The sequence below is a fragment of the Oncorhynchus keta genome, chromosome 1, assembly GCF_023373465.1.
Source record: "Oncorhynchus keta strain PuntledgeMale-10-30-2019 chromosome 1, Oket_V2, whole genome shotgun sequence".
Classification (NCBI taxonomy): Eukaryota; Metazoa; Chordata; class Actinopteri; order Salmoniformes; family Salmonidae; genus Oncorhynchus; species Oncorhynchus keta.
Window position 1 is genome coordinate 78,434,579 of NC_068421.1, and position 136,985 is coordinate 78,571,563.

At 44.3% G+C, this 136,985-nt stretch overlaps 3 protein-coding genes, 1 long non-coding RNA gene and 1 pseudogene across 11 annotated transcripts; 3 read left to right on the top strand and 2 right to left on the bottom strand.

Moving 5' to 3' along the window:
- The first annotated feature begins 14,445 nt into the window (after nucleotides 1-14,445).
- On the top strand, nucleotides 14,446-51,952 carry LOC118393426 (desmoplakin-like). 3 transcript variants are annotated; one of them, XM_035786090.2, is made up of 24 exons: nucleotides 14,446-14,813; nucleotides 16,976-17,069; nucleotides 17,984-18,117; nucleotides 20,581-20,731; nucleotides 22,443-22,568; nucleotides 22,693-22,752; nucleotides 23,329-23,496; nucleotides 23,977-24,081; nucleotides 25,552-25,773; nucleotides 26,385-26,540; nucleotides 27,982-28,136; nucleotides 30,574-30,700; nucleotides 30,923-31,109; nucleotides 36,452-36,759; nucleotides 36,896-37,074; nucleotides 37,304-37,442; nucleotides 38,179-38,372; nucleotides 38,649-38,811; nucleotides 38,897-38,980; nucleotides 39,090-39,197; nucleotides 39,508-39,606; nucleotides 44,071-45,897; nucleotides 46,962-47,159; nucleotides 47,291-51,952. In XM_035786090.2, the coding sequence occupies exons 1-24, from the start codon at nucleotides 14,623-14,625 to the stop codon at nucleotides 50,531-50,533; spliced, it is 8,418 nt and encodes a 2,805-aa protein (XP_035641983.1). In that variant the 5' UTR covers nucleotides 14,446-14,622; the 3' UTR covers nucleotides 50,534-51,952. The 3 variants fall into 3 exon arrangements, with proteins under 3 accessions (XP_035641983.1, XP_035641992.1, XP_035642002.1); XM_035786099.2 differs by having other exon boundaries at nucleotides 14,447-14,813; nucleotides 44,071-44,568; XM_035786109.2 differs by lacking the exon at nucleotides 44,071-45,897 and having other exon boundaries at nucleotides 14,447-14,813.
- A 2,064-nt stretch (nucleotides 51,953-54,016) lies between these two features.
- Nucleotides 54,017-60,440, bottom strand: LOC118395928 (uncharacterized). Of its 5 annotated transcripts, XR_004828096.2 has the most exons (8): nucleotides 56,924-60,297; nucleotides 55,684-55,858; nucleotides 55,328-55,372; nucleotides 55,175-55,240; nucleotides 55,005-55,057; nucleotides 54,818-54,886; nucleotides 54,671-54,716; nucleotides 54,017-54,459 (listed from the first exon to the last, which is right to left on the bottom strand). It is a non-coding gene; the product is annotated as an uncharacterized LOC118395928 (long non-coding RNA). The 5 variants fall into 5 exon arrangements; XR_004828095.2 differs by lacking the exons at nucleotides 55,005-55,057; nucleotides 56,924-60,297 and adding an exon at nucleotides 60,320-60,440; XR_004828092.2 differs by lacking the exon at nucleotides 55,005-55,057 and having other exon boundaries at nucleotides 56,924-60,291.
- A 672-nt stretch (nucleotides 60,441-61,112) lies between these two features.
- LOC118393441 (phosphatase and actin regulator 1-like) lies at nucleotides 61,113-83,226 on the bottom strand. Of its 2 annotated transcripts, none has more exons than XM_052461497.1 (13): nucleotides 82,740-83,226; nucleotides 77,888-78,052; nucleotides 71,884-71,964; nucleotides 71,549-71,674; nucleotides 71,076-71,282; nucleotides 70,223-70,496; nucleotides 66,399-66,541; nucleotides 65,440-65,596; nucleotides 63,901-63,956; nucleotides 63,726-63,787; nucleotides 63,290-63,430; nucleotides 62,911-62,987; nucleotides 61,113-62,799 (listed from the first exon to the last, which is right to left on the bottom strand). In XM_052461497.1, the coding sequence occupies exons 1-13, from the start codon at nucleotides 82,792-82,794 to the stop codon at nucleotides 62,784-62,786; spliced, it is 1,560 nt and encodes a 519-aa protein (XP_052317457.1). In that variant the 5' UTR covers nucleotides 82,795-83,226; the 3' UTR covers nucleotides 61,113-62,783. The 2 variants fall into 2 exon arrangements, with proteins under 2 accessions (XP_052317457.1, XP_052317449.1); XM_052461489.1 differs by having other exon boundaries at nucleotides 82,617-83,226.
- Nucleotides 83,227-86,595: 3,369 nt separating this feature from the next.
- Nucleotides 86,596-121,456, top strand: LOC118393447 (NAD-dependent protein deacylase sirtuin-5, mitochondrial-like; annotated as a pseudogene).
- A 2,934-nt stretch (nucleotides 121,457-124,390) lies between these two features.
- On the top strand, nucleotides 124,391-129,037 carry LOC127931220 (putative nuclease HARBI1). The gene is made up of 6 exons (XM_052523216.1): nucleotides 124,391-125,262; nucleotides 125,368-125,537; nucleotides 125,607-125,722; nucleotides 125,819-125,930; nucleotides 126,025-126,052; nucleotides 128,989-129,037. Exons 1-6 carry the CDS (start codon nucleotides 125,066-125,068, stop codon nucleotides 129,035-129,037), a joined length of 672 nt encoding a protein of 223 aa, XP_052379176.1. The 5' UTR covers nucleotides 124,391-125,065.
- Nucleotides 129,038-136,985: the final 7,948 nt, after the last annotated feature.

The window sequence follows — 136,985 nt, forward strand, 5'->3', positions numbered from 1 at the left end:
CACACACACACACACACACACACACACACACACACACACACACACACACACACACAATGTTGGTATTACTATCCAAGTGGGGACCCAAAACTAATAACCCTAACCCCAAACCTAACTCCTAAGCCTAAAATAGCCTCTTCCTTTTGGGGACCTGCGAAATGTCCCCACGAATGTTCCTTGTTTTACTATCCCTGTGAGGACTTTTGAAACCCAAAAGGATTGGTCATTATACATTTACAATCTACTTTAATTACAGTTATTTACTTGATATGTTTTGTGAATAAAGATGCCAACAGACTGATTCATCTCTCTTGTGAAGTTTTAGCTTACTTTTTGCCTTTTAAAACAGGTTTGAGGAAACTGTTGAAAAACTATTGTGCTATCTCATAAAAGACATACACTATATATACAAAAGTATGTGGACACGGCTTCAAATGAGTGGATTCGACTATTTCAGCCACACCCGTTGCTTACAAGTGCATAAAGTAGAACACACCGCCATGCAATCTCCATAGACAAACATTGGCAGTAGAATGGCCTTACTGAAGAGATCAGGGACTTTCAACGTGGCACCGATATAGGATATCACCTTTCCAACAAGTAATTTCATAAAATTTCTGCCCTGCTAGAGCTGTCCCAGTCAACTGTAAGTGCTGTTATTGTGAAGTGGAAACGTCTCGTACAGGGGTACCCAAGTACTATTCGAGAATGTCCCGTCACACAAATTTCCTAGGTGTAACGTCTGCTTCCAACTCACACCCTCAAACACGTAGATCCCCTGAACACAGCTCACTTTCCAGCCCACTTTCCAGCTCATACTCTCAAACACCTAGATCCCCTGAACGCAGCTCACTCTCCAGATCCCAATCACCTGAATTCTAATCACCTGTTCACACACCTGTATGTTATTACCACACACTATTTAGTTCAAGTCTTTGCACCCCATCACTGTGAGGTATTATTTGTTTTGTAACACATATCGTTCATAGCGCAATTTAGGTTTTTGGTGAGTCACTCGTCCCGTGTAGGATAGTTTGTGCCTGCCTCACTAACGATGCCTACTCCCTGCCTGTACTTTAGCCTATCGGATTTCCTGTTATCTACTGATTGCCTGATCTCCCAGACTACATTATTAGCCTTCTCCCTGCCTGAACTATTTCCCTTTTGGACCCCCCCCCTGTATAACCTTCTGCCTACCCCTAGACCCAGCTACCTGCCTCCTCCTGTGGTGCTTTGCAAAAACACCTGCTGCGCCCTGCACTTGAAACCAGCTCTCTGTCTCCCCTCGCTTATTACACTAGGTGGCAAAGGTCTGGATGGATGTTATTTATCGGCGTAGTAACAAACCCACACCTCGCAACCCATGCAAACCCAGACTGTTCATACCCCTCTTGTTGGCGTTGAGCAAATTTAGCAGTTTAAGTTAATTTCCTGCAATTCTACACATTATTCCATATCTGCCCGAATGCATAGTGACAACAGTAAAGTTTGGTGGAGGAGGAATAGTGGTCTGGGGCTGTTTTTCATGATTTGGGCTAGGCCCCTTACTTCCAGGGAAGGGAAATGTTAACGTTACAGCATAGAGTGACATTCTGTGCTTCCAACTTTGTGGCAACAGTTTGGGGAAGGGCCTTCCTTGTTTCAGCATGACAATGCCCCTGTGCACAGGCGAGGTCTATACAGAAATGGTTTGTCTAGACCGGTGTGGAAGAACTTGACTGGCCTGCACAGAGCCCTGACCTCAACTCCATCGAACACTTTTGAGATGAATTGGAAAGCTGTCTGCAAGCCAGGCCATATCGCCCAACATCAGTGCACGACCTCACTAAGGCTCTTGTGGCTGAATGGAAGCAAGTCCCCGCAGTAATGTTCCAACATCTAGTGCAAAGCCTTCCCAGAAGAGTGGAGGCTGTTATAGCAGCAAAGAGGGCAACAGCTCCACACTTTTGGTCATGTAGGATGCTTGTAATTTAAAAAATGCTAAATATAACGACTGGTCCATTAGTGGGTGGAGCCACATCAGTTCTTACAGCAGGTAAAAGTGATGCCAGTGGCCTAGTTTGGCTCAGGTGACAGATATCTGATCCTCCTTCTTCTCTCCCCCTCCATCCTCCCCCCTTGCCCTGCTCTGTCTCACCTCCTGGGTGAGTATCCATGTCACACGGCTCAAACAGGTACTCTATTGTCAGGCATCGCTCTCCCTCCATCCCTCTCACCTCTTCCCATCACTGTGCCCCTGGTGAACTAACAAAGCGTTGCCTATCCACAGGATCATTTTAAAAATAAAACAAACCCTGCTGAAGGGACTCAGATAATCACAGGATGTCCCCTCAAGTATTGTGATTTGTGTTTATTTCTCATGCCAAGCATCATTTGACTGAGACAACAAAGATGTGTTTGAGCTGCAAACAGAGTGACTGTGTCAGCCTCCCAGGTGTGACAGTGACAATCACCAATTTGGCCTACTTCCCACACACTCACTATCTGAAAATATTGAAAGACCAGCTTCATCATCACAACCTACACTGAACAAAAATATAAACTCAAAATGTAAATGTGTTGGTCCTATGATTCATGAGCTGAAATAAAAGATCCCAGAAATGTTCCATACGCACAAAAAGCTTATTTCAGTCAAATTTTGTGCACAAATTTGTTTACATCCCTGTTAGTGAGCATTTCTACTTTGCCAAGATAATCCATCCACCAGACGTGCGGCATATCAAGAAGCTGATTAAAAAGCATGATCATTATACAGGTGCACCTTGTGCTGGGGACATTAAAAGGCCAATCTAAAATGTGCAGTTTTGTCACACCACACAATGCCACAGATGTCTCAAGTTTTGAGGGAGCATGTATTTGGCATCCTGACTTCGAGATTGTCCACCAGAACTGTTGCCAGATAATTTCATGTTATTTTCTCCACCATAAACTGCCTCCAATGTCATTTTAGACAATTTGTCAGTACGTCCAACCAGCCTCATGCCCGCAGACCACGTGTATGGCGTTGTGTGGGCGAGCGGTTTTCTGATGTCATCTTTGTGAACAGAGTGCCCCATGGTAGCGGGGGGTTTATGGTATGGGCAGGCATAAGCTATGGACAAGAATACATTTGCATTTTGCAATTTGAATGCACAGAAATACCGTGACGAAATCCTGAGGCCCATCGTGTGGCCCATTTGTTTTTAAAGTTATCTGTGACCAACAGATTTATATCTGTATTTCCAGTCATGTGAAACCCATAGATTAGGGCAAAATTAATTAATTTCAGTAAAATCTTTGAAATTGTTGCGTTTAGATTTTTGTTCAGTATATAATGTCCGCTGGGATACAGAACTACCTCATCATCATCTTACTGTACACTCAGATTCTTCCATAGAGATCTGAGGTCTGAGCAGAGGTGTGGACTCGAGTCACATGACTTGGACTCGAGTCAGAAATCAAATATGATGACTTGCAACTCGACTTTGACTTTAACACCAATGACTCGTGACTTGAGCCTTATGACTCAACCTGACTTGATACCCTCCCCAAGCCCAAATATTAAAAATGATGCTATTAAAAAAAGTGTGCAGCGCATCAACTCTTCATTTAATGGATTACAGTTTGAATCGGACAGCAGCCAATCAAATTGTGCCAGCTGAGAAAAAGGTGTGCGTGGCAGTGCAGACGTACTTCGAGTGAAATCAGATGGAGCCCTTGGAAAGATGATACCCCAAATTATTATTTTCGGATATGAAGATGAAGCTGTATCAACAAAAAACGGTTTGTCAAAACATGCGGGCAGAAAATTACTGACGGAGGCGACATTTGAAGCTGCACAAAGTCGTGGCTAATATAGCCAACAGCTATATATTTGATTACTTTACTAGTATATAATGTAGGCTAACGTAATGTTAAATCAATGAGCCTCCACACAGTCACAGTGTGGGAATGTGATCATTGCACCCATGATTGAGCTACAACTGGCTAGGCAGTTGGTAGCCTAAATCCTGCCTGATGTTACTGCTGTTCCTAAAACCATTGACATACGTTAGCCTACTGTAACCTCACACACAGAGAGAGAGTGAGAGTGAGAGAGAGAGAGAGAGAGAGAGAGAGAGAGAGAGAGAGAGAGAGAGAGAGAGAGAGAGAGAGAGAGAGAGAGAGTGAGTGAGTGAGTGAGTGAGTGAGTGAGTGAGTGAGTGAGTGAGAGTGTTAAGATTGAGCGATTGTGTACATTTGTGGCCCCACAAATTCTGACAAACTCCAAGCATTGATTATGCAAGAATGGCTGCCATCAGTCAGGATGTGGCCCAGAAGGGGGGAGGGGGTTCTGTTTCATGGCTACCCATGTATTTCTTATGGAAATAAAACATTTATTTGGAAAGTAATAAATATATAAACATTTTTAAAAGCATTCATGATTTGCATAAATGTAATATACTATCTATTACTCCTGTTAAAAATATGAAATGGTATTATATTTGGTGAAGAGCACATTATGACTGGTTTGGACTCGAAACTCAAAGTTTAGGACTTGAGACTTGACTTGAGACTTGACTCGGACTTGCCTGTCTTGACTTGGGACTTGAGTGCTAAGACTTGAGACTTACTTGTGAATTGTAAAACAATGACTTGGTCCCACCTCTGGTGTAAAGATCTCTCTTTCTTTCCTTTGTGAGAGGAGGACAAGCTGTGACCCGGTTCAAATACATAAGAGTGAGACCACGCTCTGTTTGGCATGTTACTGATTTCCTGCAAGAGCCTTTGAAGCCTGAATACCATTCTATCAGACAGACTGACACACCACTCATTACCCACATTCCTTATAATTATTGACACTCCTGTTATGTCTTTTTCAGACAGAGCAACACTTCCTGTGTACATACAAACCCATCTACTCACACCTACCTCCACCTACTGTTGAAGTCAGAAGTTTACATACACCTTAGCCAAATACATTTAAACTCAGTTTTTCACAATTCCTGACATTTAATCATAGTAAAAATTCGCTGTCTTGGGTTAGTTAGGCTCACCACTTTATTTTAAGAATGTGAAATGACAGAATAATAGTAGAGAGAATGATTAATTTCAGCTTTTATTTCTTTCATCACATTCCCAGCGGGTCCGAAGTTTACATACACTCAATTAGTATTTGGTAGCATTTCCTTTAAATTGGGTCAAACATTTCAGGTACCCTTCCACAAGCTTCCCACAATAAGTTGGGTGAATTTTGGCCCATTCCTCCTGACAGAGCTGGTGTAACTGAGTCAGGTTTGTTGGCCTTCTTTCTTGCACACGCTTTTTCAGTTCTGCCCACACATTTTCTATAGGATTGAGGTCAGGGCTTTGTGATGACCACTCCCCTACCTTGACTTTGTTGTCCTTAAGCCAATTTGCCACAACTTTGGAAGTATGCTTGGGGTCATTGTCCATTTGGAAGACCCATTTTTCGACCAAGCTTTAACTTCCTGACTGATATCTTGAGATGTTGCTTCAATATATCCACATAATGTTCCTTCCTCACTTCCTTTGTGAAGTGCATCAGTCCCTCCTGCAGCAAAGCACCCCACAACATGATGCTGCCACCCCCGTGCTTCACGGTTGGGATGGTATTCTTCGGCTTGCAAGCCTCCCCTTTTTTCCTCCAAATATAATGATGGTCATTATGGCCAAACAGTTCTATTTTTTTTTTTTTTGTTTCATCAGACCAAAGGACATTTCTGCAAAAAGTACGATCTTTGTTCCAATGTGCAGTTGCAAACCGTAGTATGATTTTTTATTGTGGTTTTTGAGCAGTGGCTTCTTCCTTGCTGAGCGGCCTTTCAGGTTATGTCGATGTAGGACTCGTTTTACTGTGGATATAGATACTTTTGTACCTGTTTCCTCCAGCATCTTCACAAGGTCCTTTGCTGTTGTTCTGGGATTGATTTGCACTTTTCGCACCAAAGTATGTTCATTTCCAGGAGATGGAATGCGTCTCCTTCCTGAGCAGTATGACGCCTGCGTGGTCCCATGGTGTTTATACTTGCGTACTATTGTTTCTACAGATGAACGTGCCACCTTCAGGCGTTTGGAAATTGCTCCCAAGGATGAACCAGACTTGTGGAGGTCTACAATTTGTATTTTAAGGTCTTGGCTGATTTCTTTTGATTTTCCCATGATGTCAAGCAGAGGCACTGAGTTTGAAGGGAGGCCTTGAAATACAATCACAGGTACACCTCCAATTGACTCAAATAATGTAAATTAGCAGAAGCTTTTATCAGAAGCTTCTAAAGCCATGACATAATTTTCTGGAATTTTCCAAGCTGTTTAATTAAAGGCACAGTCAACTTAGTGTATGTCATCTTCTGACCCACTGGAATTGTGATACAGTGAATTATAAGTGAAATAATCTGTCTGTAAACAATTATTCGAAAAAATACTTGTGTCATGCATAAAGTAAATATCCTAACCGACTTTCCAAAACTATAGTTTGTTAACAAAGAAATTTGTGGAGTGGTTGAAAAAATGAGTTTTAATGACTCCAACCTAAGTGTATATAAACTTCCGACTTCAAATGTACTTGTACAAACACAGGCAATGATTGATAAGCTAAAATATAAGTGTAACGGCGTTCGTTTGTTGAAGGAGAGTCGGACCAAAATGCAGGGTGGTGGTGACTCATGTTCTTTAATGACGAATAGCGAATACATGAAATAACTATACAAATACAAAACAACAAATGGAACGTGAAAACCTAATTACAGCCTATCTGGTGAAACTACACAGAGACAGGAACAATCACCCACAAAATACACAGTGAAACCCCGGCTACCTAAATATGGTTCCCAATCAGAGACAACGAGAATCACCTGACTCTGGCAGCCAAACCTATGCTACACCCCTACTCAGCCGCAATCCCAATGCCTACAAAACCCCAATACGAAACACAACAAAATAAACCCATGTCACACCCTGGCCTGACCAAATATATAACGAAAACACAAAATACTATGACCAAGGCGTGACAGAACCCCCCAAAAGTGCGGACTCCCGGACGCACCTCAAAACCATAGGGAGGGTTCGGGTGGGCGTCTGTCCATGGTGGCGGCTCCGGCTCGGGACGTGGACCCCACTCCATTAATGTCATAGTTCCTCCCCTTCGCGTCCTGGGATAATCCACCCTCGCCGCCGACCATGGTCTAATAGTCCTCACCCAGAACCCCACTGGACTGAGGGGCAGCTCGGGACTGAGGCAGCTCAGGACTGAGGGGAAGCTCGGGACTGAGGGGAAGCTCGGGACTGAGGGGAAGCTCTGGACTGAGGGGAAGCTCAGGACTGAGGGGAAGCCCTGTACTGAGAGGAAGCCCAGTACTGAGAGGAAGCCCAGTACTGAGAGGAAGCCCAGTACTGAGATGAAGCTCAGGCAGGTAGTTGGCTCCGGCAGACCCTGGCTGGCTGGCGGATCTGGAAGAATCTGGTTGACTGGCAGATCTGGAAGAGTCTGGTTGACTGGCAGATCTGGAAGAATCTGGTTGACTGGCAGATCTGGAAGATCATGGCTGACTGGCGGATCTAGCTGCTCTGGCTGCTCCATGCAGACTGGCAGCTCTGGCTGCTCCATGCAGACTGGCAGCTCTGGCTGCTCCATGCAGAATGGCAGCTCTGGCTGCTCCATGCAGACTGGCAGCTCTGGCTGCTCCATGCAGACTGGCAGCTCTGGCTGCTCCATGCAGACTGACCGCTCTGGCTGCTCCATGCAGACTGGCAGCTTTGTGCAGACTGGCAGCTCTGGCTGCTCCATGCAGACTGGCAGCTCTGGCTGCTCCATGCAGACTGACAGCTCAGGCTGCTCCATGCAGGCTGACAGCTCTGGCTGCTCCATGCAGGCTGACAGCTCTGGCTGCTCCATGCAGACTGACAGCTCTGGCTGCTCCGAACAGGCAGGAGGCTCCGGCAGCGCTGTAAAGGAGGAAAGCGCTGGCTGCGCAGAACAGGCGGTAGACTCCGACAGCGCAGGAGAGGAGGAAAACGCTGGCTGCGCTGAACAGGCGGAGGCTCCGGCAGCGCAGGAGAGGAGAAAGGCTCTGGCTGCGCTAAACAGGCGGGAGACTCCAGCAGCGCTGTAGAGGAGGAAGGCTCTGGCTGCGCTGAACAGGCGAGGCGCACTGAAGGCCTGGTGCGTGGTGCTGGAACTGGTGGTACTGGATCGAGGACACGCCAAGGCGTGGACACACCAAGGCGTGACAATAAGGTGACAGGTAATTTGTAGAGTTGTGACAGTTTGATGACAGTTCAATGACAGGGGTTGGGGAGAGTCAAAGTGGCAAAAGTGAAGGGGTTTCTACTCTACTACTACTTTTCTTCAGAAGACAGTGTCTGAACACGCCTCCCAGAGTCAGCACAGAGAGGGGCAGAAAGAGAGGGAGAGTGTGATAGGGGGTTGGAGGAAAGACAGGTAGAGAGAGAGTTAGGACAGGTAGAGAGAGTTAGGACAGGTAGAGAGAGAGAGTTAGGACAGGTACAGAGAGAGAGTTAGGACAGGTAAAGAGAGAGAGTTAGGACAGGTACAGAGAGAGAGTTAGGACAGGTAGAGAGAGAGAGATAGGACAGGTACAGAGAGAGAGTTAGGACAGGTAGGGGGAGAGAGTTAGGGCAGGTACAGAGAGAGAGTTAGGACAGATACAGAGAGAGAGTTAGGACAGGTACAGAGAGAGTGTTGGGACAGGTATAGAGAGAGAGTTAGGACAGGTAGAGAGAGAGTTAGGACAGGTAGAGAGAGTTAGGAAAGGTTGAGAGAGAGAGTTAGGACAGGTAGAGAGAGAGAGAGACAGTGAAAGTAATGTAGAGATATCGGACAGAGAGAGAGTGTGAATTGGCAGGCACTCTGTACTCGATACCAGTGCTGGGTGTGGTGTGATAGGGGTTGGTTTTCGTGGGTTTTGGTGGAGTTTTAGGTGTGTCTGTGCTTCAACAGAGCCTCCCAGGGCTCACTCATCTCAGCTCACCTGATGAGGCACGATGGGACAGGTGTACGTACGTGTTGGTGGTTGCCCCTCTATTGTGAGACTAGGGCGTAAACCCTAAGGCGTGACCTTTTGGAGTGTGATGAACGACCGGTTTTATCACACTACCATGGGAACAACTTCAAGAGATTTAAATCAACGAGTGTCACTATAAAAATGCTCATCACACAGTTTTTCTGGTCAACCCACATACACAAGGAGACTTATTAGATGCCCATTACAAGCCCTCACGTCTCATCCTGTCTGACATCTGGAGATGAGTGAAGAGTGATGTGATGTGTGAACTGAGAGCCTATCCAATGCCACACCTGATTCAGCCCAAGTATACACACACTACAATTACACACACACACACACACACACACACACACACACACACACACACACACACACACACACACACACACACACACACACACACACACACACACACACACACACACACACACACTACAATTACACACACACACACACACTACAATTACACACACACACTACAACTACAATTACACACACACACACACACACACACACACACACACACTACAATTACACACACACACACACACTACAATTACACACACACACTACAACTACAATCACACACGCACACGCACACACACACACACACACACACACACACACACACACACACACACACACACACACACACACACACACACACACACACACACACACACACACACACACACACCTTGTCATTCAAAATTGGGATGCTGATGGTGATTCTTCCTGTCCTGTCTCTCTAATTCTTACATCCATTCTCGTAAAGACGTCTCCATATACAACTGGGCCAGACATATGTGTTTACTGTATAGAAATGCACTTTAGACCTTGTAAAATGTACATACTACATAACCTACCTGAGCCACGCACACATGTGAACATGTACATGTCTGCTATGCATCATCACAAAAGTGTCAAAGAAACATTTAAGCCCATAGAAGATTGTATTTCTATTAAAGACAAGAACACTGATGTGTTCCAATATATTCCAACACACACTGATCTGTTTGCTTGTTTTCTATCGTGGTAGAATGAAGACCAGCCATGGAATGTTGGTTTGGCAGAATATGTGTGTGTGTGTCTGTGTTCATCTGTGTGCACACACAGGCAGGGACGTGTTTCAGAAAACTGAAATGCGCCAACAGGCATATAGCCTAGTGATTATAAGGGTGGGACTACATTGGTCTTCTATCTGAGAAAACTCCAACTCTGAGTTTATTACATTCATGAATCAATCCACCCATACTGTTGCTATTAAAAGTCTGAACATGTTGGGGGATGGAAGGGAGGAATGGGGTTGATAGAGTAGGGGTGGTTTGTAGGTTTGTCACGCTGCATTTCCATGACAACAAACTTAGGTGTACTAACCCTGGTCTCTGGCTTGGAGCAATAGGCCGAGCTCACACACCAAGGAGCAACATTCTGCACTTACATGTTTGAGCTAACAGAAAATACACAGTCTTTCAATAAATCAATCATGCACACACAAACACCCACTGTACCCTGACACACACATGAACTCACGCACACGCGCACACACACACTGTACCCTGACAGTCAATCATCATAAAAACACGCATGCACACACCACACACACACACACACACACACACACACACACACACACACACACACACACACACTGTACCCTGACAGTCAATCATAATAAACACACACATACTCTCACACACACACACACACACAAACACTGTCCCTTGACAGTCAATCATCATGAACACACAGACTCAAGAAAGCACGTACTTCCACACACACACGCAAGCACACACACACAGAAAGAGCTGTGAGATTCCTCAGAGTCTGCTGAAATTGTAGGGGTCGAGTTGTTCTGGTTAATACAGTATATAGGCCAAGTACAAACATAAAATCGAATCCCCCTTACATTTACATTTACATTTAAGTCATTTAGCAGACGCTCTTATCCAGAGCGACTTTTATTTATTTTCTTTCGAGTTTTTCCTCTTATCCTACCATCCCTACCCTACTGGAGTAAGCTAACGGACAAGAATACTTCTACTGATATTTACATCTATTTTTGCTCACAGTTATGGTACCTGCAGTTAAATAATTACACATATAAACTCAGCAAAAAAAGAAAAGTCCCTTCTTCAGAACCCTGTTGTTCAAAGATAATTCGGAAAAATCCAAATAACTTCACAGATTCACATTTTAAAGGGTTTAAACACTGTTTCCCATGCTTGTTCAATGAACCATAAACAATTAATAAACATACACCTGTTGAACGGTCATTAAGACTCTGTCACACCCTGACCATAGTTTGCTTTGTATGTTTCTATGTTGTGGTTGGTCAGGGTGTGATCTGAGTGGGCATTCTATGTTGGATGTCTTGTTTGCCTATTTCTATGTCTGGCCTGATATGGTTCTCAATCAGAGGCAGGTGTAAGTCATTGTCTTTGATTGGGAACCATATTTAGGTAGCCTGGGTTTCACTGTGTGTTTGTGGGTGATTGTTCCTGTCTCTGTGTTTCGCACCAGATAGGGCTGTTTTTGGTTTTACACGTTTATTGTTTTGTAGTGTTCGTGTTTATCTGTTTTTATTAAACATGAATCAATATAACCACGCTGCGTTTTGGTCCTCCTCTACTTCACCACAAGAAAGCCGTTACAGACTCTAACAGCTTACAGAGTGTAGGCAATTAAGGTTACAGTTATGAAAACTTAGGACACTAAAGAGGCCTTTGTACTGACTCTGAAAATCACCAAAAGAAAGATGCCCAGGGTCCCTGCTCATCTGCGTGAACGTGCCTTTGTAACAGTATAACTTTGGTCCGTCCCCTTGCCCATAACCGGGCTCGAACCAGGGACCCTCTGCACACATCAACAGTCACCCTCAAAGCATTGTTACCCATCACTCCACAAAAACCAAGGCCCTTGCAGAGCAAGGGGAACCACTACTTCAAGGTCTCAGAGCATGTGACGTCACCAATTGAAACGCTATCAGCGCACACCACCGCTAACTGGCTAGCCATTTCACATCTGTTACACCTTACGCATGCTGCAAGGAGGCATGAGGACCATAGATGTGGCCAGGGCAATAAATTGCCATGTTGGTACTGTGAGACGCCTAAGACAGAGCTACAGGGAGACAGGACGGACAGCTGATCGTCCTCGCAGTGGCAGACCACGTGTAACAATACCTGCACAGGATCAGTACATCCGAAAATCACACCTGCGTGACAGGTACAGGATGGCAACAACAACTGCCCGAGTTACACCAGGAACGCACAATCCCTCCATCAGTGCTCAGACTCTTCGCAAACGGCTGAGAGAGGCTGGACTGAGGGCTTGTAGGCCTGTTGTAAGGCAGGTCCTCACCAGACATCACAGGCAACAACGTCGCCTATGGGCACAAACCCACCGTCGCTGGACCAGACAGGACTGGCAAAAGGTGCAGGGTTCTTCACTGACGAGTCGCGGTTTTGTTGCGCCAGGGGTGATGGTCGGATTTGCATTTATTGTCTAAGGGATGAGAGTTACACCGAGGCCTGTACTCTGAAATGGGATCGATTTGTAGGTGGAGGGTCTGTCATGGTCTGGGGCAGTGTGTCACAGCATCATCGGACTGAGCTTGTTGTCATTGCAGGCAATCTCAACACTGTGCGTTACAGGTAAGACATCCTCCTCCCTCATGTGGTACCCTTCCTGTAGGCTCATCCTGACATGACCCTCCAGCATGACAATGCCACCAGCCATACTGCTCGTTCTGTGCATGATTTCCTGCAAGACAGGAATGTCAGTGTTCTGCCATGGTCAGCAAAGAGCCCGTATCTCAATCCCATTGAGCATGTCTGGGACCTGTTGGATCGGAGGGTGAGGGCTAAGGCCATTCCCTCAGAAATGTCAGGGAACTTGCAGGTGCCTTAGTGGAAGAGTGGGGTAACATCTCACAGCAAGAACTGGAAAATCTGGTGCAGTCCATGAGGAGGAGATGCACTGCAGTACTTAATGCAGCTGGTGGCCACACCAGATACTGACTGTTTGTTCAGGGACACATTATTCAATTTCTGTTAGTCACATGTCTGTGGAACTTGTTCAGTTTAAGTCTCAGTTGTTGAATCTTGTTATGTTCATACATATATTTACACATGTTAAGTTTGCTGAAAATAAATGCAGTTGACAGTCAGAGGACCTTTCTTTTTTTGCTGAGTTTATATTATACATTTCTTCAAGTGCTGGATTTTCACCCAGAGTGGCCAATTCAACATGAATTCTGATCTTAACGCCAACCTTCCGATGCCCAAGGCTGTTCAGTCTGTACCGAGTGCAATATATGTGGTCCTTCTGTAGCTCAGTTGGTAGAGCATGGCGCTTGTAACGCCAGGGTAGTGGGTTCGATCCCCGGGACCACCCATACGTAGAATGTATGCACACATGACTGTAAGTCGCTTTGGATAAAAGCGTCTGCTAAATGGCATATATTATTATATTATATTATATTATATAGGTTATACCTTATGCTAAACAATGCATTACTGCAACATTATCTTCCAAGCAGGAAACATTTGAGAGCAAGACACATTACTGTAAATCTTTTAGAATAGCTTAGTGCTGAAGACTGAATGTGTTCATATTATCTTAATATTATCTTTAAAGACTACTGTAAGGCGATGATGGAAATTATTATAATAACTCTTTATACAATGTGCTGAGCAGGGCCGGCTCCAGGCATAAACTTCATAAGCTGACGCTTAGGGCCCACAAAAGGCTAGAGCCGGCCCTGGTGCTGATTGACACCAGTATACTTCAGGGGCAGGTTGTCTCTGCCAGTGGCATTATGCAATCCAAATGGTTTTTCCTGTGGACTGCATCCACTGTCTTGGATGAGGGATAGCGTTTGTGTATTGTTAGTGTGTAAAAATGGTTGAGGTGAAAAGTATTACAAAAAATATTGCAATAATGCTGTAATAAATGCAATTGTAATGAATGCTGAAATAAATGGTATTGTAATTAATGCTGTAATAAATGCTATTGTAATTAATGCTGTGATGAATTTCTCATAAGATATGAACTGTCACAATTGTGTGCAACATACATCACTTTTTAAAGATATTTATTAGCTTATCCAGGGGGCCTTTGCTGTTCAGACTCTTGCTGCATTCGGTCTGTCAATAGTGATCTAGGGGAAAGGAACAGTACACATTTCAGTGTCGAGACTTCTTAAACTTGAGTGACACACTGAGACACTGAGATAATAATAATTAGGCTGGTCACTAGAAACACAATAATGGCGTATCCTCTCACAGAGCACGCACACACACACATTCTTCCATAGTCTAGAAAGAGGAGAGGGTGGGAACATGGAAAGAAAAAAGGATAACATTAAAATCGTTTGCGAGGCAAACACGTTGATGGTAGGTGTGGTCTGTCTTGTTTAAACAAAACAGATTCTCTTCCATGTTGTAGATCCAGTCTGCGCTCCTCCCCTGAAAGGTGTGAGAGGAGAGAATTAAAGCGTCACCACCAACCGCTTCGTTCGCAGCATCTCCGCTCAAAGCTACCGCGCTGTAGCCAGGATTTTTAAGTCTTCGTCCCATAATTCCACCAGTTTCATAACTTTTTGCATCCAAAGATGAGTCTACACACGTCCCAGAGAAATCGCAAATCCGGTTCTAGGCCCGACCTGAGTGGGGGAACTCAACACTATGACCGGAGTGAAGTGCACGGTGGTAATGGATACGGACAGGAGTACATGGACGGCGCAGGATACAATACATACAGCTACTCAAAGACTTCAATGGGAGGTGGTGGAGGAGTACAGGGGTATGACGGTTTTTTATTTATTCCAAAGGCATTGTGCTGTATTACACAACTATTGCTCTCACTTGACCGAATACCTCTTTTAGTAAGCTAAATTCCTGCAGAGAGAAAATGCATTGTCCAAAGTGTTTCTATCTCCAATTGAAATCCTCAAACACATTTTTGATTTCCTTCTAGTTCATTAATAACTTGATATCAAGATAATGGAATGATTGAGGGAAATGTATGCCGTTGTCTGCCAGTGGCATTATGCAATCCGAATAGGTTTTCCTGTGGACGCATCCACTGTCTATGATGAGGGATAGTTTGTATATTGTTATCTACAATGCAGTTGTCTGTCTTCACTGGGAGGAATATTTGTATTACCACAAAGCCCAGTAATACACACAGTAATTTAGTTCTGTGTGCAGTCCCATTTCATCATTTATTACCCTGCATTGAGGTGTTTGTTTTGAAGGACAAAGCAGACTGCCTGACTGCTAAAACCATGACACTAAATGCAAATAAAACGTTTTATTGAAGCCTACAATAGTTAACATGTCACAACATGGATATTATGAGCACTGAGAACTTATTTGCATGCATCCAAATAGACATGTGGAGTTGTTTTCATGGGAGTATTTTCACTAGAGAGATCACTACTGACTGTTGCCTGGCTACCTAAACGCCTTGCTCTGGCCAAACGCTATGCCACGCCCACCGACGTTAGTTTATGTATGTAGTAAACATAGAACTGAAACCATCTGTCTTTGTGCCTCTCTGTGGACAAGCTGCTGGGAGACTTAAACTTTAATTATAACTCGCATGGAAACTGTGAGGCGTTGTTTAGACACCAGCTCTAACACACTTTTACTCCATTCCCGAGACCTATGTAGGAATCTAAAACATTCTATAGAGTGTATACTAGTATAGAGGTCATAGTTGATGATTACAGTATGAATAGCTGTAGAAAGACTATTCATATGACAACAAAGACCAACAGATCCTCTGGGAGCATGTAAAGCCACGTGAAATTTCAGTCGCACTTTAGCAGTTGCATTCTCTTTATATGTGAAGCTTTTAGTCTCTCTGCCACTCAGTGTTGTTGTGTTTGTAGGCTAAGGGAAAGCATGTCACTACTGGCAAAGTAAAAGCATGTCACTACTCTTGAAAACCACTTCAAAGTAAAAGCATGTCACTACTCTTGAAAACCACTTCAAAGTAAAAGCATGTCACTACTCTTGAAAACCACTTCACAGGGAAAGCATGTCACTACTGGCAAAGTAAAAGCATGTCACTACTCTTGAAAACCACTTCAAAGTAAAAGCATGTCACTACTCTTGAAAACCACTTCACAGGAAAAGCATGTCACTACTGGCAAAGTAAAAGCATGTCACTACTCTTGAAAACCACTTCAAAGTAAAAGCATGTCACTACTCTTGAAAACCACTTCAAAGTAAAAGCATGTGACTACTCTTGAAAACCACTTCACAGGAAAATCATGTCACTACTGGCAAAGTAAAAGCATGTCACTACTCTTGAAAACCACTTCACAGTAAAAGCATGTCACTACTCTTGAAAACCACTTCACAGTAAAAGCATGTCACTACTCTTGAAAACCACTTCACAGGAAAAGCATGTCACTACTCTTGAAAACCACTTCACAGGAAAAGCATGTCACTACTCTTGAAAACCACTTCACAGGAAAAGCATGTCACTACTCTTGAAAACCACTTCACAGGAAAAGCATGTCACTACTCTTGAAAACCACTTCCCAGGAAAAGCATGTCACTACTCTTGAAAACCACTTCCCAGGAAAAGCATGTCACTATACTCTTGGAAACCACTTCCCAGGAAAAGCACGTCGCTCTTGATTCATGTTTCCCCTTTGCCCATCCCTGCACATAGTCTATTCAATTAAGGCACATCAGAAGCATCCTTAGAAAACGAAATACTTGCTAGTTGCAATAAGACCACAATTCATAACAGGAAACCACTGGGATCATTGATGTAAATCATTGATCAATGTTAAACATTTATTTAACAAGGAAGTCACATTGAGGTCAGAAGAAGGGACAGTGTTTTTATAGGGTTGTTGACGGTGACGAGGATGATGATTACAATGTGCTATAGTGATGTCTATAGTAGGCTGATGATGATAATGATGTCTTCCATGTCTCCTACAGCCAATCCACCGCCAGTGCCCTCCAACAGAAGGCCTACATCCTGCAGGGCCAATGTCAGGAGTACCTGAGGAAGGCAGAACACTGCCTACAGGCTGTAAGTCACTACCTACCATAGAGATATAGAATAAGTGTTCTATTCTGTGAGTCACTTCATGTCCTGTCTGCTTTGGTCCTGTTTTAGTCTAAATACAGTTAGTCAGACAACAAGTACATGTAATCAGACAGTCTGACTAAGATATGTACCGTACCTGACTGTATGAAAGCTGAGATAGTACTGTACTAATCCTACAGCCAATCACCCTTGATTTGCTTTCGTGGATTTGTTGTGTAAGTACAAGTAGTAGGAACATGAGGTTTCTTAAAAGTCAGGTCTATTGTGAGATGGTCATTATTATCTTTGGTAGACACTCACACACGATGAATCCTCACACCTGGCATGTGAAATGTGCTCTGTCAGATGTGACTCCATCCTTTCCCTTTATGTTCTCAAATGAGCTTAAAACAGCTTTAGATATTTGTCTGTCAATCCAGGTTATCAGAATCATGTCTTTGTTTAAGTCATCATAACCAGTGAGATTATATGTCTCATCTGTCCCTGTTATGTTTGACATGTTCATGCCGGTATGGCTGACTCAACGCGCGTGTATGAGTGCGAGTTTTTGATTCAATCTGCTTGGAATAAGTGTTTTTGATTATGAATGGTATGAAAGAAGGCAGTGTCAGCTTTTGTCTGGCACACAGTCTGCAGCAAACCCAGGGATTATCTTAAATCACACACCCAGGGAAAATGCTAATTTGGCCATGACCGGTCACATTATAGTACACTACTACAATCTGATAGAAGTAATAGAAGCTGTCTGGACAGAAAGGAGATTTATACATTATGGTCCTGTCGTTAACTGGGTTTGAACTGAAGGACTCACCTGACTGAACATAGTCTACCGTATTCTCATTTGAGAAACCTAGAACACCAAGTCAAAGCTAGACTGACATTTCCCGATCCTACAGGGCGGCGACTCTGGGCGTGCCACAGCCGAGGCAGAACGCTTCATGGCCATGGCCAAAGAGACCATAGAGCAGCTGAATGCGTGTGCTCGGGACCTGAGCCACATGGGCCAATCCAACGACAACGTGTTCCGAAGGTCAGTAGTCTCATGGTACCAAACCTCAAAACCATATTCTTGTTTGAAACCTAGAAAGGCTGGAGTCAAGGTTAAGAGGTCAAATATACAGAGAAATTATCACTACTACAGATTTTTATTTGTACAGGTTATTCTCATTGGGGCAGATTTAGGAAATACATTTATTTTTTTACATGTTTTGATGCAAGTACTTCTCAGTATTTGGTATTTAGACTTACCTTATCTAGGTGTGCAACGAGCTCTTTGGGAGTGGCTCCCTTATGCACACTGAATAAATGTCATTCAACCGCCAAAGAACCTCCCACTTATTGGCCAACAGAAATAGGGTTTTCAGTACATTTATCTAAAGCAATCCCTTTCAATACAGTACCTTTTTTAATTTTAATTCCCAACAGAAGGGGGAACTAACGGAGTCACTGACCACAACCAAAATGAACCAGGTGGGGTTTTAGCAGGGGTTCTGAAAGATACTCATGGGGGTGTCCACTGAAAGTTGACCAGCAACAACAACTGGGGCCTAAAAGACACCCACCACGAACACCCACAAAATTTGCCCAAGAACAGGTAAACTATATTAAAACTCACATCAAAGTTAAAGACATGAAGCAAACCAAAGAGTGGAGCAAAACAAAAACAGGGAAGATTAGATAAAGGATTGTCCTTCTAGAAATCAAATAGGGAGCTCCAACTCAAGACAACTGGAGTATTGGGCCAGCCACTGTAATATCACCTGGGCCAGCACAGGTGAAACACCTACCGACTAACGAGATGACAAACCAGCACAGGTGTACCATATACTGACTAACAAGGTGACACCAATCGGTGTGCCCCACATGCTAATGTCCAACCTCGAACTATAAATGGGAATGCCAAAGCCTGTAACAAGGCTCACTAGAATATATGAAGAGAATAGGTTCTGAGTATTAGGGATCAATGAAGAAAGCCATCAAAATATGCATATTCGCCTCTGTTTAGTAGATTTAAAAATACTCTGATCTTATAAATTATTAAGGGTTAGGAAATTATTAATGAATTTACCTTCTTCTTAAACAAAAACAGGTTTGGAGAGCCTTTACGCACAAGATATATTGGTGAATCAAAAATGCAGAGGTTTGATTCATCCTGATAGTTGCCATATTCAGTTGTTCAATTCATGAATATTGGAAGGGGAGAAAAGTCTACAAAGTTTGTTGAACAATAGTCCTATAAATGTCCCTTAATCACTGATCATGGAACTGTGATGACAAAGGCTCACTCGTTGTGAACCGTGCTCCAGGCTCCAGGTTTAAACTGCCACGTTTTGTTTGCGTTCCATATTGATACCAAACATTTTCACAAGTGTTTACAGAGGAAACAACTAAAGGTAGGCTAAATCAAACAATGTGGCCTAATGGAATGATACAGAATGTAGTGACTGAAGGGAACTAACCCTAAATAAAGTTAAGGCCATACAATTGAAATTCTGCTTAACGGAACGGCATGTCATATTTCACTGTGGGAAAGGGGTATAAATACTTGTTATGTTGATATGCTTTTCAGTTTGCAGTCTTATGACTGATTTCACATTTGTCTCCAGAGATCATAAGATGAAATAGATCTAAAACAATAGGCATTTATATTTACAATCTCCAAATGGATGACTCATGTACCTAAAAGGAGCTGCATCAATACAGTGAGCTCCAAAAGTATTGGGACTGTTACCAATGTTTTGTTCAATGTTGTTGTCCTTCCAATAAAACACCAGCTCTTTTGAAATGATACAAAAACTATAAGTTTAAAGTGCAGAATCCCAGCTTTAATTTTAGGGTATGTTCATCCATATCGGGTGAACCATTTAGAAATTACACCACTTTTTGTACATAGTCCCCCTGCATTTTAGTGGACCAAAAGTTTTGGGACAAATTCACTTATGTCTAAAGAGGTAGTAAAAAGTTAAGTATTTGGTCCCATATTCATAGCACACAATGACTACATCAAGCTTGTGTCTATACATTATTTGGATTAATTTGCTATTTGTTTTGCTTGTGTTTCAGATAATTTTGTGCCCAATAGAAATTCATAGTAAATAATGTATTGTGCATTGGAGTCAATTTTATTGTAAATAAGAATAGTATATGTTTGTAAACACTTCTACATTAATGTGAATGCTACCATTGTTAGGGATAATCCTGAATGAATCGTGAATAATGACAAAGTTACAGACGCACAAATATCATACCCCCAAGGCATGCTAAACTCTCACCATTACAATAACAGGGGAGATTTGGTGGGGTATAATATTTGTGCGTCTAACTTTCGCACTCATCATTATCAGAACTCCTACTTTGAGAATCTTTGTGGATACGGGCCGAGTTCTGTGTTAATATCTTAGAAATCCCTTACCGCCTTCACTTTCCCAAACTGTTAGGGTCATGTTTAACTCTCTTTCTCTGTCTCTGTCTGTCTCTCCCCCTGCCTCCATAGTATTGATCTGTTTAGGGACCAGTTAAAGGGAGTCCACATGGCCGTATATGGGACCATGCAGAGGCGGAGCCGGGGGAGCAGGGGGAGTGGAGCATGGGAGGAAGCTGGGAGGAGCTTCAATGAGGCCATTGCCTGGATTGGACAGCAGAAGGTACAGAAAACCACACCCTACCCAGAGATACAGGATAGATGTGTAATGCTGTGTAGGAAGGCCTATGCTATAGGATTGCATAATATTATTGCTGCCACCTGTACATATTCAAAATATATCATGATAACTGCATGTAGTTGTGAGTCAAAAGGGGTGCTGACAACTTCTTGCAAAACATTCCCAGTGATATTTAGAATATTTAGGTCATCATTGTGAGACACTTGACGCTTTTAGGAATTTCTCCCTCCCACACATAACGTTTTGATCCTGAAGGACTGGGGTGTGTAGGAGAGGCCAGTGTAGATAACACACTGACATTCTAATCTAGATCTGAATACACAGGAAATCCCACACCGCACTCACACACAAATGCACGCATGCGCACTAATGCACGCACGGACACGCAGTAAATAAAATAACCATAGCCCTTCTCTGACAATTCCCACTAAGACTGTTATCACATCCGCCGGTGACGTACATCATCCCTGCCTGCTGAAGTATTGCACACCTTCCTATGCCAGCTCCTGCAACACTCTGGAGAATGAACAGAGAGGTTAGAGCAGCTGGTGGGGAAGGTTATAATGACTGTGTAACAGTATAGCTTCTGTACCTCTCCTTGCCCCACAACTGACACCCATGAAGCATCGTTACCCATCGCGCCACAAAAGCCAAGGCCCTTGCAGAGCAAGGGGAACAACTACTTCAAGGTCTCAGAGCGAGTGACATCACCAATTGAAACACTATTAGTGCGCACCACCACTAACTAGCTAGCCATTTCACATCCGTTACACTCACCCCCCTTTTGACCTCCTCCTTTTCCACAGCAACCAGTGATCCGGGTCAACAGCATCAATGTAACAGTATAGCTTCCGTCCCTCTCCTCACCCCTACCTGGGCTCAAACCAGGGACCCTCAGCACACATCAACAACAGCCACCCTAGAAGCGTCGTTACCCATTGCGCCATTGAGCCATTTCACATCGGTTACAACGGCAGCTTTGCCACTTATGCATTAACAGAAAATATCCAAATGTCATGTTAGAGGTTACCCGTTTAGAAATGCATGTCAATTATCATGCCAAGTTGAAAACATTCTTCTTATTTGCATATGCAGTCATTTGAGTTTTTTAAAGTTGTAAAGAATGCTTTAGAGTCCATCTGCCACTGTCAGACATAAATCTCAATTAGGAGGGGTGGAGACCAGAGACACAGAAGGACAAAAACATTCTCACACGCCCACACTTGTATGCAACCACACTCCCCACAAACTGAGGTGAAAGTGAGACTATGTTATTGTGGTCTTCAGTGGATCAAACTCCATGGCTGCTGGTGAACTCCTGACATACTGTTCTTCCTTGGTTGTTTTTCTGTGTGTATTACAGCCTTACAGGTGTAATGAGGGGGTAATGAGTCATACCTCATGTTTCTCTATCACCACCGTGTGGCAATATGCAGCATTGTCTTCACAATAGTCAAATCAAATCAACGTTTGTTGATCACTACATAGTTTAGCAGGTGTTATTGCAGTGCAACGAAATGCTTATGTTACAAATAAACATGGGGTCAAAACTGGGTTTTCATGGACAGGTTGGTTGCTGTTGTGTGTATTCAATATGTCTGGCCTCTGTGCGTTGGTTGAGATGTGTTAATGTTGTGTGCGAGAAGGTGTTGCTATGTGGTTATTACATGGTGGGGATATCTTTGTGTTCCAGCGTCTCATAGAAACCTCACCCTGGGGAGACGACTCTGCAGCCATCGAGCAGCAGCTGATCAGCCACAACAAGTTTCACAGCTCCATACAGAGAAGTGCAGAGGTGGACAGAGCCAAGGATGAACTGGTGTGTAGGATATATATATATATATAAACAAACACAGTTACTTTCACACTCTCATACATTCTATTTCTGTGTGTGCGATTCTGAGTTTGTGTGATTCTAGCTCCGTGTGTGTCTTTCCCTACAGTTCAAGAAAGGAGACAAGGCCAACCAGCACGCTCTGGATCAGGACTGGGACACGCTGCAGGTGTGAGAGGGCTCTGGGGAAAACTCTCTCACACCCTGCATTACTTTATAATATGGTTGTTGTACCATATCTTATCTCTGTATGTTTGTGTTGTATTTAACATGTTGGTGTCCATCTGTCTGTCAGTTAGTCATGACACAACCAGGGGTGTAGTGCTGCCAGAGCGTGGAGCAGCGGCACTCATTCACTTTTTTACATTTGAGAATGCACAGAGCTGGTAACACTTTCGGGAAAATTAATTCAGATACATTTAAATAAATACCAATAACATTCCATGAAAAACTATAGAACGATAGGCTATGTGTGTACTGCTAAGGCCCGTCGGTGGCTTGACCACTTAGGGCAATGTTGATGTTCATAAACCTCAATGGATCCCCCTCGTGCGCAGTGGAACCCAGAATGATATGTGACCACTTGGTTACGGCAACACCGTTCTGCCGAGGACACCCAAACCAGAGTGGCCACCGCAAAGCCCCCAAGAATAGCAAGAACAGCACTACACCACTGGTAACAATGGATGTTTAACTTTATTGATTGTACCTAACTATAAATGTCTCACCATGTTTTGTGTGTCAGAAAATGTCTCATGGCCGTAGCAACCAGCTGAGAGAGCTGCAGCAAATCATTGAGGAGATCAGCAGAGAAATCATGTGGGTGAATGAGAGAGAGGAGGAGGAGCTGGTGTTCGACTGGGGGGAGAAAAACATTGACCTCTACATTCCCAAGAAGCAGGAGAGCTACTCGGTAAGGACTGGGTCAAGGGTTAAAGGTCAAGGGTCAGAGGGGAAGTGTCACAGTGGGAGGGGGGAAAGGCTAGTTCATTATCATTATCCCATAGAGGCCATACAGGATGTCTGGATGGCACCCTATTACCTATTTAGTGCAATACTTTTCACCAGGACTCTGGTCAATGTAGGGAATAGGGTGCCATTTGGGGTGCATACTAGCTGTAATAATTCCTGATTGTTACCGATCCTTCCTGATGATTGGTAATGTTTGGTAATCTCTAGTCCCGTGACTGACACATCTAGTTGATTGTGTATCTGCATGTCATTTTGTCTTGTTCATCTGTTTTGCATTCTGTTCCCTAGGGAACTATAATGCCAAACCACTGGGAGTTGTGCAATGAAACCACAGATCATTCTTCCAGTCCCATTGGGTCCACAGGTCCTAACACTGTTTCTGTCTCTCCAGTTCTGCCCTAACTGTGTTGCTCTCTGACAGAAACTGATGAGTACCCTGGAGGAGAAGGAGAAAGACCTGAATAAACTGAAGTTGAAAGTGGACAGCCTTCTGAAGAACCATCACCCTGCCTCTGACAAGATCGAGGTGAGGAAAATATCTATTTGATTATTGATTATTAGCTGTTAGTCGCAACAGCTCCTATTCCTGTGGCCCATGATACCTAGCAATATCTACTGTAGCTATCTACACTGAACCCAATTATAAACGCAACCTAAAACCATTTTGAAGATTTTACTTAGTAACAGTTCATGTAAGGAAATCAGTCAATTGAAATACATTCATTAGGCCCTAATCTACGGATTTCAAATGACTTGGAATACAGATATGCACATGTTGGACACAGATACCTTATAAAAAAGGTAGGGACGCGGATCATAAAACCAGTCAGTATCTGATGTGACCACCATTTGCCTCATGCAGTGCAACACATTGGCTTCACATAGAATTGATCAGGATGTTGATTGTGACCTGTGGAATGTTGTCCCACTCCTCTTCAATGGCTGTGTGAAGTTTCTGGATATTGGCAGAAACTGGAACACGCTATCGTACATGTCGATCCAGAGCATCCTTAACATGCTCAATGGGTGACATGTCTGGTGAGTATGCAGGCCATGAAAGAACTAGGACATTTTCAGCTTTCAGTAATTGTGTACAGATCTTTCGACATGGGGCCGTGCGTCATCATGCTGCAACATGAAGTGATGGCGGTGGATGAATGTCACGACAATGGGCCTCAGGATCTCGTCACGGTATCTCTGTGCATTCAAATTGCCATCAATAAAATGAAATTGTGTTCATTGTCCATAGTTTATGCCTGCCCATACCATAACCCCACCACCACCATGGGGCACTCTGTTCACAACGTTGACGTCAGCCAACTGCTTGCCATCTGCCTGGTACAGTAGAAACCAGGATTCATCTGTGTAGAGCACACCTCCAGTGGGCATCGAAGGTGACAATTTGCCACTGAAGTCTGTTACGACCCCTAACTGCAGTCAGGTCAAGACCCTGGTGAGGACGACGAGCACGCAGATGAGCTTGCCTGAGACGGTTTCTGACAGTTTGTGCAGAAATTATTCGGTTGTGCAAACCCACAGTTTCATCAGCTGTCCGGGTGGCTGGTCTGAGATAATCCCGCAGGTGAAGAAGCCGGATGTGGAGGCCCTGGGCTGGCGTGGTTACTCGTGATCTGTGAGGCCGGTTGGACGTACTGCCAAATTCTCTTAAATGACGTTGGAGGCTGCTTATGGCAGGGAAATTAACATTCCATTCTCTGGTAACAGCTCTGGTGGACATTCCTGCAGTCAGCATGCCAATTGCACCCTCCCACAAATCTTGAGCCATCTGTGGCATTGTGTTGTGTGACAAAACTGCACATTTTAAGCTTTTTGTACATATGGGAAATTTCTGGGATCTTTTATTTCAGCTCATGACACATTACACCAACACTTTACATGATGCAAATAGATTTTTGCTCAATGTCATTCGTTGTGATGGTTATCTTGATTCGTTCATCCTTTAACCCCTCTATCCTTCTGTTTTTATTTCTTCCAGGCCTACATGGACACTCTGCAGACCCAGTGGAGCTGGCTCCTCCAGATCACCAAGTGTATTCATGTCCACCTGAAGGAGAACGCTGCATACAGCCAGTTCTTCAAGGAGGCCAATGAGACGTACAGCAAGCTGCAGAAGGAGCATGAGAACATCCGTAGGAAGTTTACCAGCGATAGGAACACACCTCTGGAAAACCTGCTGGAACTACTCAACGGCCTGGAGGTAAGACATGTATATCGGCACCACAGATGCTGTTCATCAAAGCACTAGACGAGACCCAAATGCAGATACAGGAGGCAGATGGTTGGAGTCTCACAATGTTTATTCATCTAAAGGGGTAGGAGAGAGAATGGTCTTGGACAGGCAAAAGGTCAAAACCAGATCAGAGTCCAGGAGGTACAGAGTGGCAGACAGGCCCGTGGTCAAGGCAGGCAGAATAGTCAGGCAGGCAGGTACAAAGTCCAGAAACAGGCAAGGGTCAAAACCAGGACTAGAAAAAGGAGAATGCAAAAAGCAGGAGAATGGCAAAACCATGGACAGGAAAGACAGGAAACACAGGGATAAATACACCAGGGAAAATAAGTGACACCTGGAGGGGGTGGAGGCAATCACAAGGACAGATGGAACAGATCAGTGCGTGACAGTTCAAGGCTATATCTCAAACAACCAATTCCCAATATAGTGCACTACGTTTGACTGAAGTCACTCCAATTAAAAAAAACTGCACTACATGGGGAATAGGCAGTAATTTGTGAAGATACAAAAGTTCAATTGCTCCCCTTGTCCTCTGAAATGGATATTAACCTCTGACCCCTAACCTATGTGTCCAACAGGAGGAGAAAGAGTGGATCTTGGAGAATAAGAGGCAGGTGCAGCACCTGGTCAACATGTCCAAAAGCATCGTGAGGCTGAGACCACGTAACCCTGAGGAAGAGAAGAGCAGTAGTCCTGTTATGGTACAGGCCCTGTGTGACTTCAAACAAGACCAGGTCAGAGACGTATTTATTTAACCATGGAGTCATACTGAGACCAAGGTCTTTTACAGATGAGCCCTGAATTCCATAAATGACAGAAAATACACACATCAACATGGTCATTAAAAACAAGCACATTCATCAGTAATAAGGTCCTAAATCAGCCTACTGAATTGGCCCAGAGGCACCAAAACATAAAATGTAAGAACATTTAAGATTGTTCCACAAATAAGGTTCAAGAAAGGTAAATCCGCTTTTAGTTAACTCAGTAGAGACCAACGGAATTCCCAGAGTTTACCATTCCTGAGACTGGGTGTGGTAACTTGTATGTCTAGTTATGATGTTAGGTACAGTGGGACTTTTTGTAAAAGAGCTTTATAAATGAAAACATAATGTATCAACCTACAAGACATCAGAGGGCCAACCAACTTTCTGGTAGAGAAGGCAGTGATGAGTAACTAAAATTGTCCCCCGTAATAAAGAGCAGTGTGCTATGATAAACTGCATCTAACGACTTTAATGAGGTGGCAGTTGTGTTCATATAGACGATGTCACCATAGTCTAGGACCGACAGAAACGTTGACTGAATTATCTGCTTTCTACTATTTAGCGAGAGGCAGGACCTATTTCTGTAGAAGAAGACCGTTTTTAAAAAAACTACCTCATCATTATGTAAAAGACCGCTTTTCAACTGTCAAGATGCCCAGATATGTGTAAGCAGGGACACAATCAATATGCACACCATCCAAAATACATGTTTAAATCATCAGCTCCACTTTTATGCGCGCTAGAGAACGACTTATACTTAAGTTTTACCAGCATTCATTAGTAATTTCAGGTCAATAGTGTTTCTGTAATACAATGAATGCAGACTTTCATCAGATAGAGCCTGGTCAACCGTGGGGGCAATAGCATAGCATACACAACAGTATCATCAGCATACAAGTGCAGGTTACAATTTTTTTACAGACAAGTCGAGTATGTTAATGTAAAAAGTACAGGACCCAGAATCGACCCCTGCGGGATACCTTTCGTAATATCCAGGAAACCTGATTCAACACTATCAGTAGATAGTTTTATCTGTCAAGTAATTTTTCAACAAGTTACATGCAGGCTGGTCTAGGCCAAATGATGAATGCCTCTGAATTAGAGGTGAGTGATCAACAGTATTGAAAGCCTTTGAAAGGTCAATGAAGAGGGCAGCACAATGTTGCCTTTTATCCATACAGTTAACCACAGCATTTACAACTAGGGTTGCAGCAGAGATAGTGCCACCTGGTCTAAAACCCGACAGATGTACATTTAAAATACGTTTCAAATATCAGAAAGATCTTAGCTGAGAATTAATCAAGGATTATATTTTAGCTAGGCAAGAAAGTAGAAATAGGGCAATTTTAATTGTTTAAGTCACATAAGGGTCTCTTCTCTCGTACACATTCTGTATTGTGCTCCACAGAAGGTGATTCTGAAGGGCAACGAGGGCATCCTAAAAGACAACTCCCAGCGTAGTAAGTGGCAGGTAACGGGACCAGGAGGTCTGGACATGCTGGTGCCTTCTGTCTGTCTGCTGGTGCCACCACCCAATTCCCTGGGCATCAACCTGGCCAACAAGTAAGAACACTCGCATACACACAGTACCAGTCAAAAATTCTACAAATTTTACTTAACAAAGCACACCTCTTAATTGAAATGCATTCAAATCGAAATTGTATTTGTCATATACAAGGTTAGCAGATAATGCGAGTGTAGCAAAATGCTTGTACTTCTGGTTCCGACAGTGCAGTAATATGTAACAATTCCCCAATACACACATCTAAAAGGGGGAAATGAGAATATGTACTGTGGCAGACCAGGGGGTTTGGTCAAGACGTTTACACAGATCAGACACGGACAGAGTAGGATTAGCTCCGTTTCAAGGGTGTTTTTTAAAATAATAGATAAAAAAGGATAGGATAGGTCTCCCCCCCCTGAGACCCTCCCTGGGATCCTCCCTGGGATACCGTCTTCTGGGCGCTGGGTCTGGCTGTATCCTGTCGGGATCAAAACTGCACTCACTCCTGTTACCTCTGTAACCATCCCCAACTATATGGGAGTCCTTTCTTCCCCCTCTCCCTGTGTGCTGTCCTTCTGGCAGCTTTATGGGCCTTGCACAGCTGGTGAGCAATCAGCCCTTGATTACTCACCAACTCCCAATCAGCCCTTGATTACTCACCAACTCCCAATCAGCCCTCCAACTCCCAATCAGCCCTTGATTACTCACCAACTCCCAATCAGCCCTTGATTACTCACCAACTCCCAATCAGCCCTTGATTACTCACCAACTCCCAATCAGCCCTTGATTACTCACCAACTCCCAATCAGCCCTTGATTACTCACCAACTCCCAATCAGCCCTCCAACTCCCAATCAGCCCTTGATTACTCACCAACTCCCAATCAGCCCTTGATTACTCACCAACTCCCAATCAGCCCTTGATTACTCACCAACTCCCAATCAGCCCCAATTAAGTCCTGGCCGGAGAACCCGTCGAGACCTGGTACGTCCAGCAGATGGAGCCAATGCCTTGTGACGTACACACTGTCTGTCACCAGGCCTCGACTAGTCTCCCCCTGGTGGCTGACCTGCTGTACGCCACAGTACATATAAATATATGGATGAGCGATGGCCGAGCAGCATAGGCGAGTGCAATAGATGGTATAAAATACTGTGTATAGTGACAAGTGATCCATTTGTTAAAGTGGCCAGTGATTGGGGTCTCCATTTAGGCAGCAGCCTCTCTGAGTTAGTGATTGCTCTTTAGCAGGCTGATGGCCTTGAGATAGAAGCTGTTCTTCAGTCTCTCGGTCCCATCTTTGATGCACCTGTACTGACCTCGCCTTCTGGATGGTAGTGGTGTGAACAGACAGGGGCTCGGGTGGTTGTTGTCTTTGATCTTTTTTGCCTTCCTGTGACATCGGGTGCTGTAGGTGTCAGGTAGTTTGCCCCCGTTGATGCGTTGTGCAGATCGCACCACCCTCTGGAGAGCCTTGTGGTTGTGGGCAGAGCAGTTGCCGTACCAGGCTGTGATACAGCCCGACAGGATGCGCTCGGTTGTGGATCTGTAAAAGTTAGTCAGGGTTTTAGATGACAAGCCAAATGATGCGCTGTTGCACCTTCTTCACCACACTGTCTGTGTGGGTGGACCATTTCAGTTTGTCGTTGACGTGTACGCTGAGGAACTTAAAACTTTCCACTTTCTCCACTGCTGTCCCGTCGATGTGGATAGGGGGGTGCTCCCTCTGCTGTTTCCTGAAGTCCACGATAATCTCCTTTGTTTTGCTGACATTGAGTGAGAGGTTGTTTTCCTGACACCACACTCCGAGTGCCCTCACCTCCTCCCTGTAGGCTGTCTCGTCACTGTTGGTAATCAAGCCCACTACTGTTGTGTTGTCTGCAAACTTGATGAATGAGTTATAGGCGTGTATGGTCACGAAGTCGTGGGTGAACAGGGAGTACAGGAGGGGGCTGAGCACGCAACACCCCCAGTGTTGTGGGTCAACAAGGTGGAGATGTTGTGGAGATGTTGTTTCCTACCTTCACCACCTGGGGCGGCCCGTCAGAAAGTCAGGGACCCAATTGCACAGGGCGGGGTTGAGGTCCACGGCCTCCAGCTTGATGATGAGCTTGGAGGGTACTATAGTGTTGAATGTAGTTAATGAACAGCATTCTTACATACAATGGGGCAAAAAGTATTTAGTCAGCCACCAATTGTGCAAGTTCTCCCACTTAAAAAGATGAGAGAGGCCTGTAATTTTCATCATAGGTACACTTCAACCATGACAGACAAAATGAAGGAAAAAAAATCCAGAAAATCACATTGTAGGATTTTTAATGAATTTATTTGCAAATTATGGTGGAAAATAAGTATATGTCGAAAATAGTCAAAATAAAGAAAAACCCTAAATGGGTGTGTCCAAGCTTTTGACTGGTACTGTGTATGTGCTATGCATGTATGCACCCACGCACACATACACAGACTAAATCCATGTCCGTGTTGTGTGGTCCATCAGGAATGAACAGTACTATGAGGCCATCCTGTCTGTGTGGAACCAGCTCTACATCAACATCAAAAGTCTCATCTCCTGGCAGTACTGTGTCCAGGACATCACACGCATCAACTCTCTCACCATCACCATGGTAAGAACCTATCGCCATCGTAACCATATCACGTCATCACTGTTGCTACAGTTTCACGTACAAGGGCCACGACTGACTCAAATGTCAGTTTGACTTTATGGTGCAGCTGAGTCCATTATTACTAAGATTATTACAAATGACCTGACTACATAACTACATTCACTAAAACGAGGACACAAAAACAAGGTCTGAATTTTTCTTAATATGTGTGTGTCCTCTCAGCTGTCCCGTATGCGTCCTGAGGAGTACCGCAGCATCCTGAAGGGTCTGGAGACCCACTACTCAGACTTCATACACTGTTGCCATGGCTCTGAGATGTTCAAGGACGACGACAAGAGGAGCATCGAGAGCCAGTACACTGGAGCCCAGGCTCACTACGACCAACTGGTGATCCAGCTACCTGCTTACAGTGAGTAGATATACAGTAGTGAGTCAGTACACTGGACCCCAGGCCTACTACGACCAACTGGTGGTCCAGCTACCTGCTTACAGTGAGTAGATATACAGTAGTGAGTCAGTACACTGGACCCCAGGCCTACTACGACCAACTGGTGGTCCGACTACCTGCTGAGTGAGATAGTAGATATACAGTATCAGATCCATTACAGTGAATAGAGATACCGTAGTGAGATAGTAGGTATACAGTATCAGGTCCATTACAGTGAATAGATATGCAGTAGATATACAGTATCAGGTCCATTACAGTGAATAGAGATGCAGTATCAGGTACATTACAGTGAATAGAGATGCAGTAGATATACAGTATCAGGTACATTACAGTGAATAGAGATACAGTAGCGAGATAGTAGATATACAGTATCAGGTACATTACAGTGAATAGAGATACAGTAGCGAGATAGTAGATATACAGTATCAGGTACATTACAGTGAATAGAGATGCAGTTTCAGGTCCATTACAGTGAATAGAGATGCAGTAGATATACAGTATCAGGTACATTACAGTGAATAGAGATACAGGTACATTACAGTGAATAGAGATGCAGTTTCAGATAGTAGATATACAGTATCAGGTCCATTACAGTGAATAGAGATGCAGTAGATATACAGTATCAGGTCCATTACAGTGAATAGAGATGCAGTATCAGGTACATTACAGTGAATAGAGATGCAGTAGATATACAGTATCAGGTACATTACAGTGAATAGAGATACAGTAGCGAGATAGTAGATATACAGTATCAGGTACATTACAGTGAATAGAGATGCAGTTTCAGGTCCATTACAGTGAATAGAGATGCAGTAGATATACAGTATCAGGTACATTACAGTGAATAGAGATGCAGTAGATATACAGTATCAGGTCCATTACAGTGAATAGAGATGCAGTATCAGGTACATTACAGTGAATAGAGATGCAGTAGATATACAGTATCAGGTACATTACAGTGAATAGAGATACAGTAGTGAGATAGTAGATATACAGTATCAGGTCCATTACAGTGAATATAGATGCAGTAGATATACAGTATCAGGTCCATTACAGTGAATAGAGATGCAGTATCAGGTACATTACAGTGAATAGAGATGCAGTAGATATACAGTATCAGGTACATTACAGTGAATAGAGATACAGTAGCGAGATAGTAGATATACAGTATCAGGTACATTACAGTGAATAGAGATGCAGTTTCAGGTCCATTACAGTGAATAGAGATGCAGTAGATATACAGTATCAGGTACATTACAGTGAATAGAGATGCAGTAGATATACAGTATCAGGTCCATTACAGTGAATAGAGATGCAGTATCAGGTACATTACAGTGAATAGAGATGCAGTAGATATACAGTATCAGGTACATTACAGTGAATAGAGATACAGTAGTGAGATAGTAGATATACAGTATCAGGTCCATTACAGTGAATAGAGATGCAGTAGATATACAGTATCAGGTACATTACAGTGAATAGAGATGCAGTAGAGATACAGTATCAGGTCCATTACAGTGAATAGATATGCAGTAGATATACAGTATCAGGTCCATTACAGTGAATAGAGATGCAGTATCAGGTCCATTACAGTGAATAGAGATGCAGTAGATATACAGTATCAGGTACATTACAGTGAATAGAGATACAGTAGTGAGATAGTAGATATACAGTATCAGGTCCATTACAGTGAATAGAGATGCAGTAGATATACAGTATCAGGTCCATTACAGTGAATAGAGATACAGTAGAGATACAGTATCAGGTCCATTACAGTGAATAGAGATGCAGTATCAGGTACATTACAGTGAATAGAGATGCAGTAGATATACAGTATCAGGTACATTACAGTGAATAGAGATGCAGTAGATATACAGTATCAGGTCCATTACAGTGAATAGAGATACAGTAGAGATACAGTATCAGGTCCATTACAGTGAATAGAGATGCAGTATCAGGTACATTACAGTGAATAGAGATGCAGTAGATATACAGTATCAGGTACATTACAGTGAATAGAGATACAGTAGTGAGATAGTAGATATACAGTATCAGGTCCATTACAGTGAATAGAGATGCAGTAGATATACAGTATCAGGTCCATTACAGTGAATAGAGATGCAGTAGATATACAGTATCAGGTACATTACAGTGAATAAAGATGCAGTAGATATACAGTATCAGGTACATTAGTGAATAGAGATACCATAGTGAGATAGTAGATATACAGTATCAGGTACATTACAGTGAATAGAGATACAGTAGCGAGATAGTAGATATACAGTATCAGGTACATTACAGTGAATAGAGATACAGTAGATATACAGTATCAGGTACATTACAGTGAATAGAGATACAGTAGATATACAGTATCAGGTACATTAGTGAATAGAGATACAGTAGATATACAGTATCAGGTACATTACAGTGAATAGAGATGCAGTAGATATACAGTATCAGGTACATTACAGTGAATAGAGATGCAGTAGATATACAGTATCAGGTCCATTACAGTGAATAGAGATGCAGTAGATATACAGTATCAGGTCCATTACAGTGAATAGAGATGCAGTAGATATACAGTATCAGGTCCATTACAGTTACTAGAGATATAGTAGATATACAGTTCACGTCCATTAGTGAATAGAGCTACAGTAGAGAGATAGTAGATATACTGTCAGGTCCATTACAGTGAGTAGAGAGACAGTTGATATAGTAGAGAGTACAGATATAGTAGATACAGTAGATGTATATAGTAGACATAGTAGATATACTGTAGAGCGATAGTATATATACAATAGAGCGATAGTGTGTATATATAGTAGAGACAGTGAGAGTAGATCAGTATCAGGTCCATTACAGTGAATAGATATACAGTAGAAAACAGTAGATACTGTAGATATAGAGTAGAGATATAGTAGATACAGTAGAGTGATAGATATATAGTAGAGAGACAGTATAGCGATAGTGTAGATACAGTTGAAGTCGGAAGTTTACAAACACTTAGGTTGGAGTCATTTAAAACTTGTTTTTCAACCACTCCACAAATTTCTTGTTATGAACTATAGTTTTGGCAAGTCGGTTAGGACATCTACTTTGTGTATGACACAAGTAATTTTTTCAACAATTGTTTACAGACAGATTATTTCACTTATAATTTACTGTATCAGAATTCCAGTGGGTCAGAAGTTTACATACACTAATTTGACTGTGCCTTTAAACGGCTTGGAAATATCCAGAGAATTATGTCATGGCTTTAGAAGCTTCTGATTGACTCATGAGGTCAATTAGCCTATTGGAGGTGTACTTAAAAAAAAAACATTTTTTTACACCTTTATTCTTATTTTCAATGACGGCCTAGGAACAGTGGGTTAACTGCCTGTTCAGGGGCAGAACGACAGATATGTACCGTGTCAGCTCGGGGGTTTGAACTTGAAACCTTCCGGTTACTAGTCCAACACTCTAACCACTAGGCTACCCTGCCGCCCCTACCTATGGATGTATTTCAAGGTCTACCTTCATACCTTCAAACTCAACTTTGCTTGACATCATGGGGAAATCAAAAGAAATCAGCCAAGACTTCAGAAAAACAATTGTAGACCTTCACAAGTCTGGTTTATCCTTGGGAGCAATTGTCAAATGCCTGAAGGTACCACTTTCATCTGTACAAACAATAGTAGGCAAGTATAAACACCATGGGAGCACGCAGCCGTAATACCGCTCAGGAAGGAGACGCGTTCTGTCTCCTGGTGATTAATGTACTTTGGCGCGAAAAGTGAAAATCAATCCCAGAACAACAGCAAATGACCTTGTGAAGATGTTGGAGGAAACGGTACACAAGTATCTATATCCACACATAACCTGAAAGGCCGCTCAGCAAGGAAGAAGCCACTGACCTAAAACTGCCATAAAAAAAGCCAGACTATGGTCTGAAACTGCACATGGGGACAAAGATTGTACTTTTTGGAGAAATGTCCTCTGGTCTGATGAAACAAAAATAGAACTGTTTGGCCATTATGACCATCGTTATGTTTGGGGAAAAAGGGGGAGGCTTGCAAGCCGAAGACCACCATCCCAACCGTGAAGCACGGGGGTGGCAGCAACATGTTGTGGGGGTGCTTTGCTGCAGGAGGGACTGGTGCACTTCACAAAATAGATGGCATCATGAGGGGGGTAAATTATGTGGATATATTGTAGCAACATCTCAAGACATCAGTCAGGAAGTTAAAGCTTGGTTGCAAATAGGTATTTCAAATGGACATTGACCCCAAGCACACTTCCAAAGTTGTGGCAAAATGGCTTTAGGACAACAAAGTCAAGGTATTGGAGTGGCCATCACAAAGCCCTGACCTCAATCCTATATCCTCCAGTTTCAACTTCCACCGGACCGTGCTGCTGCTCCAGTTTCAACTGTTCTGCCTTATTATTATTCGACCATGCTGGTCATTTATGAACATTTGAACATCTTGGCCATGTTCTGTTATAATCTCCACCCGGCACAGCCAGAAGAGGACTGGCCACCCCACATAGCCTGGTTCCTCTCTAGGTTTCTTCCTAGGTTTTGGCCTTTCTAGGGAGTTTTTCCTAGCCACCATGCTTCTACACCTGCATTGCTTGCTGTTTGGGGTTTTAGGCTGGGTTTCTGTACAGCACTTTGAGATATCAGTTGATGTACGAAGGGCTATATAAATACATTTGATTTGATTTATAGAAAATGTGTGGGCAGAACTGAAAAAGCGTTTGCGAAAAAGGAGGCCTACAAACCTGACTCAGTTACACCATCTTTGTCAAGAGGAATGGGCCAAAATTCACCCAACTTACTGTGGGAAGCTTGTGGAAAGCTATCTGAAAAGTTTGACCCAAGTCAAATATTTTAAAGGCAATGCTATCAAATACTAATTGAGTGTATGTAAACTTCTGACCCACTGGGAATGTGATGAAAGGAATAAAAGCTGAAATAAATATTTCTCTCTACTATTATTCTGACATTTCAAATTCTTAAAATAAAGTGGTGATCCTAAGACAGTGAATGTTTACTAGGATTAAATGTCAAGAAGGGTGAAAAACTGAGTTTAAATGTATTTGGCTAAGGTGTATGTAAACTTCCGACTTCAACTCTATATAGTAGAGATACAGTTTCAGGTCCATTACAGTGAGTAGAGCATCTCTCTCATTGTAGGGCACAGTATGCTCCTCTATTATGCTGTCTCTGCTCACCTATGTACTCTGGGTGTATTTCATTAATCTAAGTTGTACCTTTACCATACAGCATATGACCTCTAACTCTCTATCTCTGTCCCTAGCTGCACAACAGACCGCCAACGAAGGGAGGATCAAGGCAGAGGAGGAGGCCAGGATACTGGTGGTCAATCAAGAGGAGGCAAAGAAGATAGAGGAGACCAAGATAGTGGAGGTTAAGCAACAGGATGTGAAAAAGGGGGTGGTTAAGAAGGTGAAGAAGAAAGTGGTGGTGACGTCACACAGCCTGACGGAGCTGCACACGCTCAGACAGCGCCTGGAGGAGGCGGAGGCGGGGCTTACCCAGCACATCCATATCTGTCTGGGAGAAGACGGAGCGCACGACTGTGGCCTGAGGATTAGCCAACTAGAGGTACATACACACATGGACGCCACACATGAACGCACACACAGATACACAGATACAATATACTGTACATCCTAGGAGTACTACAGTGTATGTAGGGTTAGGTTTGTGCATGTGACTAAATGTGTGTTTCTTTCCTCAGTCTGTACAGAGGGATGTGAACTCTATCCGTGAGGAGTACCAGCGTCTGAATGAGCATGTTCTGAAGGAACTAGAGGGTATGACTGACTCTGACAAGGCCACGTTCTTACGCAGCCAACTCAGCCTCATCAACGAGAGATTGGGCAGTCTGGATGGGTGCTCCACCGCCTACCTACAGAGGTAAACATTATGCTGTATGAACATACACACAGCCTGAAAGGGTTCTCTGCAGAATACCCATATAACTACTCCATACACAGACAAACTCATCCATACACACACTCAACACTCATTGCTCAAATTGAACTAATTTGTTCTGACGAATTCTCTCTCTCTCTCTCTCTCTCATTCTTTGCATCTCTTTCCCCTTCTTTCTCTTCTCGTTCTTCCCGCCCTTTCCCACTCCAAGGTTGCGGGCTCTAAGGGCCCTCCTGGAGAGTGAGTCCAGGGCTGAGGACATCATTAAGGTCCATGAGGCCAGACTGACAGAGAAGGAGACCACATCCCTGGATCCTACAGAGGTGGAGGACTACAGGTCCACTCTGAAGGTAACAGTTACTGTTTGAAACAAAAGCCCCAAAACATTGGGAATGGGAGTGACTGTCACAGCAATGATTAAGTCGGTCATTTAGCTGTGTGTGTGGTGCTCCTAGGCTAAATGTTCCGTTGTGTGTAAATGCTTTGAAGTCAGTAAGTTTTGTGATTATTACTATTCCCGGTATGTACTCCGTAAAGGCCAGTTAGCTTTGTGATTATTACTATTCTCTGTATGTATTCTGTAAAGGCCAGTTAGTTTTGTGATTATTACTATTCCCGGTATGTATTCTGTAAAGGCCAGTTAGCTTTGTGATTATTACTATTCCCGGTATGTACTCTGTAAAGGCCAGTTAGCTTTGTGATTATTACTATTCCCGGTATGTACTCTGTAAAGGCCAGTTAGCTTTGTGATTATTACTATTCCCGGTATGTACTCTGTAAAGGCCAGTTAGCTTTGTGATTATTACTATTCCCGGTATGTATTCTGTAAAGGCCAGTTAGTTTTGTGATTATTACTATTCCCGGTATGTATTCTGTAAAGGCCAGTTAGCTTTGTGATTATTACTATTCCCGGTATGTATTCTGTAAAGGCCAGTTAGCTTTGTGATTATTACTATTCCCGGTATGTACTCTGTAAAGGCCAGTTAGCTTTGTGATTATTACTATTCCCGATAGGTATTCTATAAAGGCCAGTTAGCTTTGTGATTCAAATCTCAGATGTTCTGTTGTGTGTGTGTGTATGTGTAGAGTATGAGGGCCGAGCTGGAGGGGAAGAGGGACGTCCTGGTCTCCATGGAGACAGAGCTCGGGAAGGCAGTCCACTGGAACGGCCAGGTGTGCGGATCCTTCCACAGGTGTGACGTGGACCTGTCCAGATACAGTGAACAAGTCACCCAGTTGTCTGACCGCTGGAGACGCCTCCAGAGCCAGATAGACTTCAGGTATACAGACCTCTCTATATCTTATCTATGCACACCTTTTTGGTTCCATATCTCACTCAGACATTTACCTCTGTCTCTAGCTGTATCTGTTTTGTTGTCTCTCTGACTTCTGTATATAGAGTCCTGTTCTCCATACCTATCCAACTTGTGATGTGCTGTACCTCCTTCCTTTACTTTGTGATGACTTCAAACATATACTATTGATGACCATTTTTCTTTTTTATATATATACCCAAAAATATGTTTTACCTGTATCTCTTGCTTTTCCTCTCTCAGACTGAGGGACCTAGAGGGGTACCAGGGACAACTCCAGCAGTACACCACCACTAGCTCAGTCCTCAGTGAGTGGATCGGTACTACGCGTCAGAATCAGGACGCCCTGCAGGCCACCAAGATAGACAGCATCACAGCCCTGGATGAACACCTCAACCAGCAGAAGGTCAGTCAGTCGGTCAGTCAGTCAGTCAGTATAATTGTTCAGGGCAATATAATCAACATATGGAGGTTTTTGTGTGTTTGTCTAGGCTTTGAACTCTGAGATCAAGGTGAAGAGAGAGAGTGTTGAGAGTGTTCTGAGAGACACTGACGCCTGTGTGAACTCCATCAAGGTAAGGGCTTTCACATCCGGCCCATGTATCACTATACCCGTCATAGTATACTAATGTACTGCTTTTCCTGCATTCTATTCCTGTGAATTTAAGATATATTTGTTTTCAGGATTATGAGCTGGAGTTGGCTTCATACAGTGCTGGTCTAGAGACTCTACTGAACATCCCTATGAAGAGGACCATGACACAGTCTCCTTCTACTCAGCTCACAGAGGAGGTAACAATCATAGCTCCACCAAGTCACTCAAACATATACTGTTTACTTATACAGGTGCATACATTACATGTACATCTGTTACTGAGTGCCTTCAGTGTCAAGGTGAATCTAGCCTCATACATACAAACTCTGCTTTACCCCGGGTTAGAAACCCAGTAAACAGGTAGACCTGCGTCCCTAGTCCGGTGTATTCAGTGCCCAGTATGTTAACAATGTTACCACTGAGTTGATTGTGTGTTTAGGTGACTTTGTGTTACTGAGTAGTTTGTATGTATCTGTTATTAACTGTGTGCTGTATGCCCTCTCCCAGGCTACTCTACTGCAGACCCGTTACATCGAGCTGCTCACTCTGTCTGGTGACTACTACAAATACCTGGGAGAACTACACAAGAACATGGAAGAGCTCAAGGTACTGAGAGGAACCACACTAACCGCCTGTAGAATCAATCTGTTCAGCTGTTTTTACAACGATGAGCTTTTCGACCTTCTGCATTATAACTTCATTTATTTTCCACGTTTTAATGAATACATTGGAAATCTTATTCAGTCTTATAACTGGTAAATCTAACATTGCATTATTATTATATTAAATCTAAAATATTAGTTCTGTACTAAGGCATCTAAAGTGATACTATTTTGGTTGCATATGCTCCTTAATATTTTTCTGTGCAACCTGCATGTAATAATAATGTTGTAATGATTGAAAATGGATCGTTTTTAGCCCAAACAGTTCCAAAGATTAATTCATTTACCCAAATATACCTCCCCCACCCAAAAACAAAATCACATGATTTTGGACAAATCTGTCAAGACACCAACTATGATAAAGGTTTAAATCAACTCGTATATTTTCTTGAATATAGCTATGAAATACCCCCATATATCTTAATATAATGACCGAAAAAAAATTGGCATGTTATTATCAATAACTTATCAACAGCTGTAACAAGTTGTCCAGTGTAGGAAATCCTCACTGATACCCTAGTTTATAGAAACACCAAAGTACACAAAAAAATACACATTTCTTATATTTGTCCCAGACCTCAGACTTAGAACATCCAATTTGGTTATTTTCAGATTAAAAAAGTGTTATTTAGATAGCTAAAAACTGAAAAAAATGTGAGAAAATCCTAAACCTGGAAAAACAAAACCAAGATAATGGATGGCATGGATAAGAGCATTTGGCCAGTAACCAAAAGGTTGCTGGTTTGAATCGCCAAACCAACTAGGTGAAAACTCTGTCAATGTGCCCTTGAGCAAGGCACTTAACCCTAATTGTTCCTTTGTCGCTCTGAATAAGAGCGTCTAATAAATTACTAAAATGTATATTTGGGACAAAATGGAATTAGACAAATAATAACACCGATTTTATAATGCCCTAATAACTACAGTGCATTCGGAAAGTATTCAGACCCCTTGACTTCTTCCACATTTTCTTACGTTACAGCCTTGTTCTAAAATTGATTAAATCGTTTTTTCCCCCCTCATCAATCTACATAAAATACTCCATAATGACAAAACAAAAACAGGTTTTAATTTTTTTGCTAATTTATATTTTTCTTATCACATTTACATAAGTATTCAGACCCTTTACTCAGTACTTTGTTGAAGCACCTTTGTCAGTGATTACAGCCTCGAGTCTTCTTGGGTATGACGCTACAAACTTGGCACACCTGTATTTGGGGTGTTTCTCCCATTCTTCTCTACAGATCCTCTCAAGCTCTGTCAGGTTGGATGGGGAGCGTCGCTGTTTTCAGGTCTCCAGAGATGTTAGATCGGGTTCAGGTTCTGGCTGGGCCACTCAAGGACATTCAGAGACTTGTCCTAAAGCCACTTCTGTGCTGTTTTGGCTGTGTGCTTAGGGTCATTGTTCTGTTAGAAAGTGAACCTTCGCCCCAGTCTCAGGTCCTGAACGCTCTTGAGCATGTTTTCATCTATGATCTCTTTACTTTGCTCCGTTCATCTTTCCCTCGATCCTGACTAGTCTCTCAGTCTCTACCGCTGATAACATTCACACAGCATGATGCTGCCACCACCATGCTTCACCGTAGGGATGGTGCCAGGTTTCCTCCAGACGTGACGCTTGGCATTCAAGCCAAATATTTCAATCTTGGTTTCAACGAGACCAGAGAATCTTGTTCCTCATGGTCTGAGTCCTTTAGGTGCCTTCTGGCAAACTCCAAGCGGGCTGTCATGTGCATTTTACTGAAGAGTGGCTTCCGTCTGGACACGTAACCATAAAGGCCTGATTGATGGAGTGCTGCAGAGATGGTTGTCCTTCTGGAAGTTTATCCCATCTCCAGAGGAATTCTGGAGCTCTGTCAGAGTGACCATCAGGTTTTTAGTCACCTCCCTGACCAAGGCTCTTCTCCCCTGATTTGTCAGTTTGGCCAGTCGGCCAGCTCTAGGAAGAGTCTTGATGGTTCCAAACCTCTTCCATTTAAGAATGATGGAGGCCACTGTGTTCTTGGGGACCTTCAATGCTGCAGACATTGTTTTGGTACCCTTCCCCAGATCTGTACCTCAACACAATCCTGTCTCTGAGCTCTACGGACAATTCCTTCGACCTCATGGCTTGGTTTTTGCTCTGACATGCGCACTGTCAACTGTGGGATCCAGATATAGACAGGTGTGTGTACCTTTCCAAATCATGTCAATCAATTGAATTTACCACAGGTGGACTCAATCATGTTGTAGAACTATCTGAAGAATGATCAATGGAAACAGAATGCACCTGAGATTAATTTTGAGTCTCATAACAAAGGTTCAGAATACGTATTTCTGGTTTTCATTATGGAGTATTGTTCGTAGATTGATGAAGAAAAATTCTTAAATACATCTTAGAATAAGGCTGTAACGTCACAAAATAGGGAAAGGGGTCTGAATACTTTCTGAATGCACTATATGTAGAAAGCTTAATATTCTACAAATGACTAAAATTACAATCAACTTTTTTGCTTTTCATAATAACAAATACATTTACAGGGTTACCTATTCGTTTCTCAATCGATTAGAAAAATCCTATTTTCTCATGCTCCTAAATTTAATGGTGTGCTCCAAACTTATTTAAGTTGGGAATAGGGCTGTTATGGTGATCGTATTACCTCCACACCAGCGGTCACAAGCCATGACATCATTCAAATTCCATGTGACTGTTTCGTCACGGTAGTTAGGCTTCTCCAAGCTCTGATGCTGCTCATGGTCATTAGTAGCCTACCAAACTTGCTAACTGCCTGGTACTCAACACTCTATTGTCCCTCTAATCACTCTGACATCAATGCAAATGTAATCGAAAATCTAATCAAACACTTCATCAGAGCCTATGAGCTCATGTTGCACAACATTTCTATAGGCTATGATTTCATGAAAAATACAGAGTGATGGCCTCTATTAAAAAGAGGAGGATCCCATCAGCGTTCAATAGTAGGCCTAGCCTATATTTATTTCTCAACTTTCCTAATATTAAGCACATTGCTTCTCTTTACAACAGGAGTATAGCCTACCTGGCTGGCATGAACATGAACCATGGGAAAAGTGTCCTCCATTCACTATTTAAGTGCATATATGACATTTATTTTTCCCCTTTCCCTGATTTGAGACACGTACATGATAATGGTCCATTCTAAATCAAAACAAATTTCACATATGTAAAGACCAGATTAAAAATAAGGAATAGGCTGACATTGTCACCCACCAGACTGACTTGTGAATGATGCCCAGCTTGTGTGAGGTAAGGCCAGAAAAACGCATACCTTTTTTTTTGCTACTTTTTCAAATCATAGTCACACACCTCATGTCCATAGGCCTATATGGTTTGTATCAACACTAAAGTGGCCAAATAATTTCTATAAATGAAGTACATTAAATAGGTTCTACACCCGTTGTAAAGCCAAACTTGCATACATACGAGACGCGTGAGTTTGAAGTTTGGGGAAGATAATTTTCACCATGAGAATGCACCTTTATAATAAAAGCATTACATGCAATCATCACATTTGTGGTCACTTTTGAAAATGGTGTTTTCCCAGTAATGGAACATTTGCACTTACAGCCTACTGCTGTATGAGGATTGCTGCGCTTATAATGTGAAGAAATAGCCTAATAGTTTATCAACATTTTAAGATAAAAGTTCTGACCTGTTGCGTCAGCCTCACTGCATTAGGTTTTTTGATGCTAGTGGTTGTATGAATTTGGAACCTACCTCATCCCACAACTGTCCCAGACTATGTTTGGAATATTTATTTCTCGCACAGAATAGAATAGGTCAACTTTCGTACTATGGGGGATAGTAGATTGACATAGGCTAGTGCTTTTGCTGTTCGTTAGGCTTACTCATCTTGTTGGTTGACGAAAAGTAAATGTGGACAGTTCTTCCAATATCTTTAATATGCCGCAAAAGGCATGAATTGTTTTAGGGGGCATTACAGTTACACAGAGTGATGCCGCTGGGAAATTCTAGGCATTATCAAGTGCTTGTCAGATTGTGAATGAGAGACTGATGAAGTGTGTACAGCCTGCAAAAAAAACTAAGCAGAGCTCATGCCTTTTCATGCAACTTTTTTTCAAATCATCATTAGAGTTACATCATGCAGTCTTAGAATGTATTAAAATTCAAAACATTTAGCCCAATGTTTGGATCACAACTACAGTTACATAAATAACTCTAAATTACGCATGTCTGATGTGCTTATGTTAATTTATCAGTCAATTAATGTGAGACTGGCAGTTACAGCATTTGCTTGATAATCACCAGCTGACTAAATTTCATGCACCAGTGCTACCAATGTTTTTAAAATTTTAATTAAGAGCCTTACATGTACTTCCTCCACTCTACCTCACACCTGGACCCGAATCCTTCCTTCTCCTCCTCTAGATGTGTAACACCAGGATTGACCTGTTGGAGGAGGAGCTACGGCTCCTCAAAGAGGATATCGGGTACCGCAACACTAAGAACAGTTCTCTGGAGGAGGCGTTAGCTCGCTACCGGCTGGAACTGTCCCAGTCGCAGGAGCAGCTCCACTCTGTGGAGGAGGTGAAGAGGAGCAAGGCCCTGCAGTGCAGCGTCACCCAGGACTCCCTGGCTTCCACCCACAGCCAACTGAAGGATCTGCAGGAGCAGGTGGCCCGCCTCACATCCCTCATCGAGGAGGAGAAAAGGAAGAGGATGTGGGCGGAGGAACACTACAGGGAGCAGCAGGAGGAGCACGAGCAGGTGCTGAGGAGGAGGCAGAAGGAGCTGGAGGAGGCCAACTGGGCAAAGCTGGAGGTGGAGAAGAGCGTTGGTGACCGGGATAGGGAGGCGGAGAGGCTACGGAGGCAGCTGGAGGAGGAGGTGCGACGCTGCAAGGACCTGGAGCAGGAGCTGTCTAAGGTAAGGAGCCAGTGCAGTGTGGAGATCAGTAACCTAAAGCTCAGCTACGAGTCCCAGATCACCTTCTGCAGGACAGACATTCAGCACCTGTCTGCCCAGAGGGAGGAGGTGGACCAGGGCATCAGACTGCAATGTGACAAGCTAGAGGCCGAGAGGAGAGACCAGGAGGACCAGCTCAGGAGGCTAAAGGTGTGTCTGAGCCAAGCCGAAGAGCAGAGGAGGAGGGCCGAGGAGGAGGCGCTTGCTCAGAGATCTGTGGTCACAGAGGAGGTGCGGAGGAGGAGGGAGCTGGAGGCTCAGGTGGAGATGTTAGTTAGGGAGAGAGGGGAGGATAGTAATCAGTATAGAGAGGAGGTGTCGGAGCTCACAAAGGCCCTGCAGGAGAGGAGCGGCCAGCAGATTCACCTCACACACAGCCTGGAGGAGGAGCAGAGGAGGAGGAGAGCCCTGGAAGAGGAGAGGATCAGGCTTGAGCTGCTCCTGGGGGAGATTCAGGCCAAGCAGGCCTCCTACTCCCAGGCTGTCACCCGGCTGAGAGAAGTGGAGGAAGAGCTGGTTCGCATCAGTACAGAGTTTAAGAAGGAGAATGGTGAGAAGAACAAGGCAGAGCAGAGTGTAACCAGGTTACAGGGACACGTCAGGGAGCTGCAGGCCACGGCTGATAGGCTAGAGGGGGAGGCGGAGGCCCTGAGGAGAACCAACCAGGAGGAGGTGACCAAGAGGAGACACGTGGAGACAGAGCTCCAGAAAACCACCCACACCATGCGGGAGTACACCAGCACCATCGCCACCCTACGCCGGAGCCAGGAGGAGGCCCAAACCACGGTGAGGAGGGGAGAGGAGGAGCACAGGAAGCTCCAAGTGGAGCTGGAGAGTAGGTTGAAGGAGTTCAAGGCCTCCACTGAGCGCCTGATGTCCCTGAGCTCAGAGTTGAAGTCTCTCAAACAACAGCTCCTCCAAGAGCAGGCTAAAGTCCGTGAGGCAAACATGCGCAATGAAACACTCTACAAGACCATCGAGGAAAAGAGCCTGGCACTCAATGAGAGCTCTGTAGAACGGAAGAGACTCCAGACCCTGACCCAGACACTGACCAAGGAGCGACTGCGGCTCGAGGAGGAGCTGAGGGGAGTGAAGCACGAGAGAGAGGAGTTGCTGATAACCAGGCAGGGGGCTGATGATGAGCTGGTGTCCCAGAACACTGCTCTGGAGCTGCAGCTAAAGAGCAGCTTGAGAAGCAGTGTGGAGACCCAGATCCTTGTGGCAGAGCTCTCTTCAGAGAGGGAGAAACTCAGGATGGAGATAGATCAAGTCCAGAGGCAGGCCATGGAGGTACTTGTCTTGGACCTTTAGAGGTTCATGTCGGACTGTTCTGTGTTTCTCTAAATCAAACTATACTCCTTCAGTAAGTCTTAGTGGAATAGTCTTTATGCTGGCTGTGGACAAGGCTTTCTCTTGCATGCTGAAATACCTCCTGTTGATACCTGTAATTGTTCTGTTTAGTTTTTTGCTCTAATTAGATTGTGAAACACAAGTTATTCTTCTGTGATGGAATTCGCAATCGTTAGATTTTTAAAAAATCACGCAAACACAATCTTTGTTTCCCCTTCTGCCTTCTCTCACAAAACTGCTGTCCCACCCACAACTATGCTCTTAGAAAAAAAGGTGTTATCTAGAACCTAAAATAGTTCTTCGGCCCCCTTTGAAGAACCCTTTTTGATTCCATGTGGAACCTTTTTGGGTTCCATATAGGACCCTTTTCACAGCCGGTTCTACATGGAACTCAAAAGAGTTATACGTGGAACCAAAACGGGTTCTTCCTGTAACCAAAAGGGGTTTTCCTACGGGGACAGCCAAAGAACACTTTTTTCCCCCTAAGAGTCTTCTGTGATTGACTAATCAGCATGTTTTTTTGCCATTGCTTGTTTTGTCTAAAAGGATCCACAGTGTCTTCATCACTGGTCCTGTGGTGTCTGTGTCTCTCTAGTGTCATCCTCAAGTCCTTGTCTAGTCTAGATATCAGTCCTAGTCTACTGTGTCTGCCTATTTCCTTTGTACATTCTAGAAACCTACAATGTACAAATGTGCCGTTACTTGCACTCACTCTTAATTGAGTGTGAATTGTGTTGATGTATCCATGTTGAGGTTTAACTGGTCATCTCTTTACTCTGACAAATGATAAATGCGCATTGTTTGTGTGTGGGTAAGTTATTGGAGCTGTTGTGTTTCTTCAATAACAAAGCATGCTGTCACATGTCATTTATATTGTAAATGCCAAATCAAAATATTTAGACATTTTTAAACAAAATAATGAATTATAATTGCCCCTTCCTCTGTCTCTCTCCTCCACCCCTATCTCCTTTATCCCTTTCCCTCAACCCCTCTTCCCCATCCAGACCTCCTCTCTGATCCAGTCCACCAAGACACAGTACAGTGAGATGGTGGTGGAGAGAGATGCTCTTCTGCTAAAGCTGAAACAGACAGACCAGGACAGGGCCATGTCCCAGAAGCTGGAGGAAGAACTAAACCGCATCAAACTCTCTCTGGAGTCCGAGTTACGCCTCAAACTGCGTCTGCAGGAGGAGAATGAGAAGGTATGTATTGTTGTTTTCACTTTTGCAGTCTAGAAGCAACTTTAATGAATATATTTATTTAAAATTTGTCAAATAAAATTAATTCATCCATCCATTCCTTTATCCATTCCTTCATACATTCATCCATTCAGGTCAAGAATGACTTCCTGTACTGGAAGGGCCAGTATGAGTCCAAGGAGGGTGCGGTGAGGCAGTTCGACTCCGTGAAGGAGAAACTGGAGCGGGAGAAGAGTTCTCTTGAGACTGAGATTGAGCGGCTGATGAGAGAGCTGAGGGAGGGGGAGGACAGGTATAAGAGCAGGCTGCTGATCACGCAGACCCAGCTCTCTGAATTGACCTCTGTCAGAGACACCCTGGAGGCAGATTTGAGGAAACTCAGGGAGCAGCATAACGCCTGCGCCAAACACACCCAGACGGACGAGAACGGGAAGAAAGACCTGGACCCCGCCACACTGATTTTCGACAGTGTCCGTAAGACAGTGACAGCCAAGCAGTTGCTAGACTGCGGGGTCATCGACAAGTCAACCTATGGCCAGTTGTTGAAGGGTCAGAAGACGGTCCGTGAGGTATCTGTGGACATCAAACTGAATCTGAAAGGGACCGGCATCATCGCTGGTGTTGCTGGAAACGGTCAGGATAAAATGACTCTCACAGAGGCCAAGAGAGCCAACATCCTCTCTGAAGAAAGCGCCACCATGCTGCTGGAGGCACAAGCTGCCACAGGCCACATAGTGGATCCCAGAGCCAACGAGAAGATGTCGGTGGAGGAGGCAATTAAGAGAGGAGTGGTGGATGAGGAGGATAGAGAGAGGTTGCTGGCTGCAGAGGCTGCCTGTCTGGGGTACCGTGACCCCAATACGACCAAGCCCCTGTCAGCAGGCCAGGCTATGAGGAAGGGCCTGATCGATAGAGACACAGCTCTACAGATGCTGCAAGCCCAGGAGTCTGTTGGGGGCATCATAGACCCTGTCCTCAGTGTCTTTCTCCCTAAAGATGCAGCCATGGACCGGGACCTGATTGACGAGGACCTGTACAGGGCCTTAAACCAACGACCTGAGTGTTACCTGGACCCAGACACCCAGATGGGAATCAGCTACGTCTCCCTAAAGAGGAGATGCAAGTCCGAACCCACCACTGGTCTCCTACTGCTCCCTGCCCCAGAGAAGCCCATGACGGTGAAGGGTCTCAGGGGAGAGGTGTCTATCAAGGATCTGATGGATGCTAACCTCTTGGAGAAATCGGACATGGACCAACTGAAGGATGGAAAACTAACCAGCCAGGACATCGAGGACCGGTTGAGGTCGTACCTCCGAGGCTCCACCTGCATCGCAGGGGTCTATGACGAGGCCAATCACAAGACCCTATCCATTTACCAGGCCATGAAGGAAGGGTTACTGAGGCCTGGCACCACCCTGGAGCTCCTCGAAGCCCAGGCTGCCTCAGGATTCATGATTGATCCCATCAACAACCTCTGTCTGACCGTGGCCGATGCCTACAAGAGCGGCCTGGCTGGGCCGGAGTTCAAAGACAAACTCTTGTCTGCAGAGCGGGCCGTCACCGGGTACAAAGACCCAGGCACGGACAAGATCATCTCCTTGTTCCAAGCCATAGAGAAGGGGCTGATGGAGAAGGGACATGGGATCCGTCTACTAGAGGCTCAGATTGCCAGCGGTGGCATCATCGACCCCAGGCACAGCCATCGCATCGAGGTGGAGACTGCCTATAAGAAGGGCTACTTCGGCAAGGAGATGAACCAGATCCTGACAGACGAAGCGGACGTCTCCAAGGGCTTTTTCGATCCCAACAACCAGGACAACCTGACTTATCTCCAGCTAAAGAAACGGTGCATCATAGATCAGAAAACTGGCCTGGTTCTCCTGCCCATCAAGGACAAGAAGAAGGAGCCTCCACAGACAACGACGCAGAAGAATACTCTGAGGAAGAGGAGGGTGGTGATCGTAGACCCAGACACCAATAAGGAGATGAGTGTGAAGGAAGCATACGACAAAGGGCTCATCGACTACGAGACCTTCCTGGAGCTGTCGCAGCAGGAGTGTGAGTGGGAGGAGATTACGATCACAGCCCAGGATGGATCCTCGCGATTGGTAATCATCGACAGAAAGACTGAGATCCAGTATGACATCAGAGAGCTGCTAGAGAAGAAGGTGATTGACCAATCAGTGTACGACCAGTACCAATCCCAGAAAATCACTCTCGCACAGTTTGCTAAAATCATCACCAGCAAGACCAACTCCACCAGATCCTCCTCCTCAACATCCTCATCCAAAGCCAGAGCATCAGGAACATCCGCATCCTCCCTGTCTTCATCAACCACCACCTCTCAGCGGATCACTTCCAACAAGGCTGAGAAGACGAGCTCCATCATTGGTGGCTCCACCACTGGCAGCTCCACCATAAATGGCTCCAGCATTGGCAGCTCCTCTGGTGGCTCCCTTGGCAGTTCCACCACCTCCAGAACCACCACCATCAGCTCCTCTACCCAGCCTGATGGCCCTCCCTCCCACAGCTCCCTGAAGAACATCGCTAGCATCTCGGTCTCCCTGGCTGGCCCTGCTGAAGCTGTGGTCATGGATGGGGAGCGAGGCCCTGTGGGCGCCATCTTTGACATGGAGGCCCTAGAGAAGATCTCCATCTCTGAGGCCCACAAACGTGGGCTGGTGGACAGCATCTCTGCCCAGAGACTACTGGAGGCCCAGGCTTGCACAGGAGGCATTGTAAACCCTTCCGATGGCAGGCGCCTGTCCATCCAGGAGGCCTCCCGCCAGGGAATCATCGAGAATGACATGGCTACCAGGCTGAAGCCCGCCCAGAAGGCCTACATTGGGTTTGAAGACGTCAAGTGTAAACGCAAGATGTCTGCCGCCGAGGCCATGAGGGAGAAGTGGCTTCCCTACGAGGCGGGCCACCGCTTCCTGGAGTTCCAGTTTGTCACTGGAGGCCTGTACGACCCGGAGCTGGGCTGCAGGAGAACCATCGAGGAAGCTCTCAAAGTGGGCTGGCTGGACGGGAGGGCAGCCCAGAAGCTCCAGGACATGAGGCACCACGCCAAGAACCTAACCTGTCCCAAGACAAAGCTGAAGATCTCTTATAAAGAAGCGTTGGATAACTGCTTGTTGGAGGAGAATACGGGAGTCAAGATGCTCCAAGCTGCCTCCACCTCCTCCAGAGGGATCAGTAGTCCGTACAACTTCTCTTCGGCTCCCGGGTCCACCTCGGGCTCCAGGACCGGGTCGAGGACGGGCTCGCGGAGAGGCAGCGTGGACCTGGGGTCGCCTAGCTCCTCCAGCCGATACAGCGTCATAAGCAGCTCCACCTACAGCCGCACCTCCTTCAGTTCTAGTTCCATTTCATAGGGAAAAGAGGGAAAACTATTCATTAATTCATTAACTTAGTTGTCTTAATCTTTGCATACTTTCAGTTTTTACATATTATCTTTTGCTTTACTTATGAAAGTAAAACCTACTTATTGGTCAGTTAGAAATGTGCCTGTCCTAGATAGAGGTACCATCACATGCTGTTTATTCTGTTTAAAGTGGTAAAAGATGAATAAGAATGGAAAAACACATTCATAGGTGTTTAAGTAATTTTAAGTAAAACTTTATACTGAACAAAAATATAAAACGCAACATGGAACAATTTCAAATATTTTATTGAGTTACAGTATATATAATGAAATCAGGCAATTTAAATAAATAAATTAGGTCCTAATCTATGGATTTCACATGACTGGGCAAGGGTGCAGCCTTGGAGGTCATAGGCCCACCCATTTGGCAGCCAGGCGCACCCACTGGGGAGCCAGGCCATGCCAATCACAATGAGTTTTTTTCCCCACAAAAGGGCTTTGTTACAGATAGAAATAGTCCTCAGCAACCCCCCACACACACCCCCCTCAGACAATCCCGCAGGTCAAGAAGCCCGATGTGGAGGTCTTTGGCTGGCGTAGTTAAACGTGGTCTGCGCTTGTGAAGCCGGTTGGACGTACTGCCAAATTCTCTAAAAATGACATTGGATGTAGCTTATTGTAGAGAAATTAACATTAAATTCTCTGGCAACAGCTCTGGTGGACATTCCTGCAGTCAGCATGCGAATTGCACACTCCTTCAAAACTTGAGACATCTGTGGCATTGTGTTGTTTGACAAAACATTTAAAAGTGTCCTTTTATGGTCCCCAGCACAAGGTGCACCTATGCAATGATCATGCTGTTTAATCAGCTTCTTGATATGCCACACCTGTCAGGTAGATGGATTATCTTGGTAACGGAGAAATGCTCACTAACAGGGATGCAAACAAATGTGTGCACAGAATGAGAGAAATAATATTTTCGTGTGCAAGGAGCATTTCTGGGATTTTTTATTTCATCTCATGAAATATGGGACCAACACTTTACATATTACGTTTATATTTTTGTTCAGTGTAAATTGGCTTTGTTCTCGCAGACAGCATGATATGGCCACTTCGTTGTCAGACATTATTTTTCAAAACTCCATAGTACTGCAGTTTAAATTTGATTCATTTTGGTAACAATAATTAAAAAATGTAATGAATGTAGAAAAGGTTGGATGGGAGAGGGTTAGTGTCTTATGTGTGTTTTGGAGAACATTAATAGGTGTTATGTTTACTTTGAATTTGGAAGTACAGTAGTGTTTCTTGCATGGGATGTGAGGTGTCATAACATTGCTTCGTGTTTATACTGTTAGTATAATATGGGTCTGTCTTCTTTTAACACATGGTAACAATTTTTCTATTTCTCCAAATAAAATGTTACATCATTGCACTTGTGTGTCTGTGAAATAGCCTATAATATCATGTGGTCAATAAGATTGTGATGATTTTGGTATGAATACATGAAAATACCACACTAAGCCAAAGATATGAGCATCATGACATGTATTCATAGTCATAAATATTGTGTGAAATAAACACAGAACTTGTTAATGATCGTTTAGAATACGTGTCAAACTCATTCCATGGAGCGCCAGTGTCTGTGGATTTTCGCTCCTCCCTTGTACTTGATTGATGAATTAAGGTCACTGATTAGCAAGGAACTCCCCTCACCTGGTTGTCTTAATTCAAAGGAAAAAACAAAAACCAGCAGACATTAGGCCTTCCATGGAATGAGTTTGACACCCCTGGTTTAGACTCTGCCAGATTGCTCTCACATAAAACCTAAATGTTCCTGGTCAGTGTTTTCAAAATCATGTTTAGAGAATAAATAACAGTCAAATAATGAATCGTATAAATCGTCCAATTTTCAAGTATACAAGTCTGTCAAACTTGAATTTCTGAATTCAACTCACTAGATTCTAGTGAGTTGGACTCAGACATTGGATTGCAGTAGACCAGGTATTCCCAAACGGGTACACGCAATGCTGTCGGGGGTATGCCAAATAAAAATGTGATTTACATTTAATTATTATTATTTCACATTTTCAAACAGCTCATTTATATTTTTTTTGGGGGGGTTGTATAATTTGATTTACACAACATGCCTACCACTTTGAAGATGCAAAATATTTTTTTATTGTGGAACAAACAAGAAATAACAGAAAAAAACAGAACTTGACCGTGCATAACTATTCACCCCCCTACTTTGTAGAGCCACCTTTTGCAGAAATGACAGCTGCAAGTCTCTTGGGGTATGTCTCTTGGCACATCTAGCCACTGGGATTTTTGACATTTCTTCAAGGCAAAACTGCTCCTTCAATTTGGAATGTGTTCCGCTGGTGTACAGCAATCTTTAAGTCATACCACAGATTCTCAATTGGATTGAGGTCTGGGCTTTGATTAGGCCATTCCAAGATATTTAAATGTTTCCCCTTAAACCACTTGAGTGTTGCTTTAGCAGTATGCTTAGGGTCATTGTCCTGCTAGAAGGTGAATCTCCGTCCCAGTCCCAAATCTCTGGAAGATTGAAGTAAGTTTCCCTCAAGAATTTCCCTGTATTTTGTGCCATCATTCCTTAAATTCTGTCCAGTTTCCCAGTCCCTGCCGATGAAAAACATCCCCACAGTATGATGCTGCCACTGTGAGGATGGTATTCTCAGGGTGATGACAGGTGTTGGGTTTGCACCAGACATAGCATTTTATTTGATGGCCAAAAAGCTCAATTTTAGTCTCATCTGACCAGAGTACCTTCTTCCATATGTTTGGGGAGTCTCCTACATGCCTTTTGGCGAACCCAAAATGTGTTTGCTTATGTTTTTCTTTAGTTAAGCAATGGCTTTTTTTCTGGCCACTCTTCCGTAAAGCCCAGCTCTGTGGAGTGTACGGCTTAAAGTGGTCCTATGGACAGATACTCCAATCTCCGCTGTGGAGCTTTGCAGCTCCTTTGGGGTTATCTTTGGTCTCTTTGTTGCCTCTGATTAATGCCCTCCTTGCCTAGTCCATGAGTTTTGGTGGTCGGCCCTCTCTTAGCAGGTTTGTTGTGGTGCCATATTATTTCCATTTTTAATAATGGATTTAATGGTGCTCTGTGGGATGTTCAAAGTTTCTGATATTTTTTTATAACCCAACCCTAAGCTGTACTTCTCCACAACTTTGTCCCTGACCTGTTTGGAGAGCTCCTTGGTCTTCATGGTGCCGCTTGCTTGGTGGTGCCTCTTGCTTATTGGTGTTGCAGACTCTGGGACCTTTCTGAACATGTGTATATATACTGAGATTATGTGACACTTAGATTGCACACAGGTGGACTTTATTTAACTAATTATGTGACTTCTAGGTAATTGGCTGCCACAAATCTTATTTAGGGGCTTCATAGCCCACCTTTTTTTTTGTCCATCTGAGGTTTGAGTCACACTCTGAATACAAACACACACACGTTTGTGCAAGGCACACGTTGAATACAAACATATTTCATTTTTGAAGATCGTAAGAAATATTCTATAAAGTACTAGCAGGTGAGTTGTAAACACTTTTCACTTCATGCTACGTCATCTTCACTGAACAACATAACACAATTAACAATTGAAACAATTAACACAGCAGACAAAAACAAGGTTTGACCACTCCTCAAAAATGGCTTCCAAAAGAGGCAAAGACAGTACTTTTCTTGTTGTCAACTTCCTCCACATAGAACATCTTATCTCTCTGTAAATGGAACATGAATGGTTCCTTGAGGAGAATATTTTCCTCTTCATCCAGGCCATCATACAACCGTAGTTCTTTAACAGTTGTAATACGGTATTCCTAATTACATTAGGGAGGGAAACTGCCTTTAAATGTTTGCAGTTCACACCACCTTGCTGCCTCTAGGGTGTCCCTTAGAAGAACATCTGCTTCCTTGAAGAAAAAGGAAGAATAAATATTAAGAGTAGTGCCTCATTGGGGGATCAAGACATTACACCCTACTTTCACAATACCACCATGCAAACAAAGGCCACTATTACTAAAGGGGTTTTCAGTGATATCTATAGCTACTCAACAAGTCATCACAACTATTATATCTTGCTATGCATCAAGCCTTCAGTATTACACACAGTAGACTACATACTCAGTTCACAGCTCCCAGTTCACATTCATTTTGTTTTCAGGATCGTCTAGAAAGGAAACAGATTGTGGTCATTAAGTAATGTAAGGGAACCTCTAGGGATGTGTGTACAAGAATGCACCTTATTTTAGCTAATAGCCTATACAGTACCTGATCCTACACAGCTGGATGCTGATGTGACATGCTGTGACTTCTTGGGGGGAAGTCTTCTACATCATCCTGAAATATATTGGAGAGGGGCGGGGTTTAAGTCTTCAAACATTGGTTTAAGACTATACCATTCATCATATGAGAGGGGGGGGGGGTTAAGACTATACCATTCACATATGACACCTACCTGTAGTGTGTTTTGTTTTCACTCATTTTTTTATATTTTTAACCTCTTCAGACCTTAGTGAGTGAATGACATACATTCAAGATGAAAATACATTCAAGTCAGTCTGGCTACAGTGAAACAAGTGATTTTAAGGATGCAAATGAAAGGTTTTTATAACGTTCAATACTTACGGGATGGGAAAGTTCTGCAGGAGAACTAGGCACCACCATCGCCTAATTTGCTGCATGTATGTTTTCCTTTGAAAAAGAAAATCACACAATTGGATGGGGATCCCAAAAAACATTATATCCACTAGTGATGAGAATTTCATAATTTATACATACCTCAGTGAAATCACACTGTGCTTCCATTGCAATGTACAGAACGTACTGTAAGTTAAGAGTAGGTTAAGTTGGATAGTTATGATAACAACAATAATGGTAATAGTAAATATTAATAATAACAAGTTGTCACAGCATGTCACATCAGAATCCAGCTCTCCAGGAGTTTGATGTATGAATAGTGTATGTAGTGTAAAAACTGTAGGAAATAGGTCCCAAAAAGTGTGAAGAGTAATAAACAAGGAAAGGTATGAGCAATAACAATACTGTGCTTTGCATGTTGCAAGCACATAAATGATAACATTTCATATGTTAAAACAGAAAATAGAACTAATATAATATACTGAATAGCATCTTACCATCACAACAAACACCCCACAGTTGTTTGAGAAACCTTGCTTTGGTAGGCCGTGTCGTGTGAACAAGGTACAAGTTTCAATAAGGAATGACAATCAAACAGTACAGTTCAGTGGAATAACATCATCCACACCAAAAGTCCTCCAAGGTCCAGGAGACAAGAGGCGAGCAATGTTTCTGTGAAAACAGTGTATGTGAAAGTAAAGAAAAAGTACAATTCAACAGGTTTTTTATACTCCAGCATGCATAACAGTTTTGAACACAGTTGGAACTGAATTAGCCCAAGTATTTTTCACAACATGTATGGGTGTTGCTGGACCAGAAAATGTATTTCTGACTGAAAACACACCATTTCTCACATCAATGCACTCACATGCCAAAAATCTTTCATTGGACACTGTTTCAAAGCAACGTATATGCTTTCTTCGTAAATGTGTTTTGAAGTTTTTCTTATTTAACTTCAGTTTGCAGTGTGGACAAATTACAATTACTTTTCTTGACTTGCCATTTTTTTGTCACGTTCTGACCTTATTTCTGTTGTTATGTCTTTGTTTAGTATGGTCAGGGCGTGAGTTGTCCATGTTCCTTTTTCTATGATTTGGGATTTCTGTGTTTGGCCTGGTATGGTTCTCAATCAGAAGCAGCTGTCAATCGTTGTCCCTGATTGAGAACCATCCTGAGGTAGCCTGTTCTCACTTTTGAGTTGTGGGTAATTATTTTCCGTGTCAGTTCCATTTGTTTTGTTCAGTGTTCATTATTCTTATTAAAAAACTAAGATGAACACTTACCACGCTGCATATTGGTCCGATCCTTGCTACTCCTCCTCAGAAGAGGAAGAGGAAAGCCGTTACATGTATGTTGGGACCTGGTGATTTCATTATTGTATATACTATGTGTAGGCTGTGTAGACTCGCTATAGCGAACTAAGGGAATGGCATCAACGATACACATTTAGAGCCAGCCAACCACAACAAGGCATACATTGAAGAAACACGGAAAATCAACGAACAAATCGATTACATAACGGTACATGTAAACCTAGGCTTACTGCTCAAGTAGGCAAATTTGTCCAAATAAGATTCCCTCATTGTGAGCAATTAGCTAGCTCACGTGCTAATTAACGCTATGCTGCACTGGTATAACATTAATATTACAAAGTACATTATGCATAATGACAGTCTCACTTCCATGGTTTAGATTTATATTCATGTAGGTTAGGTTCGATTAAGATTCAACGTTTACCTCAACTTGGGTGACGTTGAAGGAGATGGGAAGGGTTCGGGTTAAACGCGTTAGACTCCGGCCACATCGAGCCCGGCCAGACGTTTGACTCCACCCACATTGAGCCCGGTCCAGGACTGCACACTGCAGTCGGGATTCTCACCTGGCTGGCATGAAAATGAATCACGGGAAATGCATCCTCGTTCGCTATTTAAGTGCATAGATGACATGTATTTTCTCCCGCTGCCCCCGTTTCGAGACAGCTGCATGATAATGGCCCATTGTAAATCAAAACAAATTTCACACATATGTTATTTAGTGTATGTAAAGACAAGATTAAATCAAGAATAGTGTGATGGGTGACAATATTAGCCTATCACTTGTGAATGGTATACTGTTTTATCACTTGTGAATGATGCCCAGCTTAAGACAAGAAACGGCGCATGCTTTTTTTGGCAACTTTTTAAAATCATAGTTGCACACCTCATGTAGCCTAGCCCATATGCCTAAGGTTTGTATCACACCTAAAGTGGCCAAATAACTTCTTAAATTGAAGCACATTAATCCGCATTACAAGGGATGTTGAGCCTAACTGGCATACATACGCACCGCGTGAGTTTCAAGTTTGGGGAAGATCATTTTCACAGTAAAAAAAGCATCTTTATAATAAAAGCATTACAAGCACAATCACATTTGTGTTCACTTTTGAGAATGGTGTTTTCCTGATAATGGAACATTAGTGCTTATAGCCTACTGCTGTGTGCGCATTGCTGCGCTTATAATGTGAAGAAATAGCCTCATAGTTTATCAACATTTTTAAGCTAAAACGTTCTCATCTGTTGCGTCAGGCTCATTGCTTAAAACAGGATTTTTTTAATGCTAGTGGTTGTATTAATTTGGGATCTATCGCATACCACAACTGTCCCAGACTATGTTTGGAATATTTATTTCTTGCACAGAATAGAATGGGTCAACTTTTGTACAATGGGGCATACATAGTACATTGACATAGGCTAGTGCTTTTGCTCTTCGTTAGGCCTGCTCATCTTGCTGGCTGTTAAAAAGTAAATGTGGACAGTTCTTCGAATATCTTCAATATGCGCCTCGGAATTGGATAAGGACACACGCAGTTGCGTCCCCGATGTGTCTGTCTTCACTTGTAGCCTGTGAGAAAGATTTGATAATGAGAGCCATGTGAGTGAGAGGTGCGAGCATACAGGCGGGAGAAGGGAATTATAATTATTATATTCAGCCTAAGGGCACAACAGCCACTGGCCGCAAAAGGCATGGATATTTTTAGGGGGCATTACGGACACACAAAGGGGATGCAGATGGAAAATTTGAGGTGTTATCAAGTGCTTGTCAAATTGGGAATGAGAGACTGATGAAGTGTGTACAGCCTGCTCAAAAAAAAAATCAGAGCTCATGCCTTTCATGCAACTTTTTTCAAATCATCGTTAGTCGAGTCATGCGGTCTTAGAATGTATAAAAAATTCAAACATAGCCAAATCTAGGTCCAAGAGGCTTCTAAACAGCTTCTCCCCCCAAGCCATAAGACTCCTGAACATCTAGTCAAATGCTGCTCTTTAATTACTTGTTACTTTTATCTCTTATTCCTATCCGGATTTTTTGAAACTGCACTGTTGGTTAGCTGCTCGTAAGTAAACATTTCACTGTAAGGTCTACCTACACCTGTTGTACTCAGTGCATGTGACTAATACAATTTGATTTGATTTGAACATTTGTATCACAACTACAGTTCCATAAATAACTGTAAATGAAGCATATAAGACTACCTGTTTCTTTGTTAGCCGCTCAACACAGAACAGCCGGACGTGCACACTCCCTCAAATTGTTTGGAAAAAATATCCTCCTTTCTCTACCAAGCACATAGATTTGTTTTGTTTTCTCCTTCCTCTAGCAGGTGCCACAAGAGAACACAGATGCCATATTGACTAAAGCCATTGACCTGTGGCACCCCCATGCACTCTGTATAGAATCACAGACCTCCAGACCCCCAGCCAGACACCCTTGATGGGGGTCAATGACATTGGGATAGGCTTGCTCTCTCCCTCCCCTCAACTGGAGAACTCTGCCACCAAATGAGTTTGGACTCAATGGATATAATGAATGATAGAATGTCTGTACTAAGGACCGGTCCAAGGTAAAAACAATTATATATATATATTAGAGGTCGACCGATTATGATTTTTCAACGCCGATACCGATAGCGATTATTGGAGGACCAAAAAAAGCCGATACCGATTAATCGGCTGATTTGATTTTACATTTTTTTTGTAATAATGACAATTACAACAATACTGAATGAACACTTATTTTAACATAATATAATACAACAATAAAATCAATTTAGCCTCAAATAAAATGAAACATGTTCAATTTGGTTTAAATAATGCAAAAACAAAGTTAAAATTCAATATGTGCCATGTAAAAAAGCTAACGTTTAAGTTCCAAGCTCGGAACATGAGAACATATGAAAGCTGATGATTCCTTTGAACAGGTGTCTTCAATATTCCCAGGTAAGAAGTTTTAGGTTGTAGTTAATATAGGAATTATAGGACAATTTCTCTCCATACGATTTGTATTTCATATACCTTTGACTATTGGATGTTCTTATAGGCAACTTTAGCATTGCCAGTGTAACAGTATAGCTTCCGTCCCTCTCCTCACCCCTACCTCTTTAATATGGTCGAATCCGGAAACTCATCTCGAAAACAAGACCTTTATTCTTTCAGTGAAATATGGAACTGTTCTGTATTTTATCTAACGGGTGGCATCCATAAGTCTAAAGTCCATTCCTTTTACATTGCCCAAACTTCAATGTTATGTCATAATTACGTACAATTATGGCAAATTAGGCGGCCCAAACTGTTGCATATACCCTGACTCCGCGTGCAATGAACGCAAGAGAAGTGACACAATTTCACCTGGTTAATATTGCCCGTTAACCTGGATTTCATTCAGCAAAATATGCAGGCTTAAAAATATATACTTCTGTGTATTGATTTTATGGTTAGTTACAGTCGTGCAACGATTGTGCTTTTTTCGCAAATGCACTTTTGTTAAATCATCCCCCGTTTGGCGAAGTTGGCTATCTTTGTTAGGAAGAAATAGTCTTCTGAGTTCGCAACGAGCCAGGTTAGCAGGCAATATTAACTAAATATGCAGGTTTAAAAATATATACTTGTGTATTGATTTTAAGAAAGGCATTGATGTTTATGGTTAGGTTCACATTGGAGCAAAGACAGTCCTTTTTCGCGAATACGCACCGCATCGATTAAATGCAACGCAGGACACGCTAGATAAACTAGTAATATCATCAACCATGTGTAGTTAACTAGTGATTATGATTGATTGATTTTTATAAGATAAGTTTAATGCTAGCTAGCAACTTACATTGGCTTCTTACTGCACTCGCGTAACAGGCAGTCTCCTCGTGGAGTGCAATGTAATCAGATGGTTAGAGCGTTGGACTAGTTAACTGTAAGGTTGCAAGATTGAATCCCCGAGCTGACAAGGTAAAAATCTGTCTTTCTGCCCCTGAACAAGGCAGTTAACCCACTGTTCCTCGGCCGTCATTGAAAATAAGAATGTGTTCTTAACTGACTTGCCTAGTTAAATAAAGGATAAATAAATCTAAAAAAATAAATAATTATCAGCCAAATCGGTGTCCAAAAATACCGATTTCTGATGCCCTAATTAATCGGCCATTTCGATTAATCGGTTGACCTCTAATATATATATATATATATATATATATATATATATATATACACCTATGGTTGGGGAAACTGGTTCCAGACCTATGCTTAGGGAGGCTTACTGAGCAGTCTGTGATATTGGATCACAGCAGCAGTCCACTCTGTTTTTAATAGCCTGGTCCCAGATCCGTTTGTGTTGTCTTGCCAAGTCCTCCAACCCACTCGGTTCAGTCTACTCCAAATACAGCCCCTTTCCTTGAACATGTCCTGATGGAAGAAAGTTAAGAGGTGACTTTGCTTGGCATGTGAATGTCTAGCAGAAGAGCACAGTTAAATCATGTATTTGTCAATAAACATACATTTAATGACAGAGAATGTTATTAAAACCCCTCAAATATACTGTTCTACTTCTATTATGAAACACAAATTTAGTAAAGGTGAGTTAAGTTCTCACTGTTGGTGATGGCATTGAGACGGTTGAGGAAAAGCACTTTTGAATGTTGTTTTTTAATACGTTTCCTTTAGATAAGAAAGCATACATGATATAAGTTAACAATTATCACATGCAGTTTCCCTCTGTACAAAAAAGAAAAACATTTTAGTTTATTTTGTATTATGTACACATCTTATACAGTAATTCCCAAATAATGTCCTCTTTCTTTTCTTAGTATGGAGGCACAGGGAGACTGTCCTGGGTCATGTTTAGTAAGCACTCCGTTGTAAAACGTTTTCCATGTTTTGTACCTTATGAACATATCCCTGTACATACACGCATACCAACATACACCACAAGTCAAAGGGTTCTCCGGCTAAACGATCAAGACCATCAACTGCATGTGTTTATTATAAAATAACCATTTTGAAATGTCTGTCTCCTGTGTATGAGCTAAAGGTTGTAGAGTACTTTCATTCACAGCCAAAGGGTTGTCTAATGTCAGTTCTCCACTATGAGGCGAAACAAGGCAGAACCATAAAACTCCTGTTTTCAGAAATCTAAATTCCATTCCCTTCATAACTATTGACCGTTAACTTGCCAGTCTATGGCGCACTCTGCTGAAACGTTGTATAGACAACATACTTCATCAAATGTCATTCAAACAAAGTACATTTGACAACGTTGTCATCCCTGTAAACAGTGACACTATACAGAGGGTTGCAGAACACTCAACAATAATAATGGTGATCTGGGTTGCATCAAGATCACAACTCATAACAGCATTTCAAAGTGTATTTGGTATTGAGCAGGCAGCTCTCTGAAATGTTCCCAGTAATTGTTCTTTGAATGCAGCACCGGAGGAAAGAAAAGTTAAATTATTGCTAGGTTCATATTTCCATACTGTATCAACATGAACACAACATGGACAGGATGTGTTGTATTTCAACATGTAAGGGTATATATTCTGATCATATTCTCATACTACAGCTTCCCGAGTAGCACATGGTGTATACGGTATTGTAAGTAGTACTGCAACACACTTATTACAGAATCCTATTCTGCAGTCCTATCTGATTGAAAGGGCTTGGTCCCTCTGTTTTGGAAACAGCAGCCCTTGGAGGAGAATCATTTTTCCCAATCAGTTGTAGGTGGTCTCTGTATTTAATTTTTTAGATACCCTGCCAAACTCAAATCTCCCACAATCCCAAAGTCCCATTGGCACAGATATAGGAGCAGAGTTCCATAAATCCTCCATAGAGTACCGTCAAAAACCAAAATGCAAGAAAGTAAACACATTAACCATCTTCATTATTAACAATTATAATAAAAGGTTATTAAAAAAACAATACTTTTTAGTCCATATAATCTCAGTTGACAGAGAAGCCAGTCAGTCTAGGGCCGGCCTTCTGTCAGTCTCTCCTTTTGTATGACAGTCCCTCTCCCCAACCCGACCACACTGTGACCACTGGACCAAAATGCTGTTGTAGTTGGTCCAGTCTGCCCTTTCCATTCATTTGTAGCCATTTTGGGTCAACACTAGAGTCTGTAGAAGTGTCAGTCGCACAGTTCTGTACACACCCCGCCAGGTTCAGATCACGTTCTACTCTGGTTCTAGTGTGGTTCTGGTCCAGTTCTGGTCTGGAAGGGGAGGGGTGTAGTACACAGAGGCAGCAGTTTTGAGGTCCAGCACTTGAGGTTCTTGAAAAAGATGGCATAAGAAGAACTATGGTCGATGAAACCTCCAGGACAGAGAGAGGGAGAGAGATAATTAGTTACTGTATACACTGCTTGAAGTATGGGCAAGTGTATCTGTGTTGTGTTGCAGTGTAGTATGGCTGTGACATACATACCTGGTTAGATGCCGACTACCCTCATGCACTTCCATCTCTGTGCTTTTAAATTCATTGAGTTCTTTACGTATAGCAGCCTACAAGGGACAAACAGAACCGGAGATCAGTCAGAAAAACCCCTCCCACAGTATACGCATTATTAGAGTTGCAAAATTCTGGGAACTTTCAATAAATTCCCTGGTTTCCCAGCAATCCTGGTTGGAGATTTCTGGATTTCCTGCTTATTCTGGGAATCCTCTAACCAGGATTTCAGGAATTAATTTATTGAAAGTTCGTGTAATTTTTCAACCCTACGAATGACTGCATTTGTGTGCGATTGTATGTGTGTGTGATTGTATATGTGTGTGCGGTGTGCGCACCTGCATGTGAGTGTTATTACCTTATCTGCAGCTGTGAGTCTTGTCCACGGTTTGTCTGCCCTCCTGTCATAGTCCTGGGCGTCGGCTACCTCTACATAGTCACTGAAGCGGGTCAGGATCTTAGCTTCCCTCAGCTCCTCCACTGTAGGCCTCTGACTCAACTGGGGACAGGAGAAAAGGGTTGTCAGAGAGTGTGTGTGTGGTGGCTGAGGGTCTCGGGGGCAGTAGATATGGATTATTGTGTTAGTTGTTCTCAACCGTAAAACAATAAAGATGGCCTCGCAGGCAATCATCCAAACCGTTAGAGAAATAGACACACACACCACTTATGTTACACAACAGAGAATGAGAACTTGATGTCATAACAGGTAATGCTTTTATATTTCTAATGATCTGCTATCTAATGGAAAGTGATACCCTGTTCCCCTCTCTCACCCTCCTCCTCCCCCCTCTCACCTTTCTAGACAGGCGTTTCTTTAGCTCTCTCATCTCATCTAGCTCCTCCAGTTCATTGCGTGCTGAGAGGGAGAGACAGGTTAGAATAGAATAAAACAAAATAGAAAAGTCACTATTGTCCATTTCGTGAGAAACTGGAAATGTGTATTCTGCCTATCTAGTATGTTCTACTTACGTTTGAGTATGTTTCTCTGTTCCAGCTCCTCTGTAGTTGGCCGTTGACTCAACCTCCTGAAAGATATTAACTAAAGTCAGTCAGGACCGTTTCCTAACGTCTTTTATTGTGTTTTGCTCTATTGTGTTTTATTTTCTGACGTCAGACCAGTCTCCTCTGTGAGCCATGACTCCCTCAGATGTATATGTATGTACTTACCACCTCAACAGTCTGACACAGTGATTCACACAGCAACAAGAGGGAGGGAGGGAGGGAGGGAGGGAGGGAGGGAGGGAGGGAGGGAGGGAGGAGAAATTGAGAGAGGGGAGGAAGGAGAAGGAAAGGGGAAGCAGAGAGATGGAGAGGTAGGTAGAGAATTAGATACATGGAGAGAGGGAGGGAAGGAAGCGAGGGAGGAGGCAAGAAGCAGTGAGTGTAACAAATGAAAATGTGAGGCGAAAGAAAGGAAGGAAACTGTTTGTGAATTCTTTATTCCTGTATTGCCACATTTATGTTCTGTACTCTGTGAAGGTAAAATCCCACTTGAAGCTGTCCACCCTCTCACTGGCATATTCAAGATAATATGACAGGCTCTCTTTTACTCTCCTTCGTCCATCTCCCTCTCTCCTCATCGGTTTCCTTCCATCCTCCATTCCTCTCCCTTTTCTCACATCTCATCTCTGTCTCACTCTTCACCTCTCCCCCAGGTCACATCTCAACCAGGCCAGAGCAGGGTGTACAGGCGCTGACAGAGGGGAGCTGTGTGTGTGTGTGTGCGCTGGCGCAAACCCCATGATAGCTATCTACAATCTTTAAAAAAAGCAGCTGTGTGTGTTTGTATATAGGAACTGAGAGCCCCCCTAGCCATTGCTATAGGGAGGGTGTGTGTGTGTTTGTATATAGGAACTGAGAGCCCCCCTAGCCATTGCTATAGGGAGGGTGTATGTGTGTGTTTGTATATAGGAACTGAGAGCCCCCCTAGCCATTGCTATAGGGAGGGTGTATGTGTGTGTTTGTATATAGGAACTGAGAGCCCCCCTAGCCATTGCTATAGGGAGGGTGTATGTGTGTGTTTGTATATAGGAACTGAGAGCCCCCCTAGCCATTGCTATAGGGAGGGTGTATGTGTGTGTTTGTATATAGGAACTGAGAGCCCCCCTAGCCATTGCTATAGGGAGGGTGTATGTGTGTGTTTGTATATAGGAACTGAGAGCCCCCCTAGCCATTGCTATAGGGAGGGTGTATGTGTGTGTTTGTATATAGGAACTGAGAGCCCCCCTAGCCATTGCTATAGGGAGGGTGTATGTGTGTGTTTGTATATAGGAACTGAGAGCCCCCCTAGCCATTGCTATAGGGAGGGTGTATGTGTGTGTTTGTATATAGGAACTGAGAGCCCCCCTAGCCATTGCTATAGGGAGGGTGTATGTGTGTGTTTGTATATAGGAACTGAGAGCCCCCCTAGCCATTGCTATAGGGAGGGTGTATGTGTGTGTTTGTATATAGGAACTGAGAGCCCCCCTAGCCATTGCTATAGGGAGGGTGTATGTGTGTGCGTCTCACCGTGTGAGCTTGGTGCCTATCTGCTGCCTGAACTCCAGTCTCTCCTGGTCTGACTGTCTGGGCAGAATGTTCTTCTCCTCTAACTCTCTCACAGATGGACGGTTACTGATCTTAATGGCCAAGGAGTCCTTTCTCAATACCTTCAGAGCCAGGGTACCTACACACACACACACACACACACACAGACACAGACACAGACACAGACACAGACACAGACACAGACACAGACACAGACACACACAGACACAGACACACGTTATTGTCCAATAAATGTTTATAAAATTGAACAACTAACACCACCAGTAGGTAACTCATGCACTAGCAATTAAATTGTCACAACTTTTATCCTCTCCAGTGAGTGCTACAGGATGAAAGTTTGTTTCCAACCCACTCCTCTGTTTACATAACCAGATTACAGAGAGGTGTGTGTATAAATGCTTCAGATTTTTTTATTTATCCTTTATTTAACTAGATAAGTCAGTTAATTAAGAACAAATTATTATTTACAATGACAGCCTACCCGGCCTAACCCGGACGACGCTGGGCCTGTTGTGTGCCGCCCTATGGAACTCCCAATCACAGCCAGTTGTAATCAAACCAGGGTCTGTAGTGACGCCTCTAGCACTGATATGCAGTGCCTTAGATGGCTGCACCACTCGGGAGCTTGAAATGGGCCTCAAATCAATAATTCAATGTTGAAGGGAACTACTGGAACAGGGTGTCTGAGGACTAGCCATCGTTTCATGACACACACCACTGTCACCTCTGTGCATTGATTGGTCACATTCAGGGAAGCGAACCAATGGGAATCACAGCTCATAATGGAGGGGTCCAATGAAAGGAGAGCTCTTAAACTACATATCCCAGTAGCCATTGAGGCGGTTACCAGGAGGAATGGCCACTAAGCAGAGACCAAACAGCCACTACGGCCCCAAACCTATGGATAAACAAACACTTACTTGAAAACAGTGTTTCATCATCATCTTCATCCTCCTCGTCCCTGTACGACCCAGGTATGTCTTGGTAGTCTTCTTCATTGGAGAGGTTCTCTTTGTTGTTATCACATGCTATCATCACCGTGGGAACCACATGGTGCAGGGAGCTGAGGTCAGTGAGAAAGGTCAAACGTTAGCGAGCGATAGTGGGCTTTTATGTGTGTTTGTCCGTCCATCCATCCGCGTGTGTGTGGTGTTAGAAAGACGAGAGTAGTAGCAACGTCCACCATAAGTTATGAAAGGAGCTATGGAAGTCTGTGATTAACGTAAAACAGCCCAGCGTAAACGGCACCCCAAATCAACTGAGAAAACAAGACTGAAACACTGTAGAAAAACGGCCTGACTCAACCAAAAGGGAGACAAACTGCAGACCAATCAGAAACTAGCCTCGAAGCAGCATCCCTGATTGGGTCAGGGAAACAGCACAGGAGCAGATAGGAAAACAAGCAGCAATCTCGTAACTGGAGCTCTCATAATGGAGAATAATTATCCCTGTTGCTTATACAAACTCAGTTTGAGTGTGCGTATATTACAACAAGGTTTACTAACATCACATTTAGACTAATTCAGGCAGCAACAAAGTCAAATAAATAAAGACTTTAAAAAGACTAGGACACCTATTACCATTTTGTGCTTGAGACCAAACCGAAAAATTAAAGGAGAGGAAAGGAAGGAGGAAATCTGTCTGAAAGGAAATCAACCCCCTGATGGCCCACCAATCAGAGTGATGGACCATGGGGGCGCAATCTGGCACTGGCACATCAAGTTATACCCTGACTACATCACTCGCGTCGGGTGCGCAAGCATTGCAAAATAAATTTAGAAATCTATATTATTCAATTATTGCACCCACACTGCTCGTGTGCGCCAATGAGCGTTTGCGTTGCCAAGGACTAAAATGAGTCGGTAGATCGCTCTGCAAGTCCTGCCTCTCCCATCTCCTCATTGGTTTATAGAAGCAGGTACCCACGTGCCATCTCCTCATTGGTTATACCCACGTGGGTGAGTGAAAGACGAACGAGGTCAGTGGCGGTAATGCACCTAATTTATGAAAGTTGCCAATCGCAATATATAGTCAAGAGAAGAAGAGGCCTGGAAGGAGGAGAGATGACTAGAAACAGTTGTCCGTTTTATGTGGGGATTAATTGGTGGAGTAGAGAAACTTGTGCATTTCAGGTGAAATAACAACTCAATGTTTATATCCCAGGACAAATTAGTTAGCAACAGCAAGCTAGCTAAATATGACAAGTTAGCTAGCAAGTGCAAGCTAGCTAGCTAAATTGCCATAAATGTTTAATGCTTTTTGACCTGTCCCCAAATTAATGTAATTGGTTCAGAGTTCGTTTTGATATTTTAACCTGCTTGTTGTGATCGCGTTTGGTGTGGGGGGACAAAATACATTTGTGCAGGATGGCGCACGCGCGCAGCCGTTTTCTGTTCCGTGTCACGCCCTGATGTGTTTCATCTGTCCTTGTGATTGTCTCCACCCCCTCCAGGTGTCTCTTATTTTCCCTGGTGTATTTGTCCCTGTGTTTCCTGTCTCTCTGAGCCAGTTCGTCTTGTATGTTTTTCCAAGTCAACCAGCGTTTTTCCTGTTCTCCTGCTTTTTGCTATTCCCCTTTTTCTAGTCCTGGTTTTGAACCTTGCCTGTTTCTGGACTTTGTACCTGCCTGCCTGACTATTCTGCCTGCCTTGACCACGGGTCCCACTGTACCTCCTGGACACCCTCCTGCCTGACTATTCCCTGCCTTGACCACGGGCCTCTGTACCCCCTCCTGCCTGACTATTCTGCCTGCCTTGACCACGGGCCTGTCTGCCACTCTGTACCTCCTGGACTCTGTACCCTCCTGCCTGACTATTCTGCCTGCCTTGACCACGGGCCTGTCTGCTCTGTACCCTCCTGCCTGACCTGCCTGCCTTGACTCTGTACCTCCTGGACTCTGTACCCTCCTGCCTGCCTGACTATTCTGCCTGCCTTGACCACGGGCCTGTCTGCCACTCTGTACCCTCCTGCCTGACTATTCTGCCTGCCTTGACCACGGGCCTGTCTGCCACTCTGTACCTCCTGGACTCTGTACCCTCCTGCCTGACTATTCTGCCTGCCTTGACCACGGGCCTGTCTGCCACTCTGTACCTCCTGGACTCTGTACCCTCCTGCCTGACTATTCTGCCTGCCTTGACCACGGGCCTGTCTGCCACTCTGTACCTCCTGGACTCTGATCTGGTTTTGACCTTTTGCCTGTCCATGACCATTCTCTCTCCTACCCCTTTAGATGAATAAACATTGTGAGACTCCAACCATCTGCCTCCTGTGTCGGCATCTGGGTCTCGCCTTGTCATGATACACTGAGTGTTTGGGTCAATCACAAGACGTTTTCCCCTTGTGTGATGAATCTGTGGACTGATGGAGATGGTGTGTGTTTCTGGTGGTGCTCTAAATTGGTCTAAACTGGTTAGACACCAGCCCATGATACACATACACCCAGAGAGGTAAAGCCAAGGTAAGGCTCTGGGAACTAGTGCAGCTCTTTATCCAAAGCTGAAGTGAACAACAGCCAGAGGAGGTTTAGATGAAATGGTCTCTGTACTGAGATGTGTTTGACTGACCAGATGTTTCAAATGCTGCCTAGAGTATTGTGGTATTGGATTTCTAAATGACTAATTGATTGTGAGTGGATGGATGCCAATAGTAACCAATCACAGAAACCTTTTAACATTTACAATTTAGTTATTTAGCAGACACTTATCCAGAGCGACTTACAGGAGCAATTAGGGTGAAGTGCCTTGCTCAAGGGCACATTGACAGGTTTTCACCTAGGGGATTCGAACCGGCAACCTTTCGGTTACTGACCCATTCTATTACCTATGATAAGACTTCAGAGAGCTGACCTTTTGCCCATCTTTCACTGACATAGAGAAAGGCCCTTATTTCTACTCTGACACACAGGCACAAAGAGAGACCGAGAGCTCCAAGAAGACCTCCCAACAGCAAACTGTCCTCTAACACCAGACTCTTGTCTACTAACAGTGCTCCTCTCTCCCATTGACCGGGCATCAATCTTTATTCCCAATTTAACCCCACTAATTAGAATACGTTTTGTCAAATGATTAACAAGCTACTTAAAGACTCGATCCAACTACCCACAATCCAGCACACCGCTGTAGAGTAGGCACAGGCCAGGGCCAAAGGGAGTGGAGTACAGGGCAGGCTAGATATACACTGAGTGTACACAATATTGAGTTACATCCTCTTTTGCCTTCAATTAGTCGGGGCATGGCCTCTACAAGGTGTCGAAAGCGTTCCACAGGGATGCTGGCCCATGTTGACTCCAATGTTTTCCATAGTTATGTCAAGTTGGATGGATGTCGTTTGGGTGGTGGACCATTCTTGATACACACAACTGTTACGTGTGAAAAAACACAGCCGCGTTGCAGTTCTTGACCTAAACCGGTGTGCCTGGCACCTACTATCATACCCCGTTCAAAGGCATTTAAATATTTGGTCTTGCCTATTCACCCTCTGAATGGCACACACTCACAATCCATGCCTCAATTGTCTCAATATTTAAAGTCTTCTTTAACCTGTCTCCCCCCTTCATCTACACGGATTGAAGTGTATTTAACATCAATAAGAGGTCATAGCTTTCACCTGGTCAGTCTGTCATGGAAAGAGCAGGTGTTCCTAATGTTTTGTACACTCAGTGTATACCATTATGAACCACTTCATCAACATTATTTTTCATGCATACACATGGAGGAAAGGACACACACTGCACTGAAGTCCTCACCTCTCGTATCGCTTCATGGTAAGGGCCAGGGTCTTGTTGAGTTCCTCGATGATGCGGCTGGGGGGGTGTAGGGGCACAGGAAGTGTTCCGTAGTGTAGGGAGTGGCCCCCAAGGGACCCCATATGGTGAGAGGGAGGGGGGCACTTCTGGAAGGTGAGGGCCGAGGGCTCCATGCTTACCCCCGCTCCCACAGGCACACAGATCATCAGCTTCTTAGGAGGTAGAGGAGGAGACAGCTTCATGGACATACAGGGCAGCTTCACTGGCATACCCTCTACAGAGGGAGGGAGGGAGAGACTTCACTAGTGTTTCACTATGGTGAAACAAAGAAATACACTTAAGAAAAAAGAAGGAACAGCATGTCAGAAAACATGCAATTGAAGAATTCATAGAATCAAATCCCTTCAGGGAAAATTGGAAAACACTAAACAAACATGAAGAGCTACCTATCTAAAATGGAGATAAACCACTTCTCCAACATTTTTCAGCCATTTAACAAAGAACCAAAAACATATACTTGATTATTTACTAAATTTAGAATCTGTTGACACAACACACTGAATTCTCCAATTACATTGGATGAGCTACAGGACAAAATACAAACCCTCCAACCCCAAAAGGACTGGTGTTGATGGTATAATAAACTAAATGATAAAATATACAGACGACAAATTCTAATGAGCTATTCATAAACTCTTCAACATTATCTTCAGCTCTGGCATCTTCCCCAATATTTGGAGAGAGAGAATTAGATGCAGAGATCAGAGTCAGATATACCCACACAAGCGGCAAGCTGGTGGTCAGAACAAAAGCAAAGTAAAAGCAAATTACACAGAGGACTACAGGGCTCTACCTGTGATGTGGTTGGGCAGTCTGTTGAAGGGTTTGGGTGGTAGCGCTGGGGGTTGTTTGGGTTGTTTTAGGATGTGATGAGATGACTCTGCCCCGCTGCCGTCGCCTGGATACACCATGACTTTCTTAGTGGGTGGAGCCTGGCTGGTATTCTGGGTGTGGTCTTGTGGAGACGTCCCCTCTCCAGACAACTGGAACTCTACTGTACCTGGGGACAGAATAAATCAATCAAGTGTCATGTTACAACAGGGTGAGAGGAGATCCACTAATGGGCAAGTTTGTTGGGTTCAGGGCCTGAGATGAGAGAATTGAACAATCAGATGTTATATTACAAAAAGGTGAATGGGAATGAAACAATGGGTGAGCGTGTTGGGAGGTGTGAGAACAAAATTGACCAATCAGATATCATGTTACAGCACAGTGCGTGATGATGAACCAATGGGTGAGTGTGTTGATAGAAGGCCTGATATGCACCTATGGCTGACCCTGCTCCATCCATCAGCTCTGCTCCATCACAATGTGATAGATCAGACCCTCCTAACGCTGGAGACATCCCGTTCTCCATATTGACCTCCTCTCCTCTCGTTACTACCATTCCGTCTGCAGAGAGAGGGAAGGGGGGGGGGGTGGAAACAGAGAACATGTTCCCAGTACATATCTGACCTGGATTCAATACAGGTGGATACTGTGATGCTGACTGTGTGACTTGATTTTCCCTAAAGGATGCTAGATTACACAACAACAACATTTTGCCATCAGTCTCTGCTCTCGAACCTCTGTCTTCTCCTCTATACCCTCTGACCTCTAACCTTTGTCGTAGATGTCCTTCAGCACTCCTCTCTTGATCAGCTCCTCTCTGCTCTGCCGGGTTGACATCTTCCTCTCCAGGACTGATGGGGCAGGAGATGATATCGCAACAACATTAGGTGGCATTATACATGACATTACTATATTCACTGTGCTCATAACTGGCCTGCTGAGCAGGCACAGGCTACTGATCTGATAAATGATGTAACACTGGTCACTGCCTGTCTGAATCATAACCCAATTATGGCCATGGTGCAGTGATAACATAAGGTTTGTATGGGGTAAGATAATATATATCTGTGTGTGTGTGTTGGTCACATTTCTGAACATGTGGTGTTCAGAAAAAAGCAGAATCTGCACCGACAGCTGGGGGAGCAGCATGAGATTAGAAAAACTGGGCAGCACCCCACTGGTGTGTGTATTTGTGGGCAGAAAGCAGCTAGAACGATGCAACCTAGGACATCCAAAATATATACATATATATATACATTTCATACTGTAGATTTAACCTGGACACATGGCTCAGGACTACCTTGCATAACAAACTTGATATTATATCATAAGGACAGTATAACATCATACACTGCTCAAAAAAATAAAGGGAACACTTAAACAACACAATGTAACTCCAAGTCAATCACACTTCTGTGAAATCAAACTGTCCACTTAGGAAGCAACACTGATTGACAATAAATGTCACATGCTGTTGTGCAAATGGAATAGACAACAGGTGGAAATTATAGGCAATTAGCAAGACACCCCCAATAAAGGAGTGGTTCTGCAGGTGGTGACCACAGACCACTTCTCAGTTCCTATGCTTCCTGGCTGATGTTCTGGTCACTTTTGAATGCTGGCGGTGGTTTCACTCTAGTGGTAGCATGAGACGGAGTCTACAACCCACACAAGTGGCTCAGGTAGTGCAGCTCATCCAGGATGGCACCTCAATGCGAGCTGTGGCAAGAAGGTTTGCTGTGTCTGTCAGCGTAGTGTCCAGAGCATGGAGGCGCTACCAGGAGACAGGCCAGTACATCAGGAGACGTGGAGGAGGCCGTAGGAGGGCAACAACCCAGCAGCAGGACCGCTACCTCCGCCTTTGTGCAAGGAGGAGCAGGAGGAGCACTGCCAGAGCCCTGCAAAATGATCTCCAACAGGCCACAAATGTGCATGTGTCTGCTCAAACGGTCAGAAACAGACTCCATGAGGGTAGTATGAGGGCCCGACGTCCACAGGTGGGGGTTGTGCTTACAGCCCAACACTGTGCAGGATGTTTGGCAGTTGCCAGAGAACACCAAGATTGGCAAATTCGCCACTGGCGCCCTGTGCGCTTCACAGATGAAAGCAGGTTCACACTGAGCATGTGACAGACGTGACAGTCTGGAGACGCTGTGGAGAACGTTCTGCTGTCTGCAACATCCTCCAGCATGACCGGTTTGGCGGTGGGTCAGTCAGGGTGTGGGGTGGCATTTCTTTGGGGGGCCGCACAGCCCTCCATGTGCTCGACAGAAGTAGCCTGACTGCCATTAGGTACCGAGATGAGATCCTTAGACCCCTTGTGAGACCAAATGCTGGTGCGGTTGGCCCTGGGTTCCTCCTAATGCAAGACACTGCCAGACCTCATGTGGCTGGAGTGTGTCAGCAGTTCCTTCAAGAGGAAGGCATTGATGCTATGGACTGGCCCGCCCGTTCCCCAGACCTGAATCCAATTGAGCACATCTGGGACATCATGTCTCGCTCCATCCACCAACGCCACGTTGCACCACAGACTGTCCAGGACTTGGCAGATGCTTTAGTCCAGGTCTGGGAGGAGATCCTTCCGGAAACCATCCGCCACCTCATCAGGAGCATGCCCAGGCGTTGTAGGGAGGTCATACAGGCATGTGGAGGCCACACACACTTCTGAGCCTCATTTTGACTTGTTTTAAGGACATTACATCAAAGTTGGATCAGCCTGTAGTGTGGTTTTCCACTTTAATTTTGAGTGGGACTCCAAATCCAGACCTCCATGGGTTGATACATTTGATTTCCATTGATCATTTTTGTGTGATTTTGTTGCCAGCACATTCAACTATGTAAAGAAAAAAGTATTTAATAAGAATATTTCATTCATTCAGATCTAGAATGGGTTATTTTAGTGTTCCCTTTATTTTTTGGAGCAGTGTATATCTTACATAATTCCGGAACATTATTCAACTAAGAGACAGTTTTAACTTCAGTAACAGTAAATATAAGTTCAGACTGAATCTGCAGGGAATTTTATCTGGCAACACTTTCACAAGAGTTCTCTACATTTCTGATGAACAAGACTGATCATGTATAAATGTTCTAAAGCACTATTTGATATTTTTAATTTCAGATCATGTATAAAAGGCCTAAGGGGACCTATGCTCTCAGAATCTACCAAGTATTGCTGATGTCTAACGTGCACACACACATCCTGTGGTATCTTTGGCCTTAGCCGCCTGGCTCTGAGGCATCATGGCACCTAACTGCTGTTTACATAATATAGCCATCATACAGTACAGCACCTTGCTGCTGCTACCCCACAGTACAGCGCCTAGCTGCCCAGCTCTGCTACCCCACAGTACCTACAGTACAGCACCTAGCTGCCCAGCTCTGCTACCCCACAGTACCTACAGTACAGCACCTAGCTGCCCAGCTCTGCTACCCCACAGTACCTACAGTACAGCACCTAGCTGCCCAGCTCTGCTACCCCACAGTACCTACAGTACAGCACCAAGCTGCCCAGCCCCACAGTACCTACAGTACAGCACCTAGCTGCCCAGCCCCACAGTACCTACAGTACAGCACCTAGCTGCCCAGCCCCACAGTACCTACAGTACAGCACCTAGCTTCCCAGCCCCACAGTACCTACAGTACAGCACCTAGCTGCCCAGCCCCACAGTACAGCACCTAGCTGCCCAGCCCCACAGTACCTACAGTACAGCACCTAGCTGCCCAGCCCCACAGTACAGCACCTAGCTGCCCAGCTCTGCTGCCCCACAGTACCTACAGTACAGCACCTAGCTGCCCAGCCCCACAGTACCTACAGTACAGCACCTAGCTGCCCAGACCCACAGTACCTACAGTACAGCACCTAGCTGCCCAGCCCCACAGTACCTATAGTACAGCACCTAGCTGCCCAGCTCTGCTACCCCACAGTACCTACAGTACAGCACCTAGCTGCCCAGCTCTGCTACCCCACAGTACCTACAGTACAGCACCTAGCTGCCCAGCTCTGCTACCCCACAGTACCTACAGTACAGCACCAAGCTGCCCAGCCCCACAGTACCTACAGTACAGCACATAGCTGCCCAGCTCTGCTACCCCACAGTACCTACAGTACAGCACCTAGCTGCCCAGCCCCACAGAACCTAGCTGCACCAGCCCAGCCCCACAGTACCTACAGTACAGCACCTAGCTGCCCAGCCCCACAGTACCTACAGTACAGCAGCTAGCTGCCCAGCCCCACAGTACCTACAGTACAGCACCAAGCTGCCCAGCCCCCCCACAGTACCTACAGTACAGAACCTAGCTGCCCAGCCCCACAGTACCTACAGTACAGCACCTAGCTGCCCAGCCCCCCCACAGTACCTACAGTCAGCACCTAGCTGCCCAGCCCCACAGTACAGTACACCCAAGCTGCCCAGCCCCACAGTACCTACAGTACAGCACCAAGCTGCCCAGCCCCACAGTACCTACAGTACAGCACCTAGCTGCCCAGCCCCACAGTACCTACAGTACAGCACCTAGCTGCCCAGCCCCACAGTACCTACAGTACAGCACCTAGCTGCCCAGCCCCACAGTACCTACAGTACAGCACCTAGCTGCCCAGCCCCACAGTACCTACAGTACAGCACCTAGCTGCCCAGCCCCACAGTACCTACAGTACAGTCAAGAGTATGTGAGCAGAGTTGAGTGTTTGGAATCCCGCTCATCGTTCACAGAAAACAAACTGCCACTCCAAATTCATTCCATTCCATTTAAAATCACCTTTTAACCAACACCCATCTAATTTTCTGACGACCTGGACCTACCATTTGGTTTTGAAGTATTGAAACCAAAACACATGATCCGAATAAAAAGTATTTTAATAAACAACATGAAAAGGGGACTGTAAGAAGCGCTCATCATTTCAAATAGGCTACATGTCGTATTAAACAGCATATAAACACTCTAAACAGGTCAGGAGCCAGATAAGGTACCCAAGAAGGAATTATTTAGGCAAATAATAAAGGCTATAGCCTACAAATAAATAAATTGTGAAGCATTTGCAACACACTAAGTTGGTGTAATATTAAGCAGACAGCATTTAAACAACATTTTGTTGATTTAAATCATTATAGTCTATAAATCGCACATATAGGCTGAAACATAAAAATGAAACGAGAAATGCCTTATTAGGCTCAGTCTACAGTGTCTTTGAATTCACTTTAAGAAACATGAGTTTGGCCAGAGTCTGTGGCTTCAGGTTCATGTGATGGTGCCTGGAGAGCAGGTCAGTAGTGGAGGATATCCTCTCCGCGCTTGCAGAGCCACTGGATGCTAAACACCCTTCGGGCCACTCTTGCCAGGCAGGGCAGGGACGCAGAGTTGTTTTTAAAAACTGTTCTATAGGTAGACTTAAAGGTTTTTAGGCAAAATAAAACCCTGTCAAAATGGAAAGCTCCTTGAAAGAGGTAATATGTCAGGCCTATTGGGCCAAAATCAATAATAGCCTATTGTATGTATATAATAGAACTAAAATGAGCTACACTTTTAAGAGATCTGATTTTTAGTTTATAAATACTTTGCTACAATGTCACACTTAGCTAGCTACCCACCTCGTTCCTTTCTGTATGCATGTGCACCATCATGCTTTTGACATATGTGTATTTTCAGATTCCACAATGATTCTTTAGTTGTGGACACTACATCACTGCACTCCCCCTCTCCCTGTGTTTTATCAGTTTCTTTCTGTAAATATGTATTGAACTCCAATACATATTAGTAGTTAAAGCAAGGTTCTATAGCAGTACACAAGTAGACTACAAATGCATGCTGGGCCGGGCATGCCCTGAGTTCGTGAAGTGAGTGCTATTTGAGCGGTACTGGAACAAAATTGGAGAGGCCGAGAAGCCTTTGAGAAACTCGCGCCGCGCTCCAGTCAAATTGGGCACACTCCGCACCTCGCTCACATACTCTGGTACAGTCTTCAACAATCATATAGTACATAGCTACCCAGCAATGCCCTCTGCCTCATAGCACCTACAGCCATACATACATCAACATGACATCATTACACTAAGGTTGTAGTTTTGCCTTGAAGACATAAGACTACAGCTATCGCGGAGTAGGGGGGAGTGCTTAGGTGGCAAACGGAGAGGTAGAATACAAGCGGTTAAGGCTAAGGAGTTCGATCTTAGGGTGTTATACTAGGGTTAGGGGAGAGGTAGAATACAAGCGGTTAAGGCTAAGGAGTTTGATCTTAGGGTGTTAGACTAGGGTTAGGGGAGAGGTAGAAAGCAGGGCTCATGGTTCATGGGTTAGATCTTAGGGTGTTAAACTATGGTTAGGGGAGAGGTAGAAAGCAGGGCTCGTGGTTCAGGGGTTAGATCTTAGGGTGTTAGACTAGGGTTAGGGGAGAGGTAGAAAGCAGGGCTCATGGTTCAGGGGTTAGATCTTAGGGTGTTAGACTAGGGTTAGGGGAGAGGTAGAAAGCAGGGCTCATGGTTCAGGGGTTAGATCTTAGGGTGTTAGACTAGGGTTAGGGGAGAGGTAGAAAGCAGGGCTCATGGTTCAGGGGTTAGATCTTAGGGTGTTAGACTAGGGTTAGGGGAGAGGTAGAAAGCAGGGCTTATGGTCCAGGGGTTAGATCTTAGGGTGTTAGACTAGGGTTAGGGGAGAGGTAGAAAGCAGGGCTCATGGTTCAGGGGTTAGATCTTAGGGTGTTAGACTAGGGTTAGGGAGAGGTAGAAAGTAGGGCTTATGGTTCAGGGGTAAGGGTTGAAGGTTAGATAGGGGTCTTACCAGCAGATGTCTGCTTGAACTGCTCACTCTTCTTCTTCCTCCATTTCCACGGTTTGAACAGACGCCCGAGGGTGGCAAACTTGCTCCGTCTGCGAATGGGAGGGGTGTGTGTGCCAGGGACAAGCGAATCAGATCGCATCGCTGCCAGTCGCTCCACCTCCTCAACTGAGAGGATAGAAAAGAGGAGAGATGAAGAAGAGAGGAGAGATGAAGAGGAGAGATAGAGAAGAGATGAAGAAGAGAGGTTGAGAGAAGGGGAGAGAAAACAGTCAATAACATAATCCATAAAACAGTAAAAGAATGAGATTCAAAGTATGTGGTCACATACACATATTTAGCAGATGTTATTGCGGGTGTAGCGAAATGCTTGTGTTCCTAGCTCCAACAGTGCAGTAATATCTAACAATTCACAACAATACACAAATCTAAAAGTAAAATAATGGAATAAAGAAATATATAACTATCAAGACGAGCAATGTCAGAGCAGCTTTGACTAAAATACAGCAGAATAGAATACAGACCGACAGGATGCTCTCAATTGTGCCTAAGATGAGTAAAGCAGTATGTAAACATTATTAAAGTGACTAGTGTTCCAATATTAAAGTGGCCAGTGATTCCACGTATATAGGGCAGCAGCCTCTAAGGTGCAAGGTGTAGTAACCGGGTGGTAGCTGGCTAGTGAAGGCTATTTAACAGGCTGATGGCCTTGAGATAGAAGCTGTTCTTCAGTCTCGGTCCCAGCGTTGATGCACCTGTACTGACCAGGCGGTGACACAGACCGACAGGATGCTCTCAATTGTGCATCTGTAAAAGTTTGAGGCTCTTAGGGGCCAAGCCAAATTTCTTCAGCCTCCTGAGGTTGAAGAGGCGTTGTTGCGCCTTATTCACCACACTGTGAGGGTGGACCATTTCAGATCGTCAGTGATGTGTACGCTGAGGAACTTGAAGCTGTCATCCTTCTCTACTGCGGTCCTGTCGATGTTACACAGCCCAGTTAGGGGCGTGCTCCCTCTGCTGTTTCCTGAAGCCCATGATCAGCTCCGTCAATTGTTTGATGTTGAGGGAGAGGTTATTTTCCTGGCACCACTCCACCAGGGAGTTGTTGTTGGTAATCAGGCCTACTACTGTTGTCATCTGCAAACTTGATGATTGAGTTGGAGGCGTGCGTGGCCACACAGTCATGGGTGAACAGGGAGTACAGGAGGGGGTTGAGCGCGCACCCTTGTGAGGCCCCCTGTGTTGCGGATGAGCGAAGTGGATGGAAGTCCAGGACCCAGTTGCACAGGGTGGGGTTCAGACCCAGGGCCTCAAGCTTAATGATGAGCATGGAGGGTACTATGGTGTTGAAGGCAGAGCTATAGTCAAGGAGCAATTTATCTGAATCCTTCTAATTAATACATAAGGAAGAAACCATGGTAATATAAATCATTACACAAGGAAGGATGAAGATGGAAGGTTTATAGAGTAAAAAAAAAATTCTCCACATGATACACAGCCCAGTTTGGTCTCTCTTTCTCAAAAGTATTCACACCCCTTAGCATTTTTCCTATTTTGTTGCCTTACAACCTGGAAATAAAATAGATTTTTGGGGGATTTGAATAATTTGATTTACACAACATGCTTTGAAGATGCAAAATATGTTTTATTGTGAAACAAACAAGAAATAAGAGTTGGATGGGTTTCGCTGGTGTACAGAAATCTGGATTGAGGTCTGGGCTTTGACTAAAGCCATTCCAAAACATTTAAATGTTTCCCCTTAAACCACTCGAGTGTTGCTTTAGCAGTATGCTTAGGGTCATAATCCTGCTGTAAGGTGAATCTCTGTCCTAGTCCCAAATCTCTAGAAGAGAAACAGGTTTCCCTCAAGAATTTCCCTGTATTTAGCACCATCCATCATTCCTTCAATTCTGACCAGTTTCCCAGTTCCTGCCAATGAAAAACATCCCCACAGCATGATGCTGCCACCACCATGCTTCACTGTGAGGATGAGGTTCTCGGGGTGATGCAGGTGTTGGGTTTGAGCCAGACATTTTCTTTGATGGCCAAAGAGCTCAATGTTAGTCTCATCTGACCAGAGTACCTTCTTCCATATGTTTGGGGAGTTTCCCACATGCCCTTTAGCGAACCCCAAAAGTGCTTGCTTATCTTTTTTTTAAGCAAAGGCTTTTTTTCTGGCCACTCTTCCGTAAAGCCCAGCTCTGTGGAGTGTTCGGCTTAAAGTGGTCCTATGGACAGATACTCCAATCTCCGCTGTGGAGCTTTGCAGCTCTTTCAGGGTTATCTTTGGTCTCTTTGTTGCCTCTCTGATTAATGCCCTCCTTCCCTGGTCCGGGAGTTTTGGTGGGTGGTCCCTTGCAGCTTCATTAAATAGTACCCACAAAACACCAGTCTCAACGTCAACAGTGAATAGGCGACTCCGGGATGCTGGCCTTCTAGGCAGAGTTGCAAAGAAAAAGCCATGTCTCAGACTGGCCAATAAAAATAAAAGATTAAGGTGGGCAAAAGAACAGAGACACTGGACAAAGGAACTCTGCCTAGAAGGCCAGCATCTAGGAGTCCCCTCTTCACTGTTGACAGTGAAACTGGTATTTTGCGGGTAATATTTAATGAAGCTTCCAGTTGAGGACTAGTGAGGCGTCTGTTTCTCAAACTAGACCCTAATGTACTTGTCCTCTTGTTCAGTTGTGCACTGGAGCCTCCCAGTCCTCTTTCTATTCTGGTTAAAGCCAGTTTGTGCTGTTCTGTGAAGGGAGTAGTACACAGCGTTGTATGAGATCTTCAGTTTCTTGGAATTTCTTGCATGGAATAGCCTTCATTTCTCAGAACAAGAATAGATTGACGAGTTTCAGATGAAAGATCTTAGATTCTGGCCATTTTTAGCCTGTAATCTAAATCCCAAATGCTGATTGTCCAGATAGTCAACTAGTCTAAAGAAGGCCAGTTTTATTGCTTCTTTAATCAGAACAAGTTTCAGCTGTGCTAACATAATTGCAAAAGGGTTTTATAATGATCAATTAGCCTTTTAAAATGATAAACTTGGATTAGCTAACACAATGTGCCATTGGAACACAGTAGTGATGGTTGCTGATAATAGCCTCTGTACGCCTATGTAGATATTACATTAAAATCAGCCGTTTCCAGCTACAATAGTAATTTACAACATTAACAATGTCTACACTGTATTTCTGATCAATTTGATGTTCATTTAATGGACACACAAAATGTGCTTTTCTTTAAAAAACAATGACATTTCTAAGTGACCCCAATCTTTTGAAGGGTAGTGTATATCTCTCTCTCCCTGAGCTATGATATGCTCTGCACTGTAAGAGAGATGTCAGAATGTTCTAAAGTAATTACACTGCTCTCCTTACTCCATTTTCTCATCATTTTTCCATCTCCAAACTCCCCCCTCCTTCCCATAACACCAGTCTTCCTACCAGGCTGGACTGCTTGGAAAAAAGGCATGGTGCCTGGATCACAGGGACAGGGGAAAAATATTTGAATTCAAATAAAAAATACTAACTCAAACTCATGCGTGCGTACACATGCACACACCCTTTAGTCTGCACAAAGAGCAAGTGTGTGTGGGGGGGCACAGGGGTTGGCAGGGGGAGCTATTTATAACTTGTCAGAAATGTCCAGATCAACTAGCCCATGTCAGCTAATGTTTTTAGCTAGGTTTTTTAGCCCATAAATTTTGTTGTAATGTTTGAGTCACTCAAATATCACATGAATACACGTTGGCGAAATGTGTAGAATTACAAGAAAATGTGTTTTAAAACTGCATTAATTTTCTCTGCACCTCATGACAATGTGTAAAATAAGCTTAAAACCTACAACAACAAAACAACTATCCGCCTAGAAGAGGTGTGTGAACAGTTTGTGTCATGAACAGTGCTTGTGCCCTTAGAAATAGACATGGTGTGGATGTGCAGTAGGGGCACAGGACGTTCCCCAACGCTGGAAGGGGGGCCTGGGTGAAGTTTGGGAACCCCTTATGTCATTGCACCCTGACCTCACATTCCACCTCATCAGGAGGGAACAAAAAACAAACAAATCCAACATTGTTGCATAATAAAATAGTAGTAACAGCCTATGTGCAAAGGAGAGGAGACAGACCGATCAACTGAATTAACCATGGAATGCATTTCAATTATTATGCTTTTCATATGCACTTGTGATAGTAAATAGAACGGTACATCTCAGGCTTGTAGCCTACTGGAGCCAGGGGCTGTTTGAACAACTCCATCACAACCACATTCAAAACACAGCATAAGAATAAAAATAACATTCCAATGCTATTCTGCCTGGATAGATATTCAATAGCCGAATGCTTACAAAACACCATATACTAGTACACCCACAGAAATATTCTGACTCAGAGTAGTATTATTATGTATTATTATGATTTGAAAAGTCCTCAGCAGCCTGTCCACAGAGAAAAACAGTCCGCCGTGGGACAGGCAAAGGCAAGCAAGCAAGCCAAGCGAGCAAGGCAAGGGAGCGGTCGCATCTCCTACTGGTTGAATCAACGTCGTTTCATTTGAGGAGCAGCGCAAACATGAAGTGGGAGATGATCAAAAACATCTCCTACTGGTTGAATCAACGTTGTTTCATGTAATTACAATTCAATTAAGTGGAAACAACGTGAAATAGACTTTGAATTGATGCCTGTGCCCAGTGGGCTCTTCCTGCTGCTGTGAAAACCTCAACCCTCCTCTCCACTCACCTTCATGTGGGTCTGCGCCGCGGCAGTTACTGCATATGTGCTTGATCTCCTTCCCGATCTGGCAGTGGATCATGAAAGGTATATTGTTGTTGTTTGCCACGGGTTGCTGCTGCTGTTGCTTACCGCTACCGCTGCGATTCTTGGACGTCTTCCGAAGCAGGTAAAACGCTCTCTTCATCCGCGGCTTCTCCTAGATAACGGCTGGGAACGAGGGGGGAGCTTCGTTCCGAGAACCAGACGCGTACCAGGAGCTCATAACGGCGTATGCAGGAACCGCTATGGTTAGGCAAAGCAGGGCTATGGCTGTGTGGGGTGGATCCGCTGATCCTGATTCGCTCTCAGATATGCAGTCAGGGGGGCTTTAAAACGGTCTTTACGCTCTAGTCAAACTGTCTACTCCAATACTGATGACCTCCGCAGACCTAAAATAACTGCCCGCCAAACCCTGGCTTTGTGCACGGGGGCCAACGACTTCAGAGTTAGGGCTACGTAAATTCGTCCGTCTTTGTATTATATGGATATGTTCATGTCCAGTTATTCGGAGGTTCTTCTCCATTTATTTAGGGGTCCAATCCCTGTTTATATATCCTTGTACGTCATCACATTTGAATCTGCCTCTCAACTGCATGGGCAGGGTTTACAGTCTCCTTAAATGCTGGTTTCCAGTAGTTACCACAGACACAAAGTCTATATCGTAAAAATGAATGAAAGCAAACATTTGTTTTTTGGCCTTAATTTAAGGCTAGGGTTATGCATAAGGTTAGCAGTGTGTTAATTAATGTTTAAGGTTATGTTTATGGTTAGGTTTAAAATAACATTTTAAGAAGATAAATGGGCGGGGTTTATGACTTTGTGGTTGTGGTAAATATTGACGACCCAAAATAATATCCACCCACTACTGAGAACTGACCTTGTTATTCTGTAGCTACAGCCAGCCTACACAGTATTCAATATGAATATCATATCACCACAACCACCAAAAGCCCTGATATGAAATGAAATCTTAACAACAGTGGAGGCATACCTATAAGGTCATAAACATATAGCCTATAGGCCCCTCAAACTCAACTCTGGACCTCCAATCCAGTTCCACTGCATTTTCCCATTGTTCCTCCCTAATCAGGGACTGGTTTAGGTGGATGCAGTAAATGATCAATTACAACAGAAGACCAGCAGGCTCTGGGCCTCGTAGGGTAAGAGTTGAATCAAATCAAATACCCTTACTATAAGCCTAACACTCAATGCACAGACCCATATTCACTATAGTGGACTTAACTGCCAAATGGCAGATTTTAACACACACACATAGCCCACTAGGGAGCAAGAAATACTATACTGTCAAGCTAATCAGGCTAAATTGTGAAAGACTCCAGCCACCCTAGCCATAGAATGTTCTCTCTGCTATCGCACAGCAAGCGGTACCAGAGCGCCATGTCTAGGTCCAAGACGCTTCTAAACAGCTTCTACCCCCGAGCCATAAGACTCCTGAACATCTAATCAAATGACTACCCAGACTATTTGCATTGCACCCCCCGCCCCACGCATAGTCACTTTAATAACTCTGCATGTACATATTACCTCAATTACCTTGACTAACCGGTGCCCCCGCACATTGACTCTGTACCGGTACCCCCTGTATATAGCCTTGCTATTGTTGTTATACTGCTGCTCTTTAAGTATTTGTTACTTTTATTTGTTACTTTTTGGGGGGTATTTTCTTAACTTATTTGGGACTGGGGGGCAGTATTGAGTAGCTTGGATGAATAAGGTGCCCAGAGTAAACTGCCTGCTACTCAGGCCCAGAAGCTACAATATGCATATAATTAGTAGGTTTGGATAGAAAACACTCTGAAGTTTCTAAACTGTTTCAATGATGTCTGTGAGTATGACAGAACTCATATGGCAGGCAAAAACCTGAGAAACAATCCAACCAGGAAGTGGGAAATCTGAGGTTTGTAGTTTATCCAGAGTCTATGGGGTCATATTGCACTTCCCAAGGCTTCCACTAGATGTCAACAGTCTTTAGAACCTTGTTTCAGGCTTCTACTATGACGGGGGAGGGAATAAGAGCTGTTTGAACCAGGGGTCTGGCAGAATGCCATGAGCTAAGTCACGCGCGCGGCCGTGAGAGCGAGCTTTGTTCCCTTTAATTTCTAAAGACAAAGGAATTGTCCGGTTGGAATATTATTGAAGATTTCTGATAAAAACATCCTAAAGATTGATTATATGCATCGTTTGACATGTTTCTATGAACTGTATTGGAACTGTTTTGACTTTTCGTCTGGACTAAGTGCCTGCGCCTTGTGAATTTGGATTTGTGAACTAAACGTGCAAACAAAAAGGAGGTATTTGTTCATAAATGATGGACTTTATCGAACAAAACAAACATTAATTGTGGAACTGGGGTCCTGGGAGTGCATTCCGATGAAGATCATCAAAGGTAAGTGAATATTTCTAATGCTATTTCTGAGTTTTGTGACACCTCTCCTTGGTTGAAAAATGGCTGTATGTTTTTCTGTGGCTAGGCGCTGACCTAACATAATTTAATTTGGCGCCCTGCAATTTCACTGGCTGTTGGCGAGGTGGGACGCCCACATATCCCAGAGAAGTTAAAACTGCATTGTTGGTTAAGGGCTTGTAAGTAAGCATTTCACTGTAAGGTCTACATCTGTTGTATTCGGCGCATGTGACAAATACAATTTGATTTGATGCGTGCATGTGTGTGCGCTCTAGTGTGTGTGTGTGTGTGCACACATGCCTGTGTGTATGTGTAGGTTTAGAAGGGTATCCATTCAGTCTCAGTACTGATTTGGCTCAGTGTGCTACAAGCTGGTGTTTCATCTGGATAAGAAACACACTTTAATGACTTACTAGAATAGAGAAAATAAGAGAGAGAGAGACTGAGAGAATGTGTTATGTTTACTGTTAATTTTTTATTGTTTATTTCACTGTTGTTTATTATCTATTTCACTTGCTTTGGCAATGTAAACATTGGTTTCTCATGCCAATAAAGCCCTTTGAATTGGGAAACAGATGTGTACATTGCCAAAGCAAGTGAAATAGATAATAAACAACAGTGAAATAAACAAAGAATTACACTCACAAATGGTTGATGCTGGACCAGGGATAGGAAACTCCAGTCATCAGGTGCCTGATTGGTGTCACACTTTTCCCCCAAGCCCCAGCTAACACACCTGACTCAATAATCAACTAATCATGATCTTCAGTTTAGAATGCAATTTGTTTAATCAGCTGTGTTTGCTAGAGATGGGGAAAGGAGTTTCCCATCCTTGTGCTAGAAGTTTATTTACCATGAGAGCGATTGGTGGACCAGGATTAGTTTATTTATGTAGCGCTACTGCCCCCTGCTGACAGATATAGATATCACTTATTGGAGCAGTAGTTTCCTGTTATCAACAGCAGGTAGCGATAGCTAATATGAGCAGGAAGCTACAATCACAGTAGTGGCTCATGCTGCAGTACAAAGGTAGCAAGACATTGACAATGCAGCCTCTCTAACACACATGACTATGCAAACGAGCACATACACATATACTTAATCGCTCTCTCATTTCAATTTAAGGGGCTTTATTGGCATGGGAAACATGTTTAAATAAACAATAAAAAATGAACAGTAAACATTATACTCCCAAAAGTTCCAAAAGAATAAAGACATTCCAAATATCTCTCTCTCTCTCTCTCTCTCTCTCTCTCTCTCTCTCTCTCTCTCTCTCTCTCTCTCTCTCTCTCTCTCTCTCTCTCTCTCTCTCTCTCTCTCTCTCTCTCTCTCTGTGCATGCTGGGTGTTTTGGAGTTTGAGTGTTTGGTGTGGAAAGCTCTATCCTAACTAACTTTCTTGATTCTATTCTTTTCTTTACATGTTATTTTCTATGGTGGAGGGTTAATGCAATATTTGTTTTTAGCGGTATCCAAAGTTTCTTTTTTCAAAGTTAGGGTGGAAGAGGACAGAGTAACGTTCAAGGTATAGTGTGCGCAATGGCTTCTCAGCCTAGTGCGCAGGAGACGCTGTCGATTCAGCATGGTTTCAGGTGTGTTCCTGAGAACGGAGTTAAGGTGGAGGAGGTTCTGCTCGCGGTCGGTGAACAGGTAGGAGCTGAGTTTATACATTCTGCTTCTAGAATGAACAAGGCTGTGGTTGTGTTCATGAAAAGGGCTAATTTGGTCGGTAGGCTAATTGCTAGCGGAATATTTGTAAGGGATGTGTTGGTGTCAATTTCACCTCTCTCTACCCCTTCAACAAGAGTTGTAGTGGCAAATTTGCCTCCGTTTATTACGGATGATCAAATTAGGAAAGAGCTGAGTCGTTTTGGTAAGTTTGCTAGCGGTTTCCGTGTACTGTCAGCAGGTTTTCAGGCAGATGCCGTTAAGCACGTTGTTTCATTCAGGAGGCAAGTGTTTATGTTTCTGAACAATAATGAGCAACAGCTAAATGTGCATTTTAAAGTGAGGCATGGGGAAGGGCTCTATGCAGGTTTTGCCAGCACAGATAGTCTACGGTGTTTTGAATGTGGGGATTTGGGGCACAAGAGCTTTGCGTGCCCACATAAAGGCCATAGACAAGGGGAGGGTACGAGCGCAAGGGGGGGAAATCGAGGTCAAAATGCAGACAGCAGAGGCTGGGCCTAGTCAGTCTAGAGATGGTGGTGTAGATGAGGCTGGGTCTAGTCAGGCTAGAGATGGTGGAGAAGCAGAGGCTGGGTCTAGTCAGGCTAGAGATGGTGGGGTAGCTGAGGCTGGGCCTAGACATGCTATGGAGGGTGGTATAGCTGAGGCTGGCCCTAGTCATGCTATGGAGGGTGTTGTAGCTGAGGCTGGCCCTAGTCATGCTATGGAGGGTGGTGTAGCTGAGGCTGGCCCTAGTCATGCTATGGAGGGTGTTGTAGCTGAGGCTGGCCCTAGTCATGCTATGGAGGGTGGTGTAGCTGAGGCTGGCCCTAGTCATGCTATGGAGGGTGGTGTAGCTGAGGCTGGCCCTAGTCATGCTATGGAGGGTGGTGTAGCTGAGGCTGGCCCTAGTCATGCTATGGAGGGTGGAGCTGAGGCTGGCCCTAGTCATGCTATGGAGGGTGGTGTAGCTGAGGCTGGCCCTAGTCATGCTATGGAGGGTGGTGCAGATGATACTGCGTCTAGTCAGGTTATTCTAGTGGATGAGGAGAGTATAGTGGGGAAGTGTAAGAGATTAGGAGAGGAGGAGGAGGGTGTCAAGAGGAAAAAGAAAAGGGTGTGGACAAAGGCACCATGGAAATGTTGCCTGTTGCTGTGGGTGAGGCCCTAACCAGAGAGAAAGGGCAGGTGGTCAGGGTGGGAGATAGAGAAGAGGAGGAAAGTGAGTCTGAGGAAGAGGATGAGGAGGTATTTTTTCAGACTCCTCTTCAATTGGCCCGGAGCTGACAGCCAGTCAACCAGAGGGGTCTAAGTACACGTTGAGAGAACTGACAAGGTTCCTGAATGAGACTAAGGGGAAAAAAGTTAATCTTGAGGCTTTTTTTTTTCTGATCCTACACAGTTTGTAAGATCAGTACAACATGCTATGAGAAATGAGGGGCATGGTGTCCTCTCACCCAAGAAACGGTTTAGGTTGAGGAAGTGGGTCACAACAGTGCGTAAAGGTTTACCTTCCAGACACTGTTTAAATGTTTAATTTCTTACTGACACTGGGGCTTTTTGAGCTTTGCTATTGGTCTATTTCTCTGCTGGCTTTTCTCCCACTTCTTATGGAGACGCTTCGGGTAGGCTCGCTCAATATAAATGGCGCCAGAGATGCGGGAAAGATGAGTGTGTTGAGTGAATATGTAAAACATAAACAAGTACAGGTGTTGTTTCTGCAGGAGACGCATAGTGATGTGGTGAATGAAGTTGATTGGGGGCTCTGGTGGAAAGGGGCAAGTGTGTTGAGCCATGGGACAAATCTTAGTGCAGGGGTGGCAGTCCTTTTTGCACCGGGTCTGGCTGTAAAAATTTGCTCCTCAAAGGAGGTGTGTAGGGTAGGTTGCTTGTTGTTAAAGCAGAAATTAACAACATGTGTTTTGTCTTTGTAAATGTGTATGCGCCTAACACAGGGAGAGAAAGAGGGGTTCTATTTGGGAGTCATAGACAGGAACTCTCACAAGTAGCGCCTGAGGAGACGCTGGTGATCGGAGGTGACTGGAACTGTACAATGGATTTTACAAAAGACAGAAATGGGGAAGAGCCTCATTCAGTGTCAGTGGGAGTGTTAAGGGACATCTTTAATCAGTTTGACCTAGTGGATGTTTGGAGAACTAAACATCCAAACACAAGACAGTATACGTGGGTGAAGGTGTTTGGGGCTAGGGTGAGTGCAGCTCGACTTGATCGTTTTTACATGTCCAGGAATCAGAGCAATAGGCTTCTGGGTGCTACCATTCTCCCAGTGGGGTTTTCGGATCACCACATAACCATGGCTCGGCTGTCTATTTCACCAGGGCCCCGGCAGGCATCTTATTGGAAGTTCAATGTAAAGCTCTTACAAGATGCCACTTTTTGCTCAGGTTTCCAGACTTTTTGGGAAAGATGGGGGCAGCGAAGAGAGGAGTATGAGTCTCTTGAGTCAGTGGTGGGATGTGGGGAAAGTGAAAATTCGGCTTTTCTGTCAACAGTACACAGCTCTCTCATCCTCAGAGGCTAGGAGAGTGTTGGGGGAACTAGAGCGGTGTATTAGTGAGATGGAGGTAGAGATGGTGGGGCAAGGCAATGTAGGCCTCCAGGCTAATTTAGCCGAATTACGTAGGGACCTGGGCAGTTTTTTCCAGGTTAAAGCAAAGGGAGCACTTGTAAGAGCTAGGTTCTCCATGCTCAAGGAGATGGATGCTCCAAGCTCCTCTTTCTTTAGTTTGGAAAGACAGAGCAGTGAAGCCAAGGGTATGCATTGTCTACGGCTGTCTGATGGGCGGGTGACCTCTGTGGTGGGGGAGATGCGGGAGCGGACTGTGGAGTTTTATACTGAATTGTATAGGGCAGAAATGTGTGATCCTATGTGTGCTCAGGTCTTGTTCGCAGGACTCCCTAAGCTCTCTCGGGCACAGAGGGATGAAATGGACATTCCTCTGTTGTCACATGAACTGGCAGAGGCAGTAACCCAGATGTCCCCCGGTCGTGCACCCGGGGTTGATGGACTTCCAGTGGAATTTTACAAAAAATTCTGGGGAACAATTGGACAGGATTTCTTTTCCGTGTTGCGAGAATGCGTCGGGGTAGGAGAGTTGCCGATGAGCTGCCGTCGGGCGGCTCTGACTCTCCTGCCCAAAAAAAAAAAAAGGGGACTTGTGTGAACTTAAGAACTGGAGGCCTGTGGCATTACTCTGTGCGGACTACAAGATTTTTGCCAAGGTCCTCTCTAACAGACTGAAGTCCCATCTGGACTCTATAATACACAAGGACCAGACATATTGTGTACCGGGACGCTCAATCACGGACAACTTGTTCTTGATTAGGGACATGTTGGACTTGTCGAGAGGTTCTAATGTGAACTTTGGACTGGTCTCTTTAGATCAAGAGAAGGCTTTTGATAGAGTGGATCATGAGTATCTGTTTAATGTGATGTTTGTTTGGTTTGGGAAGAGTTTTGTGACCTGTGTGAAGCTGTTGTATGCTGGGGCGTCATGTATGGTTAAGGTGGGAGGGGGCTCAGTAGGCCAGTCTGGGTGAGACTGGGCATTAGAGGGCATCCTTGTCTATCTGGGCAGCTGTACACACTAGCCATTGAGCCTTTTTTAGGACTGCTACGCAGGAGACTGCGGGGAGTGTGCTGGACAGGCATGGATGTGGTGACAGGAATTGCAGTCTCAGCATATGCAGATGATGTTTCTGTGATGGTCAGGGATGGGCAAGATATGCAGGAACTAGAGACCAGTCTGAAGGTGTATGAGGGAGCTTCATCAGCTAAGGTAAACTGGGGAAAGAGCAAAGCTCTGTTATGTGGGGCATGGGGGGATAGGGCTCCTCCTCTGCTTCCAGGGGGTTTGCAGTGGGGTTGTGAAGGGCTTAAAGTGTTGGGGGTGTACCTGGGCTCGGAGAGGTGGGTCAGCAAGAACTGGGAGGGGCTGACACAGGCAGTGGTGTCAAGACTGGCCAGGTGGAGGTGGCTCCTGTCCCAAGTGTCATATAGAGGGAGGGTGCTGATAATCAACAACCTGGTGGCATCTTCCTTGTGGCATAAACTGGCTGTCCTCAACCCCCCCGCCGGTCTGCTTGCAGACCTGCAACGCAAGCTGGTGGACTTTTTTTGGTCGGGACATCACTGGCTGAAGGCAGCAGTTTTGTACATGACCGTCCACGAAGGAGGACAGGGCCTGGTGGAACTGGAGAGCAGGATGGCTGCTTTCCGACTAAAGGCAGTGCAGAGACTGCTGTACCACACTGATGTTGGCTGGAGGGAACCAGCATGCGCGCTGCTGAGGAGAGCTGGCGGATTAGGGTTGGACCGGCAGCTGTTCCTCATGAAGCTGGAGAGGCTGAGTACAGCAGGTCTCTCAGAGTTTTACTCTGCGGTGCTGAGGGCCTGGCAGCTGCTAAGGCCCACACGAGAAGGGGGTGTGGAGCCTGGGCAGTGGGTGTGGGAGGAGCCCATCTTCCACAACCCAGCCATCCCTTTGAGATCGGTTCAGTCGGCCACCCTGCAGAGGCAACTGATGGCAGGGGGTTTACAAAGGCTGGGTGACCTGAGACTGCTGGGAGAGGAGGGGTGGAAAACCCCGGAGGTCTTGGCGCAACAAACAGGAATAACGTCTCTTAGGCTGCTGAAGAGATTCCTGGAGGAGGTCCAGGAGGCACTGTCTGAGCCGGTAAGGGGGTGTTTGAGAGGCCAAAGGGAGAGGGGCCACCAATGTTCCCGCCACTGCAGGTGACGGCAGAGACTGGAGACTGGCAAGGGGGTCTGGAGGACTTGTTAGATTTTAACACTCCGAGCCTGGGGGAGTTTGAGGGGGTGGGAGGTAAAGCCCTCTACAACCTCTGTGTTAAGGTGAGGAGCATTAGAAGCCTAACAGGATTGAAGGCACATCAGTGGCAGGGGGTATGTGGGGCGGAGAGTATGGTGGGTTTTAGATGGAGGGCGCTCTACAAACCCCCAGTACCAAAGAGGTCAGGGGACCTCCAGTGGAGGGTTCTTCATGGAGCCCTGGCCACTAACAGCTGGTTGGCACGGGTTGATCCGGGAATTGGGCAGGGGTGTCCTTTCTGTCAAATGAAAGAAACTGTAATTCATGTGTTTTCTGTGTGCACCAGGTTAATGCCATTAATGTCTCTGTTGGAATGTCTGTGTGACAGGTTGGGGGTGGTTTTTGCTGTTGGGATGTTTATAATGGGATACAGGTATTCGAGTAAGGAGAAAGAAAAATGTGTTTTGTTGAATTTTCTGTTTGCTCAGGCAAAGTTAGCTATTTGGCTAACAAGGAGGAACAGGGTCAAAGGTGGGGGATAACAGACCCTTTACTACTGTTTAATGGGATGGTCTCTGCGCGCCTTAGGGTTGAGTTTGAGTTCTATAAAATTATCAAATGTGTGGAGATGTTTGAGGACATATGGTGTGTTGGGGGCTGTCTGTATTGCTGGGGAAGATGTTTTGGATATACGGTTGTAGGAGAGGGTTTTTGTGTATTTTTATTTATTTATTTTTTTTATTTATTTTAGGAGTGGGGGGTGAGTTTTAAATGAATTAAGAATGTTTCAATAAAGCAAGACCAAAAGTCTCTCTCTCTCTCTCTCTCTCATATATGGGATAGTTAAATCGGGACCTTAGGAGATCCAACCATGTGCTGCAGGTGTATGAATGTGCGTGTAATCATTCAAATTTTATTTGTCACATACACATGGTTAGCAGATGTTCATGCCAGGTGCTTGTGCTTCTAGTTCCGACAATGCAGTAATAACCAACAAGTAATCTAACTAACAAATCCAAAACTACTGTCTTATACACAGTGTAAGGGGATAAAGAATATGTACATAAAGATATATGAATGAGTGATGGTACAGAGCAGCATAGGCAAGATACAGTAGATGGTATCGAGTACAGTATATACATTTGAGATGAGTATGTAAACAAAGTGGCATCGTGTGGCTAGTGATACATGTATTACGTAAGGATGCAGTCGATATAGAGTACAGTATATACGTATGCATATGAGATGAATAATGTAGGGTATGTAACATTATATTAGGTAGCATTGTAGAACTTCCGCGCCGACAGAGATGGCTTTCGGAAACTATGCATTTTTTTTTTTTTTTTTTACGTGTTATTTCTTACATTAGTACCCCAGGTCATCTTAGGTTTCATTACATACAGTCGAGAAGAACTACTGAATATAAGATCAGCCAACTCACCATCAGTACGACCAAGAATATGATTTTACGCGGATCCTGTGTTCTGCCTTTCAACCAGGACAACGGAATGGATCCCATGCGGCGACCCAAAAAACGACTCCGTAAAAGAGGGAAACGAGGCGGTCTTCTGGTCAGACTGAGACGGGCACATCGACCACTCCCTAGCATTCTTCTCGCCAATGTCCAGTCTCTTGACAACAAGGTTGATGAAATCTAAGGGTAGCATTCCAGAGGGACATCAGAGACTGTAACGTTCTTTGCTTCACGGAAACATGGCTCACTGGAGAGACTCTATCGGAGGCGGTGCAGCCAGCGGGTTTCTCCACGCATCGTGCCGACAGAAACAAACATCTTTCTGGTAAGAAGAGGGGCGGGGCGATGCCTCATGGCTAACGAGACATGGTGTGATGAAAGAAACATACAGAACTCAAATCCTGTTCACCTGATTTAGAATTCTCACAATCAAATGTCGACCGCATTATCTACCAAGAGAATTGTCTTCGATTATAATCACAGCCGTATATATTCCCCCCCAAGCAGACACATCGATGGCTCTGAACGAACTTTATTTGACTCTTTGCAAACTGAATCCATTTATCCGGAGGCTGCATTCATTGTAGCTGGGAATTTTAACAAGGCTAATCTGAAAACAAGACTCCCTAAATTTTATCAGCATATCGATTGCGAAACCAGGGGTGGAAAAACCTTGGATCATTGTTACTCTAACTTCTGCGACGCATATAAGGCCCTGCCCCGCCCTCCTTAGGGAAAAGCTGACCACGACTCCATTTGGTTGATCCCTGCCTACAGACAGAAACTAAAACAAGAAGCTCCCACGCTGAGGTCTGTCCAACGCTGGTCCGACCAAGATGACTCCACACTCCAAGACTGCTTCCATCACGTGGACTGGGATATGTTTCGTTTAGATAACAACATTGACGAATGCTGATTCGAGTTCATTAGAACGTGCAGAAGATGTCGTCCCATAGCAACGATTAAAACATTCCCTAACCAGAAACCGTGATTGATGGCAGCATTCGTGAAACTGAAAGCAACCACTGCTTTTAATCAGGGCAAGGTGACTGGTAACATGACCGAATACAAACAGTGCAGCTATTTCTTCCGCAAGGCTATCAAACAAGCTGTAGTATAGAGACAAAGTAGAATGTGTGTCCAAATGCAATTGGCCTAGCGTCGTCCGGGTTAGGGAGGGTTTGGCAGGGACATCCTTGTCCCATCGCGCACCAGCGACTCCTGTGGTGGGCCGGGCGCAATGCACGCTAACCAAGGTTGCCTGCCAGGTGTTTCCTCCGACACATTGGTGCGGCTGGCTTCCGGGTTGGATGCGCGCTGTGTTAAGAAGCAGTGAGGCTTGGTTGGGTTGTGTATCGGAGGACGCATTGACTTTCGACCTTTGTCTCTCCCGAGCCCGTACGGGAGTTGTAGTGATGAGACAAGATTGTCTGCTAACAATTGGATTCCATGAAATTGGGGAGAAAAAGGGGTAAAAAATGTATTTACATTTTTTTTTTTTAAGTTCCCCCTTCTGACTGATGCTGATTGTCTGTGTAGATTAGAAGCAGACTATAGATTACAAGCAGACTATTGATTGTAGAATTAGACTGTAGATTGTAGAAGCAGATTGTAGATTGTAGAAGCAGACTATTGATTGTAGAATTAGACTGTAGATTGTAGAAGCAGACTGTAGATTGTAGAAGCATATTGTAGATTGTAGAAGCATATTGTAGATTGTAGAAGCAGACAGTTGTTTAGAAGCAGATTGTAGTTTAGAAGCAGACAGTTGTTTAGAAGCAGATTGTAGATTGTAGAAGCAGACTGTAGATTGTAGAAGCATATTGTAGATTGTAGAAGCATATTGTAGATTTTAGAAGCATATTGTAGATTGTAGAAGCAGATTGTAGATTGTAGAAGCAGATTGTAGTTTAGAAGCAGACAGTTGTTTAGAAGCAGATTGTAGATTGTAGAAGCAGATTGTAGTTTAGAAGCAGACAGTTGTTTAGAAGCAGATTGTAGATTGTAGAAGCAGATTGTAGTTTAGAAGCAGACAGTTGTTTAGAAGCAGATTGTAGATTGTAGAAGCAGACTGTAGATTGTAGAAGCAGATTGTAGATTGTAGTTTAGAAGCAGACAGTTGTTTAGAAGCAGATTGTAGTTTAGAAGCAGACTTGTTTAGAAGCAGATTGTAGATTGTAGAAGCAGATTGTAGTTTAGAAGCAGACAGTTGTTTAGAAGCAGACAGTAGTTTAGAAGCAGATTGTAGATTAGAAGCAGACAGTTGTTTAGAAGCAGATTGTAGATTGTAGAAGCAGACTGTAGATTGTAGAAGCAGATTGTAGTTTAGAAGCAGACAGTTGTTCAGAAGCAGACAGTTGTTCAGAAGAAGATTGTAGTTTAGAAGCAGACAGTTGTTTAGAAGCAGATTGTAGAAGCAGACTGTAGATTGTAGAAGCATATTGTAGATTGTAGAAGCATATTGTAGATTGTAGAAGCAGATTGTAGTTTAGAAGCAGACTGGAGATTAGAAGCAGACTGGAGATTAGAAGCAGACTGGAGATTAGAAGCAGACTGGAGATTAGAAGCAGACTGTAGATTATAGAAGCAGACTGTAGATTGTAGAAGCAAAATGTAGATTAGAAGCAGACTGTAGATTAGAAGCAGACTGTAGATTGTAGAAGCAGACTGTAGATTAGAAGCAGACTGTAGATTAGAAGCAGACTTTAGATTATAGAAGCAGACTGTAGATTGTAGAAGCAGACTGTAGATTGTAGAAGCAGACTGTAGATTAGAGGCAGACTGTAGATTAGAGGCAGACTGTAGATTAGAGGCAGACTGTAGATTAGAGGCAGACTGTAGATTAGAGGCAGACTGTAGATTAGAGGCAGACTGTAGATTAGAAGCAGACTGTAGATTAGAAGCAGACTGTAGATTGTAGAAGCAGACTGTAGATTGTAGAAGCAGACTGTAGATTGTAGAAGCAGACTGTAGATTGTAGAAGCAGACTGTAGATTGTAGAAGCAGACTGTAGATTGTAGAAGCAGACTGTAGATTGTAGAAGCAGACTGTAGATTGTAGAAGCAGACTGTAGATTGTAGAAGCAGATTGTAGATTGTAGAAGCAGACTGTAGATTGTAGAAGCAGATTGTAGTTTAGAAGCAGACAGTTGTTTAGAAGCAGATTGTAGAAGCAGACTGTAGATTGTAGAAGCAGACTGTAGATTGTAGAAGCAGACTGTAGATTAGAGGCAGACTGTAGATTGTAGAAGCAGACTGTAGATTGTAGAAGCAGACTGTAGATTGTAGAAGCAGACTGTAGATTGTAGAAGCAGACTGTAGATTGTAGAAGCAGACTGTAGATTGTAGAAGCAGACTGTAGATTGTAGAAGCAGACTGTAGATTGTAGAAGCAGACTGTAGAAGCAGACTGTAGATTGTAGAAGCAGAAGCCTTTAGCCCAGCAACCATACCAAAATGCAGCGCTCAATACACTAACATCACTTGTTAGTGCAAGGACAGCTCATGGGAAGTCAAATCTACTGCTAGAGTAGAAAGTGGTAGAGAAGGATAGTGATTTTGCTTATAACAGATCTTTGTCATTTCATTACAAGGTCTGCAAAATACACATTTCATTTGCTCCAAATATTTGCTGACTGGTTATGAACGTGTTATTATAAATTAGACATAGAAGGGACAGGGACATTGACCTCAGGACACAGTCTTTTAAAATGACAACCCACATGAAACAGTCAATACAATGCTCTCTCATCCATCATGTCAATTCCATCTTACGAATGCCTGAGTCGTCTGTCTGGTTTAAGCGTAAGCCTTGTCCCTCCCGTAGGTGTGTTTAACCTCTTTTGGGCTACCTAAATTACTACTGAAAGCTGAAGTGGGAGGTCTATCTCTTTTTCCAATTTTCCTGGATGTATTTCAGGATAATGTTTTGTGGATGGAAACATCTGATGCAATTACGGATGATTTTATTTCTGGGTTTCCCAGAAAATGTCAAGCTGATGCCACAATCTGCGAGACAACGCACCATAATTGGGGTGAGTTTAGTGAAAGGGACATGAGATTGAACGCATTGGGATGAACAGCTTAGAAGGTGACTGTATTTATGACAACATGGGAATCAATAGGAATCGATAGAAAGTGAATGTAAGGTTTCATTTAGCCTACCTGGAGACTTTTATCTCCCTCACCAACTTCAAACATCTGCTATCTGAGCAGCTAACCGATCGCTGCAGCTGTACATAGTCCATCGGTAAATAGCCCACCCAATTTACCTACCTCATCCCCATACTGTTTTTATTTATTTACTTTTCTGCTCTTTTGCACACCAATATCTCTATCTGTACATGACCATCTGATCATTTATCACTCCAGTGTTAATCTGCAAAATTGTAGTTATTCGCCTACCTCCTCATGCCTTTTGCACACAATGTATATAGACTCTTTTTGTTTTCTTTTTTTCTACTGTGTTATTGACTTGTTTATTGTTTACTCCATGTGTAACTCTGTGTTGCTGTCTGTTCACACTGCTATGCTTTATCTTGGACAAGTCGCAGTTGTAAATGAAAACTTGTTCTCAACTAGCCTGCCTGGTTAAATAAAGGTGAAATAAAATAAAATAAAATAATGACCTAATGAACATAGGACATAACAAGATCTCTCTCTCTTTCTCTCTCACGCACACTCACACACACTCATGCACCCACACACACACACACGCACTCACACACACACACCCACAAGTATGTTGGTTATATTGATTTATTTCTGTACTGTTTATGTCCTCGAGTCTCTGTTCCGGCTACACTCTCTAACTCAGTGTGGCTTCTCTCAAGTGACAGGCACACCTGTGGCATGAAGGAAGAGGGGAGTTGTGCTAGACCAAGTGTGTATGCAGTGCGTGTGTGTGGCTAATTATATATATGTGTGTGTGTGTGTGTGTGTGGCTAATTATGTGTGTGTGTGGCTAATTATGTGTGTGTGTGTGTGTGTGTGTGTGTGTGTGTGTAGCCCCAGACGTGACAGACACACTCAGGCATGAGGTCTATTTGCTTCCAGCAGCTCACAGAGCAGGACCCTGCCAACCTCCTCTGCCCCACTGAGCTACTCATCTGTGCTTTTGCGTGTGTGTGAAAGTACATGTGTGTGTGAAAGTACACGTGTGTGTGTGCTGTATCCTCGCTGCTCCTCTCAGCTCTCTTCTCTGTGTGTCATGTATCATTAGTGCTGGCTGTACTGAGTGATGAGTCATTGCAGTTCTTTCCTCCCTGACCAAAGTAAGGGTCAAGACAGAGAGCCAAGCCTCACACACTGCTGCCTCAGAACAGCTTTCCTCATACTGAACATAATCTATTAGATATGTGCCTCTCACAATTAACTCTATAACCACTCACACATAATACACACACAGTGCTGTCCTTCAGTTTGGATAGTTATGTCTTGCCAACCCCAAACCCACTGTATTCTCAGTCCATATATCTAACATGCCAATAATTGTAAGGGATTTCCTCCTCCTCTTCCGAAGAGGAGAGGCGAAAAGGATCAGAGGACCAATATGCGGCGTGGTAAGTGTCCATGGTTCTTTTAATACGTAAATGTACACATGAACAACTGAATACAAAAACAAGAAACGTGAAAACCCCAAACAGTCCTATCTGGTGCAAACACAGAGACAGGAACAATCACCCACAAACACACAGTGAAACCCAGGCTACCTAAGTATGATTCTCAATCAGAGACAACTAATGACACCTGCCTCTGATTGAGAACCATACTAGGCCGAAACATAGAAATACCCAAATCATAGAAAAACAAACAGACTGCCCACCCAACTCACGCCCTGACCATACTAAATAATGACAAAACAAAGGAAATAAAGGTCAGAACGTGACAATAATAAACCATTAGCACAGTAACTGTGTGCTGATCCCAGAATAATGACAGCACAGTAACTGTGTGCTGATCCCAGAATAATGACAGCACAGTAACTGTGCTGATCCCAGAATAATGACAGCACAGTAACTGTGCTGATCCCAGAATAATGGCAGCACAGTAACTGATCCCAGAATAATGACAGCACAGTAACTGTGTGCTGATCCCAGAATAATGACAGCACAGTAACTGTGTGCTGATCCCAGAATAATGACAGCATAGTAACTGATCCCAGAACATTGACAGACGGGTTACAGTACTGTTTAGGAACAAAACACACTCTGTCTGTGTTTGATACTGTACTGTTTAGTTGGCCATTCTCTGATGACTCCAGGAACAATGTGTAGCTCTGTCTGTGTATGATACTGTATAGGTCCTGTTTCTGTCTTGTCTAAATGGCTGTTTTAGAGACTGCTGTAATTGCATTCCTTTCGCTCAATAGGAACTACAAATACCCAGAAGAGGGGAGGAGAAAAGGAGTGTAAAAGTGCTATTCTTCTGATCTCAACTCTGATTCTTGAGAACACGACTGGAAAGAACAGAATTGTAACAAAAGATTAGTCATCGAAATAAGAGAAGGAGGTAGAGAATGAGAGTAGTGAGATTTAGAAAAGGGAAAAGGAAGGGAGAGAGGACGCAAACATGACAAGCAGACTAGTGTTTTTCGTGTGTGAGAGGAGAGAGAAAGAGAGAAAGAGAGAGAAAGAGATAGATACATCTAGATAGAGAGAGAGAGAAAAATACATCTAGATAGAGAGAAAAATACATCTAGACAGAGAGAAAGAGAGAAAGTGTGTGCGAGTGGGACTCTTGTAATGTGGGGATCGTCCATCTCTCATTATGTCATACAGTAAATGAAACATTCCGTTTGCAACAGATCCTGTTGATCATACTGCCATCACATTGATCCCTGTGGCTGTGGAGTGTTTGACCCTGCATTGACCTTGTAAGTTATGTGTGTGTGCATTTGCAAATGGTGCAGTCAGAGTGGTCAGGAGGTATTGATCAGTGCAGCTCATGTGATGACTGTAAGTGAGTCAGACTCCTGTGCTACCCTGTAGGTCTGTCTGTCTGTGCCAACACCAAGATCAATAGTGGCACCAATGGGTTGCCTCTGTTGCCAGACACACCAGTTATGTCAGCTACCTCTCTTCCAGAGCAAGCGCTTCCATTAAACAGGAAGAAACAGTATCCTTTACACATCATCATCATACACCAGAACTAACATTATCTCATATCAAGCTTTATTGGTCAGAGATGTCAGTACTTCATTTCCACAGGGCATTTGGTCTGGCTTTTGGTCCAGAACAAATACTCCCTGTTCATCTCCTCCATGTCATAAATCAGGCCAAGGAGATTCGTCTTCTTACTGACTAACATGTTGGGGCTCATTTAGGCTCTAAGATGAGCGCATGGTGCTAGGCAGAGGTTACAGTACAGTGCCTTGCGAAAGTATTCGGCCCCCTTGAACTTTGCGACCTTTTGCCACATTTCAGGCTTCAAACATAGATATAAAACTGTATTATTTTGTGAAGAATCAACAACAAGTGGGACACAATCATGAAGTGGAACGACATTCATTGGATATTTTTTAACAAATCAACAACTTTTTTAACAAATCAAAAACTGAAAAATTGGGCGTGCAAAATTATTCAGCCCCCTTAAGTTAATACTTTGTAGTGCCACTTTTTGCTGCGATTACAGCTGTAAGTCGCTTGGGGTATGTCTCTATCAGTTTTGCACATCGAGAGACTGACATTTTTTCCCATTCCTCCTCGCACAACAGCTCGAGCTCAGTGAGGTTGGATGGAGAGCATTTGTGAACAGCAGTTTTCAGTTCTTTCCACAGATTCTCAATTGGATTCAGGTCTGGACTTGGCCATTCTAACACCTGGATATGTTTATTTTTGAACCATTCCATTGTAGATTTTGCTTTATGTTTTGGATCATTGTCTTGTTGGAAGATAAATCTCCGTCCCAGTCTCAGGTCTTTTGCAGACTCCATCAGGTTTTCTTCCAGAATGGTCCTGTATTTGGCTCCATCCATCTTCCCATCAATTTTAACCATCTTCCTTGTCCCTGCTGAAGAAAAGCAGGCCCAAACCATGATGCTGCCACCACCATGTTTGACAGTGGGGATGGTGCATTCAGGGTGATGAACTGTGTTGCTTTTACGCCAAACATAACGTTTTGCATTGTTGCCAAAAAGTTCCATTTTGGTTTCATCTGACCAGAGCACCTTCTTCCACATGTTTGGTGTGTCTCCCGGGTGGCTTGTGGCAAACTTAAAACAACACTTTTTATGGATATCTTTAAGAAATGGCTTTCTTCTTGCCACTCTTCCATAAAGGCCAGATTTGTGCAATATACGACTGATTGTTGTCCTATGGACAGAGTCTCCCACCTCAGCTGTAGATCTCTGCAGTTCATCCAGAGTGATCATGGGCCTCTTGGCTGCATCTCTGATCAGTCTTCTCCTTGTATGAGCTGAAAGTTTAGAGGGACGGCCAGGTCTTGGTAGATTTGCAGTGGTCTGATACTCCTTCCATTTAAATATTATCGTGAGCACAGTGCTCCTTGGGATGTTTAAAGCTTGGGAAATCTTTTTGTATCCAAATCCGGCTTTAAACTTCTTCACAACAGTATCTCGGACCTGCCTGGTGTGTTCCTTGTTCTTCATGAAGGTCTCTGTGCTTTTAACGGACCTCTGAGACTATCACAGTGCAGGTGCATTTATACGGAGACTTGATTACACACAGGTGGATTGTATTTATCATCATTAGTCATTTAGGTCAACATTGGATCATTCAGAGACTCACTGAACTTCTGGAGAGAGTTTGCTGCACTGAAAGTAAAGGGTCTGAATAATTTTGCACGCCCAATTTTTCAGTTTTTGATTTGTTAAAAAAGTTTGAAATATCCAATAAATGTCGTCCCACTTGTTGTTGATTCTTCACAAAAAAATACAGTTTTATATATTTATGTTTGAAGCCTGAAATGTGGCAAAAGGTCGCAAAGTTCAAGGGGGCCGAATACTTTCGCAAGGCACTGTATATAGCTTATAGTTCTCACTGCTTTGCTTGTAAGACTGAGTGGGAGATATATATATATATATATAGAAAACTAGAACTCTCTGTTTGAAGTGCAAAACAGGCTCACTCTCTTTCTCTCTCCCCCCTCCTTTACTTAAAAAAGCTGAAATAAAGGTGCTGACAATGACATGGCAGGATGACAGACCAGGAAGTGATCACTAAGTCATGAAGAGGACATGGACAGGACACACACACACTCACAACTTAGCTCAGTGTTGCTGAGTAAAACCTGCTAACATGTTCTCTCACGCCACCTTATCTACTGCAGACTATAAATCGGTTGTGGAGGAAGTGTTTAGGGTCTAATTGGCTCAGTATCAGGGACATCATCCTCTCCTCCTGTTGTATTCTTCTTATTCGTTGCCAGTCTTAACAATCCTCTTCGTTAGCAGACATAGGGGCTAAGGAAGGGAAATTATGAAAAAGAAAAAGGCAGAACAGATCTGAGAACTAGCTGAGTTGTTCTGTAGCCTCAATAGTATCCCCAGTGGATAATGCATTGTGTACTAGGCATGTCTACCACTATTCAAATAAACAAATACATGCACCAATGCAAATTCCATCTTTGTAACATCTTTATAACATTGCAAAAATCAGAAATATATTTTTAAAATTATTATTTTTTTTTAATATGCAGAAAAGCTGATCCATGCTTTTGTCACATTAAGATTAGATTAGCGTAACGCTCTACTCTCCAGCTACCTGGAAAAGGCTTCAGATATAGCAGCTGTATTTTGCACTAAACTAAACTAGAAACCCCAAAATGTGATCCTATTTCTCCATTGCTAGAATCTCTACACTGGCTTCCTGTTAAGGCTGTGGCTGATTTCACAGATTTACTGCTAACCTACAAAGCATGACATGGACTTGCTCTTATTACTCTCTCTGATTTGGTCCTGCCGTACATACCGACACGTACACTACGGTCACAAGACGCAGGCCTCCTTATTGTTCCTATGATTTCTAAGCAAACAGCTGGAAGCAAGGCTTTCTCCTACAGAGCTCCTATTCTATGGAATGGTCTGCCGATTCATTTGAAACCTTTAAGTTCTTAATGAGGTTGGTTCTATGATTGAGTCTAGTCAGGCCCGGGGATGTGAAGGTGAAAGGCAAGGCACTGGAGTGACTCATCACCCTCTGACTCTATTACTGGGGCTGAGTCACTGGCTTGCTCGCGTTCTCCCATGCCATCCCTAGGAGGGTACATCACATTATCCCAGGCTTTTTCTCTGTAATCAACTTGAGTGTGTTGAGTCACTGACGTAATCTTCCGGACAGGTTTTGCACCCCGTCGTACTCGTGCGGTGGGGATCTTTGTAGGCTATACTTAGCCTTGACTCAGGACCTGGCCATTTCCCTTTGGCCAAGTGGGTGGGGTTATACACTGAGTGTACAAAACATTAACAATACCTTTCTAATATTGTGTTGAACCCCCTTTTTACCCTCAGAACAGCCTCAAATTGTCAGGGCATGGACTCTACAAGGCGTCTAAAGTGTTCCACAGGGATGCTGGCCCATGTTGACTCCAATGCTTCCCACAGTTGTCAAGTTGGCTGAATGTGCTTTGGGTTGTGGATCATTCTTGATAAACACGGGAAACTGTTGAGCGTGAAAAACCCAGCAGCACTGCAGTTCTTGACACAAACCAGTGCGCCTGGCAACTACTACCATACCCCATTCAAAAGCACTTAAATATTTTGTCTTGCCCATTCACCCTCTGAATGGCACACACACATACACAATCCATGTCTCAATGGTCTCAAGACATAAAATCCTTCTTTAACCCGTCTCCTCCCCTGCATCTACACTGGTTGAAGTGGATTTTACTTGTGACATCAATAAGATTCACCTGGTCAGTGGATGTCATGGAAAGAGTTCATAATGTTTTGTACACCCCCTCTGTCCCAGTATCTATGCTGCTGTGGGTCAAGAGTCTGTCCTATCTGGTGTCCTGTGTGATCTTAAAAATCCCTCTAATGCTCCTCTCTCTCTCTCTCTGTCTGTCTGTCTGTCTGTCTGTCTGTCTGTCTGTCTGTCTGTCTGTCTGTCTGTCTGTCTGTCTGTCTGTCTGTCTGTCTGTCTGTCTGTCTGTCTATTTTCCCAGAGGACCTGAGCACTAGAACCATGCCTCAGGACTACCTGGCCTGATGACTCCTAGCTGTCCCTGTCCCCAGTCCACCTGGCTGTGCTGCCAATCTCTCTCTTTCTCTATGGACCTCTTAATGCTTGGCCATGAAAAACCAACTGACATTTACTCCTGAGGTGTTATACTATTGCATCCTATACAACCACTGTGGGTATTATCTGGCTCTGTTGGTCATCTATGAACGTTCAAACGTCTTGAACAGCATTGATTTCTCTGTGGGGTTTTAGGCTGGCGATCTGTATAGCACTTTGATAACTGTTGTTGTAAAATGTGCTTTATAAAATATGTGATTGATTGGTTGAAATGCACACACACATGGTTTATCTTTCTTTCTCTTTCACTCTCTGATTTTCATTCATCTTGTGTTGACTCCACCACCCCAGACAATAAGTAACAGCTGACTGTGTGATGCTGCTAGAAGTAACAATAGAGATGAATGGAGCAGGGAGAAAATGGAAAATCAAAATCTCCTCTCTCTCTCTACTGGTCTCTCTCTCTTCACTGGCCTGTCTCTCTTCACTGGCCTGTCTCTCTTCACTGGCCTGTCTCCCTTCACTGGCCTGTCTCCCTTCACTGGCCTGTCTCTCTTCACTGGCCTCTCAATTCAATTCAAGGGGCTTTATTGGCATGGGAAACGTGTTAACATTGCCAAAGATATTATACAAAAGTGAAATAAACAATAAAAATTAACAGTAAACATTACACATACAGACGTTTCAAAACAATAAAGACATTAAAATGTCATATATATATATATATATATACAGTGTTGTAACAATATACAAATAGTTAAAGTACACAAGGGGAAATAAATAAGCATAAATATGGGTAGTATTTACAATGGTGTTTGTTCCTCACTGGTTGCCCTTTTCTTGTGGCAACAGGTCACAAATCTTGCTGCTGTGATGGCACACTGTGGTATTTCACCCAGTAGATATGGGAGTTTATCCTCTCTCTCTCTCTCTTTCTCTCTCTCGGCTTCCCTCCCTCACTTCACTGGCCTCTCTCTCTTCACTGGCCTCTCTCTCTCTCTCTCTACTGGCATCTCTCTCTTCACTGGCCCCTCTCTCTCTCTTCACTGGCCTTTCTCTCTTCACTGGTCTCTCTCTCTCTCTCTCTCGGCTTCCCTCCCTCACTTCACTGGCCTCTCTCTCTTCACTGGCCTCTCTCTCTCTCTCTACTGGCATCTCTCTCTCTTCACTGGCCTCTCTCTCCACTCCACCTGCCTCTCTCTCTTCACTGCCCTCTCGCTCTCTCTCTCCACTGGCCTCTCTCTCCACTCCACTGGCCTCTCTCTCCACTCCACTGGCCTCTCTCTCTCTCCACTGGCCTCTCTCCACTCCACTGGCCTCCCTCTCTCTCCACTCCACTGGCCTCTCTCCCTCCACTGGCCTCTCTCCACTCCACTGGCCTCTCTCCACTCCACTGGCCTCTCTCTCCACTCCACTGGCCTCTCTCTCCACTCCACTGGCCTCTCTCCCACTCCACTGGCCTCTCTCTCCACTCCACTGGCCTCTCTCCCTCCACTGGCCTCTCTCCCTCCACTGGCCTCTCTCCCTCCACTGGCCTCTCTCCCTCCACTGGCCTCTCTCCACTGGCCTCTCTCCCCTCCACTGGCCTCTCTCCCTCCACTGGCCTCTCTCCCTCCACTGGCCTCTCTCTCTCTCCACTCCACTGGCCTCCCTCTCTCTCCACTCCACTGGCCTCCCTCTCTCTCCACTCCACTGGCCTCCCTCTCTCCACTCCACTGGCCTCCCTCTCTCTCCACTCCACTGGCCTCCCTCTCTCTCCACTCCACTGGCCTCTCTCTCTCCACTGGCCTCTCTCTCCACTGGCCTCTCTCTCCACTGGCCTCTCTCTCTACTCCACTGGCCTCTCTCTCTACTCCACTGGCCTCTCTCTCCACTCCACTGGCCTCTCTCTCCACTCCACTGGCCTCTCTCTCCACTCCACTGGCCTCTCTCTCCACTCCACTGGCCTCTCTCTCCACTCCACTGGCCTCTCTCTCCACTCCACTGGCCTCTCTCTCCACTCCACTGGCCTCTCTCTCCACTCCACTGGCCTCTCTCTCCACTGGCCTCTCTCTCCACTCCACCGTCCTCTCTCTCTCCACTGGCCTCTCTCTCTCTCTCCACTGGCCTCTCTCTCTCTCTCCACTGGCCTCTCTCCACTCCACTGTCCTCTCTCTCTCCACTGGCCTCTCTCCTCTCCACTGGCCTCTCTCCACTCCACTGTCCTCTCTCTCTCTCCACTGGCCTCTCTCCACTCCACTGGTCTCTCTCTCTCTACTGTTCTCCCTCTCTCTTCACTGCCCTCTCGCTCTCTCTCTCTCCACTGGCCTCTCTCTCTCTCTCCACTGTCCTCTCTCTCCACTCCACTGGCCTCTCTCTCTCTACTGTTCTCTCTCTCCACTGGCCTCTATCCACTCCACTGGCCTCTCTCTCTACTGTTCTCTCTCTCCACTCCACTGGCCTCTCTCTCTCCACTGGCCTCTATCCTCTCCACTGGCCTCTCTCTCTACTGTTCTCTCTCTCCACTGGCCTCTCTCTCTCTCTCCACTGTCCTCTCTCCACTCCACTGGCCTCTATCCACTCCACTGGCCTCTATCCACTCCACTGGTCTCTCTCTCTCCACTGGCCTCTCTCTCTCTCTCCACTGGCCTCTCTCCACTCCACTGTCCTCTCTCTCTCTCCACTGGCCTCTCTCCACTCCACTGGTCTCTCTCTCTCTACTGTTCTCCCTCTCTCTTCACTGCCCTCTCGCTCTCTCTCTCTCCACTGGCCTCTCTCTCTCTCTCCACTGTCCTCTCTCTCCACTCCACTGGCCTCTCTCTCTCTACTGTTCTCTCTCTCCACTGGCCTCTATCCACTCCACTGGCCTCTATCCACTCCACTGGCCTCTCTCTCTACTGTTCTCTCTCTCCACTGGCCTCTATCCACTCCACTGGCCTCTCTCTCTCCACTGGCCTCTATCCTCTCCACTGGCCTCTCTCTCTACTGTTCTCTCTCTCCACTGGCCTCTCTCTCTCTCTCCACTGTCCTCTCTCCACTCCACTGGCCTCTATCCACTCCACTGGCCTCTATCCACTCCACTGGTCTCTCTCTCTCCACTGGCCTCTCTCTCTCCACTCCACTGGCCTCTCTCTCCACTGGCCTCTCTCTCTACTGTTCTCTCTCTCCACTGGCCTCTCTCCACTCCACTGGCCTCTATCGCTCTCCACTGGCCTCTCTCTCTCTCTCCACTGGCCTCTCTCTCTCTCCACTCCACTGGCCTCTCTCTCTCTCTCTCCACTGGCCCCTATCTCTCTCCACTGGCCTCTATCTCTCTCCACTGGCCTCTCTCCACTCCACTGGCCTCTCTCCACTCCACTGGTCTCTCTCTCTACTGTTCTCTCTCTCCACTGGCCTCTATCCACTCCACTGGCCTCTCTCCACTCCACTGGCCTCTCTCTCTCCACTGGCCTCTATCCACTCCACTGGCCTCTATCCACTCCACTGGCCTCTCTCTCTACTATTCTCTCTCTCCACTGGCCTCTCTCTCTCTCTCCACTCCACTGGCCTCTATCCACTCCACTGGACTCTCTCTCTCCACTGGCCTCTCTCGCTCCACTCCACTGGCCTCTCTCTCCACTGGCCTCTCTCTCTACTGTTCTCTCTCTCCACTGGCCTCTCTCCACTCCACTGGCCTCTATCGCTCTCCACTGGCCTCTCTCTCCACTCCACTGGCCTCTATCTCTCTCCACTGGCCTCTCTCTCTCTACTGTTCTCTCCACTGTCCTGTCTTTCTTCACTGTCCTCTCTCCCTCTCAAATCAATTTAATTCAATTCAATTTTAGGGCTTTTGGCATGGGAAGCGTGTTTACATTGCCAAAGCAAGTGAAATAGATAAATAACAACAGTGAAATAAACAATATAAAAATTAACAGTAAACATTACACTCACAAGAGTTCCAAAAGAATATAGACATTTCAAGACTGTCTCTCTCTCTTCACTGGCCTCTCTTCCTCTATTTTTTTTACCCTCTGGCCAGACTCTCCGTTGTGCTGAAGTAAATGCAAAGTGGCAGGACAGCACAGCCCGAGGGATGTGTGTGTGTGTTTGTGTGTGTATATATATGTGATTGGCCATGGCACTATTCCATGGCGATGAGTAACACCATCTCTCTCACCATTTTTATGTCCCTCTTTCTCTTTCCTCCTCTGTCGACATCTCTGATGACGTCTGCTCCAGGGAGCAACCAGTCACCAGTGACGGTATATCACAATTATGTCATACTCTGATGTGCTGTAACGGCATAGCTAACCCCAAGGAGAGTCCCTGCTTCCTAGTGGCCACATCCCCTGACATAACTAACTCCCAGAGTTATGACTTGTCATGTCACATTGTTCGGATAAACTACTGACCCTGTCATCCAAGACCTAGGCTCCAAACTATCTAACAATTGAACTAAACTTTCATCTCTGAGTCAGCTGAGCTCGGAGTTTGCTCTTCACTACAGACACTGTCTTGTTAAAACAGACTTTCTGTCTGCAGTAAGTCTGGACCCCCTGGCTGGAGAGGAAGAGTGTGATTTCCTCCTTCTTTGTGTTGTTGAGACGAGCAGCAGTGATAGAGAGCCTAGTGAATAGGCTTCTCTTTTCCTTTCCTCTGCACTGCAGACCAGTCTGACAGTCCCTGTGGTTTTATATTCTACACAGGTAGCTCCCCCTGATACATCCTCCTCAAGGTCCGGCTACTGTTTTCAGTGTGTGTGTGTGTGTGTGTGTGTGTGTGTGTGTGTGTGTGTGTGTGTGTGTGTGTGTGTGTGTGTGTGTGTGTGTGTGTGTGTGTGTGTGTGTGTGTGTGTGTGTGTGTGTGTGTGTGTGTGTGTGTGTGTGTGTGTGTGTGTGTGTGTGTGTGTGTGTGTGTGTGTGTGTGTGTGTGTGTGTGTGTGTGTGTGTGTGTTCATCCTTTTAAGAGTGTGTGTCTCGTAACAAGCACATACTCAGACAGATTATGGCATTGCAGCAACCAGTCAGCATGTTAACAGTTATCAGCTTATTGTGATGAAGAGTTATTGTGCAGTGAGATCTAACTCGGCCCTGGTCAACAGTCGACACAGTGAGAGAGCCACAGTGAGAGCCTCTCTCTCTATCTGCTGCTGTCTAGTTAAAAGGCCCCCCTGTCTGTCTGTCTGTCTGTCTGTCTGTCTGTCTGTCTTCCTCTATTTCTCTCTCCCTCTCTATCTCTGTCTATTCTTTCTCCATGTCTGACTGGCTGTCACTCACTCTCTCTCCCTCTCTCTGTCACTCTCTCTGTCACCCTCTCTGTCTCTCTCTCTCAATTCAATTCAATTCAAGAGGCTTTATTCAATTCAATTCAAGGGGCTTTATTGGCATGGGAAACATGTGTTAACATTGCCAAAGCAAGTGAGGTAGATAATATACAAAAGTTAAATAAACAATAAAAAATTACACATACAGAAGTTTTAAAAAACTTGTGTCTCTCTCTCTTTACCTCTCCCCCTTCTCGCTCGCTGTACCATCTCACCCATTCAGGGCTGTCTCAGTGGGCTGTCTGTTTTGGCAGGGTGTAGAGAAGAGCAGAGCAGGGTAATGAATGCGTTGGGGGAGATCTTGGTCTTTGTGAACAGAACAGCACTAAGCCCTGACCAAAATGACCTGATTTACCATTTACAATTGCACGCACACACACGCGCACATGCACACACACATGCAAACACACACATGCGCACACACACAGCTGCTTTCAGAATCCGTCTGGGTGGGTGGGGGAAGGAAGGAACACGGGAACGTTCAGCAGAGGAATGTCAAGCCAGAACAGAACATTTAGAATGTCAAGCCAGAACAGAACATTTATAATGTCAAGCCAGAACAGAACATTTAGAATGTCAAGCCAGAACAGAACATTTAGAATGTCAAGCCAGAACAGAACATTTAGAATGTCAAGCCAGAACAGAACATTTATAATGTCAAGCCAGAACAGAACATTTAGAATGTCAAGCCAGAACAGAACATTTAGAATGTCAAGCCAGAACAGAACATTTAGAATGTCAAGCCAGAACAGAACATTTAGAATGTCAAGCCAGAACAGAACATTTAGAATGTCAAGCCAGAACAGAACATTTAGAATGTCAAGCCAGAACAGAACATTTATAATGTCAAGCCAGAACAGAACATTTAGAATGTCAAGCCAGAACAGAACATTTAGAATGTCAAGCCAGAACAGAACATTTAGAATGTCAAGCCAGAACAGAACATTTAGAATGTCAAGCCAGAACAGAACATTTAGAATGTCAAGCCAGAAGGGGAAGGGGAGGATGAGGAGAGGTTAAGGAGATCAAGAAAAAGACAATGATATAGATTGTAAGCCTCATGGCCAAACTGAAGGATAAAATATTGATGTGTACAGTCTGGCAGCAAGACGTGACAGAGGAGAGGCCCTGGTTTGGCTGTGACAATCTCTGAGCTGTGATGTCACACATCAAACACCAATGTACAGTACATACCCAATTTATTCTAAAGACCACCAAAGCCTCAACAGGTACCATATTTAGACAGAACCTTCATTTAAATATGTGCCATGTTTGCCACCAAGCACTCTTGGAAAAAAAGGTGCTATCTAGAACCTTAAAGGGGTTCTTCGGCTGTCCCCATAGGAGCACCCTTTAAAGAACCACTTTTGGTTGCAGGTGAACCCTTTTGGTTCTAGGTAAAAACCCTTTCGGGTTCTGTCGTGGCGGAATCAGAATTATATAGGTAACATTTATAAATAATGTTTTATTTTTATTTCATGCTTATGTGAGATATGTCATTAGAATGTCTATTTTTGGATAACACTGTTGGCTGGTTGCAGTTATCTGTTCTCTGTCAGGGTTCAGTTACTTGGGCCGCAGAGAGGGGAGAGGTCAAGCTTGTCTTCATATGTAAACATATCTTTTAAACCATGTTAAAGGATGATTGAGGGGGAACTAATTATCTCTTGGCTCCACAATGTCTGTGTGCCAGTCACTGTGTCTCTGTGATCTTGTCCAGGAGGGGTGTATTTGATATATTCCTGTTGATGAGGTTTTGTTTTACGGTCCTGAGAGCGAGATAAGAACATAGTTTAGGAGACAAAGCTGAATGATAATTTATAGCCAATGCTGTCTGGCTATGTGTGTCTTTGCTATAAAGGATCTCAGTTGCAATATGTAAGGACTCTCAGAGAATTCATTTATAGACACTGAATTGATCTGAGAGTCGCAGGGTTGTGATGGAGCTCATATAATTAAATATGGACTTTATGAAAACTGACTTGTGTGTGGTTTGCTCTCATGATTTGGTAAATACAGGAAATTTCCACTGCAGTTCCACGTAGAACCAGTTCCACAGAGGGTTCTACATGGAACCCAAAATGGTTATACATGGAACCAAAAGCAGTTCTCGTATGGGGACAGCCAAAGAACCCTTTTGGAACCCTTTTTCTAGAAGTAGGGACTCTGTTGAGATACATTATGTGTTGGTACTATTAATGCTCCTGCATCTGTGAGTGCACACTATGTGGAGGAGGGTTAAAGTGTTGCGTGGTTGTCTGTGAGAGACTAGTGAAGGGAATTCTCCCTTCTGAGGCCACTACAGGACACTATTTCACTCCCTGTGTTGTTTGTGTGCACACTTGTCCATGTCGAACTGATGCTGTTGAGTCTAGGGGTGCGTATGTAAAATTCACCCCGACAACCTACTCCAATTTCAGAGCACTCTGGGTTGAGAGTGCTAGAGCGCAAAATATTTGAGGAATTTAAGAAATTTGGTTGTTATAGCCTTTTTGAGGGCCCTAAGAGAAATTTGGTTAGTAGGTTCCCCACTATACATACGGGTACATTTGTGATGGCAGAGAGAAAAAAGTACATTTTAAAGTTAATTTCCTGCAATTCTACATATTTTGCCACGACTTATGCCAAGTTCATATGACATCTGAGTGACTAACAAAATCAATAGGGATATGTTGGTATTTTATTAGGATACTCTTCCTGGGGTCCAACACAAAACATGAAAGATGACATAATACAGAACATTAATAGACAAGAACAGTTCAAGGACAGAACTACATCAATTACAAAATGGCTCACAGCCTACATATCAATACACACACAATATCTAGGTCAAAGGGGGTGGGTAAGAACTCTGTTTAAGACGAGCACGTGGATGATTCCATGTACAGCGTATCCTGGAGCACAAATGGAGACATGCGTGACTGACCACATAGATTGCTGCACTGTTGCAGGCTACTGTACATTTAATCTGTATACTATTGTCAACTAGAATAATGCATTCACCGCAAGCTTAGGCTACATTAAAGTAATTAATATAAATGTATCTAACCCAACTCCCAAATCAATAATAATCCATAATGGAATACCGAATAAATTCAGCAAATAAACTGAACACTAGGAAAATACCTGGCTAAGACAAATGTGCCAGGTAGAGCAGAATAATAGCCAGTATGTGAGGCTTCCTCCACCGAGAGTTGGCATCTGTCGGATAGGGAGAATATACGCTCACTGCACACCACGTGACTGGGATTTATAACGATGGATAGGGGGAGTCGTTTGACACACATCCACAAACCTTAGAGTACGGTTACCCATATATTATGAGTATCTGTCTGACGTGAATAATCTGATGTGTGGAAAATAACATTCGTACTAATCAATCGGGGTCCGCTGTCTGTCGCGTGATTTGGAACGGTGGCAGTTTCAGTTTAAGCACCATGACAGAGAGGACAGCTCCTGCGCGTGACGCGTGTAGCCTACAGGCTGTTGGCTATTGTAGATGCAGAATAGGCTACTATCGTCGGTCACACAAACCCCAAAACAGAAGCAACGTCTAAAATTGGATCTGGTCAGTCAGTGAGAATGTAGCCTAGATTATAGAACAAGTCCAGCTGCATTCATGCAAGTGAGTCGAGTCATCCACTCTGCTCTGGCATATGGAAATCTGCAAACCAGCTAGAAGCCGCACAGTCACACTATCTAACTAAAAATAGTAATGGATTCAGCTTCAGAATATTGGGTTTAGATTTAAAATGCGTGGCCAGTTGGTTAGAACCTAATCGACAAAACAGTGCAAGATAACAGATCCTTTCATTGTAAAATAATTTCATCGACATTATTTTGCAAATCCTCTTAATACTTTAGGCCTATAATGTCATCTTAAATATAGCCTACACGTTGGAAACCAATCTAAATACAAGACTATATTCGCTCAGCTGCCTGATATTACAATACATGGAGGCACGGTGTGCATAGTTATCACATTCCCATCAAGCCGCAGCGCAGCTCTGAACAGACAGACTATAACGTCACAGATAGTATGTCATAACACAATCCTCTCCATTTGATAGCATACAATTGCAAAATGGGGAGAAAAATACATCACATAGTTTTCCATGACACGCATCTCCTTGAGCTACTGTCTGTAACACAATGAGTCGAACCGCGAACCCCACATCTAGCCAACCACTAGGTACACGCAGTCAGACAGTGCGTGTATGTCTGTGCGCGCGTGTTTCACCTACCTGTCTCCAGGTGGAGAGAGAGACGCGCCTCGGTGATGTAAGGCGTATCGCTCTTGGACCGGACTCTCCGGATCGGCCGACGGTCTATCTCATCCTCCGGTAACGCCGCCATTTAGGTGTCCTCGGTCGGGCAACGTCTGTCCACGGGCAACCAGTGGGACTGAGCGAGACGACACTCGGCGCCGCCACTGCTCATGCACGGGCAGACGGTGTAGGTGGGGCGGTCGATGAGAAACGGAGGTGATGGGAAGAGGGAGAGAGAGAGATGGGCGAACCACCTCCAATGGCACGAGATGAGCAGTGACATTCGATTAGAAGAAGTCCCTCCTCCCTTCTGAAAAAATAAAGAGGAACACACACACGTTCCTTGTCTTCCATAGCACAGAATAACACATAGTTGCTATTGTGAGAACACATCATCAGTATAAATCCGTATAATTGGGGATCCTATCCTGAGACTGTTTGGCCCTTTCTCTCAGGTATCAAACCTTGCCCTACTACACGATGGGAGTTAGATGTCTAGACTTTGTTGGATTCCACAGCCTTCATGGCAGGGGTTTCTAGTAGTTGTCAAGTGATCTGTAAAGCAAACACCAATCTACATGCATCACCCCCATGCCATCTGAAGGCTGCTATTCTCCAACTATTTTCTCTCATTTTGAAATCAAGCTCACGCCATCTAGTGGATGGTACAATGGACAGAATGGAACCAGAAGTGTCGAAGATATGCAAACACGAACGAACTCAGTCATTTACAGCGCGTTTCTCTATTTGTCACCTGATTTGTTCATCTCAAATATTAAAATCGTGTATTCAAATTATGTCAAGCGAATGAAAAAAACAACTGTGTCAACTAATAGCACTTTCCAATCACAATACACAACACCTCTTACATATACCGCCTAAACAGGATAAGGACATGGATAAATTCCAGCCTGGTCTCATAGACTAGACATAACATAGTAAATGAATGACTGAATCAACAACATTTTATTTTCGTGCCCATCCCTTATGGGATTAATTGAAACATGACCATACTTCACAGTGATAATTCAGTGATCACTCTTCCAGTGATCTGTGCAGTGTCCACAGCATAAACATAATGACAAATTAATCAATACACAATAGTTAATGAGGTTATCCAAGCAATAGTAATAACCCTAGAGCAGTACAGATAAATGAAATAGGTGGCTAATGCTCTCCTTCTTGGTCAAATAGCCCTTACACAGCCTGGAGGTGTGTTTGGTCATTGTCCTGTTGAAAAACAAATGATAGTCCCACTAAGCGCAAACCAGATGGGATGGTGTATCGCTGCAGAATGCTGTGGTAGCCATGCTGGTTAAGTGTGCCTTGAATTCTAAATAAATCACAGACTGTGTCACCAGCAAAGCCCCCCCACACCATCACACCTCCTCCTTCATGCTTTACGGTGGGAACCACAAACGCGGAGATCATCCATTCACCTACTCTGCATCTCACAAAGACATGGCGATTGGAACCAAAAATCTCAAATTTGGACTCATCAGACCAAAGGACAGATTTCCACCGGTCTAATGTCCATTACTCATGTTTCTTGGCCCAAGCAAGTTCTCTTCTTCGTATTGGTGTCCTTCAATAATGGTTTCTTTGCAGTAATTCGGCCACAAAGGCCTAATTCACGCAGTCTCCTCTGAACAGTTGATGTTGAGATGTGTCTGCTACATGAACTCTGTGAAGCATTTATTTGGGCTGCAATCTTGAGTTGCTGTTAACTCTAATGAATTTATCCTCTGCAGCAGAGGTAACTCTGGGTCTTCCTTTCCTGTGGCTGTTCTTGCCATAATATGGACTTGATATTTTACCAAATAGGTTTATCTTCTGTAGAAGGACACCTACCTTGTCACAACACAACTGATTGGCTCAAATGCATTAAGTTGGAAAGAAATTCCACAAATTAACTTTTAACAAGGCACCGCTGTTAATTGAAATGCATTCCAGGTGACTACCTCATGAAGCTGGTTGAGAGAATGCCAAAAGTGTGTAAAGCTGTCATCAAGGCAAAGGGTGGCTACTTTGAAGAATCTCAAATACAAAATATTTGATTTGTTTAACACTTTTTTGGTTACTAGATAATTCCATGTGTTATTTCCTAGTTTTGATATCTTCACTATTGTTGTACAATGTAGAAAATAGTAAAAAATAAAGAACAACCCTTTAATGAGTAGGTGTGTCCAAACTTTTGACTGGTACTGTATTTGGATTCATCAGGGGGTGCTGCAGTACCCTCAGTACCCCTACTTCTTGTGGCTATGCTGAACACAGCCCTGTGCTTGAGTTGCATTGGATACTAGATAGCTGTCATCTTCAGAGCTCAAGAAACATTTGCGTGCCCAAAGTAATTGTCCCTCTGGGATAAATCATGTTTTTTGTCCGACTTGAATTAAGTTCAATGTCCTTTGCTGTGTCAACATCTGTGGGGTACAGGTATTCTGGTGACCCATTACTTCTTAATGTGTGTGTCACATATGTGTATTCTCTCACAGACACACACACACACACACACACACACCCCGCATGTGTTTTCTTCCCTTGTTTCTCCCTCCTCCTTCTCCTTCCCCCATTTTCTCCCTCTCTCTTTTTTATTTCTTCTTCCTCTCTTCCCCTACATCAGGACCCGGCCACCCCTGGTGCGTTCAGTCAGAACCCATCCAAGGTGTGGGAGTTCTACCACTACCGGAGAGAGGTGAAGAAATGCAATTTACTGAACATGTTTAATATACAATAGTATAAGTGAAAGTACAACAAGACATTTATACAAAAATTCATACATTACATATCAGGTGATGCTGAGGAAGAGCCCCAACCATAGCAGAGTGTGAGGCGCGGCTGCAGAGACCGGGACGCCGCGTCACCATCATCACACAGAACATCGACGAGCTGCACTACCGCGCCAGAACCACCAACGTCCTGGAGATACACGGTATTGTAACCACGGAAATGTCACTCAGGCTGACTTTCACTGTCCCGAATAGCTAGCTAGTAGAGCCACGATAATATTGCGATGTCCCTGTCATTGGGGAGCGTCCCAAATGGCACCCTATTCCCTATGAAGTGCACTACTTTTGACCAGAGCCCTACAGGTGATGGGCAATAGTGTGCCATTTTGGGGTGTAAACCTGTGTCTGATTAGCTAGTAGTGATTATTGGGGGGCTCATGTTATTGAAGTGTGTCTTCAGAGAATATTGTTGAAGGCTAGTTTCATTCCATTGTTTAATAGTCACTTCATCCTGGGTAGTAGTCTAGGCTGTAGATATACCATATAAACTTTCACAGACTTCAAAACAATCTCTACACAATGTTCTCAGCTTAGGGAAGCCTGATCAAGACAATTTAGAGATGTGAAAGCAATTGTAATTTAGTAGAAATTGATTATTCGCCTCGTCTAAAAACATGCTTTCCCTCAATCTGGGTACTAACCACAGTAGTTAGCTTGATCTGGGTACTAACCACAGTAGTTAGCTTGATCTGGGTACTAACCACAGTAGTTAGCTTGATCTGGGTACTAACCACAGTAGTTAGCTTGATCTGGGTACTAACCACAGTAGTTAGCTAGATCTGGGTACTAACCACAGTTAGCTTGATCTGGGTACTAACCACAGTAGTTAGCTAGATCTGGGTACTAACCACAGTAGTTAGCTTGATCTGGGTACTAACCACAGTAGTTAGCTAGATCTGGGTACTAACCACAGTAGTTCGCTTGATCTGGGTACTAACCACAGTAGTTCGCTTGATCTGGGTACTAACCACAGTAGTTAGCTTGATCTGGGTACTAACCACAGTAGTTAGCTAGATCTGGGTACTAACCACAGTAGTTAGCTTGATCTGGGTACTAACCACAGCAGTTAGCTTGATCTGGGAACTAGACTAGTCTGTAGATGGTGTATGGTTACTTTTATTTGTGTCTGGTTCCCTTATTCTTAGTTTACTGTCTCTCTTCTCCTCTTTCTCTTCTCTCTACTAATCCTTCTCCTTCCCTCCTCATCTGTCGGTCTCTGTAACCACAGTCAGTCTGTTAAAAAAATGCTGTTTGAGTTGGCACATTATTATTGTCTACTGTCACTCTCTTCTCATTTCTAATCTCTCCTCCTCATGTGTGACCACAGGCAGTCTGTTTAAAACCAGCTGTATGAAATGTGGTAATGTTGCGGTCAGCCACAAGAGCCCCATCTGTGCTGCCCTGGAGGTCAGCAACTTGTTGGTAACAGTATTTATTTATTATGGCTGTCTCTCTCTCGCTTTGTCTTTCTCTCTAGTGCACCAGAGTCAAACACCAGTGATGCTCAGATCCCTCCTCATCACCTACCAAGGTGGGACATACTCGGTTCCGTTTTGTTTATAAGAGTTTAGAAATGTAATATTGATTGATTTCAGTTTGTTAATAACGTCACCTTTAGATGGCAGTAGATCACAATCATATTAATTGTTGTAGATCCCCATGTAGGGGACAGGATGGACTGTTCTAACTTGATTGTGTGTGTGTGTACCTCACCAGGTGTAAGCAGGGTGGCTGTAGTGGTCCGCTCAGGCCTGATGTGGTCTGGTTTGGGGAGACTCTGGACTCTGACATCCTGACTCGGGTTGAAGAGGAACTAGACCGCTGTGACCTCTGCCTAGTGGTGAGGGAGTCTGTCTGTCTGTCTGTCTGTCTCTCAGTTTGTCTGTGCTATAAAACATCCTTTAACACCTGTATCTCTGTGTGTTACAGGTTCCACTCCCACGGCCCCTGTGGGACCACCCTGCCCCCTGCACTGGCACGCCGTGAGACTGAAGCCAAATGAAGAGGCAGGAAGTCCCCCCCAAACAACCCTAAAATTGTCCAATCTGAGGAGCTGTGTCTCCCCTGGCCTGGCCCAGCTATAGTGCACTTTACACAGACTAGGCTGTATAACGCTGGATGGGTATATGAATGCAATGTAACGAATGCTATAGTACAGCAAACACACGTGCCTCTATACAGGTAATAGTGTTGTGGGGGCTGTGCTTTGGCAAAGTAGGTGGGGTTGTATCCTGCCTGTTTGGCCCTGTCCGGGGATATCATCGGATGGGGCCACAGTCTCCTGACCCCTCCTGTCTCAGCCTCCAGTATTTATGCTGCAGTAGTTTGTGTCGGGGGGCTAGGGTCAGTTTGTTATATCTGGAGTACTTCTCCTGCCTTATCCCGTGTCCTGTGTGAATTTAAGTATGCTCTCTCTTTCTTTCTCTCTCTCGGAGGACCTGAGCCCTAGGACCATGCCTCAGGACTACCTGGCATGATGACACCTTGCTGTCCCCAGTCCACCTGGCCGTGCTGCTGCTCCAGTTTCAACTGTTCTGCCTGCGGCTATGGAATCCTGACCTGTTCACCGGACGTGTTACCTGTCCCAGACCTGCTATTTGACCATGCTGGTCATTTATGAACATTTGAACATCTTGGCCATGTTCTGTTATAATCTCCACCCGGCACAGCCAGAAGAGGACTGGCCACCCTTCATAGCCTGGTTCCTCTCTAGGTTTCTTCCTAGGTTTTGGCCTTTCTAGAGAGTTTTTCCTAGCCACCGTGCTTCTACACCTGCATTGCTTGCTGTTTGGGGTTTTAGGCTGGGTTTCTGTACAGCACTTTGAGATATCAGCTGATGTAAGAAGGGCTTTATAAATACATTTGATTTAATACCGTAACACGGCTAGGGCCTTTAAGCTACCACTCTGGATTGGTGTTTTTGCATGATATAACCTATATCTTGTTAATTTCTCTCCCCCAAAAAGTCTGTGACATGAAGTCCAATATATCAACCTCAATGTTTCCCTTTGCTTAGGGCTTTTCATCCAATACCAATGCATTAGATCTGGATATAAGATAGGTCATGGTTGTATTGTTAAAACCAGGAATAACCAAAGTCTGTATCACCATAATCTGATTTACATTGAACCACAATAGTTAGTCAGATAGAGTGCTTCTGAAATTAAGTCGGTGCGGACACTAGGGGCCAGTGTTTAGCTGTTTTGGGTAGTTTTTCAGTTTGGAAAAGGGGTAAAGCTAATATTGGTGATTTACCCCCACCTGCTGTGCTGGAGTCCTGAACCAAATCTTGTCGTTCATTTGTTGTGACCCCTAGATGGCGATAGTAAAGCCATTTACAAACCAGAGTACCCAATTTGAAGAAGACAATGCTCTGTCATTGGCTGATTGCTCCCAAGCTATAGGAATCCTCGTCCAGTTGACTACATTAAAATGGTGGAAGCCCCGAATGGCACTGCCCATGCTAAAACAAGCTTTTGGGTACAAGAGTCCTCTATCTATTTCTATGGTCTCTACAAAGCCAGAGAAAAGCCTTATTCATTCCTGTTTGGGTTGGAGAACCTAATGTATCTTTTGTAAAAGAGGATGTGTTCTCTATAATCTACCTGTTATTACACTGAACTCTTATGGTAAGTTTGAGTGGTTCTGAAGCCTGGTCCCTCTCTAGTTCTGACTTAATGTCAGTGTTCATTCATGTGTCTGTTTCAAGATTCAAGTTTGATTAGTCATATGTACAGGATACACATGGTATACACTGTCCAACGAAATGTGTACTTGCAGGTTCCTTCTCGACAATGAAACAACAATAAGAAATAATAGAAGAAAATGATATGAACATAAAGCAAATGGCTCGGTAGAATATAATAAACATTTTAGCAAACGTATAATAAAGGAAGGCACAATTTATAGTCCAATATTTACATGTGTTTTGGGGGTATTGGGGGGCGAGTGTTTAAGAGAAGTTGCCATAGAATTTAATGTTAATTTCTCTACCATAAGCCTTCTCCAATGTCATTTTAGAGAATTTGGCAGTACGCCCAACCAGCCTCACAATGTGTGTGGCGCCGTGTGAGTGAGAAGTTTACTGATGTCAACGTTGTGAACAGAGTGCCCCATGGTGGAGGTGGGGTTATAGTTTGGGCAGGCATAAGCTATGGACAATGTACACAATTGCAATTGTAGCGATGGCAATTTGAATGCACAGAGGTACTGTGACAAGATCCTGAGGCCCATTGTAGTTCCATTCATCCAACACCATCACAACATGTTTCAGCATGATAATGCACGGCCCCATGTCGCAAGGATCTGTAGACAATTCCTTGAAGCTGAAAATGTCCCAGTTCTTCCATTGCCTGCATAATCACCAGACATGTCAACCCTTGAGCATGTTTGGGATGCTCTGGATCAACATTCCACAGGCCACAATCAACAGCCTGATTAACTCGAGGCAAATGGTGGTCACACCAGATACAGACTGCTTTTCTGATCCCTGAGCCCCTACTTAAAAAAAAAAAGTTATCTGTGACCAACAGACGCGTGTCTGTATTCCCAGTCACGTGAAATCCATAGATTAGGGTCTAATGCACTTATTTTAATTTACTGATTTACATCTATGAACTGTAACTCAGTCAAATCTTAAATGTTGCATGTTGCGTTTATATTTTTGTTCAGTATTCATACTGTATCTGCCTCAATTACCTCGTACCCCTGCGCATCGACTTGGTACTGGTACCCCGTGTATAAGTTATCGTTACTTATTGCGTATTTATTCCTCCTGTTATTATTTTTCTATTTGTCTCGTATTTCCTTTGGGTTTTTTGTTTGTTGGGAAGAGCCATAAGTAAGCATTTCACTGTTAGTCTTCACCTGTTGTTTACCAAGCATGTGACAAATAAAATGTGATTCGATTTCATTTGTGGTTTACTCAATCCAAAGAACGGTCCATTATACATCACAATCTGGGTCAGGTGGGCGTCATTTGGAAGCTTATTCTATTGCCAACATGACTAGCTAAGTTATAAAATAGGATCTTACAGCGTTAGGCTTTCACAAGGCACTTCAGAGAAACAGAGAGTCCTTTTTGGTGCACATCAAATGGAGTCATGAGTGCATTCAGGAGGGTGTTCCACAGCTTAGTTTCTTTCAAAAAAATATATTTTAAGAACAACTCAGGGTATGACATGTCATCTAACTGTACATCAAACAGAGCGATCGTAAACGCTGATACTGTATATTACAATCGCTTTATGATATTGAAATGTGAAGTGCATATTTGGACTCACGGGTGTTTTGGTTTGCTTGTATGACATCAAAGTGGAGTTTATTATAATCCTCAACAACTCATGTTCCAGAACGCAATGAGTCCGCTTGATTTGCAGCATTCCCCTCTGACAACAAAACATGTGCAAAAGTAGCCCAATTAGCAGGAGGGATAGGGACATCTTATTTGACTGGTTGTAACGGTTCTCTTTTGGTGAAGGAGAGTCAGACCAAACTGCAGCATGTAGATTGCAATCCATGTTTAATCAACAAACGTAAACACGAATTAACACAAACACCACAAAACAATAAACATAACCGAAACAGCCTATACTTGTCAACTAACACAGCGTCAGGAACAAAGACACTAAGGACAATCACCCACGACAAACTAAAAGAATATGGCTGCTTAAATATGGTTCCCAATCAGAGACAACGATAAACACCTGCCTCTGATTGAGAACCACTCCAGACAGCCATAGACTTTGCTAGATACCCGACTAAGCTACAATCCCAATACCAACACCAAAACCCCAAGACAAAACACACCACAATACAAAAACCCCATGCCACACCCTGGCCTGACCCAATACATGAAGATAAAAACAAAATACTTCAACCAGGGCGTGACACTGGTGCTCACCTTTTAGAGCGCTGTCAGTTGTATCCCATACAGTGCTGTTGTCATGCCCTGGGGCCTGTTGCACAAAAGTAGAATTAAGACATCCGGGATAAATGACTAAGCTGAGCTCAATGAAGCCAAAACATGTGCGTCCAGGCTTAATTGGTTGCACAAAGACCAAGCCAGGATGAGCAGACACGGATTCATTAAGCCGGGTGAAACCAATCCTGGATAGGTGCGCGCTCACGGTTCACTCAAATAGACCCCGCCACAGATCACAGATTAACTGACTTACCATGGCAACTAGAGCCGCGTACTTTTCCCCGTCGGAAGCACAAATCCTCATGGAGGCATACGAGGAGGTAAAATATATAATTAAGAAGAAAGGCAACACCGCCACAGTGATAAAGCAAAGAGAAAAAGCGTGGCAAAGTATTGCAGACCGCCTGAATGCGTAAGTAGTGCACAATTACACACTCACCGCTCCGCTGAAACATCACAATTACAATTCAAATATTTAATTCACATCTCCAAAAACGCAGTTGTACTGTAATTATGAAACGGTTAAATTTTTTAATTGAAATACACTGCAGATATGAGTGAAATTGTGTAAAGTAAGTCCATCACACTGTATAAAGCTATGATAAATTATTATTAAAGCCTTACATTATTATTTAACGTTACTACGCTCAGTACGGTTTAATCTTAGCCGTTGTACTCTGCTTCTTATGTTGTCCACCGTTTTTTTGTGTTTCTCCTGCTTTCATTAATGTAAAGCTGCTTTGACAGAATGAAACAATTGTGAAAAGTGCTATATAAATAAAATTTAATTGAATAAATAGATGAGCTATAATAATAATCACTTTAATTTATATAGCGCCTTTCAAAGGACCCAAGGTCGGTTGCTCACTGCACTGCAAAAATGTCTTTCTTACTTAGTATTTTTGTCTTGTTTTCAGTAAAAAAAAATATCTAAAAAACATCTTGAATATTTTCTTGAGCAAAATTACCTAGGAAAATAAGCAAAAAAATCTGCCAGTGAAACGAGAACTTTTCTAAAATTAAGTGTTTATGGAAAAAGTAAACTTATTTCAAGAGAATTTTTATTATATTGACAGATTTTTTTATTTGCTTGTTTTAAGCACACATTTACTTAAAGTTTATATTTTTTGTCTAAACTATACTTATTTTGCTAGGTCATTTAGCAAATCAAGAAAATACATCTTTATTTAATTTTTTTATTTTTATATTTTTACTGAAAACAAGACAAAAATACCAAGTAATTTTTTGCAGTGTGACTCCATTAAATGTGTGTGTGTGTGTAGATTAAACAAGAACGGGCCAAAACGGACATGGCAGCAGGTCAAAATCAAATACAAGAACATTCTGCAGAATGGTATGGTCCCTGACTAATATTTAACAAAGCACAAGCATATATTGTACCCAGAAGGTGCCTGCTCACACATTGTCTGTACTGTTTTAGCAGTGAAAAAGAATACCCACAGACAAGGCACGGGTGGTGGGTCACCAAAGGCTGACCTTACCCCAGAAGAGGACATGTCCTTGAAGCTAAATAAAGGCAGGCCCGTCTTCGAGGGGATCCCTGGGGGGAAAGAGACGAGCATAGGTTCCTCCCAAGATGCCACCCGCTTCATTCAAGGTATGTCCTTCCATCTCTACATGGGATACAACCACATTCATATTGAATCAATTTGGACTGTCTGACTTTGGTTTACCTATTGCCTTGCAGTGTCTGGCAGCACTGTGTTCCTGTTAGAGCCACCAGCACAAGCACCAGACGATGCTGATCCAGTGAGTACTCCATCAAAGGCATACTGTAGGCCTGGCATGTCTTGTCTACTAGCTTCAATATGAATCCGATTAAATGTGATAGGGTGAAGGCCCCAGTGCAGCAGCAACAGCACATGATGGAGACGATGATGATGAGGAGGAGACCATCTCTGGATTCCAGAAGGCATGAGGTATCATGGTAAGACTGTGAAAGTACTATTTACTCTACAATGGTGAGGAGTCCTCATCAAAATCAAAAAATCTAATTTCTTTTACAGGACCCAGATGCTATACAGTGGGAAAACCAGCCTGGCAACATAGTGCGTATTAATAAAAGGACACCACATCCTGCCAAATTCCAGCTGCGCTAATTGTATTGTGTTCACAGAGCTCACAAGCTATCAGAAAGTTGTATGGCAACCACCTCCGGCGCCAAATAGAACTGGCAGACAGACATTCAGTACAAGAAGAAAAAGATGGAAAATCTTGCACTGGAGTCCAAAATAAAAAAGAGGACAATTAGGAAACTGGTCCTTGAAATAAAAAAACTTGAGAGGGAGGTGAGATATGCCTTCAATGTACACTAACTGTAACACAAATGTATTAATCATTATTTGTATTTCCTCCCCCAGCTCCAAGAAGATGACACGGCTCAAAATAAAAATTAGGTATATTCTCGTAAAGTCAAGTGAGCCATGACATATGAGCTCTTATTGTGAGCACACAGGACGGTGGCATCTTTCTAAGGTTTTTTTTATTTTCCCAGCAATCAGTACAACCAAGTCATCGTTATAAGGCATCGCCCTCTTTTGTCCACCCCCCCAGCACCAGGTGTGGCCACTAGCCTATATGAAGGCCCAAAATTGTGTGTTCCTTTCTGCTCTGACAATGGCATGCCCATTCGTGCGAGATGTGTTGGATGAAGAAGCACTTGTGCTGAGGAGAGCCTTCAGGCGAGAAAGGGTCTTCAGGGACCGGTTGGACCCACTGGCCTTCCCTGACGACCATCTATATGAAAGATACAGGTTTTCTGCAGATGGCATCAGGTATCTATGCGGACTACTGGGTCCCAGGATTAAGCACCGCCCTGCACGGAGCCATGCACTGAGTGTGGAGCAAATGGTTTGTGTGGCCTTGCGCTTTTTTGCTAGTGGAGCCTTCCTGTACTCAGTGGGGGATGCAGAACAGCTGAACAAGGCCACAATTTGCCGCACAATAAGGAGTGTGTGTCTGGCTATCAAAGCATTAGCAGATGTCTTCATCTCCTTCCCTGGCCACAGAAGACTCTGTGACATCAAAGAGGAGTTCTATAGGATTGCAGGTAAGAGCATCTACAAATTACAGGACAACTGTTAACACATAGTAGGATACTCATTACTTTGTGTGACAGGTTTCCCCAATGTCATTGGTGCAGTGGACTGCACACACATAAGGATAAAAGCCCCCTCAGGTGCCCATGAGGCCGATTTTGTGAATAGGAAATCCTTTCACAGCATTAATGTTCAGGTGAACATAACTTTTTGATATTGTCCATTGACGAACACTCTGCATTGCCAGTGATGTGCATTGAATTGTGTAATATTCCTCATCTTATGATTTCAGATGGTCTGCAATGCTGACTGTGTGATCAGCAATGTTGTGGCAAAATGGCCTGGCTCAGTCCATGACTCCAGAATCTTTCGGGCCTCTGAAATCTATCAGTGCCTATCACAAGGTAAGCCACACAACCCCTATTTATAACCATCATGGCTGTGTCAAGAATATCACTGTGTTTATGAGGTAGTAATGATGAGATTTTGTGTTGACAGGTGAATTCTCTGGTGTGTTGCTGGGAGACAGGGGTATGGCTGCCAGCCTTTTCTCCTGACACCTTTCACAGACCCCAGGAAGCACAGCAGGCCTACAACCATGCCCATGCCAGGACCAGGGCCAGAGTTGAAATGACCTTTGGCCTCCTGAAGGCACGCTTTCACTGCCTTCACAAATTAAGGGTCAGCCCTGTTAGGGCATGTGATATTACTGTGGCTTGTGCTGTCCTCCACAATGTGGCCTGCCTGAGGAAGGAGAGGGCCCCCAGAGTGCCACCAGCCATGGACTGGGACAATCCGGCAATCTTCCCTGATGACGACAGTGGTCGGCTGCTGAGGGACCAATATGTGTTGAATTATTTTAGTTAGTATGTGTGCTTTCAATTTTGGTTAAATATGTCCTGCGGTGGCAGAGGAATTTGGGTTTTTTGGGTTCGTTTTTTTACGAATTTGGCCTCTTATGATGTTTGTGCGGTATACTGTGTGTAATACAAGGCTGCAGGGAGGCTACTGCATCCATTCATTTGTCTGTTCAGTTGATGTGTATGGATTTGTCCTGCATTTATTTTAGTGTGCAGACATGCAGGGTGTGTTATATACAGACCTTTGAATGTGTATGTATCATTTTGTATAATATGCTTGGATTCTGTGCTTTCCATCTTGTAGAGTCACTGTGACTTCAGTTTCGAAAGGAGCTGATGGTTTACCTGCTTTGTTTTGTCCTTATTCAATAAAGGAACATAATGTTGCACATTGTGTTTTTATATTCATATGGAATGTGTATTTGTTTATATGACAGAGTACTAGGGCCACACTGAAGAAAAAGGATAAAGTCATAAATTTATGAGGCTGGTTCTTTCTGCAGAAAAGCTACATATTGTTTTTACAGTTTTGATACTTATGACAATGTGATACTTAATATTCTGGCACATCAGCATGTCTTTGTTTATGAAACCATACTGAAGTACAATTTCACGAAATGCCCCGCATCTGTCATTTTAACAACTGTCCTCCTTTAAAACAACTGGTTACAATATTATGACTTGTCTTTTTTTCCTCTGTGGCCCTAATATTCTATCATTTTATATATAGTCTATGGGAAACTGTAAATTATCTAATGATAGCAACATCTAAAAATCATTTTTTATCCAAAATCATTGAAATTAATGATCACAAACGTTTAAATAATGACAGTGGGTCTAGTTATATGTGATAACAATGTATAGTGAGCAGTGAAATAACTATTGGTTTCCATTTGTGGTGACTGCTGACTGACATTAGGGATGAGATTAAATAGATCGTGGAATTTAGCCTGGTCTGGAGCAGGCTAGCTCCACAGAATAAATCTCCATGGTAATTTATACCATAACATATCCTCCTGCCCCCTATCCATCTTTAGTGCAACCGGATTACGGATCAATTGAGCCAGGATCACCAAGATATCCTGGCTTAATCCCTTATCCTAGTTTTGTGCAACAGGCCCCTGGCCTTAGTATTCTGTGTTTTCGTTATTATTTTGGTTAGGCCAGGGTGTGACATGGAGATTTATGTGGTTTGTTTTGTCTGGGGTTGTTTGTAGTTATGGGATTGTGGTTAGAGTAGTACTCTAGGTAAGTCTATGGTTGCCTAGAGTGGTTCTCAATCAGAGGCAGGTGTTTATCGTTGTCTATGATTGGGAACCATATTTAGGCAGCCATATTCTTTGGGTCTCTTGTGTTTGTTTGCACCAGATAGGCTGTTTTATTTTTTTTATTTTTTTATTATTATTATTTTTTTCTTTCTCTTTCCTCTTCCACGGTTCTTGTTTTGTAGATTGTTGTATTTTCATCTTTATTAAAGATGTACAAAACTAACCACGCTGCATTTTGGTCCGCCTCTCTTTCACCAGAAGAAAACCGTTACAGCTGTAAAGCCGCGACCCTGAACTCTGATGTCATGTACTGCATTTCACTTTACAGCCACTGCTTCTAATTTAGGTGCTTATCATTGGACAAATGTGCCATTTTAAGGGCTACAACTGTTTTAGAACGAAAGGAAATTCATTGATGATGAATGGAAATGGATGAAAATGAGTGTGTGTGCCGAGCGGTTGTCACTTTGTGTGTGTTCATGGTATGCTCTGGATCTGTCAGAGGAAATGATGTACAAACCAGTGGAGGCTGCCGAGCCGAGGACGGCTCATAATAATGGTTGAAACAGAATAAATGGAATGGCATGTGTTTGATGTAATTGCTTCCATTCCACTTATTCCGCTCCAGCCATTACCATGAGCCCGCTCTCCCAAATTAAGGTGCCACCAATCTCCTGTGGCACAAACCCATACTTCAGTCCACATCATCCACAGTCTCTGTGTGCGTGGGTGTGAGACAGAGAGAGTGATGTGTGTGTGTGTGTGTGTGTGTTAGGGTTGGGTCTGCATATGATAATATCGAGTATCTGCTATATTTGACATTGACGATATATGGTTGAGAAATCGTGATGTACAAGACGATACCCTATTTGAACTTTACAAATCAAACCTGTATCAATATGTTCAAAGTCTAAATGAATTAACTAGGCCTTGTTTTTTTGTTGCTATAAGAGTATTTATCATGAGAAGGTGACTATAATATCATAAATAAGCACACAAATAGCACAGTCTGGAAGTATTGTCGTTAACTGTGTAAAATGCATACTATTTGGGTGATTTGTATGTTGTGTGTGTGGTGGGGGGATCCAGACAGCCTGTGGATGTGTGTCAGGGTGATATGCATCTCCAGGAGACGATGGGATTCCTGTTGACACTTCCTGCTCTAGAGTGACACACACACACACACACACACACACACACACACACACACACACACACACACACACACACACACACACACACACACACACACACACACACACACACACACACACATTTCCCCTGCAGCTTCCTGGTGTGGCTGTGGCTCAGGTTTGGTTGCTACTCATTGTCAGGTGTGGATCTCTGTGGTCAAATGCGATTATTAACGTGGAGCAGAGCTAATGGAGATTTACTCCTTATGGAACAGAGGGAATCATACTACTGGGATCTGAGTCATAGTTTAGCCTCCTGTCCTCTCCCGTCTTCCTCCTGTCTACCATCTTCCTCTCTCAACCTTTCTCTCCTTCTCTTCCCCTCTTTCTCTTTCTTTCTCTCCCCCTTTCTCTCTTCATTACCCTCTCATTCCTAAGTGTGTCTTAGTGTGTGTGTGTCTTCCCCCTCTGCCTCTATCACCTGGCCATTAGAGTGAGAATGATGGTCCGATGGTCTCCCATGTCTCGCTGCTCCAAAAATAACAGAGCCCATTTCCCGCCTGTTAAGAGGCGATTTCACACCAATCTGAGCCGCATTGCCTGGGCTTGTTAGAGCGAGAGAGAGAGTGGTGGAAGGAGATGAAGAAAGAGACAGAGAGTGATATACAAAACATTAGGAACACCTGCTCTTTCCATGACAGACTGACCAGGTGAATCCAGGTGAAATCTATGATCCCTTACTGATTTCACCTGTTAAATCCACTTCAATCAGTGAAGATGAAGAGGAGGAGACAACCTTCTTCCCACTAACGCCCCTCCTTCTTCCCATTGACACCCCTCCTTCTTCCCACTGACACCCCTCCATCTTCCCATTGACACCCCTCCATCTTCCCATTGACACCCCTCCATCTTCCCATTGACACCCCTCCATCTTCCCATTGACACCCCTCCTTCTTCCCATTGACACCCCTCCATCTTCCCATTGACACCCCTCCATCTTCCCATTGACACCCCTCCTTCTTCCCACTGACACCCCTCCTTCTTCCCACTGACACCCCTCCTTCTTCCCACTGACACCCCTCCTTCTTCCCACTGACACCCCTCAATCTTCCCATTGACACCCCTCCATCTTCCCACTAACAAATGGCACCCTATTCCCTATATAGTGCACTATAGTTCACATAGAACTCTGGTCAAAAGTAGTACATTATGTAGGGAATTGCTATTGGGGACGTACACTACCTGTAATTATTAACTGTATCGATCACTAGTTCAGAGATGTCCTTAGACGAGTCCTGAAAGCTCAATACATTATTCATTGCAAGAGAGGACATTTAGTTAGATAGAGAATGTGTGTTTGTGGGCTAAATTGATCTACCGTGATCTAGCTTATGGGCATACACACACACATCCATGCACACACACATCCATGCACACACACACACATCCATGCACACACACATCCATGCACACACACACACATCCATGCACACACCTCCATGCACACACACATCCATGCACACACACATCCATACACACACACATCCATGCACACACACACACACACACACACCCATGCACACACACATCCATACACACATGCATCCATACAAACGCATCCATGCACACACACATCCATACACACACATCCATACACACACGCATCCACACACACACACATCCATGCACACACACATGCATCCATACACACACATCCATACACACACATCCACACACGTCCATTCACACGCGTCCATACACAGACACACATTCATGCACACGCATTCATATACACACATCCATACACACACACCTCCATCCTATGCTAGCTTGCTACCGATGGCCCGGCTTGCTGTCTGAATCGCCATGACCCCAACCAACCTCACTACTCACTGGACCCTTTTGATCACTAGCCTAAGCATGCCTCTCCTTAACGTCAATATGCCTTGCTGTTCTGGTTAGTGTTTATTGGCTTATTTCACTGTAGAGCCTCTAGTCCTGCTCACTGTACCTTATCCAACATATTAGTTCCACCACCCACACATGCGATGACATCTCCTGGTTTCAATGATGTTTCTAGAGACAATATCTCTCTCATCATCACTCAATACCTAGGTTTACCTCCTCTGTATTCACATCCTACTGTATCTTTGTCTGTACATTATACCTTGAAGCTATTTCATCGCCCCCAGAAACCTCCTTTTACTCTCTGTTCCAGACGTTCTCATTGCTTTTAGCCATACCCTTATCCTACTCCTCCTCTGTTCCTCTGGTGATGTAGAGGTGAATCCAGGCCCTGCAGTGCCTAGCTCCTCTCCTATTCCCCAGGCGCTCTCTTTTGATGACTTCTTTAACCGTACACTCTGCCAACCCGGATGTTCTAGCTGTGTCTGAATCCTGGCTTAGGAAGACCACCAAAAATTCGGACATTTTCATCCCTAACTACAACATTTTCAGACAAGATAGAACTGCCAAAGGGGGCGGTGTTGCAATCTACTGCAAAGAAAGCCTGCGGAGTTCTGTCCTACTATCCAGGTCTGTACCCAAACAATTTGAACTTCTACTTTGAAAAATCCACCTCTCTAAAAACAAGTCTCTCACCGTTGCCGCCTGCTATAGACCACCCTCTGCCCCCAGCTGTGCTCTGGACACCATATGTGAACTGATTGCCCCCCATCTATCTTCAGAGCTCGTGCTGCTAGGCGACCTAACCTGGAACATGCTTAACACCCCAGCCATCCTACAATCTAAGCTTGATGCCCTCAATCTCACACAAATTATCAATGAACCTACCGGGTACCTCCCCAAAGCCCGTAAACACGGGCACCCTCATAGATATCATCCTAACCAACTTGCCCTCTAAATACACCTCTGCTGTCTTCAACCAAGATCTCAGCGATCACTACCTCATTGCCTGCATCCGTAATGGGTCAGCGGTCAAACGACCTCCACTCATCACTGTCAAACGCTGGAAGGATATTGATCTCATCCTGTCAGTAGCGGATGCCTGGTTATTTTTTTTTAAATGTCTTCCTAACCATCTTAAATAAGCATGCCCCATTCAAGAAATTTAGAACCAGGAACAGATATAGCCCTTGGTTCTCCCCAGACCTGACTGCCCTTAACCAACACAAAAACATCCTATGGCATTCTGCATTAGCATCGAACAGCCCCCGTGATATGCAGCTTTTCAGGGAAGCTAGAAACCAATATACACAGGCAGTTAGAAAAGCCAAGGCTAGCTTTTTCAAGCTGAAATTTGCTTCCTGCAATGCTAACTCAAAAAAGTTCTGGGACACTGTAAAGTCCATGGAGAATATGAACACCTCCTCCCAGCTGCCCACTGCACTGAAGATAGGAAACACTGTCACCACTGATAAATCCACTATAATTGAGAATTTCAATAAGCATTTTTCTACGGCCGGCCATGCTTTCCACCTGGCTACCCTTACCCCGGTTAACAGCACTGGACCCCCCACAGCAACTCACCCAAGCCTTCCCCATTTCTCCTTCTCCCAAATCCAGTCAGCCGATGTTCTGAAAGAGCTGCAAAATCTGGACCCCTACAAATCAGCCGGGCTAGACAATCTGGACCCTTTATTTCTAAAATTATCTGCCGAAATTGTTTCCACCACTATAACTAGCCCATTCAACCTCTCTTTCGTGTCGTCTGAGATTCCCAAAGATTGGAAAGCAGCTGCGGTCATCCCCCTCTTCAAAGGGGGGGACACTCTTGACCAAAACTGTTACAGACCTATATCTATCCTACCCTGCCTTTCTAAGGTCTTCGGAAGCCAAGTCAACAAACAGATTACCAACCATTTCGAATCTCACCATACCCTCTCTGCTATGCAATCTGGTTTCAGAGCTGGTCATGGGTTTACCTCAGCCACACACAAGGTCCTAAACGATATCTTAACCGCCATCGATGAGAAACATTACTGTGCAGCCGTATTCATTGATCTGGCCAAAGCTTTTGACTCTGTCAATCACCACATCCTCATCGGCAGACTCGACAGCCTTGGTTTCTCAAATGATTGCCTCGCCCGGTTCACCAACTACTTATCTGATAGAGTTCAGTGTGTCAAATCGGAGGGTCTGTTGTCCGGACCTCTGGCAGTCTCTATGGGGGTGCCACAGGGTTCAATTTTTGGACCGACTCTCTTCTCTGTATACATCAATGATGTCGCTCTTGCTGCTGGTGAGTCTCTGATCCACCTCTACGCAGACGACATCATTCTGTATACTTCTTGCCATTCTTTGGACACTGTGTTAACAACCCTCCAGGCAAGCTTCAGTGCCATACAACTCTCCTTCCGTGGCCTCCAATTGCTCTTAAATACAAGTAAAACTAAATGCATGCTCTTCAACCGATCGCTGCCTGCACCTGCCTGTCCAACGTCACTACTCTGGACGGCTCTGACTTAGAATACGTGGACAACTACAAATACCTAGGTGTCTGGTTAGACTGTAAACTCTCCTTCCAGACCCACATCAAACATCTCCAATCCAAAGTTAAATCTAGAATTGGCTTCCTATTTCGCAACAAAGCATCCTTAACTCATGCTGCCAAACATACCCTTGTAAAATTGACCATCCTACCAATCCTCGACTTCGGTGATGTCATTTACAAAATAGCCTCCAATACCCTACTCAACAAATTGGATGCAGTCTATCACAGTGCCACCCGTTTTGTCACCAAAGCCCCATATACTACCCACCATTGTGACCTGTACGCTCTCGTTGGCTGGCCCTCGCTTCATACTCGTCGCCAAACCCACTGGCCCCATCTACAAGACCCTGCTAGGTAAAGTCCCCCCTTATCTCAGCTCACTGGTCACCATAGCATCCCCCACCTGTAGCACGCGCTCCAGCAGGTATATCTCTCTGGTCACCCCCAAAACCAATTCTTTCTTTGGCCGCCTCTCCTTCCAGTTCTCTGCTGCCAATGATTGTAACGAACTACAAAAATCTCTGAAACTGGAAACACTTATCTCCCTCACTAGCTTTAAGCATCAGATGTCAGAGCAGCTCACAGATTACTGCACCTGTACATAGCCCATCTATACTTTAGCCCAAACAACTACCTCTTTCTCTACTGTATTTATTTTCTTTATTTATTTTGCTCCTTTGCACCCAATTATTTTTATTTCTACTTTGCACATTCTTCCACTGCAAATCCACCATTCCAGTGTTTTACTTGCTATATTGTATTTACTTTGCCACCATGGCCTTTTTTTTTTGCCTTTACCTCCCTTCTCACCTCATTTGCTCACATCGTATATAGACTTGTTTCTACTGTATTATTGACTGTATGTTTGTTTTACTCCATGTGTAACTCTGTGTTGTTGTATGTGTCGAACTGCTTTGCTTTATCTTGGCCAAGTCGCAATTGTAAATGAGAACTTGTTCTCAACTTGCCTACCTGGTTAAATAAAGGTGAAATAAATAAACATCCATACACACATATCCATACACACACATCCATAATCACACATCCATTCACACGCATCCATGCACACATTCTGTTTACTGTACCCACTGAAGGAGAACAGAGTTCCATGCTAATGTGTTGCCATGGGAACCATGATACACAATGGAAAGAAACAGATATATCTAGTGAACACCCACTCAACTAACAACCCGTAGCATGACCCACCATTGACCCATGTACATCAGACCCCTAGCACGACCCACGTAACTCACATCCTTAGCACGACCCACCCTCATCCCACGTACTCCACACCCCTAGGATGACCTACCCTAGTTCCACCCACCTCACACCCCTAGGACGACTCACCTTAGACCAACCCACCTCACCCTGCTTTAAAACATAAAAAGTTCTGTTAACTCAAATGGTTTGAGGAAACCAATTGACTTGACTCCTTTGAATAAAACAACTAATTTGTAGTTTTAAAGTTAACAGTACTCAATTACAACCCAGACCATCCACCTCACCCATCAACTTGCATGGCAACAATATGGTGCACTTTACCAACATGTGGTATTATTATACACTAGTGAGTCTTCACAATCTCTCACACACCTGCCCACACACTGTGTGTGCTTCTCAGAGGGAGTGTGTGCTTCTCAGAGGGAGTGTGTGTGCTTCTTAGAGGGAGTGTGTGTGCTTCTCAGAGGGAGTGTGTGTGCTTCTCAGAGGGAGTGTGTGTGTTTCTCAGAGGGAGTGTGTGTGCTTCTCAGAGGGAGGGTGTGTGCTTCTCAGAGGGAGTGTGTGTGCTTCTCAGAGGGAGTGTGTGTGTTCTCAGAGGGAGTGTGTGTGTTCTCAGAGGGAGGGTGTGTGAGGGAGGGTGCTTCTCAGAGGGAGGGTGTGTGCTTCTCAGAGGGAGGGTGTGTGCTTCTCAGAGGGAGTGTGTGCTTCTCAGAGGGAGTGTGTGTGCTTCTTAGAGGGAGTGTGTGCTTCTCAGAGGGAGTGTGTGTGCATCTCAGAGGGAGGGTGTGTGCTTCTCAGAGGGAGTGTGTGCTTCTCAGAGGGAGTGTGTGTGCTTCTCAGAGGGAGTGTGTGTGCTTCTCAGAGGGAGTGTGTGTGTTTCTCAGAGGGAGTGTGTGTGCTTCTCAGAGGGAGGGTGTGTGCTTCTCAGAGGGAGGTGTGTGCTTCTCAGAGGGAGTGTGTGCTTCTCAGAGGGAGTGTGTGTGCTTCTCAGAGGGAGTGTGTGTGCTTCTCAGAGGAGTGTGTGTGTTCTCAGAGGGAGTCAGAGGAGTGTGTGTGCATCTCAGAGGGAGTGTGCTTCTCAGAGGGAGTGTGTGTGCTTCTCAGAGGGAGTGTGTGTGCTTCTCAGAGGGAGAGGGAGTGTGTGCTGAGGGAGTGTGTGTGCTTCTCAGAGGGAGTGTGTGTGCTCTCAGAGGGAGTGTGTGTGCATCTCAGAGGGAGTGTGTGCTTCTCAGAGGGAGTGTGTGTGCTTCTCAGAGGGAGTGTGTGCTTCTCAGAGGGAGTGTGTGTGCTTCTCAGAGGGAGTGTGTGTGCTTCTCAGAGGGAGTGTGTGTGCATCTCAGAGGGAGTGTGTGTGCTTCTCAGAGGGAGTGTGTGTGCTTCTCAGAGGGAGTGTGTGTGCTTCTCAGAGGGAGGTGTGTGCTTCTCAGAGGGAGTGTGTGCTTCTCAGAGGGAGTGTGTGTGCTTCTCAGAGGGAGTGTGTGTGCTTCTCAGAGGGAGGGTGTGTGCTTCTCAGAGGGAGGGTGTGTGCTCTCAGAGGAGTGTGTGTGCTCTCAGAGGGAGTGTGTGAGGAAGTGTGTCATCTCAGAGGAGTGTGTGTGCTTCTCAGAGGGAGTGTGAGGGAGGGTGTGTGCTTCTCAGGGGTAGGGTGTGTGCGTCTCAGAGGGTGTGTGTGTGCTTCTTAGAGGGAGTGTGTGTGCTTCTCAGAGGAAGTGTGTGTGCTTCTCAGAGGAAGTGTGTGTGCATCTCAGAGGGAGGGTGTGTGCTTCTCAGAGGGAGTGTGTGTGCGTCTCAGAGGGAGGGTGTGTGCTTCTCAGAGGGAGTGTGTGCGTCTCAGAGGGAGGGTGTGTGCTTCTCAGAGGGAGTGTGTGTGCTTCTCAGAGGGAGTGTGTGTGCGTCTCAGAGGGAGGGTGTGTGCTTCTCAGAGGAAGTGTGTGTGCATCTCAGAGGGAGGGTGTGTGCTTCTCAGAGGGAGTGTGTGTGCATCTCAGAGGGAGGGTGTGTGCTTCTCAGAGGTAGTGTGTGTGCGTCTCAGAGGGAGTGTGTGTGTGCTTCTCAGAGGGAGTGTGTCAGAGGAAGTGTGTGCTTCTCAGAGGGAGGGTGTGTGCTTCTCAGAGGGAGTGTGTGTGCATCTCAGAGGGAGGGTGTGTGTGCTTCTCAGAGGGAGTGTGTGTGCTTCTCAGAGGGGTGTGTGCTGTGTGCTTCTCAGAGGGAGGGTGTGTGCTTCTCAGAGGGAGTGTGTGTGGTGTGTGCTTCTCAGAGGGAGTGTGTGCTTCTCAGAGGGAGTGTGTGTGCTTCTCAGAGGGAGGTGTGAGGTGTGTGTGCTTCTCAGAGGGAGGGTGTGTGCTTCTCAGAGGGAGTGTGTGTGCTTCTCAGAGGGAGTCTCTCAGAGGGAGTGTGTGTGTGCTTCTCAGAGGGAGTGTGTGTGCTTCTCAGAGGGAGTGTGTTCTCAGAGGGAGGGTGTGTGCTTCTCAGAGGGAGTGTGTGTGCTTCTCAGAGGGAGTGGTGTGTGCTTCTCAGAGGGAGT

What these genes read in the sequence shown, in the direction of transcription:
- LOC118393426 (XM_035786090.2), top strand. Translation starts at nt 14,623, where the DNA reads ATGAGTCTACACACGTCCCAGAGAAATCGCAAATCCGGTTCTAGGCCC. An exon ending in AACTACTCAACGGCCTGGAG is followed by an intron (nt 25,774 to 26,384) that starts GTAAGACATGTA and finishes TGTGTCCAACAG; the next exon opens with GAGGAGAAAGAGTGGATCTT. An exon ending in AACACCTCAACCAGCAGAAG is followed by an intron (nt 38,812 to 38,896) that starts GTCAGTCAGTCG and finishes GTGTTTGTCTAG; the next exon opens with GCTTTGAACTCTGAGATCAA.
- LOC118393441 (XM_052461489.1), bottom strand. Translation starts at nt 82,794, where the DNA reads ATGAAGAGAGCGTTTTACCTGCTTCGGAAGACGTCCAAGAATCGCAGC. An exon ending in GTTCAAGCAGACATCTGCTG is followed by an intron (nt 71,965 to 77,887) that starts GTAAGACCCCTA and finishes CTGCCCCATCAG; the next exon opens with TCCTGGAGAGGAAGATGTCA. An exon ending in ACAGAGAAACATACTCAAAC is followed by an intron (nt 63,788 to 63,900) that starts GTAAGTAGAACA and finishes TCTCCCTCTCAG; the next exon opens with CACGCAATGAACTGGAGGAG.
- LOC127931220 (XM_052523216.1), top strand. Translation starts at nt 125,066, where the DNA reads ATGAAGGCCCAAAATTGTGTGTTCCTTTCTGCTCTGACAATGGCATGC. An exon ending in GGAGTTCTATAGGATTGCAG is followed by an intron (nt 125,538 to 125,606) that starts GTAAGAGCATCT and finishes TTTGTGTGACAG; the next exon opens with GTTTCCCCAATGTCATTGGT. An exon ending in TTCACAGCATTAATGTTCAG is followed by an intron (nt 125,723 to 125,818) that starts GTGAACATAACT and finishes TTATGATTTCAG; the next exon opens with ATGGTCTGCAATGCTGACTG.